Source organism: Salvelinus alpinus, chromosome 3, assembly GCF_045679555.1.
Source record: "Salvelinus alpinus chromosome 3, SLU_Salpinus.1, whole genome shotgun sequence".
NCBI classification, from domain to species: Eukaryota; Metazoa; Chordata; class Actinopteri; order Salmoniformes; family Salmonidae; genus Salvelinus; species Salvelinus alpinus.
The window spans coordinates 29,261,522-29,405,700 of NC_092088.1; the positions used below are offsets into that span (position 1 = coordinate 29,261,522).

General features: G+C 43.3%; 3 protein-coding genes across 5 annotated transcripts in view; 2 read left to right on the forward strand and 1 right to left on the reverse strand.

Annotated features, from left to right (window-relative positions):
* Positions 1-24,082: 24,082 nt before the first annotated feature.
* Positions 24,083-71,477, reverse strand: kcnj19b (potassium inwardly rectifying channel subfamily J member 19b). Its single transcript, XM_071392465.1, has 3 exons — positions 70,381-71,477; positions 36,900-37,116; positions 24,083-36,102 (listed from the first exon to the last, which is right to left on the reverse strand). Exons 1-3 carry the CDS (start codon positions 71,047-71,049, stop codon positions 35,381-35,383), a joined length of 1,608 nt encoding a protein of 535 aa, XP_071248566.1. The 5' UTR covers positions 71,050-71,477; the 3' UTR covers positions 24,083-35,380.
* Positions 71,478-103,827: 32,350 nt separating this feature from the next.
* znf281b (zinc finger protein 281b) lies at positions 103,828-128,612 on the forward strand. Of its 3 annotated transcripts, none has more exons than XM_071392468.1 (7): positions 103,828-103,977; positions 114,084-114,583; positions 114,840-114,944; positions 115,137-115,260; positions 115,614-115,697; positions 120,406-120,524; positions 123,720-128,612. In XM_071392468.1, exons 2-7 carry the CDS (start codon positions 114,140-114,142, stop codon positions 125,307-125,309), a joined length of 2,466 nt encoding a protein of 821 aa, XP_071248569.1. In that variant the 5' UTR covers positions 103,828-103,977; positions 114,084-114,139; the 3' UTR covers positions 125,310-128,612. The 3 variants fall into 3 exon arrangements, with proteins under 3 accessions (XP_071248569.1, XP_071248567.1, XP_071248568.1); XM_071392466.1 differs by having other exon boundaries at positions 115,137-115,259; positions 115,604-115,697; XM_071392467.1 differs by having other exon boundaries at positions 103,828-103,973; positions 115,137-115,259; positions 115,604-115,697.
* A 13,744-nt stretch (positions 128,613-142,356) lies between these two features.
* muc13b (mucin 13b, cell surface associated) overlaps positions 142,357-144,179 on the forward strand; it is a 22,661-nt gene continuing 20,838 nt past the window's right edge. Inside the window, exon 1 of the mRNA XM_071392469.1 lies at positions 142,357-142,526. Within this exon, the coding sequence (XP_071248570.1) occupies positions 142,463-142,526 (64 nt within the window). The 5' untranslated portion in view covers positions 142,357-142,462. The remainder of the gene's footprint in view (positions 142,527-144,179) is intronic.

Genomic DNA, 144,179 nt, shown 5'->3' on the forward strand with positions numbered 1-144,179 from the left:
TACCATGATTACTCATAGTGCTGAATGAATTGGTCATATTTTTCTTTCTTTTGGCTCTATACTATAATGAGTGAAAAAGTTCCAGAAGCACAAATATCATATCCTGCCAACCCCAAAATGCTAACCTCCTCTGTTATTGTAATGGTGAGAGGTTAGCATGTCTTGGGGGTATGATATTTGTGTGTCTGTAACTTTCTCACTCATCATTATAGTATAGAGCCAAAAAAACAAAACCTGCTTCACTGTCCCAATAATTACCGAGGGCTCTGTATCTGCACTTAGCTAAATAATGCCATCGGCACTGCTTTTTCAGTTATCAGTTAATCCAACCATTCTCTCATTATTGATTTTATTTTGACTTGATTTGAGGCTTTTCTGTAAAGTTGTCTAATGTCGGTGGAGCATATTACTCTGTTGTAATGTTACTCCTGAATCACATAAACCAGGTTTCCATCCAACTTTTCAATGCTGGTAAAGGAGGCCTAAATGTTGGATAAGAAATGTTGGATGAAATTTTTCCAAATGTTGACCAAACAAAATGCTGGGTAGGATCTTTTTGTGTCAATAAAATGAATTATGCAAGAAATGTCAGTGGATACGCTTTAATGTGCAAATATTGATATAATACCACCATATCAAAATAAACTTGTGGTCACGTGATGACACGTGGTCCTCACACTACGACTCGTCGGGAAAGCATGCAGTCTATTAGGCTACAGATTAAATAAGCTGTGGTGTGGATTCATGGATACCAAGGGAAGCCAGCGTTCCCCCAAAAATGTACCAAGAAGAAACATAAAAGATTATTTATTTTTCGTCTCTCTGTGTTTCATACTTTTCCTTCAATTCGCAAGAAGCGGAATATATCTCACTGGAGAAAGCATCCGAGCGAGTGAAACAGTGCTCCTCTGTCTCTGTATGTGTAGGCTATCTATCTGATGCCGACTGGTCCAAAAGAGTATGACATTGTTGTAGCATTGAATGCAAGGGAAGCCAGTGAGCATTTGGCCTCCCCTGATAAAAAAAGCACAACATAATTGCCAATCAGTGTTGAGCTAAACTGAATGAGCTCAACTGTGAATTATTTGGATTTGGTGTCACTCCTATGGTGTCACTCCTATGGGACCGACTGGCCCCGTCCCACCTCACTCAAGCAGGTCCAGCGGTTCCTCGGGTTTGCCAATTTTTACAGGCGTTTCAGACACAACTTTGGTGCGGTGGCAGAGCCTCTCACGGTCCTAACCCGCAAGTCCCAAACCCGATTTTGCTGGAACCCCGAGGCTGACAGGGCATTCATGGAGCTCAAAGGACGTTTCACCTCTGGACCCATCCTCGTTAATCTTGATCCGACTCGTCGTACCGGGAGTTCTTGGCAGTTAAGTGGGCTCTTGAGGGGTGGAGATACTGGTTGTAGGGAGCACCTCATCCTTTCGTGATCTGGATGGACCATAAGAACTTGGTCTCCATTCAAGAAGCCAAGAGGTTGAATGCTTGCCAGGCTAGGTGGGTTCTGTTTTTTAACAGCTGAGTACTAAAATGGGGACACTCCTCTAAATTAACTGGGCATCCAGGGGTTAATTGGATACTAGCATCCCTGAGGTGGAAATACTGGTTGCCCAACATCATGGAGGATATGAGATCCTTTGTTGCGGCCTGTTCCATCTGTGCCCAAAGCAAGTCTTCATGTCAGCGACCGGCCAGGTTGCTCCAAACTCTGCCCATTCGCAGCCGAACCTAGTCTCATCTGTCTGTAGACTTTATCACAGGGTTCCCTCCATCTCAAGGGCTTACCACTCTTCTGGTGGTCGTCGATCGGCTCTCGAAGACAGCCCATTTCATCGCCTTACCCAAGTTGCCTTCAGCGAAGGAGACCGCTGATCTCATGATTATCCATGTCTTTCGACTACACAGACTTCCCCAGGACATTGTCTCAGATCGTGGGCCCCAGTTTGTTGCACGGTATTGGAAGGCCTTCTGTTCCCCGTTGGGGGCATCGGTGAGTCTCTCCTCGGGGTTCCACCCTCAGTCGAATGGGTAAACTGAGCGGGCCAACCTGGAGCTGGAGAAGTTCCTCCACTGCTTCGTCTCCACTCAGGCCAGCAACTGGAGAAAGTTCCTCATCTGGGCGGATGAACGCCTCGGCTGATGCCCCCCGCCATTTCTTGAACAAGAGGCCGAAGCAGGGGTGCCATCAGCCGAGGTGATCAGTCGATCCTCCTTGCTCCGCTCCTCTGCCCGACACCAACATCAGGGAAACCAGCATCGAAGACCTCTTCGTCTCCTCCGACCGGGTCAATGGGTGTGGCTGTTCACCTGTGATCTTCCCTTAAAGGTGGACTTGCGGAAGCTCGCTCCTCGCTACATAGGACCATTCAAGTTCCTGAGTCGCATCAACCTGGTCACCTATCGTCTCCAGCTTCCCAGGTCCATGAGGGTCTGTCCGTCCTTTCATGTTTCCCATCTCAAGCTGGTAAAGACCAGTCCATTCTCTCCCTCACACCTGCTCCTCTGCCCCCTCGACTTGTGGATGGCCACCCGGCCTACACGGTCCGGCGTCTGTTGGAGGCTCATCGGGTCCGAGGGATCCTGCAGTACCTGATGGACTGGGAAGGCAATGGTACCGAGGAGTGGGCATGGGTGCCTGTCCAGGACATCCTGGAACCAGGTCTTGTTCGAGACGCCAGACAACTACGTGGTGGTTGTCATGGCCCTGCGGCTGGAGCTGCCCCGGGGGGGAGACTGTCATGATTCCTCATGGTACCCGAGGGCAACCGCCCTAGAGACTTTTAATGGACTCCGGTGTGTCTTAGTATTTCATGATTGTGTCCCTGTTAAGAGGTGTGCTTTCTGTGGTCCTTTGCAGAAACTTGAATAGTTTTTTTGTTTGTTTTTTCAAGTGTACTGTGATCCTGCGGCTACCGTTTCTCAGTAAAGTATTATGTTTATTCTTAATCACTGATTCCTCGTCTGGTATCTTCTCTGCACCTGGGTCCAACCTTTAAAAGGCGTTTAAAAGTAGTTGACATTTGGTCAGTCCACCCTGGCCTTGATGTTAAAATCCACAGACGTACCGGAATGGACTAAATCTGAACCTATCATAAACGTAAATCCACTTCACTTGCTGTAGTTCAATAACCAAAATAGATGTTTTCAAACTCAAGGTGCCATGTCATAGCTGACACCACATTATTTCTGTAGATTTATATCTTAATTCAGAGCTGATATTTAAGAGTTTTTGGAAAATGTGGTCACATAAAAACCTGAAGGAGATTTTACAGTAATTTTGTTACCAAAGTTTGCATCTGCGCAGTTCTTCCACTAAATTAGTTTTAGTTTTTTGTTAAAATTTGAAATCAATGTTTTTTGTTTGGCATACATTTTAAAGGTAAACTGAGTCAAAGCGTAATTCAGTTAACGTGGGATTGCCATTTAACAAAAGAAAATTACTTCACTGTCTGTATTTCCATTATAGACTAAATGTATAAATTATTACTTTGTATGAAAGTAAAAAGTCCCTCTTTAAGACCTTAATCCACATATAAACATTTGTAAGTAATCACAAAAACACTCCTACTTTGACAGTACAGACTTATCACAGCAAAAATCTTGTGAACACCAAAACCTAAACTGTCACTGTCACTGTCACGGTCACCTCAAGCCCACTTTATCATTTTATGGCTATTAATAATGTCCGTCCTTTAATTAGAATGTTCTTCCCTTCGTAGTGACTATTGCCCCTTGGAAACTTTAGCTAGTAGTGTCCCTTGGATGTGCTGCTAGCATTTAGCCACTGTCTTTAGCTAGTATCTTCATGTTACTAGTATTTTCTTCTTAGATGACAAAATCCAATCCTCTCCAAATAGCGTTAGATATTATGTGTCAGTTCCTATGTAGCATCATTGTGTTAGGACAGATAACATTTTATTTTCATATCAAATCACCAATTTGCAACCCATCCCTTATGGGATTAACTGACACATAAACAAACATTACAATGATTCACAGTGATAATTCTTCTGGGGTTCTGTTCAGTGTGCACGCATAGAGAATGAAAAAGGAAATCAATACATACGGTTATCTACGCAATAATAAACCTAGAGCAGTAAAAATTATAAAAATTCAAATAATTACATGTATGTTTCCAATGCTTAATATATGTTAATCACTTTATCCTCTAGTGAGAATTCCAGTAACTGCTGCTTTGCTTTGGCTCCGATGTGATCAACCCATACATTTGTAAGAAATAAGTTATAAATGTAATTATGCTCATCTGACTCGACAAGTAATTGTTGTCGTATAACTTTGCTATAACTATAACTTTGCTGCCCTGATATCCTAGGAAAGTGACAGCCTTTGAATAACACAATTATGTGTGTATTAATACTCCAGACCATCTTGCAAGGCAGACTGCGTCAGCATTGACTTTCCATACCAAACGGTCTCTACTGAAAAGCAACATTTCATCCATGTACTGTACATGTATCTACTGGTGCACTGGCACTTCAATGCACTGAAATGGGAACATTTTGAAAATGTGTCTATGTTCCTCTACACCTTTGACTCTTTCTTCACGTGTCTGTCAAAATGTGTACCTCTCTCACTCAGGGAGAGCGAGGTGGAGCGAGAACTATGTCACAGGCAGAGGAGGCAGGTGGGAGGAGCTATAGGAGGACGGTCTCATTGTAATGGCTGGAATGGAATTATTGGAATGGAGTCAAACGTGATTTCCATATGTTTGATGTGTTTGATACCGTTCCATTTACTCCATTTCAGAAATTACTTTGAGCCCATCCTCCTATAGCTCCTCCCAACAGCCTCCACTGGTCACAGGGTTATACAGCCCCCCACTCACTGCAGCACGAGACAGAACGTTGTGGAATAATGCAAATCTTAGAAAAATATTTACTTTATTTCACAGCAAAAATAGTAAATTCAGGAAGTCCAATTGATTGTTAGATATGGCATATACATTTTAAGTGATGAATTTGGTTCGCGGTTTCACAATTGTACCTTTTCTGAGATCTCTGCCCAGCAAGGAGGAAACAGCAGCCAACTCATGCAACAACACACACACACAATGGGGCTCCTCATAAACACAACACACTGGCAGCCTACTATAGGGGGTGATAAGTGCCAGAATTAAGCCGAGGCAACATTACCACCGTGTGGCTGTTACATACCAGTGAACGTGTAACTAATGTCTGCGTGACGCCTGCGTGTTAATGATAGTCATAAGGTGCTGTAATGGGAATTTTAATGTTTGTGCTTTTCTTATAACAAATTTCTGTGGTCTACTTATGTGCTGTTCTATAAACCAATTTCTGTTTTCATGCAAGTGGCTGACTACAAATCCTCACTTAGCAGTAGCTGCAATTTGGCAGTACGCCCAGACGTTTTGAGAACGAACAAAAGATATCTCAGTTTCAAGGTCTCAGCTTAGAGAAAGAAGCCTCATGAGGTGTTGGTCTGTCATGTGTTATGAAACAGTATTGGTCGTTCACATGAATGAAACAAAACGGTACTGATTAATTAATTATGCTAAATCATGCAAATATAACTTGTCTGAGTATAGTCGTATATAAGACAACTGCTGGGTCTGCCCAGGGAGAGCTCCTGATTGACATGTGTACTATGGTGCATTGAGTTGGTTGGAACCTCTCCAGCGCACTGACAATAAACTATGATTAATTTAAGATTGACTTTGAGTGTCCCTGTGTAAGACAGTCCACAACAGTGCATAGTTTATATTTATATTAATTAAATCTCAACCATAAATGTTCGAAATGTACCATTTTCCCCGTGCAAGACAACATTCTGATGTAGCCACTTTGAGCCATAGTGTAGCCTCCTGTTATCACTAATGGCCTAGAAAAGATTGTCCATTCTACAGGTAATCTGTCTTTCCCTAACACCTCATGGGATGGTATGCTATCTTATCTCGCTGTATACAGATCTAAATATTATTAGCCAATCACAGAATGTGTTGTTACCAGTTCCCAGTAGCCTACATCAGACAACCAATAAGAGTTGTGTCCGTGGCTTTCATTCGAATAGAGGAGTTCCTTGGCTTTCCTGGAAGGTCCCTGCTATTTGGGATCCTTGGGATGTCCCTACCTCAATCAAGTATAAATGTAAAATGGTTCAGTTTAGTGTTAGTTACGGGTTATAGTTTAGGGTTCAGGGTAGGGATGTCCCAAGGAATCCGGATAGCAGTGACCGTTTATAGAGTGAGAGACACAGACATTAATTTAGATTTTTCTTTACAAGTGGCAGACGCGATTTTCGAGAGTATCTGCCCCAGATAATTTCCTTAGAGACGATGAAAATGATTACCAAGATGTCCTTGATCCAATCGAGGAGTAAGTAGACTATATTTAAGTTGTGATGTCGTTGGGAAATATTTAGGCCTACTGTGTTGATAAGGCAAATTTGGTTTATTTGAAAATAATTACTTTTTGTTGATAACGTAATTGTCGAATGCACTTAGGCAATAATATTTACGGTGTCGATAGGGGAGTAGGCTAGTGTACAATAATAAAGTAATTTGATGTGCATGTATTATTTATTTCATGGATGCATTAAATTGTAAATAAAAATATACATACGTGCTGCTATAGGATATATACATATTTTACATTGTAATACACTACCCCTACATGCCATTGTATGCTGGAGCTATGGGTTTATTTTTCCACTGTCACTAGGCCTACACATTAACACTCAAACTCAATTGAATGGGGGATGCATAACTACTTTTCACTGAAGAAGGGAAACGAGGTACATCATACAATTTCAGTCGAAGACCTAAAATCATGCCTGACAAGACCAATGAAATCATAACGGTATCCTAATATAGTGTGGATACAGGACTAGCCTATTCTACAATAATGTAACTGTATGTGCTAGTATTATTTATCTAATTGATCAATTAAATGGTAAATGTGGATGGGTACACTACTTCATTCAATGATTACAGTATTGTACAAGGTAGATACAGGAGTAGCCTATAGTCTACAATAATAATATAATTGAATGTGCTGTAGTATAATTTATTTAATTGATGAATGAAATTGTAAATGGGGATGGGTAGGCTAGTACATTTAGTGAATACTGAATGTCTTGCTATCTCTGGGAGTATGTTAAGGCTTTTCAGCTGTTGTACTATGGCAACGTCGAACTAATGTCTAAATCCATATTTTCTTTGTCAAGAAGTGATGAGCCAGAGCAACCATTTTGAGATCACAGAAACTCCACCTGATGTGGTGGAAGTTGTCGGACCAGGTCAGAAGGCCTTCGAGGACCACCTTCAGGCACGGGCTGAGAAGGATGTGGAGGATTTCGACCAGGTAAAAATGATTGTCCACTGTTGCATTTATCTCTATTATCAATCAAGTCAATCAAGACTGAACATGGACAAGGCACATGAGAAACAGAAGGACAGCCACCGGAGGTGAATCAAGGGGACCAAGTGCTTCGACATCCGGGCCAATGACTTGGATTGGAAGAAGGACTAAAGGAAGGCGACACCTGGAAAACCTTGCTGTTCTTTCGCTCTTAGCTGGGGTCACAATCTGTTAAGGTGAATATAACAATTTCAGATTAAAACTATTTGCATTTGCCTCCTTGTGGTGCATGGCATTGTCATGCTGTCAGCAGAATCGACACTGGCCCAGGGGTTTCTCCAAATAGTCCATCTCGAGGCTAACCACTGTGTCAAGTTAAGTAACCTCCGCTTCCACGTAGGTAAAGTTAAGGCGTATGACTCCAGTGGTCATGAGAGTGTCATGGAGTTTCTTTCGCAACTAGTCTCTCTATTGTCTTTTCCAGGGATCATCCTTTACCTTCCTCAACAACCCCACTGACATAAAAAAATGACACAGTTATCCTTTCTTTTCTGTCTGCCATTAACATTATTGCATGTCTTATCAAACATTTCAATTAAATAACGCAATAACTGTATTTTTACATACCTGTTCAACCTGTAACCTGTGTGTTTGCTTGTTTGTCTTGTCTCCTACCCTGTTCCCTTTACTCTGCTCCTGTTCGTTAGGACCTAGGGGTTCTGCCTAACACCCAGACATGGATCCACCTGATGTCCTGCATTACCAACCACTCTCCAACTTTTCATTACATCATCTAACAGCTACTGTTATTGTCATGTTGTCATTATCTGCTAAGAAAGAGCAAGAAAACGATCCTACCGGGCACATAATGTGAGATACACAGATTTGCTAAAAACACTAGCACTGCAAACAAGGAGAGCAGCAGTGCCTGGACTTTGCAGTCTCCCTCTTTGAGTCCACCTTCCGAGACTGACTGCCGATTGAGAGGAAGTGACAGGCAGAACCTCCCATCCACACAGCACCAATCTCCTCTCTATTCCACACACCAGAATTCAGTATTTCTATCTATGATTGCCATGTGAGTGCACAAAAAATCAGTGAAAGTAAATTGGCACACATGTACCCAAAAAACATCAAGGTTTACAGTACCAGTCAAATGTTTGGACACACCTACTCATTCAAGGGTTTTTCTTTATTTTTACTATGTTTTCTACATTGTAGAATAATAGTGAAGACATCAAAACTATGAAACAACACATATGGAATCATGTAGTAATCAAAAAGGTGTTAAAGCAAAATATATTTAATATTTTAGATTCTTCAAAGTAGCCACCCTTTGCCTTGATGACAGCTTTGCACACTCTTGACATTCTCTCAACCAGCTTCACCTGGAATGCTGTTCCAACAGTCTTGAAGGAGTTCGCACATATGCTGAGCACTTGTTGGCTGCTTTTCCTTCACTCTGCGGTCCAACTAGTCCCAACCATCTCAATTGGGTTGAGGTTGGTTGATTGTGGAGGCCAGCTTATCTGATGCAGCACTCCATCACTCTACTTCTTGGTCAAATAGCTCTTACACAGCCTCAAGGTGCGTTGGGTCATTGTCCTGTTGAAAAACAAATGATAGTCGCACTAAGCGCAAACCAGATGGGATGGCGTATCGCTGCAGAATGCTGTGGTAGCCATGCTGGTTAAGTATGCCTTGAATTCTAAATAAATCATAAGACAGTGTCACTTGAGGTCAGGGCTTTGTGATGGCCACTCCAATACCTTGACCTTGTTGTCCTTAAGCCATTTTGCCACAGCTTTGGAAGTATGCTTGGGGTCATTGTCCATTTGGAAGACCCATTAAAAAAATATATATATTTTACCAGGTAAGTTGACTGAGATCACGTTGTCATTTACAGCAAAGACCTGGGGAATAGTTACAGGGGAGAGGAGGGGGATGACTGAGCCAATTGTAAGCTGGGGATGATTAGGTGACCATGATGGTATGAGGGACAGCTTGGGAATTTAGCCAGGACACCAGGGTTAACACCCCTACTCTTACAATAAGTGCCATGGAATCTTTAATGACCTCAGAGAGTAGGACACCCGTTTAACATCCCATCCAAAAGACAGCACCCTACACAGGGTAGTGTCCCCAATCACTGCAGTGGAGAATTAGAATATTTTTTAGACCAGAGGAAAGAGTGCCTCCTACCGGCCCTCCAACACCACTTCCAGCAGCATCTGGTCTCCCATCCAGGGACTGACCAGGACCAACCCTGCTTAGCTTCAGAAGCAAGCCAACAGTGGGATGCAGGGTGGTATGCTGCTGACTATTTGCGACCAAGCTTTAACTTCCAGACTGATGTCTTGAGATGTTGCTTCAATATATCCACACATTTTTCCTCCTCCATGATGCCATCTATTTTGTGAAGTGCACCAGTCCCTCCTGCAGCAAAACACCCCCACAACATGATGCTGCCACCCCCGTGCTTCACAGTTGGGATGGTGTTCTTCGTCTTGCAAGCATCCCCCTTTTCCCTCCAAACATAACGGTGGTCATTATGGCCAAACAGTTTTATTTTTATTTCATCAGACCAGAGGACATTTCTCCAACAAGTACGATCTTTGTCCCCATGTGCAGTTGCAAACCTGACTTTGGCTTTTTTATGATGGTTTTGGAGCAGTGGCTTCTTCCTTGCTGAGTGGCCTTTCAGGTTATGTCGGTATAGGACTCGTTTTACTGTGGATATAGATACTTTTGTACCTGTTTCCTCCAGCCTCTTCACAAGGTCCTTTGCTGTTGTTCTGGGATTGATTGCACTTTTCTCACCAAAGTACGTTCATCTCTAAGAGACAGAACACGTCTTTTTCCTGAGCGGTATGACGGCTGCGTGGTCCCATGGTGTTTAAACTTGCATACTATTGTTTGTACAGATGAACGTGGTACCTTCAGGCATTTGGAAATTGCCCCCAAGGATGAACCAGACTTGTGGATGTCTACAATTGTTTTTCTGAGGTCTTGGCTGATTTATTTTGATTTTCCCATGATGTCAAGCAAAGGGGCACTGAGTTTGAAGGTAGGCCTTGAAATACATCCACAGGTACACCTCCAATTGACTCAAATTATGTCAATTAGCCTATCAGAAGCTTCTAAAGCCATGGCATCATTTTCCTTATGGGAAGGCATACTCAAGTTTAACTCGCAATCGATTCCGACACAGCCACGGCACGACAGCCAAGAACACATGCAGTACTGACAATCCAGAGCGAGTAAACCTGTAAAACCAACCCTCTCTCCAACCTACACATTATGTTTTTTATTACAGGGTTGTTGCTCTATCACCTCGGCTGTTTTACATCTAAGCCTATATCATTAGGATCAAGAATATAAAAGGTAACATAAATTGCTTATATAGAAATATATAATATACCTTTCTCTCGCTTAGAGAAGTGCTTTCATAAGACAATTATTGTGTTAGTTTTACCGTTAACTTTAACCACTTTATCCCAGTGTTAACCAGCCCGCCAAACACTAGAGACAACAACCCTGTTGACAATACCTAATCCATCCATTTGCTGGGGTGTATCGGAAGAATAATCATCCTTTACATTATTGTTAAATTGCGAAGCATTTGATAAAACAACCACATTTTCTCTGATGTTGAGGCTGAGCAAGACCTTCGATAAGTTAGTATACTATGCGGAAGTAATCGGTTTATATAATCTGGACCATTTTTTTCTAAGGCTAAGCAAACAAGGGGTAGCATATGCTTTTTGCACATCTCTATAACAAGGGTTAAGCCTATATCCTCACATAACCTCACTAGGGTATGTGGGACGGTAGCGTCCCACCTCGTCAACAGCCAGTGAAATTGCAGGGCGCCAAATTCAAAACAACAGAAATCCCATAATTAAAATTCCTCAAACATACATGTATTTTACACCATTTTAAAGATACACTTGTTGTAAATCCAGCCACAGTGTCCGATTCCAAAAAGGCTTTACGACGAAAGCACACCAAACAATTATGTTAGGTCAGAGTCAAGTCACAGAAAAACACATCCATTTCTTCAGCCAAAGAGAGGAGTCACAAAAAGCAGAAATAGAGATAAAATGAATCACTAACCTTTGATGATCTTCATCAGATGACACTCATAGGACTTCATGTTACACAATACATGTATGTTTTGTTCGGTAAAGTTCATATTTATATCCAAAGATCTGAGTTTACATTGGCGCGTTATGTTCAGTAGTTCCAAAACATCCGGTGATTTTGCAAAGAGCCACATCAATTTACAGAAATAATCATAATAAACATTGCTAAAAGATACAACTGTTATGCATGGAATTTTAGATCCACTTCTCCTTAATGCAACCGCTGTGTCAGATTTCAAAAACACTTTACGGAAAAAGCACACCATGCAATAATCTGAGTACAGCGCTCAGAGACCAAAACAACCCAAACAGATATCTGCCATGTTGTGTACTCAACAGAAGTCAGAAATAGCATTCACTTACCTTTGATGATCTTCATCAGAATGCACTCCCAGGAATCCCAGTTCCACAATAAATGTTTGTTTTGTTTGATAATGTCCATCATTTATGTCCAAATACCTCCTTTTTGTTCACGTGTTTAGCCCAGTAATCAAAATTAATGAGGCGCGATCACTAGGTGCAGACAGAAAGTCAAAAAGTTCCGTTACCGTCCGTAGAAACATGTCAAACGATGTATAGAATCAATATTTAGGATGTTTTTAACATAAATCTTCAACCAACCAGAGAATTCCTTTGTCTGTAGAATTGCAATGGAACGCAAGCTAACTATCACGTGGACGCGCGTAGTCAGCTCGTGGCTCTCTGGCAGACCTCTGACTCAATCCCCTCTCATTCGCCCCCACTTCACAGTAGAAGCCTCAAACAAGGTTCTAAAGACTGTTGACATCTAGTGGAAGCCTTAGGTAGTGCAATATGACCCCATAGACACTGTGCATTCGATAGGCCATGAGTTGAAAAACTACAAACCTCAGATTTCCCACTTCCTGGTTGGATTTGTTTCTCAGGTTTTTGCCTGCCATATGAGTTATGTTATACTCACAGACATTATTCAAACAGTTTTAGAAACTTCAGAGTGTTTTCTATCCATATCTACTAATTATATGCATATTATAGCTTTTATGGCTGAGTAGCAGGCAGTTTAATTTGGGCACGCTTTCATCCAAAATTCCCAATGCTGCCCCCTACCCTAGTGAAGTTAATTCAAACGCTGCTTTTAACCATAAGACATCTCCACAGAAATGTATAGCCTAAGGACTACATGGTGACAGTGAATAGTGTCTGTTAAACCGGTAAACTGGGAACTCTGGGGGGGAAAACAAGGTAGAATCATGACATCAGTGATTTTCAGGTCAGAGAAAGATGCCCGAGTTTCTGAACTGGAATTCCGAGTTGGATGAACGTTAAAAAAAAATCCCAGTCTGAGCTCGTTTTCTCCAAGTTTTCAGTTGTCTTGAACACACTGAAGTCGGAAGTCAGAGATTGAGTTGTTTTGAGAAACAGGCATATCTACACGGTAATGGTGGCTGGCTGCAAATCAATTAGCCTAATAATTTTGTACTGAGGTCATATGCCTATTTTAGCTAAATCGACAAATGAAATTGATTAGATTACTCTGGCAATGAAAAATATTGTTTACAAAATCATGTACATGTAGATGTTTTTAAGGCATTCATGGTGAGATCTTTCATAATAAACTTACAAGCAAACTGACATGTGACGTGTCAGTGCCATGAACACTACGTCTACGTGACGTGTACGTGTCACGTGACATGAACTTGCCGTGAACTTGTCGGCCGTTTGGTGCCTTAGAAAAAAAATTGTCTTCATTGACAGTCCATGTTAATTCATGATGGTACTTTATGGCGCTAGGAAGACGTTAGGTGACTTGGTGAAAGGTATCAGTAGCTTCACAAGGCTTAATTCTGGTCTGAATCACCCCCCATAGCCTACACCAGACTTTGGCACATCACCCAACCCAACACGCCTTTTCCTATATTGTCAGAAGCATCATCAGACCTCGGTCGTGACCTATTTAATTTATCTCTTTCAGTGCCCTGGAAACCAAGCAGAAAATGCTGTACCTTGAAGATGGCATCGTAGCCACATAAATACTGTAAATTAGAAAATGATTGTTATTCTGATCATAAATACTGTTCTCACAACCTTAATCTCCTAATTATGTCATTGCTGTATTTTGTTCAAATTCTGGAATATATTGCGCAATATCCTATAATGTTTTTACCAAGCGCAAGTCCATCCAGGATCAAGTCCCGTGCACGACACAGATAACGAGCCAGAGAAATTTAGAAAACTTCGACCCACATTTTCAGAAAATATCTGCCTACTGTTCTCTCATGTCAACCAACCAAATCAAATAATTCTGTACGCCTTCTATCTTTATCACCTTTCACATTGCCTATTCCATGATATGGGAGGATCCAATGAGCAACACCGCAGCTTTCGAGCAACGTTGGAGCTGATCATTCATCACGTATGCTATATACAGTGCATTCAGAAAGTATTCAGACCCCTTCCCTTTTTCCATATTTTGTTACGTTACAGCCATATTCTAAAATTGATTAAATACAAACAAAACCTCAGCAATATTAACACAAAACCCCATAATGATGAAGCAAAAACAGTTTTAAGAACTGTTTGCAAATGTATTAAAAATAAAAAACAGAAATACCTTATTTACATAAGTATTCAGACCCTTTGCTATGAGACTCGAAATTGAGCTCAGTTGCATCCTGTTTCCATTGATCATCCTTGAGATGTTTCTACAACTTGATTGGAGTCCACCTGTGGTTAATTCAATTAATTGGGCATTATTTGGAAAGGCACACACCTGTCTATATAAGATCCCACAGCTGACAGTGCATGTCAGAGAAAAACCCAAGCCATGAGGTTAAAGGAATTGTCTGTGGAGCTCCGAGACAGGATTGTGTCGAGGCACAGATCTGGGAAAGGGTACCAAAAAATGTATGCAGCATTGAAGGTCCCCAAGAACACAGTGGCCTACATCATTCTTAACCTCTCTTGGGTAGGGGGCAGTATCTTCACCTCCGGAAAAAAGCGTGCCCAAAGTAACCTGTTACTCAGGCCCAGAAGCTAGGATATGCATATAATTCATAGATTGGGATAGAAAACACTCTAAAGTTTCTAAAACTGTTCAAATAATGTCTATGAGTATAACACAACTGATATGGCAGGCGAAACCCAGAGGACAAACCATCCAGGGGGGGAAAAAAGGTCATAGGATTTTCATTTTTTTCTATGGGATACCCTTATTATTAGGAACCTGGTTGCAGTTCCTATGGCTTCCACTAGATGTCAACAGTCTTTAGAAATTGTTCGATGTTTTTCTTTTGAGAAATGAAGAAGTAGAGCTATTCATTGTAAGTGTCACTCCAGGTGGACTCTACTGTTTTGATGCACGTGAACTGGAGCGCGCTTCACGTTTTTTTAATCCGGCATTGGAAACAGTTCATTCCGTCTTAAATGTTATCAATTATTTACGTATTAGGGTACCTGAGGTTGGATTAGGAACGTTGTTTGAAATGTTGGGACCAAGTTTACAGGTAACTTATTAGATACTTTGTAGGCATGTTTGGCGAGTTGAAACCCGTGTATTTCTGAATCAAACGCGCCAAATAAATGGACATTTTTGGGACATAAAGAAGGACATTATCGAACAAAAGGACCATTTGTGATGTTTCTGGGACATTTTGGAGTGCCAACAGAAGAAGATCTTCAAAGGTAAGACATGACTTATATCGCTATTTCTGACTTTTGTGGCGCACCTGCCTGGTTGAAATAGGATTTTCATGTGTTTGTATGCATTTAACATTCAAGAATGTTAAATATTTGAATTTGGTATTTTTGAATTTCGCGCTCTGCAATTTCACCGGATGTTGGCCAGGAAATAAATTGTGGAAAAAGTCTGGTGTCTGAATATTTTCCGAATGCACTGTACATATCATCCAAATCAAGTTTGTTTGGTCACATACGTGTTTAGCAGATGTTATTGCGGGTGTAGCGAAATGCTTGTGTTTCTGACAGTGCAGTAATTGTCACATCTGCTCCTGCTACACCACCTAGTGGACATCCGGTGTCTCCTTGACCTGCAGCCATTCCCCCAGTTCTCTCCCTCTCCCTCTTCTTCTCTCTCTGTGTGTGTGATTGTATGGTTGGAGACAGGTGTGCTGGAGTCAGAGCAGTTCCCCACCAGCTGCAACCCGTTCCATAATTAAGACCTCTACAAATACTCAGTCCTGCCACTTCCACTCTGCCAGATCGTAATCTCCGATCAGTCAATCATGCGTCGAGCTATTTGTTATTTAAGATCCTGTATCCTGCTGTGGGGAACACCATAATACCCTCAAAGCTCATCACTAAGCTAAGGAACCTGGGACTAAACACCTCCCTCTGCAACTGGATCCTGGACTTCCTGACGGGCCACCCCAAGGTGGTGAGGGTAGGTAGCAACACATCTGCCACGCTGATCCTTAACACTGGAGCTCCCCAGGGGTGCGTGCTCATTCCCCTCTTGTACTCCCTGTTCACCCACGACTGTATGGCCAAGCACGACTCCAACACCATCATTAAGTTTGCAGACGACACAACAGTCTGATCACCAACAACGACGAGACAGCCTATAGGGAGGAGGTCAGAGACCTGGCCGGGTTGTGCCCGAATATCAACCTATCCCTCAATGTAACCAAGACTAAGGAGATGATTGTGGACTACAGGAAAAAAAGGACAGGTCATGCCCCCATTCTCATTGATGGGGCTGTAATGGAGCAGGTTGAGAGCTTCAAGTTCCTTGGTGTCCACATCAACAACAAACTAGAATGGTCCAAACACACCAAGACAGTTGTGAAGAGGGCACGACAAAGCCTATTCCCCCTCAGGAAACTAAAAAGATTTGGCATGGGTCCTGAGATCCTCAAAAGGTTCTACAGCTGCAACATCGAGAGCATCCTGACCGGTTGCATCACTACCTGGTACGGCAATTGCTCGGCCTCCGACCGCAAGGCACTTCAGAGGGTAGTGCGTACGGCCCAGTACATCACTGGGGCTAAGCTGCCTGCCATCCAGGACCTCTACACCAGGCGGTGTCAGAGGAAGGCCCTAAAAATTGTCAAAGACCCCAGCCACCCCAGTCATAGACTGTTCTCTATACTTCCGCTTGGCAAGCGGTACCGGAGTGCCAAGTATAGGACAAAAAGGCTTCTCAACAGTTTTTACCCCCAAGCCATAAGACTCCTGAACAGGTAACCAAATGGTTAGCCGGACTATTTGCATTTTACGCTGCTGCTACTCTCTGTTTATCACATATGTATAGTCACTTTAACTATACATTCATGTACGTACTACCTCAATTGGCCCGACCAACCAGTGCTCCCGCACATTGGCTAACCGGGCTATCTGCATTGTGTCCCACCACCCGCCAACCCCTCTTTTTACACTACTGCTACTCTCTGTTCGTCATATATGTGTAACAGTATAGCTTTCGTCCCTCTCCTCGCCCCTACCTGGGCTCGAACCAGGGACCCTCTGCACACATCGACAATAGCCACCCTCAAAGCATTGTTACCCATCGCTCCACAAAAGCCACGGCCCTTTCAGAGCAACGGGAACAACTACTTCAAGGTCTCAGAGCGAGTGACATCACCGATTGAAACGCTATTAGCGCGCACCACCGCTAACTAGCTAGCCATTTCACATTGGTTAAATATGCATAGTCACTTTAATCATACCTGCATGTACATAATACTTCAATAAGCCTGACTAACCGGTGCCTGTATATAGCCTTGCTGCTGTTATTTTCTTTTTACTTTTTTATTTCTTTACTTACCTACACACACACACACGCACACACCTTTTTTTTCGTACTATTGGTTAGAGCCTGACTCTGGTTCCTGTTCCACATCTCCCCACCCTGCTACCCTGTTCTGAATTCAACTCATCATCACTCCCTTGGATTCCCCCTCCTGACCTGTTCACCCTGTCCCAACCCAGCTCACTCCAACCTCAGACCTGTTCACCCTGTCCCAACCCAGCTCACTCCTACCTCAGACCTGTTTACCCTGTCCCAACCCAGCTCACTCCTACCTCAGACCTGTTTACCTTGTCCCAACCCAGCTCACTCCAACCTCAGACCTGTTTACCCTGTCCCAACCCAGTTCACTCCAACCTCAGACCTGTTTACCCTGTCCCAACCCAGCTCACTCCAACCTCAGACCTGTTTACCCTGTCCCAACCCAGCACACTCCAACCTCAGCCTCCACATCTGGTTTCCTACAACTCATCCGAGCTTCGCTGGATCTGCCCTTCATCTCTCCCTGTGTTACAATAAATATCTTGGTTCATTCATCCCTGTTTCCTGGTCTGAGTCTGCTCTTGGATTCCCCCGTGCTGCTCCGCTTAACAGTAATATCTAATGCCGAGGGAGCAGTGAGAATGTTCATACATATGAAATGTAACTTTAGACATTCATTTCAACCACATGAGATGCTGTGTATATAGTTTCCTATTTAATCGAAATCATTTTAATGTTCCTACATTAGAAATGTACTGTAACGTTGCCTGTTCCTGATAATTACAGGCATCCAATAGATGCTGCTATGCCTTCTTCAATCTATTTAAAATTCATTTTCTTCAACACCAAACAGTCCAACAGACCAAGAGGGAAGACAACTGTTTTGAAGTGCCACTGTTTTCTTAATTTGTGCCCTTGAACACCAAACCCAGAATCAAACTGAAAACACATTTGAAACCCTTAGACACGCCTCCTCGTCCTTCATTTCAAAATGTTAATTATCAAAAATACTAGTCAAAGTTCCTAATGTCATAGTGTTTTTGTTTACACCATAATTTGCCAAGTGCAAGTGAAATACGGTATCCTTAGATAAATTCACAAAGTGCCATACGAAAAGAAAGCTATACGAGGTACAAACACAAATATTCATAAATTATAAGGATTTATCCATAGGCATTAGATACATATGTATGAAGAGAACTGTACAAGGCAAGATATATATATATATATATATGTATATAACAAAAAATAATTATGCAAATAGAGTCAGGTAAATTTGCATATGAAGAGAACTGAGCAAGAGTTATGCTTAGATAAGGTAGAGCGGACAGAGAGCTATTTAAAAACAGAGAAGTATTAGGCCCATAAATGAACATATTTGGAGCACAGAGTTAGTCTGCCTGACTGGAACTCATCTACTATCCTTGGCAGCATATGTGTGAAATAGAATGCCTTCAGTTTAGGGATATCAGCACAGAACCTCACATCAAAAGGCACATCAATAACAACCTGCTTGGATGGAGCCCAGACAAACAGTTTGCATCTCTCCAGTCTTGTGCAGAACATGCCCATTTTGCACCTGCATGTAGTACCCACTGGCTCCATTAGGTTGCAGCTGAGGAACCCCATCCACCAGCTTCACATCAGTGAGTTTGCCAGAGAACAGTTCAGTCAGACTCACACTTCTTACTCAGAACAGGACATTTGATTTCTAGAAGTTATTGAGAGTTCAACACTCCATCTGGGCTTGCAGAAAGCCATGGCTCCTTGACACTCACTACTGTGCGTAAACCCACAGCTCTCCATCCATGTGTAGACCAGCTGCTCTTCTCCTTGCCATGTGTGGTTGCAGAGTTCCCATGGAACCTGGGGAAGAGATGCTCCTGCACAAAGTTGTCTGGATTTGTTGAGGTGCTTCTTTGCTGAGCTAGCAGTGATCCAAAGTTCACTTGGGTCATACCACGCATGGGAGGCACTCTGTGCTTTAGTGACCTCCTCCAAAACTACAAGCATTTCTGACACTTGCATGTTGATGTGACATGGTGAGGATGGACCCAGGTGAAGAGAAGAGACCAGGACAAGGAATCAGTGGTTACAAATAAACATAATACTTTACTGGGAAACAGTAAACAAACAGAGTAACACAGGGAAGACAACAAACACGAAATAAAATTTAAAAAAAAATGTAATGCAAAAAATAAAATAAAAAACTCACTCAGTAGACAACCGCACAAAGCAAACAATTCCAGCTTCTGCAAAGGACCACAGAAAATGCATCTCTTCTAACAGGGACACGATCATGAAATAATAAAACACACCTGAGGCCAAAAAAGGTTTATAGGGCGGTCTCTGCCGCCCTCTGGTGCCAGGAGGAAGCATGACAGTTGAAATATATAAGCTTTCTAGGGAGCCTATAATGACAATCAGGCAGTCTATGACAGGCTTCCTCCTTGAGGACTGAGGACTGCCACAGACTGTCCAGCCACCCTAGTTATAGACTGTTCTCTCTGCTACCGCACGGCAAGCGGTACCATAGCACCAAGTCTAGATCCCAGAGGCTTCTAAACAGCTTCTACCCGCAAGCCATAAGACTACTGAACATCTAATAAAATGGCTACCCAGACTACTTGCATTGCCCCCCCCCCCCCCCTTCACACTGCTGCTACTCTCTGTTATTATCTATGCATAAGTCACTTTACCCACATATACAGTTGAAGTCGGAAGTTTATATACACCTTAGCCAAATTCATTTAAACTCAGTTTTTCACTATTCCTGACATTTAATCCTAGTAAAAATTCCCTGTCTTAGGTCAGTTAGGATCACCACTTTTATTTTAAGAATGTGAAATGTCAGAATAATAGTAGAGAGAATGATTTATTTCAGCTTTTATTTATTTCATCACATTCCCAGTGGGTCAGAAGTTTACATACACTCAATTAGTATTTGGTAGCATTGCCTTTAAATTGTTTAACATGAGTCAAACATTTTGGGTAGCCTTCCACAAGCTTCCCACAATAAGTTGGGTGAATTTTGGGACATTCCCCCTGACAGAGCTGGTGTAACTGAGTCAGGTTTGTAGGCCTCCTTGCTCGCACACACTTTTTCAGTTCTGCCCACAAATGTCCTATAGGATTGAGGTCAGGGCTTTGTGATGGCCACTCCAATACCTTGACTTTCTTGTCCGTAAGCCATTTTGCCACGACTTTGGAAGTATGCTTGGGGTCATTGTCCATTTGGAAGAGCCATTTGCGACCAAGCTTTAACTTTCTGACTGATGTCTTGAGATTGCTTCAATATATCCACAATTTTCCTACCTCATGATGCCATCTATTTTGTGAGGTGCACCCGTCCCTCCTGCAGCAAAGCACCCGTACAACATGATGCTGCCACCCCCGTGCTTCACGGTTGGGATGGTGTTCTTTGGCTTGCAAGCCAAACTTAACGATGGTCATTATGGCCAAGCAGTTCTATTTTTGTTTCATCATACCAGAGGACATTTCTCCAAAAAGTACGATCTTTATCCCCATGTGCAGTTGCAAACAGTAGTCTGGCTTTTTATGAGCAGTGGCTTCTTCCTTGCTGAGTGGCCTTTCAGGTTATTTCAATATAGGATATAGATACTTTTGTACCGGTTTCCTCCAGCATTTTCACAAGGTCCTTTGCTGTTGTTCTGGGATTGATTTGCACTTTTCGCACCAAAGTACGTTCATCTCTAGGAGACAGAACGCGTCTCCTTCCTGAGCGGTATGACGGCTACGTGGTCCCATGGTGTTTATACTTGCGTACTATTGTTTGTACAGATGAACGTGGTACCTTCAGGCGTTTGGAAATTGCTCCCAAGGATGAACCAGACTTGTGGAGGTCTACAATTTTTTTTCTGAGGTCTTGGCTGATTTCTTTTGATTTTCCCATGATGTCAAGCAAAGAGGCACTGAGTTTGAAGGTAGGCCTTGAAATACATCCACAGGTACACCTCCAATTGACTCAAACGATGTCAATTAGCCTATCAGAAGCTTCTAAAGCAACGACATCATTTTCTGGAATTTTACAAGCTGTTTAAAGGCACAGTCAACTTAGTGTATGTAAACTTCAGACCCACTGGAATTGTGATACAGTGAATTATAAGTGAAATAATCTGTCTGGAAACAATTGTTGGAAAAATTACTTGTGTCATGCACAAAGTAGATGTCCTAACCGACTTGCCAAAACTATAGTGTGTTAACAAGAAATTTGTGGAGTGGTTGAAAAACAAGTTTTAATGACTCCAACCTAAGTATATGTAAACATCCGACTTCAACTGTAACTAAAGGCTGCCTCTCCATGCCTCTTGGTCTTAGGCTTTGGGAAAGTTAGAAGGCCAGGGCAAAAGGACCTGCGGCACCTACTTGGTACATAACTTAAATGCATGTCTGACATGTATTAAGGTGCACAATCGTGGATTGATTTAAAAACCAATAGAAGAATCTTAATTGATCAATTAATCATAAAACACACAGGCAGCCAGTGCAGAGACCTTAAAACCAGTGTAATGTGTGCTCTCCATCTGGTCTTGGTCAGTACCCGTGCTGAATCATTCTGTCTGTTTTGCAGTTTCTTGGGTAGAGCAGACAGGAGAGCATTACAGTAGTCAAGCCTGCTTGGAATAAAAGCATGGATGAGTCTCTCTGTGTCAGCCTAAGAGAGAAACGGACACACCGTGGCAATATTCCTCAGGTGGTAAAAAGCTATTTTGGTCACATTCCTAATATGTCATTCAAAATTTTGTTCAGAATCTAAAATAACACCTAGGTTTTTTTTACCTGGTGTTTTATTGCCCATGAATTAAAATGTGCAGCTAGCTTTGGCTCCAGCATTAAGTACTTCAATCTTGTCTTGATTAAAATACTTGAACCATCCAAGTATTTAAATCACTAATACAGTCTAATAATTATCCATGGGGCTATAATCCTCTGGTGACACAGAAATGGAAAGTTGTGTATTGTCTGCGTAGCAGTGAAAATCAATGCTGTGCTTTCTAATAATGCTGCCAAGGGCTAACTTAACAGTACCGGACCCAAAATCGAAACTTGTGGAACGCCACATGTGATATGTGTTTTCTTTGAGTTATGTTCACCAAGGGTGACAAAAAACTATTGATTGAGAGTAGATAATAAAGAGAAGAGAGGGCCAGAACAGTAACCTAATGTTTGTTAAAGATGTTATGTGTGATGATTGTGAGGCACGATACAAATTTTGACAGTCACAAGACAGGGATACAAATATCGCATGTCAAGGGAAATTTACTGTTTTTCCGACGGGCTCAATGGAATAGTAATCATAAAAGCTGATTGTATTTCAAACACATAAAATATGCATTCAGACTGAACTGAAATCTTATCAGAAACATGTTGGGTTGTTTTCACAACTTTTAATTCCCTTAAAACTGGTAATTCGTTCAAGTTTTTTTTTTTGCATTTTCTCCCTGGTCCCTAAACGTCTTTTCTACATGAGAGAAGAAGAGATGAAAGATAACTTTACCGATATCACCTAGATTGAAGCATTCATACTATCAATGTATTACATATTTTCTGGTGAGCAATGATTTATTTAGTCTTCTAAGTCAACAAGTAATGACAGAAGAGAAGCTGCACGTATCTAGTTATAGACAAGTTAACAAAAAAATTGGCTATCTAAATTAGGTATAAAAAAGTATTATTTTTACGGCATCTCTGACTGTACATCATATTTTCTATATTTGTTGGTTATGGTCTGGTATGGGCCTCAGAGTTTCACTTTATTACATATAGTCGGGCAGTTGCGGATGGATTATTAGCAGTTGCGGGCATGTACGAGTGAAAAAACAGCTGACCTGCATGTTTTTTTTGGAGAACCTTTCTCTTGGACCATCACGCAACATCCTGATGACTGATACACTGAATGTCCTGAGAATGTACTAAAAACATCCTGACCTGGTCCTCAATGACGTCCCAGGAACTTAGAGGGAACTAGACAAATGTCTCCTAGAGAATGTTCCCTTTTGACATCACACAACGTCCCAATTACCACAAAAACATATGTCTTGGGATCGTCCTAAAAATGTATTTAGGGTCGTCCCTGGAAGATGCCAGGAACTAGAAAAAAAACTCCATGGGACGATGACGCAACATCATTAGAACGTCCTTAAGTTGTCCTTGGGGACGTCCCCGGAAACAAACCATGAAATAGACGAAACTTCCACAGGACCATGACACAACGTTCTGACGACTTTAGGTGACCATTTTGTAAGGTTCCGTCAGGGTAGTGCTATAGTGCAGAAAGAGTAAATATCTTCATGATATATATATCAGCCTCCAGACAACTCAATTAATTAAGCGACGCCCACAAACGTCCTGAGGTGAAATCTATGGAGGTTGGAAAGGATAAATGTGGTTTTCTGTGAGTTCATTAGGCACCAAAATGGAAGAAAACAGACTGAAACAAGGAGGGACTACCTTTACTAACCAATAAGAAACACTCTTTTTCGTTCTTTATTGTCAAACATTTTATTTTGCGTGCCCTATAATGAACGCTGCCCAGGTTTGCTCATTGCTTTTGGCAAGCAAAATGATATTGCTGGTCAAATCACAAATTTGATAAGTGTTAGTTGTCTGCCATGGGAACTTTGTTTGAGATGCTAAAGCTGGTTTAAACATTACTCATACACCTAACGGCAAGTGTGCCACAAACATTGGTGAAGCAGTTATTAATCTACTTAATTAATTAAGGGATGTCATTACTTAGAAATGAATCATTCATTAATCAATTAACAAATAAATGTGTGACACCTCCAACGAATATTCCAGGAGAGATGTTATTTTTGAGAAACAGATGTATCGGAAAAAAACAGGAGTGCTTTCAAAATCATTTACTGTTAGTTTACTGTAATTTGAAGTACATTTTGAAGCGTGAAAAGGCTTTCGTAATCAATTCAGACGTCAATAACCCCAACCCCCCTCGAATAAATCAGAGTGAACATTTTGTTTGCTCACACCTGTTCAGGTGCAACCATAACAAATTCCGTACAACAACAAAAAATCACAATTTAATCAATAAACAACTCAAATAAGTTAATAAATACATATATTTATTAATTGAAGATACGTAAATAAGGTCAGACAAACCTAATAATAACGTTGCGCCATTAAAAAAGGAAATGCACCATTACGTTATTAGGAAAAGCATGTCATAATCAATACAAAGAGGATCATTCGAATTGGGACCGGTGTAAGTGGCATACAGAACTGTAACTGTAACAGATGAATACACGGGCAGAGCTGTCAGAATCAACGGGGGGCACAGATGGTGACCTGTTAAAAAATAAGTCACAGCTGATTGAATTGGATGAGTTGTCCAAGTTGTCCTTGTATTGTATGGCAATGGACGACTTGGTACAAAGCAGCCCACTGGGCACACCACGTCATTTCAACGTGGATAATTGAGTAATATTTGGGTGAGACTTGGGTGAGAACAACCTATATTCACCCACTCAAAAAGAGAGCGAAAAGTTAGTTGAATTTCCAATGTGTTATCACTATGCTTTCAACCATCTACAGTAAATGCACAACCAAATTCCAATGGAAAAACAATGTCTGATTTTTGGCTTAGTTGTCACCCAAATGTTTATCTCTGCACATTCAATCATTTAAAAGCATAGCGAAGTTCAAATGGGAACACAACGTCAGATATTTATTTTATTTATACAACAGATGATTCACTGTGCATCATCTAATAACATAATGACATGCATTGCAGTTGAGATTCAATTAAAAGAAGGCCAACATGGTGCTAGTGATCAATGCCGTTCCGAGATTCTATATTATTAAGAACAAATTCTTGTTTACAATGACGGCCTACCCCGGCTAAATCCTAACGACGCTGGGCCAATTGTGCGCCGCCCTATGCGACTCCCAATCACGGCCGGTTGTGATACAGCCTGGAATCGAACCAGGGTCCGTAGTGACATATCTAGCACTGATATGCAGTGCCTTAGACCGCTGCACCACTCGGGAGCGTGCACACTTTATATTATTTCATAACAAAACATGTATAGTTACAGGAACCTCAAAATGTGGCCATGGATGTGTTACTCATTTTAAGATAGAATTTTACATTAGTTTGTAGGATAGCCTTAACTTTAGGCTATACTGTATTACAAAAGTAATGTTAAATTGTGTTTGGTTGACAATGCAACAAAATATAAAGTTTTGAGGTGATGTATTCTTGAAAAGTTTAATCCAATTCATTAACTTGTATTTTTCGTTGATGTGAATGCAACATATAACTTGTTAACTGGTCAACAAGTTAAAAGGCTATTTCTTGTATTTCAAAAGTGATATTGAAATGTGTTTGGTTGTCAACGCAACCAAATATCAACATTCGAAGGAGATGTATCTTCTGCTTGGATAGTTCCATCTGTGCAACTGACTTAGTCTGGCTTTAATTCCGGTTTGTCTACAAATTAATCATTGATATGTTGGAGTCACGTCTCCATCTCAACCAAAAATCTAAGTTAAAGAATAGGAATAGGGCTGTTACGGTGACCGTATTACCACCACACCGGCGGTCATGAGTCATGACGGCAGTCAAATTCCACATGACTGTTTAGGCACGGTAATTAGGCTTCTCCAAGCTCTGATGCTGCTGATGGTCATTAGTAGCCTACCAAACTTGCTAACTGCCTGCTACTCAGCACTCTAATCATTCTGACATCAATGCAAATTTGATCAAAAATCTAATTAAAAACTTCATGAGAGCCCATGAACTCATGTTGCGCAACATTTCTATAGGCTATGTGATTGAGTGAGAAAACAGAGTGATGGCCTCTATTAAAAAGAGGAGGATCCCATTAGCTTCCTATAGGCTAGGCCTACTATATTTATTTCTCAACTTTTCTAATATTAAGCACATTCCTTCTCTTTACAACAGGAGTATAGACTACCTGGATGGCATGAAAATGAACCACGGGAAAAGCTTCCTCCATTCGCAATTTAAGTGCATAGATGCCATGGATTCTTTTCCCCCTGACCCTGTTTACTTTACTGGCTTTATTGTCCCCATGGGGACATTTTGTTGCAGTGTCATCTACACATTTAAAGTGGCGTTTAAATACAAAACAAATTGACAATACAACTTTCATAACAGTTACATACCAATAAAAAGAGACTAGCCTGCTGGCCTTACTGGGTCGACAGGAACATTAGCCCGAGCTATTTAAGTGGGATATCACACCTGGCACAAATTATTGTCTAGTTCTGTTTTTCCTGCTGAGGGGTGCCCTATACCTGCACCCAGAGGGGAGTAGTTCAAAGTCCGGGTACAGGGGGTGGCTTGGGTCTAAAATTATTTTGTGAGCCCCGCGGAGGGCCCTGACCTTAAAGATCTCATCCAGGCCTGTCTGTTTGACTTCAAGTACCTTGCTTGCTATGATGATAATCCTTCTCAGCATACCCTTTGCTTGTATGCCTCCTTGTCCACCAGTATCTGTCTTTTGATCTCATGTTGTACATCTCTTAAAGCCTGTCTATTAACCTTAGCATCAACTGCCTTCTTCCTATTAAGTAGAGATTTTAGATTTTTTGATACCCGAGGCTTATTGTTAAGGAAGATTTTATAGGTTTTAGTTAGCACAACTGACTCAATACAGAAGTTTACATAGTCTGAAACAACATCTGTGTGTTCATCCTCAAATACCTCCCACATAGTACAGTCAAAACACCCTTGGAGACGAGTGATACTATAGTCGTTCCAGATCTGGACAGTTTTAACTGTAGGTTTCACCCTCTCCAGGAGCCGGCAGTAGGTTGGTAGACAACATTATGGTCTGATATCCCCAGGGGAGGTCTGGTGGTGGCAGAGAAAGCATTTGGTATTGTCCCATAGTACAAATCAAGAGTCTTATTTTTCCTAGTGTGACATTACACATACTGGTGGTACGTGCGCAGGACCTTGTGCAAAGTACAGTTGTTAAATGTGGGTGTGTTGGGGAGATGGATTCCAGTTTCTGTGACAGATTATAAATAATCTCTCTTGCTTTTGCTCTATTAGCTTTTGGTTGAATGTACACAACGGTAACAAACAATTGGTTGAACTCACAGGGCAGATAGTAGAGTCGCACTGACAAAGAAAGCAGTACAGTGTGGGGGGTACAGAGTCTCTCTCTTACCAGGATCGATTTACACCACTGGTCCCTGACAAGCAGGCAGACGAGACAGGTGCATGATAATGATCCAATCTAAATAAAAACGTGAATGATGCCCAGATTAAGGCAAGAAACAGCGCATGCCTTTTTTTGCAACTTTTTAAAACCATAGTCGTACACTTTATGTAGTCTAGCCCATAGGACTATACAGTGCATAAGGAAAGTATTCAGATACCTTGATTTTTTCCACATGTTGTTACGTTACAGCCTTATTCTAAAATGTATTAAATTATCTTTTTTGCTCATCAATCTACACACAATACCCCATAATGACAAAGCAAACAACATAAATACCTAATTTACATAAGTATTCAGACCCTTAGCTATGAGCCTCGAAATTGAGCTCAGGTGCATCCTGTTTGCATTGATCATCCTTGAGATGTTTCTTCAACTTGATTGGAGTCCATCTGTGGTAAATTCAATTGATTGGACATGATTTGGAAAGGCACACACCTGTCTATATAAGGGAAGGGTAAGGAAACATTTCTGCAGCATTGAAGGTCCCCAAGAACACAGTGACCTCCATCATTCTTAAATGGAAGAAGTTTGGAACTACCAGGACTCTTCCTGGAGCTGGCTGCCTGGCCAAACTAAGCAATTGGGGAGAAGGGCCTTGGTCGGGGAGGTGACCATGTGAGACACAGGCTTAATTCTAGACACATGGAATGCAGGATGAATACAAAGGGTACAGGGAAACAGAAGGTGGACAGCAGAGGGGCTAATGATCTTGGAAATGAGGAAAGGCCCGATAAACCGGGGTGACAGTCTGTGAGACTCCACCCGGAGGGGCAGATCCCGGGTGGAAAGTCATACCTTCTGCCCGAGACGATACCGGGGAGCCGGGATCCGATTGTGATTCGCTTGTCGTCGGTCTTGAGGAGGGCCGACCGGGCTCAAACAAGCATCTGGGCAGAAGGTATGCCGACCTCCTCTTCCTGCTCAGGGAAGAGTGGGGGCTGATACCCCAGGGAACACTAAAAGGGAGATAGGGCCGTGGCAGAGCAGGGAAGGGTGTTGCGGGCGTATTTGACCCACACAAGCTGCTGGCTCCAGGTGGTAGGGTTGGCGGAGACCATGCAGCACAGGGTAGCTTCGAGGTCCTGGTTGGCTCACTCCGACTGGCCGTTGGACTGGAGGTGGAACCTGGAGGACAGGCTGGCCGACGACCCATTGAGGGTGCAGAACGCTTTCCAGAACTGGGACGAGAACTGAGGACCCCGGTCGGAGACCATGTCCATGGGCAGTCCATGGATCCGGAAGATGTGCTGCACCATGAGCTGGGCCGTCTCTTTGGCAGAGGGTAGTTTGGGGAGAGGGATGACGTGGGCGGCTTTGGAAAACCGATCCACTATTGTCAGGATGGCAGTGTTGCCATCAGACGGGGGAAGGTTGGAGGTTGGAGAGTCTTGCTCTGTGCACACACCATGCAAGCGGCGATGAATGCGGACACGTCAGGAACCATAGTAGGCCATCAAAAGCGCTGTCGCACAAAGGCCAGGGTCCAACGGGCGCCCGGGTGGCAGGCAAGCCTGGAGGAGTGGGCCCACTCCAGGTCCACGGAGCGGACGACGTCAGGAACGAACATCCGGTTATCAGGGCCCCCCAGGGGTTCGATTGGGAATGCTGTGCCTCACGGACCTGCTTCCCTATTCCCCAGCTGAGTGCCGTCGCCAGGCATAAAATGGGAAGGATGGTCTTGGGTTCCGGGGTAGTAGTCGTGGGGCTATAGCAGTGGAACAGTGCATCCGGCTTGACATTCTTGGATCCCGGCCGGTATGAGGGAGAGAAGTTGAACCGTGTGAACAGCAGGGCCCATCTGGCTTGCCTGGAGTTGAGGCGCTTGGCGGTACGGAGATACTCCAGGTTATTGTGGTCAGTCCACACGGTGAACGGATGTTCTGCCCCCTCCAGCCCGTGCCTCCATTCCTCCAACGCTATCTTCACCGCGAGAAGCTCATGATTCCCCACATCATAGTTCCTTTCCGTGGCGTTGAGGCGATGGGAAAGAAGGCGCAAGGACGTAGCTTGAGGTCAATGGCAGAACGCTGGGACAGGACAGCCCCCCACTCCGACATCCGAAACATCTGCCTCCACCACGAACTGACGAGAAGTGTCAGGATGAACCAGGATGGGAGCTGTGGTGAAGCAATGTTTGAGGTCACGGAACGCCTGTCAGCAGCTGGAAACCATGTGAACGGAACCTTGGGCAAGGTGAGTGCTGACAGGGGGGAAAGCCAGGGTGCTGTGACCCCGGATAAAGCGACGATAGAAGTTGGCGAACTCCAGGAAACGTTGCAACTGCATCCTGGACGTAGGCTCAGGCCAATCCATTACGCTCTCCATCATGCTCTCATCTTCCCGGAATCCATCTGGACACACCCAGCAGAGATTATGTAACCCAGAAAGGGGATTGTGGAGCGATGGAACTCGCACTTCTCCGCCTTCACAAACAGCTGATTCTCCAGAAGGCGTTGAAGGACCTGCCGGACGTGAAGCACGTATTCTTGAGGGGAGTGGGAGACGACGAGGATGTCATCAATGTAGTCGAAGACGAACCGGTTCAACATGTCGCGGAGGACATCATTCACCAGAGACTGGAACACAGCAGGGTGTTGGTGAGGCCAAATGGCATGACCAGATACTCATAGTGGCCACTGGCTGTGTTGAACGCGGTCTTCCACTCGTCCCCCTCTCGTATCCGCACTAGGTGGAAGGCGATCTGTAAATCCAGCTTGGAAAACACAGTGGCCCCCTGGAGCGGCTCGAAGGCCGAGGAGATGAGTGGTAGCGGGTAACTGTTCTTAACCGTAATGTCATTGAGTCCCCGGTAGTCAATGTATGGGCGCAGGGTCTTGTCCTTTTTCTCCACGAAGAAGAACCTTGCGCTGGTGGGAGATGTCTCCGGTTCCGACAGAGAGTACAGACGTCCCCGGGGTGGCGTGGTGGTAGAAAGATCAATCCCGCAGTCATAGAGTCCTGGTACTCCGGAATGGTGGAGAGGTCCAGGGCACCTTCCGAGCACCCAGGAATACGTCCCGGGGCAGGTTGTGCTGACTTCAGGCAATGGGCGTGGCAGAACGGGCTCCAGCCCATGATGGCACCAGTAGACCAGTTAATGAGGGGATTATGTCGTTGGAGCCAGGAGAATCCCAATACCATGGGAATCAGAGGGGACTTGATGAGCAGCAACTGGATAGCCTTGCTGTGGTTCCCCGACACCCGTAGGTTGATGGGAGTGGTGTTGTGGGTGACTCGGCCTATAGAGTGCCCTTCCAGCGCTCTAACATCTATGGAAATGGAGAGCGTCCAAAAAGCTCTCCTCGACCCCAGAGTCAATGAGAACCCAGAGAGATTTGGAATGGTCTCCCCACAGCAGAATGGCATGAAAAGAGGTGCAAGCAGGGAAAGCAGGAACGTTCTCCATATGGCCCACCAGAGTACTTACCGGTGAGCCTGGTTTCTTTAAAAGACAAGAGGACACGAAATGACCAAGAGTCCCGCAATCCAGACAACTCTTCGTGTCAATCCTGTATTGCCGTTCCGCTGGCGACAGCCCAACTCTGCCTAGTGGTATAGGCTGAGGAAGTGGTGACTCGGCCGTTTTCGGCAGCTCTCGGGGCAGTTCGGGAAGCCTCGGATTCTTTCGGCAACTAGACCGTCGGGAGTTTCCGGGATGACTCGGAGGCAAGGTGGGATCCCTGGGCGTGCGAGCGAAATCCAAATTGCTCTCCCTCTGTCGTTCCCGTAATCGACCATCGATAGGGATGGTTAAAGAGATGAGGGAATCGAGCTCCATAGGTAACACCCGGGCTGCAAGCTCGTCCTTGACCTCCTCCGAGATGCTGTGCAGGAACATATCGAACAGTGCCTCTTGATTCCAAGCACTCTCCGCTGCCAACGTGCGGAAATCCACCGCATAAACAGCTACACCGTGGGAGTCCTGACGAAGCTGGATTAGCTTCCAGGCGGCCTTTAACACAGAGAACAGGGCATCAAAGACCTTCCTCACTTCTCTCACGAACCCCTCCAGACTAGCGCTATAGTTCCCACAAGACAGTAGCCCAGGTGAGAGCCCTCCCAGACATCAGCGTGATGAGGTAGGCTATCTTGGAGCGATTCGAGAAGGAAGAGGGCTGAAGCTCGAAGACGAGAGCACACTGAACTAGGAACACCCGACAGGTGATCAGCTCTCCATTGAAGTGTTCCGGAGGTAAGCGAGCCTCTCAAGAAGGTTTGGACCCCCTCCACAAGGCCACGAAGCAATTCCTCGTGCATACCGATGGTGACTCCCTGGGTGGAGATGGCGTTGAGCACCTGGCCCGGGTCTGTTGGGTTAGTCATGGCCAGTTCGTACTCTCAGGTATCAAGGTAAGACCCAGATGCAGACCGTGTTGAAGTAACAATGTTTATTACAGCAATGGGGCAAAGGTACAGCAGGCAGGCTCAGGGTCAGGTCAGGCAGAGGTCAGTAATCCAGAGGTGGGGCAAAGGTACAGGACGACAGGCAGGCTCAGGGTCAGGGTCAGGCAGAGTGGTTAAACGGGTGGGTACAGGGTCAAGACAGGCAAGGCTCAAAAACCAGGAGGATGAGAAAAGAGAGATTGGGGAAAAGCAGGATCTGACACAAAAACACTGGCTGGCTTGACAAACAAGATGAACTGGCAACAGACAAACAGAGAACACAGGTATAAATACACAGGGGATAATGGGGAAGATGGGTGACACCTGGAGGGGGGTGGAGACAATCACAAAGACAGGTGAAACAGATCAGGGTGTGACACTATCAAGTGCTTGTCAGATTGTGAATGAGTGACTGATGAAGTGGGTACAGCCTGTGCAAAAAAGCAAGCAGCGCTCATGCCTTCCGCGCAACTTTTTTCAAATCATCATTAGAGTCGCATCATGCAGCCCGGGAATGTATTAAAATCAAAACATATAGCCCATTGTTTGTATCACAACTAAAGTTACATAAATAACTCTAAATTAAGCATGTAATGAGTACCTGTTTCTTTGTTAACTTCTCAACACAGAATAGCCGCATGTGCGCACTCCCTCAAATCGTTTGGAGAAAATATCCTTTCTATTTTATTCAGCTATGTTCAATTGTATTCTTCATACTATAAAAGAATATAAAATAATGCCACGGAATTCTAAGAAAATTTTGTCTGCTAAATGAACTAGTGTAGCCCCCAGCCATAAGGCATAGCCAGATCAGGGCCTAACATAAGGACAACTGAGAGTTTGCTATTCTGTTCTTCTGAAATGTCTTTCTACATATCATGTTTCTTTAGACCTGTCTAATATAAATAATGGATTTATTGTGATGGTGTAAGCTATATTACATGGATTTTTTAGACTTTTTTTTTTTACATGGAAACTCCCCCTCCCGTCCCTTTTTCAGGACCCTGTCTTTCAAAGATGATTCGTAAAAATCCAAATAACTTCACAGATCTTCATTGTAAAGTGTTTAAACACTGTTTCCCATGCTTGTTCAATGAACCATAAACAATTAATGAACATGCACCTGTGGAAAGGTCTTTAAGACACTAACAGCTTTCTGACAGTAGGCAATTAAGGTCACAGTTATGAAAACTTAGGACACTAAAGAAGCCTTTCTACTGACTCAGATGTGGCCAGGGCAATAAATTGCAATGTTCATACTGTGAGACACCTAATACAGAGCTACAGGGAGACAGGACGGATAGCTGATCGTCCTCGCATTGGCAGACAACACCTGCACAGGATTGGTACATCCGAACATCACACCTGCGGGACAGGTACAGGATGGCAACAACAACTGCCCGAGTTACACCAGGAACGCACAATCCCTCCATCAGTGCTCAGACTGTCCGCAATAGGCTGAGAGAGGCTGGACTGAGGGCTTGTAGGCCTGTTGTAAGGCAGGTCCTCACCAGACGTCACTGGTAACAACGTTGCCTATGGGCACAAACCCACCATCGCTGGACCAGACTGGACTGGCAAAAAGTGCTCTTCACTGACGAGTCGCGGTTTTGTCTCACCAGGGGTGATGGTCGGATTCGCATTTATCGCCGAAGGAATGAGCGTTACACCGAGGCCTGTACTCTGGAGTGGGATCGATTTGGAGGTGGAGGGTCCGTCATGGTCTGGGGCGTGTGTCACAGCATCATCGGACTGAGCTTGTTGTCATTGCAGGCAATCTTAATGCTGTGCGTTACAGGAAAGACATCCTCTCCCTCATGTGGTACCCTTCCTGCAGGCTCATCCTGACATGACCCTCCTGCATGACAATGCCACCAGCCATACTGCTCGTTCTGTGCGTGATTTCCTGCAAGACAGGAATGTCAGTGTTCTGCCATGGCCAGCGAAGAGCCCGGATCTCAATCCCATTGAGCACGTCTGGGACCTGTTGGATCGGAGGGTGAGGGCTAGGGCCATTCCCCCCAGAAATGTCCGGAAACTTGCAGGTGCCTTGGTGGAAGAGTGGGGTAACATCTCACTGCAAGAACTGGCAAATCTGGTGCAGTCCATGAGGAGGAGATGCACTGCAGTACTTAATGCAGCTGGTGGCCACACCAGATATTGACTGTTACATTTACCTTTGTTCAGGGACACATTATTCAATTTCTGTTAGTCACATGTCTGTGGAACTTGGTCAGTTTATGTCTCAGTTGTTGATCATTTTCAAGTTTGGAATTGTACACATAAATGTTGGTAATAATAATAATGATGTTTTTACAGTTGATTACAAGACAAAGAAAGTGACCAAAAGGCTCACAGTCTGAGTGCAAAATACTTTCATTGAAATGGAAATTGTTGAATCTTGTTATGTTCGTACAAATATTTACACATGTTAATAAATACATTTGACAGTGAGAGGACATTTCGTTTTTTTTTTGTTTAGATGTTCCAAAGGTCTGCATCATAGATGCTAAATGTGTTTATGTTAATTAACGGCCAATTACCGCGAGACCAGCAGTTATTTGCTTGACAATCACTAGCTGACAAAATTTCATGACCACCACAGCCCTAAATAGGACTAAACCAAATCAAACTTGATTTAAAGTTCATTTGAAGTTTGATTTGATTCAGTCCTATTCTTTAAAAGTTACATCCCCTTCAAATGTTGATATTTGGTTGCTTTGACAACCAAACACAATTCAACATCACTAAATAGCATTACATTTGAAATCAACCAGAGCTTGAAAACCTAGGCCTATTGCAATGTCTAATTTTAGTTGAATTCTTGGTTGAATTGAAACAATAGCTGTTGCAAATGCTATATAGCCTAAATAAATACCATAATTGATGATATATGAGTGATAAAGTATGGTCGCATTTCATTTGTTCTGTTAAACCTACCCTTTGGATTGACTTTGATAACAACAGTGAATCTATTTAGCTTTTAAGTAGAGATCTCTCAACAATCATTCTCAATCACAATAGCACATTGGTAACAGTCAGTGACAAATATCATAGCTAGGTAGAGCTGCGCTTAGTTAAAACTCTAGTTGGGAGACCAAAAGGTAGCTGTAGATTGATCAATTCTCCAGTAGGACGTGCTACCTAGCATATAGTTTTTTTCTGATAGTGGATATAACGTTAAAGATCTGACGTTGTTTTAAAGGTACAAATTCAACGTATTTTATACAAGGGTGTCTATGTTGAAATGTGGTTAGCATGATGACATAATCCTGTGGTAGAAATTTCCCGTTGATAACTTTTTCAAATCCACTGTATTTTCCACGTAGATTCCACGTCACAATATGTTGTCAAATTACATTGAATCAACATTTATTCAACCAGTTAAAATAGCCATAAACGGGCAAAAGTCATCACAGTAGTCTAATTTCCTGTTGAAAACCGCGTTACCCATTAAGCATTGCTTTCTATATCTATTTAGAGTTTTTGGGAATCTGTTTGTTTCCGGTGATTAATAGTCATTTAACGGCCAATGGTCCACGGTCAATATCAGCGGTCAGCGTTCATTCGGCGCAGTTTGTCAGGCAGGTTATCATCCGGCCACCCCCCACCCTTAGGCAAAGGGATTTGGACAGGAGTCGGATTTGGGGCCGGGATGGGGCTCAGAGCAGGGGGAAGTCTCCACTTCTCCTGCTCCCCAACTGAATGAGTCAGGGTGTCTCCAGTACCAGGACCCCCATCTAGTACCTTAAGCTGGAGCTTCTCCTCCACCTTTCCCTGGCCAAAGCCCCCGGGGATGGAGCTGGAGACCAGACGCTGGACTCCCAGGGGAAGACTCCCCTGGTCCCCTCTGCTAGAGGCCTTGTCCCCAGGCTGGGCTCCTCCAGTCTTCACCCTCGTTCGGAGGTCCTCCTTGTAAGAGCTCATATGCTGTAACTTGCTGGGCAGCCTCCCCATCGCTTGTTCCTGGGTAGCCTCTCCATGGTCGGCAAAGTCCACTGACAGCATCCTCTCCCTGCGGCCCCGGCTCTGGCCCCCATTCCCCAGGGGAGGGGAGGTGGGGACGCCTAGTGGAGGGTTGGGGGAAGTCAGGGAGTTCTTCTCCTCGTGCTCCTTGATGCTGTAACGGGGAGTGTTGACCTCGAAGGTGTTGTGGAACTGGGAGTAGTCAACCCGGAAGAAGCCCTCCTCCAGGGACATGACAGGCAGGAAGCGGTGGCCCCACAACACCTCGTCCTCTGTGTAGGAGGTCCGTGCCTGACACGTCATACCTGGGACAAAGGGAGGAGGAGGGAGGGAGGGAAGGAGGGAGGGAGGAAGAGTAGATGGGGAAAACAGAGAACAGAGGGGAAGATAAGGAGAAAAACAGAGGTTAAAGAGAGTGAGAGGTGCATAGAAGACGAGGGGGAAAAGAAGTACACAGAGACAAGGGGAGGGAAAGACGAAGAGAGAAATAGAGGGAGAAGGAGAAGTGTCGGAGAACGACAGAGATAAAAAAAGACAGGGAAAAGCTATAATTTCATCTAATATTTAAAGATAAATGTGATATTCTCTTAAATATTTGATTTGATTATACTGGGAATGGTAGTCCTCGTATTTCGCCTCAAAGGAATGGAGGAATATTTATTTATTGTTTTCAAAACAAACTACAAACAAGACTACAAAATATACATTATACAGATGAATTAAAGAGATAATCCGGGATTTGAAAAACAATGAAACCACTCTCAAAATAATAGATAGAGGTACAGTATGAATACAAGGACTGGCCATCTATTCATTAGATCAAAATGATCGTTTTAACCGTGTTTTGAGCATAGATTTTAAATAGAAGTTTGAACCTATGAAGTGTTTGTTTACAATTATGTTGTTTACAAACAATGGAGAAAACAAGCTTATATTTTGGGTTCAGATGGGGTAGGCAGTTGAACTAAACCCATGAGGCATTACTGTATATTCTTCCATCAATGGCTATATATCATTAATTTAAATGTCCAGAAATGGATGTACCAATCCCAGAATGCCCCCTTAAAGAACAGATAGAATGAAAGGAAGAGTCAGCTTTTACCAGTGGTTTCCACGATGCCCTCCAGGATGACCACGATCTCAAACTCCTCGTTCATGAGCGAGCGCTGGGACAGGTCAAAGAAGGGACTCTTGGGATTGATCTCGTGGCAGATAGTCAGAGGGGACACCAGGAAGAGCTGGTCGGCCCCTGTCCCAAATCCTACGTCTAGCTCACACTGGTCCAGGGGTAGAAACTCCCCCTCCGGGGTCTGACGAGACTGGGGAAACAAATGTTTGTGGCACATGTTATGCCTGTAAGAGGAGGGATGTTGTGTAAGAAACTGAACACTGCAATACTGTGATATGGTGGAAACTCAGTACTACTGTACAGGGATTCATCAGGGAAACAGGGAAACACCGGAAAAATCGGAATTGCCCATTTAAAGCCTTTAAAACCAAGATATGTTCACTATGCCAAGGTTCTCCCCACATAGTCCCACCTAGTCGGCTAGGCTGCGAAACTACAATATGTAATGATTGCAGAGCAAATTAAAATGAGATTTAGTTATGATAGAGGAACTATCTTTGATTGCCAATGATATTGTTTTGAATATCCAAACAGGCAATTCATTATCATGTTCCTCAATTAATTCAGCACATTTCAGCAGTAGGCTATCCCAACACAGAGCACACTCAGGACGCACAAAGCGTAACCCGAGTATAGCATTGTCGAATCACACAAACATTGTAACGGCAGTCAAATGACAAAAGTCGTTAAGCTGGCTAGATAACCTCCTTCAACGATGACAGAAATCTCCTATATTTAGCAAAATCGAGTCAATGATTGTACAGATAGCAGATCAGCTCATGAATAACGGGAGACGAAGATTGCGAATAGTTTAAATGTCAAGGTATTATAACGGGTACCAACTCTGTTTAAAAAAAGATCAATTTCTACTCTCATACCATTTGTTGATCGCACATTCTCTAACAAAGCTCAGCAAGTACGAGACGGCGCAGAGAAGCGGGGGAAATGTTATATAGGTATTTTGACATGCATAGGAGAGAGACAGTCTTTCATTAATGGGACCTTTTCTTGTGTTTCCAGTGGAATTGGCACTGCATAGGAAAATAGCCTGGGCTCTAGGACAGGAGAAGATACTATAGCATTTTCCCTCATGCCTCTGAACTGTTGACAGACTTCATGTCTGTGACAGTGACGCATAGTGAATTGTGCATAGCCCTATCAAATGTGTAATTGTCTGAAGAGTCACAATGACAGCCCCGGGATCCCGATTACCCTTTTTTAATCCCTACTACTGTATATGCCTTACAGATCCTTTCAGATCTACGAGTAGCTAACGTATAAAGAAGGGTCTAGAAGAGGGGGTAGGGGAAAGTGGCTAATTTTGGACTGAGTGTCTTATAAACCAAATTTTCAAAGAAAAACCAAATCAGATAAAGACTGATCCCCTACTCCATTTCCTCTTCAGTGTAGCAATTACTAAGGACTTAAAACCAGCTCTGTACGCTGCATGAAGGAAGATAACTATTTTGGAAACCCGAAAAATAATCACTGTGGAAATAAAGACAATTGATTTCCGAAAATTACTTTACACGGCCCATTGTGCAGCTTACAACTGACACATTTACTTTAGGCTTATAGCATTGGGTTCCTATAGTTCTCCCAAACTCTCCAGTAGCGTGCTCTAGCGCGGAGAGCCTGGCCTCTTTGACGAGACTGCCGGGAGGACCACAGATGGCGAAACAGACTGCGATTCTTATTCACAGCGGTGTTGGGGACAGAAGGGTGCGACATTTCACAGGAAGGAGCCTGTAACCACGGTTCCCTCATCGCCTTGGCTTGGAGAAGCTGTTTTTCCCCCCTAGTATCTTCACATTTTAGTGCCAGGCACCTACGGTGCATTATTAAAATGTTCTACAGCCATTGGAGGAGGCAGTGTGCAAGTTACATGTTTACGGTCAATGTTCCTGTTATGGTCCTGGGGTGAGCACTTAACCTGAACATGCGATGGTCGTACCCACTTTAAAACACATAAACCCTTCATAAGGCATATGCTTCACAAATAAGTAATAGGCAAATGTCATGTCAATAACGGGTCATGTTTGCAGCTCCTACTCATTTCAACGACACCACGCGTGCCGGCTTTGTGAGAGTGAAAAGTTACGCTTCCAGTGTAGCAAGTTAAAAAAAAAAAAATTATAGAAAAAAAAGGAAATATATCAATTTTTTATTTAACTAGACAAGTCAGTTCAGAACAAATTCTTATTTACAATGACGGCTTACCCGGCCAAACCCAGACAACGCTGGGCCAATTGTGCACCACCCTATGGGACTCCCAATCTCAGCCGGATGTGATTCAGCCTGGATTTGAACCAGGGACTGTAGTGATGCCTTTTGCACTGAGATGCAGTGCTTTAGACCGCTGCGCCACTCGGGAGCCCATCTATAGATGCTCTAGTGTAGCTCCTAAGGTTGACTATAAAGGGTGGCAAAAGGATTATACAGAATTTGGTCAAGCATCACATGTAAGGACATTTTATATAACCCATTATGTAATAGGATCTTGCTTATAAATGCTTTATAAACACTCAATAAAGCCTTGATAAGTTGTTTCATTCAATTTAAAGTGGGATCCAATGGTCTACTATACCGGAGAGACGTATGTTGAGAAGAGGGGGAGCGGAGCAGAAGAGCATGAGGTCAAAGAGAAGGATTGGTGTGTGAGAGAGAGGGGAGAGCAATAGACAACAATGAGAGACAGAACATTAGAGAGACAAGAGGGGAAGGAAAGAAAAAGGGAAGGCAAAGTCATGAGGGAGAGAATGTGAGTCAGAGATAAGAAAGAAATCAGGAGTGACGTGGGATTGAGAGTAGTGCTGTTACGGTGACCGTATTACCACTACACTGGGAGTAACAAGTCATGATGGCAGTCAAATTCCATGTGACCGTTTAGTCACGGTAATTAGGCTTCTCCAAGCTCTGATGCTGCTGATGGTCATTAGTAGCCTACAAAAATTGCTAACTGCCTGGTACTCAGCTTTCTATTGTTCCTCTAATCACTGTGGCATCAATGCAAATGTATTCGAAAATCTAATCAAACAATTCATGAGAACCCATAAGCTCATGAACATTTCTATAGGCTATGCAATTGTGTGAGAAAACAGAGTGTCGGCCTCTATTAAAAAGAGGAGGATCCCATCATCTTTCTATAGGCTCGGCCTACTTATTTATCAAATTTCCTAATATTAAGCACATTTCTTCTCTTTACAACAGGAGTATAGCCTAATGAACCACGGGAAAAGCGTCCTCCATTCGCTATTTCAGTCCATAGATTACATGTATTTTTTCCCCTGCCCCTATTCCGACAGGTGCATGACAATGGTCCATTCTAAAGCAAAACAAATTTCACACATACAGTGGGGAGAACAAGTATTTGATACACTGCCGATTTTGAAGGTTTTCCTACTTACAAAGCATGTAGAGGTCTGTAATTTTTATCATAGGTACACTTCAACTGTGAGAGATGGAATCTAAAACAAAAATCCAAAAAATCACATTGTATGATTTTTAAGTAATTAATTTGCATTTTATTGCATGACATAAGTATTTGATCACCTACCAACCAGTAAGAATTCCGGCTCTCACAGACCTGTTAGTTTTTCTTTAAGAAGCCCTCCTGTTCTCCACTCATTACCTGTATTAACTGCACCTGTTTGAACTTGTTACCTGTATAAAAGACACCTGTACACACACTCAATCAAACAGACTCCAATCTCTCCACAATGGCCAAGACCAGAGAGCTGTGTAAGGACATCAGGGATAAAATTGTAGACCTGCACAAGGCTGGGATGGGCTACAGGACAATAGGCAAGCAGCTTGGTGAGAAGGCAACAACTGTTGGCGCAATTATTAGAAAATGGAAGAAGTTGAAGATGACGGTCAACCACCCTCGGTCTGGGGCTCCATGCAAGATCTCACCTCGTGGGGCATCAATGATCATGAGAAAGGTGAGGGATCAGCCCATAACTACACGGCAGGACCTGGTCAATGACCTGAAGAGAGCTGGGACCACAGTCTCAAAGAAAACCATTAGTAACACACTACACCGTCATGGATTGAAATCCTGCAGCGCATGCAAGGTCCCCCTGCTCAAGCCAGCGCATTTCCAGGCCCGTCTGAAGTTTGCCAATGACCATCTGGATGATCCAGAGGAGGAATGGGAGAAGGTCATGTGGTCTGATGAGACAAAAATAGAGCTTTTTGGTCTAAATTCCACTCGCCGTGTTTGGAGGAAGAAGAAGGTTGAGTACAACCCCAAGAACACCCTCCCAACCGTGAAGCATGGAGGTGGAAACATCATTCTTTGGGGATGCTTTTCTGCAAAGGGGACAGGACGACTGCACCATATTGAGGGGAGGATGGATGGGGCCATGTATCGCGAGATCTTGGCCAAAAACCTCCTTCCCTCAGTAAGAGCATTGAAGATGGGTCGTGGCTGGATCTTCCAGCATGACAACGACCCGAAACACACAGCCAGGGCAACTAAGGAGTGGCTCCGTAAGAAGCATCTCAAGGTCCTGGAGTGGCCTAGCCAGTCTCCAGACCTGAACCCAATAGAAAATCTTTGGAGGGAGCTGAAAGTCCGTATTGCCCAGCGACAGCCCCGAAACCTGAAGGATCTGGAGAAGGTCTGTATGGAGGAGTGGGCCAAAATCCCTGCTGCAGTGTGTGCAAACCTGGTCAATAACTACAGGAAACGTATGATCTTTGTAATTGCAAACAAAGGTTTCTGTACCAAATATTAAGTTCTGCTTTTCTGATGTATCAAATACTTATGTCATGCAATAAAATGCAAATTAATTACTTAAAAATCATACAATGTGATTTTCTGGATTTTTGTTTTAGATTCCGTCTCTCAAAGTTGAAGTGTACCTATGATAAAAATTACAGACCTCTACATGCTTTGTAAGTTGGAAAACCTGCAAAATCGGCAGTGTATCAAATACTTGTTCTCCCCACTGTATATTATTTACTATATGTAAAGACAAGATTAAATCAAGAATAGTCTGATAAGTGAGAATATTAGCCGATCACTTGTGAATTATATATTATCACCTGTGAATGATGCCCAGCTTGTGTGCAGTAAGGCAAGAAACACATTTCAAATCTAGACCATAGGCCTATATGTTTTGATAAGGTTTGTACCACAACTAAAGTGACCAAATAACTTCTTAACATTAAGCAAATTAATCAGCTTTACAATGGGTTTAGAGCCTAATTGGCATACATACACATCACGCGAGTTTCAAGTTTGGGGAAGATAATTTCCCCCATAAAAATGCACCTTTATAATAAAAGCATTACATGCATAATCGCATTTGCGGTCACTTTTGAGAATGGTGTTTTCCCGCCAATGGAACATTCGTGCTTATAGCCTACTGCCACGTGCTCATTGCTGCGCTTACAATGTGAAGAAATAGCCTAATAGTTTATCAACATTTTAAGCTAAACTTTCTGATCTGTTGTGTCAGCCTCATTGCTTAAAAATGTTGTTTTACTTTGGGATCTGTCCCATTTCACAACTGTCCCAGACTATGTTTGGAATATTTATTTCTAACACAGAATTGAATATGTCAACTTTTGCACTATGGGGGATAGTAGGTTGACCTAGGCTAGTGATTTTGCTGTTTGTTAGTCCTACTCATCTTGTTGGCTGATTAAAAGTAAATGTGTACAGTTCTTTCAGTTGTTCGGAATTGGATAAGGACGTATGCAGTTGTGTCACAGATGTGTCTGTCTTCACTTGTAGCCTGTGAGAAATACCTGATCATGTGACGGAGAGCCATTTGAGTGAGAGGTGCTTTGGAGCATGCAGCTGGGAGAAGGGAATATAATTATTATATTCAGCCCAAGGGCACAACGGCCACTGGCCGCAAATGGGGTGTATTTTTTTAGGGTGCATTACGGCCACACAAAGGGGATGCCGCCAGGAAATTCTAGGCATTGTCAAGTGCTTGTCAAATTGTGAATGAGAGACTGTATAAATACACAGGGGATAATGGGGAAGATGGGTGACACCTGGAGGGGGGAGGAGACAATCACAAAGACAGGTGAAACAGATCAGGGTGTGACGCTATCAAGTGCATGACAGTTTGTGAATGAGTGACTGATAAAGTGTGTACAGCCTGCGCGAAAAAAACAAAGCAGAGCTCACGCCTTCCGTGCAACTTTTTTCAAATCATCATTAGAGTCGCATCATGCAGCCTCAGAATGTATTAAAATCAAAACATATAGCCCGACATTTATATCACAACTAAAGTTACATAAATAACTCTAAATTAAGCATATAGGTGTACCTGTTTCTTTGTTAACTGCTCAACAGACAATAGCTGCATGTGCGCGCTGTTCAATTGTATTGTTCATACTATAAAATAATGTCAAATAATGCCACGGAATTCTAAGAAAATCTTTTCTTCTAAATGTAGTGTAACCCACAGCCATATGGCATAGCCAGATCAAGGCCTAACATAAGGACAAAACAGAGTATGCTATTCTGTTCTTCTGAAATAGACTACGTGTTCTAAAATAAAAATAAAAATGTATTGTGATGGTGTAGACTATATTACATGGATTTATTAGACTTTTTTTTAAATGTAGATGTTTCAAAGGTCTGCACCAGTGGCTTGTAGGCTATGTGTGGAAGACAGGAGATGCTAAATGTGTTTATGTTCATTAACGGTCAGTTACCATGAGACCGAAGGTTATTTGCTTGACAATCACCGGCTGATGAAATTTCATGACCACCACAGCCCTAATTGAGAGAGGGCAAAAAGTGAGAGACAAAAGAAGACGTATGCAAAGCCACACTCTTCATAAGTCTTCCCTCTTCAAAGAAAATCCATCCTATAAAGCAACCTCTTTTGGTTACTCTACCACCAACTGAATTTTGCTCTGCCAGGAGTACCCCAGAAGTACCCCCTCATGTGCATTTTACCAGTAGGCCTACGGTCTCACGAGTCTTATCAAGTACCCCCAGAGGTCCCTCCAAGGATTCCCGGAAGTAACTACTAAAAAGATGAGGGAAAACCAGACAGCTGTGGCCCTCAGATCCCTATTATACCTGTGCCATTATCATAGCAGGGAATCCAATTCAATATTTTGTTATTTCGACATTCTCAGCCATGCTTCCCATGGCTTTTCACTCCCCTACACCAGAGGGGCATTCTTTAATGGCTGTCAGTTGATCAGTTCTGTCACGGCCGTCGTCGGAAGGAGACCAAGGTGCAGCGTGGTGGGCGTACTTTTTATTGTATTATTGTAAATGTCGCCAACAAAACAAGAAACGAAGAAACAACCGTGGTGCTTAACAGGGCTATAGTGCCACTAACAAAGATAACTACCCACAAAAACCAAAGGAAAAAAAGCTGCCTAAGTATGATTCCCAATCAAAGACAACGATAGACAGCTGTCCCTGATTGAGAACCATACCCGGCCAAAACATAGAAATACAAAACATAGAAATAAAGAAACTAGAATGCCCACCCTAGTCACACCCTGGCCTAACCAAAATAGAGAATAAAAGCCTCTCTATGGCCAGGGCGTGACAAGTTCACCCACAGTGAACAAAATGATTGCTGTATCTTCTCTGTAATGTAACCATTTATGGTGCATTTATGGTCTTAACAGGGTTTGAATGCACCTCACAGAGATCATGCGTAGTGATCTGTGACCTCCACCTCAACACTGTATATTTGAGCCCCTCTGTCACGTATACTCCCTTTCTGGCCTCTAGGTCATCAGGCTGCTGATTATTTCGCACACCAGTGCCTCATGACACTCACCTGGACTCCATCACCTCCTTGATTATCTTCCCTATATCTGTCACTCCCCTTTGTTCTTTCCTCAGGTGTTATTGACTCTGTTTTCATGTCGGTGCGTTGTTTGTTTTACGTGTTTCCTGTTTCATTTATTTATAAAAAAACTCATTCCCTGAACTTGCTTCCAGACTCAGTGCACACGTTACACCCTGTAGATATTGTACCTCTCTAACAGTGAGTATAAACATCTTACAGGTTATGGCAAGCTGACATTGTATGTCATCTCCACTCAAAATATATTGTCTTGAGTGCCATGGTGGAAATGAATGTGGCCTTGGACAAGAACTTGCATCAGAGTCCATGCTTCAGACAAATCTAAAAAAAAAAAGTTTACATATCCTAAAGTTTAATCCAACTGAGTTTGAGTCAACTTGAAAGCACAAAAACAGTAAGCAGGTGATTCTGCTTACTGTTTTTGGTGTGTGTGTGTGTGTACATGTGTACGTGTCCATATGTCCCAGTCGGTCATCCCATCCCGCTAACACTCTAGCCAGGCCTCTGCTGTTGCTCTCTCCCCATAGTCCCATTAGTGCTAATTCAAAATGTATCCATCTCTCTCTCTCTCTCTCTCTCTCTGTCCTTCTCTTTGTCCCTATATTCCTCCTGTGTTGAGGGCCACAACCAATGTGGCAAGTCACAATAGCATAAGCTTCTCACCCCACTGAGAAGTGCCTTTGTTAACTCCTGTTTTTCTTATATATATATTTTCTTTGCTTTGTTTTGGGGGTAGATTAGATTTAATATTGCAGATAGATTGTGGGTTCTATCAATGTAATTGTTTGCATAATTTTCAATCCCCCATATATGCAGTATATACATTTGTTCTAATATTAAAAAATATATATTTTCCCTTATTATTTTCCCCTAACCTTACCTCCCCTCCCCTAACTAATGGACAACAATACTTAGGCTTCTACTTCCAGCTTATACAGTTATTACTTTTCTTTGTTTTCTTTTTCTTTTCATCCCACCCTTCAGCTACCCTCAACCACTCCCATATGTCTCTAAAAACCATCCAGTCTTGTCTTCTGCAAATATTTTCAACTGTGCTGTGACATTTCAAAAAAGTTCTGTACCTTTTAATTCTCATAGTTTCCCCATATTCTAAATTATAGATGAACACCTTTACTAAAAGTACTATTACAGTGCATTCGGAAAGTATTCAGACCCCTTTAGTTTTTCCACATTTTGTTATGTTACAGCCTTATTCTATAAATTATTCAATCGTTTTTTCCCCTCATCAATCTACACACAATACCCCATAATGACAAAGCAAAAACAGATATGTACAAAAATTTGCAAATTTATTGAAACAAAAAAACTGAAATACCACATTTACAAAGGTAATCAGACCCTTTACTCAGTACTTTGTTGAAGCACCTTTGGCAGCGATTACAGCCTTGAATCTTCATGAGTCTTCTACTTGAGTCTTCTTGTAGCATGTGCCTTCTTGTAGCGTGTGCCACCTGTATTTGGAGAAAGTTTCTCCCATTCTTCTCTGCAGATCTTCTCAAGCTCAGTCAGATTGGATGGGGAGCGTCACTGCACAGCTATTTTCAGATCTCGCCAGAGATGTTCGGTCGGGTTCAAGTACGGGCTCTGGCTGGGCCACTCAAGGACATTCAGAGACTTGTCCCGAAGCCACTCCTGTGTTGTCTTGGCTGTACTTAGGGTTGTTGGCCTGTTGGAAGGTGAACCTTCGCCCCAGTCTGAGGTCCTGAGGGCCCTGGAGCAGGTTTTCATCAAGGATCTCTCTGTATTTGGCTCCGTTCATCTTTTCCTCGATCCTGACTAGTCTCCCAGTCCCTGCCTCTGAAAAATATCCCCACAGCATGATGCTGCCACCACCATGCTTCACCATAGGGATGGTGCCAGGTTTCCTCCAGACGTAACGCTTGGCATTCAGGCCAATGCGTTCAATCTTGGTTTCATCAGACCAGAGAATCTTGTTTATCATGGTCTGAGAGTCCTTTAGGTGCCTTTTAGCAAACTCCAAGCAGGTTGTCATGTGCCTTTTACTGAGGAGTGGTTTCTGTCTGGCCACTCTACCATAAAGACCTGATTTGTGGAGTGCTACAGAGATGGTTGTCTTTCTGGAAGTTTCTCCCATTTCCACAGAGGAACTCAGTCAGAATGACCATTGGGTTCTTGGTCACCTCCCAATGCCCTTTTTTTATTTAACCTTTATTTATTTTCTTCCCCAATTGCTCAGTTTGGGAGGGCAGCCAGCTCAAGGAATAGTCTTGGTGGTTCCAAACTTCTTCCATTTAAGAATGATGGAGGCCACTGTGTTCTTGGGGACCAGACATTTTTTGGTACCCTTCCCCAGATCTGTGCCTCAATACAATCCGGTCTCAGAGCTCTACGGACAATTCCTTCGACCTCATGGCTTGGTTTTTGCTCTGACTTGCACTGTCAACTGTGGGACCTTATATAGACAGGTGTGTGCCTTTCCAAATCATGTCCAATCAATTGAATTTACCACAAGTGGACTCCAATCAAGTTGTAGAAACATCTCAAGGATGATCAATGGAAACAGGATAAACCATTAGCTCAATGTTGAGTCTCATAGCAAAGGGTCTGAATATCTATGTAAGTAAGGTATTTCTGTTTTTTATTTTCAATAAATTAGCAAACATTTCTATAAACCTGTTTTTATATTGTCATTGTGGGGTATTGTGTGTAGATTGATGAGGAAAATACAATATTTAATACATTTTTGAATAAGGCTGTAACGTAACAAAATGTAGAACAATTCAAGGGGTCTGAATACTTTCCGAATGCACTGTATATTATTGATCGACTGACCATGGCTTTTCAAGTCACCCAGCACTGCAAAAAAAAGAAACATACACGTTTTTCCCAACTGTCAATCTTTTTTCACTTCATCTTTCATTGTCTCACTCTCTTTTTGAATACTGTTTGAATACATTCAGTAATCACTGATCTGTATATGACAAGACAAGAGAAAGCAAGGTTCCAGCCTACTGCTTTCATCAATCCTACCCAATCAGGAAGCTTCAGGGAAGGGAGGATAGATTTAGTTTTCATGATGATTTTTTAAATGACTCAAAGAGACATTTCCATCATGAGAGGTGCGTGTACTATAGTACTACTCCCTGTTTGTATTACATGGATCTAGCTGCCTCAAAAGTGCTACTATATACTGTACTAAACAAATATAATGTATTTGTGCTAGAGGGAGTTAGACACTCACCTCTGCACCACAGAATCATAGGATTCATTCTATCCTAAAGTATATGAAGATACTTCCAAGATTTGGTTGGATTCAAAATGTAATTAAAGCTCCAGGACCATTCATTAAAAGTCAATGACTAGTATCCATTTCAATATGTACTGGGTTGTCTGAGACTTTATGCACCAGTATATCATTTAATCTTTCCTGTCAGGCTATCCAATTTGTTTCATAGCCTAAATGTGCCGGGCAAATCATGCATGTCAAATACAAGAGGGGTGAAAGTACATGGTGGTGTGTGTGTGTGTGTGTGTCAGAGCGAAAATATCCAAGTCCTCTTATGATTTACGATCCACATAGTCCTCTTGATTTTCTCACACTTTATGGTTGCCATGTTGCCATATTATATGGCTGCGTAAATAGGATTCATGGTACGTTTTTTATTCATACAGTACATACTTTCCTAACCCAAACAATCTACAAGAGCAGAGTTATTTTTTTATCTACCAGTTGGTGCTGAAATGGAGACAAATATGCATAGATGGCTTTTTTTCATTGATACCTATATTCTAAACCTGATCTCTTGACGTATTCGATTGAGTCTGTCGACAAATTTCGAATTAAAAGGTACACCATATTTCAAGGGAGGCCTTAAGATAATTGTACTGAAAGCCGCATTGAATGAAAACTCCACGAGACAATCTGTTGGCCAGCAAGTAGGAGGGTTTTCAGCAGTTGAATGAAATTTATTCAGAGCACGCAAGGTAGCCACACCTGCAAAGCCCGTTACGCACCTTCATAAGGTAAGTCTGAATACTAACAACTGAAAAGTGCGTAGGAAAGTCGAAATTTCCTCATTTGGAATCAGTCCCAAAATGAACAGCAGGTGAATTGCACTCTATTCTCATGCTTAAGATCAAGGTTAGAATATGCATAGAGTGAAAAGTGCATAAAAAGGGAATTACGTTCCATTTTCACGTGCTTAACTCAGGTTGGAATCGGGGCCCATGTGAATAGGGACTTAACACATACTGTTTTTGCATTAGTGTTTATCCACCTATTTACCCACGGTGCTGAGGGTTTTCAGTGCCTTGCAAAAGTATTCATACCCATTGGATTTCTTCCCATTTATTGTGTTACAACATGGGATTAAAATTGACTTAATTTAAAATACTCTGTAATGTCAAAGTGGAAGAATTATATATATATATATATATATATATTTTTTTAAAGATTAATATAAATGAAATAACTAAAATATCTAGATATTCAGCTACCTGAGTCAATACATGTAAGTCTCTAAAAGCTTTATACACCTGGATTGTGCAATATTAGCTCATTATTCTTTTCATAATTCTTTAAACTCTGTCAAGATGTTGGGGATCATGGCTAGACACCAATTTTCAAGTCTTGCCATAGATTTTCAAGCAGAGTTAAGTCAAAACAGAAACATTCACTGTCTTCTTTGTAAGCAACTCCAGTGTATATTTGGCCTTGTGTGATTGTCCTGCTGAAAGGTGAATTCCTCTCCCAGTGTCTGTTGGAAAGCAGACTGAAGCAGGTTCTCCTCTAAGATTTTGCCTGTGCTTAGCTCCAGCCCATTTCTTTCTTTATTTTTATCCTGAAAAACTTCCCAGTGTTTGCCGATGTCAAGCATACCCATCATGTGAAGCGTGGGAGTGGGCGGATTTCCTTGTCCTTCTCGCAAGCCGTGATTTTGGGCAGCTCCATGGTAGGAAATGTGACTGTTCCTGGTGCAAAAACAATGTCCTGTCCTGGAGCTTGAGTAAATTACATTACATACTTTCCTAACCCAAACAATCTACAAGAGCAGAGTATTTTTTTATCTACCAGTTGGTGCTGAAATGGAGACAAATATGCATAGATGGCTTCTTTTCATTGATACCTATATTCTAAACCTGATCTCTTGACGTATTCGATTGAGTCTGTCGACAAATTTCAAATTAAAAGGTACACCATATTTCAAGGGAGGCCTTATTATAAGCTGCTCCTGAATGTTCTATGCCAGGTCATGGAAACCGATTCTATCGTAGTCCTTGTGGGTTTTAATGACACTATGAAGAGCTGATTGACTCTCTGCTTGACACTAATAAAAGACCCATCATATCTGGCCCTGTGCCCTCTCTGAATTATGGCATTGAACACTTTAGTAGGATTCTGGCTATGTGATTATTTCAGCTCAATGGGTGTAACTTTTGTTGACAATTTCGATACCTTTTGGAAAGAAAATATGTTTTATAAGGAGGTTGGGATCCACCTGAATAATTTGGGTTCCTGGAATACAAAAAAAATACAAATACAAAATATTATGATGTATTCTTAGTATTCTTTGTTTTCTTAATTATTTTGGTTAGGTCAGGGTGTGACATGGGGAATGTATGTGGTTTTTGTAGTGTCTAGGGTGGTTGTAAGGTTTAGGGGGTTTATTAGAGTAGTTGGGTTTATGTTTAGTATAGTAGTCTAGCTGTGTCTATGGTTGAGTGTAGGTATCTAGGAAAGTCTATGGTTGCCTGAATTGGGTCTCAATTAGAGACAGCTGGTTATTGTTGTCTCTGATTGGGAGCCATATTTAAGGCAACCATAGGCTTTAGCTGTTTGTGGGGAATTGTCTATGTTGAACGTTTGTAGCATGTGTGTGTGCACTACGTTTATAGCTTCACGGTCGTTTGTTGTTTTTGTATAGGTTGTAATAGTGTTTCGTTTCATGTTCATCTTCGTAATAAAATAAAAGAAGATGGCTTATTTTCCACATGCTGCGTTTTGGTCCGTCTCTCCTCCACACGATCGTGACAGAATTCCCCACCATCATCGGATCAAGCAGCGTGTGCAACAACAACAGGACCCACCTACACAGGACTATTGGAATTGGGAGGAAATTCTGGACCGCGAAGTACCAGGAGAATATAACCGCCCCAAAGCTGAGCTGGAGGCAGCGAAAGCAGAGAGGCGGAGATATGAGGAGGCAGCAAGGAAACAAGGCTGGAAGCCCGTAAGTCAAACCCAGAAATTTCTTGGGGGGGGGCTCTCGGGTAGTTTAGTTGGGTCAGTCGGGAGACGTGAGCCAACTCCTCCTGCTTACCGTAAGGAGCCGGTGAGGGCGGATTTGGAGGAGAGTGATGCAGAGACAGTAAAGGAGTTAATGGAGAAATTGGAGGAGAGAGTTATGAGGGATGTACTGGTTTGGTGCATGAGGCACGGCATTCGTCCGAATGAACGTGTTGGTGAGTTAATGTCACCGGGAACAGCTCTCCATACTCGTCCTGAGGAGCGTGCTAGCCGTCTGGTTAAGACAGTGCCTACAGCACGCACAAAGCCTCCTGTGTGTCTCCAGAGTCCTGTGCGTCCTGTTACTGCTCCTCGCACTAGCCCTGTGGTGTGTGTTCCCAGCCCAGTACCACCAGTGCTGACACCACGCACCAGGCTTCCAGTGCGTCTCCAGAGCCCTGTTCCTCCTCCACGCACTCTCCCTGTGGTGCGTGTCTCCAGCCCAGTGCCTCCAGTCCCGGCACCACGCACCAAGCCTCCTGTGCGTCTCCAGAGCCCTGTACGCACTGATTCTTCTCCCCGCACTCGTCCTGAGGTGCGTGCCCTCAGCCCGGTACCACCAGTTCCGGTACCACGCACCAGTCCTACAGTGCGCTTTGAGAACTCAGTGTGTCCTGTTCCCGCTCCCCGCACTAGCCTTGAGGTGCGTGTCTCCAGTCCGGTACCACCAGTTCCGGTACCACGCACCAAGCCTCATGTGCGTCTCCAGAGCCCTGTACGCACTGTTCCTTCTCCCCGTACTCGCCCTGTTGTGCGTGTCCTCAGCCCGGTACCACCAGTGCCGGTACCACACATCAGGCCTATAGTACGCCTTGAGAGTCCAGTGTGCCCTGTTGTTGTTCCCCGCACTAGCCTGAAGGTGCGTGTCCTTAGCCCGGTACCTCCAGTTCCGGCACCACGCACCAGGCCTACAGTGCGTCTCAGCCGGTCAGAGTCTGCCGTCTGCCAAGCGGCGCCTGAACTGCCCGTCTGCCAAGCGGCGCCTGAACTGCCCGTCTGCCAAGCGGCGTCTGAACTGTCCGTCTGCCAAGCGCCGCATGAACTGCCAGTCTGTATTGAGCCTTCAAAGCCGCCCGTCTGCCATGAGCCTGCAAAGCCGCCCGTCTGCCATGAGCCTAGAGAGCCGTTCGCCAGACAGGAGCCGCTAGAGCCTTCCGCCAGACAGGAGCCGCTAGAGCCTTCCGCCAGACAGGAGCAGCTAGAGCCTTCCGCCAGACCGGATCAGCCAGAGCCTTCCGCCAGACCGGACCGGCCAGAGCCATCCGTCTCCCCAGCGCCATCTGAGCCATCCGTCTCCCCAGCGCCATCTGAGCCATCCGTCTCCCCAGCGCCATCTGAGCCATCCGTCTCCCCAGCGCCATCTGAGCCATCCGTCTCTCCAGCGCCATCTGAGCCATCCGTCTCCCCAGCGCCATCTGAGCCATCCGTCTCCCCAGCGCCATCTGAGCCATCCGTCTCCCCAGCGCCATCTGAGCCATCCGTCTCCCCAGCGCCATCTGAGCCATCCGTCTCCCCAGCGCCATCTGAGCCATCCGTCTCCCCAGCGCCATCTGAGCCATCCGTCTCCCCAGCGCCATCTGAGCCATCCGTCTCCCCAGCGCCATCTGAGCCATCCGTCTCCCCAGCGCCATCTGAGCCATCCGTCTCCCCAGCGCCATCTGAGCCATCCGTCTCCCCAGCGCCATCTGAGCCATCCGTCTCTCCAGCGCCATCTGAGCCATCCGTCTCTCCAGCGCCATCTGAGCCATCCGTCTCTCCAGCGCCATCTGAGCCATCCGTCTCCCCAGCGCCATCTGAGCCATCCGTCTCCCCAGCGCCATCTGAGCCATCCGTCTCCCCAGCGCCATCTGAGCCATCCGTCTCCCCAGCGCCATCTGAGCCATCCGTCTCCCCAGCGCCATCTGAGCCATCCGTCTCCCCAGCGCCATCTGAGCCATCCGTCTCCCCAGCGCCATCTGAGCCATCCGTCTGCCCAGCGCCGTCAGAGCCGCCCGTCTGTCCCGAGCCGTCAGAGCCGATAGTCAGTCAGGAGCCGCTAGAGCCATTCGTCAGACAGGATCTGCCAGAGCCGCCAACCAGAGAGGATCTGCCAGAGCCGCCAACCAGAGAGGATCTGCCAGAGCCGCCAACCAGAGAGGATCTGCCAGAGCCGCCAACCAGACAGGATCTGCCAGAGCCGCCAACCAGACAGGATCTGCCAGAGCCGCCAACCAGACAGGATCTGCCAGAGCCGCCAACCAGACAGGATCTGCCAGAGCCGCCAACCAGACAGGATCTGCCAGAGCCGCCAACCAGCCAGGATCTGCCAGAGCCGCCAGCCAGCCATGAGCGTCCAGAGCCGCCAGCCAGCCATGAGCGTCCAGAGCCGTCAGCCAGCCATGAGCGTCCAGAGCCGTCAGCCAGCCATGAGCAGCCAGATCCGTCAGCCAGCCATGAGCAGCCAGATCCGTCAGCCAGCCATGAGCAGCCAGATCCGTCAGCCAGCCATGAGCCGTCCAGCCAGGATCCGCCAGAGCCGTCCAGCCAGGATCCGCCAGAGCCGTCCAGCCAGGATCCGCCAGAGCCGGCCAGCCAGGATCCGCCAGCCAGCCAGGATCCGCCAGAGCCAGCCAGCCAGGATCCGCCATTCAGTCCGGTGCTGCCCTTCAGTCCGGAGCTGCCGTCCCTCAGTCCGGAGCTGCCCCTTATCCTGGTGCTGCCCCTTATCCTGGTGCTGCCCCTTATCCTGGTGCTGCCCCTTATCCTGGTGCTGCCCCTTATCCTGGTGCTGCCACTTAGTCCGGTGCTGCCCCTTAGTCCGGTGCTGCCCCTTAGTCCGGTGCTGCCCTTCAGTCCGGTGCTGCCCTTCAGTCCGGTGTTGCCCTTCAGTCCGGTGCTGCCCTTCAGTCCGGAGCTGCCGTACCTCAGTCCGGAGCTGCCCCTTATCCTGGTGCTGTCCCTTATCCTGGTGCTGCCCCTTAGTCCGGTACTGCCCCTTAGTCCGGTGCTGCCCCTTAGTCCGGTGCTGCCTCTTAGTCCGGTGCTGCCCCTTATTCCAGTGGGGTTAAGAAAGCGGGTAGTGACTATGGTGGTTTGGGGACCACGACCAGTGCCGGAGCCGCCGCCGTGGACGGAAGCCCACCCAGACCCTCCCCTAGACTTTGTGCTGGTGCGCCCGGAGTTCGCACCTTAAGGGGGGGGTTATGTCACGCCCTGGCCTTAGTATTCTTTGTTTTCTTAATTATTTTGGTTAGGTCAGGGTGTGACATGGGGAATGTATGTGGTTTTTGTAGTGTCTAGGGTGGTTGTAAGGTTTAGGGGGTTTATTAGAGTAGTTGGGTTTATGTTTAGTATAGTAGTCTAGCTGTGTCTATGGTTGAGTGTAGGTATCTAGGAAAGTCTATGGTTGCCTGAATTGGGTCTCAATTAGAGACAGCTGGTTATTGTTGTCTCTGATTGGGAGCCATATTTAAGGCAACCATAGGCTTTAGCTGTTTGTGGGGAATTGTCTATGTTGAACGTTTGTAGCCTGTGTGTGTGCACTACGTTTATAGCTTCACGGTCGTTTGTTGTTTTTGTATAGGTTGTAATAGTGTTTTGTTTCATGTTCATCTTCGTAATAAAATAAAAGAAGATGGCTTATTTTCCACATGCTGCGTTTTGGTCCGTCTCTCCTCCTCCACACGATCGTGACAGATGCAGTCACCACCATGCTTGAAAATAAGAAGGTAGTTACTCAGTGATGTGTTGTGTTGGATTTGCCCCAAACATAAGGCTTTGCATTTTAGCCAAAAAATGTATTCCTTTGTTGTTGCATACAATATGCATGTTTTGGAATATTTTTATGTCTGGGTGGTTTAAAACATAAACCACAACATAATTATTAACTTGACCATGCTTAAAGAGATATTCAATGTCGATTTACTATTGTTACCCATCTACGAATCACTGCCCTTCTTTATGAGGCTTTCGAGAAGCTCCCTGGTCTTTGTAGTTTAATCTGTGCTTGAAATTCAATACTTGACTGAGAGACCTTACAGATGTCGTATATATGGGGGAGAGAGGAAACGGTAGTCATTAAAAAATAATTTAACACAGAGTGAGTCCATGTGATTTGTTAAGCCAAATTTTACTCCGGAACTAATTTAGGCTTGCTGAATACTTATGCAACGACTATATTTTAGTTTATCTAATTTGTATGAATCTTTTAAAAATGTTTGAATTTTTCTTCCACTTTGATACAGTATTACAGACTATTTTAAGTAGATTGTTGACAAAACAATTGCGATTCAAACCATTTGAATACCACTTTGTAACACAAAATGTGAAGAAATCCAAGGGGTATGAATAGTTTTGCAAGCCACTGTATACCTTTTTTTTACCACTACATCTTTGACTATGATACTATTCCCAAGCAAGGGCTACTATCACTCTCCTTATACAATATAGAACTACTATTGCCCTTTTGACCGTAAACATTAATCACTACCAACATTGTCCAGTCCAGTAACAAGACAGAATCTATGAGAAGTGTTGAGTGCACAAGTTCCAAACACTTCATCAAGGTTGAATAGCCACAGCAGTTGTTGCAGGTATTGTGTCCTCTCCGATAACATACTATAGGATTAACTTGAATGTGCCCAAGGGGAAAATTGTCTTAAACACATAGTACTGCTGTATACAAAATAGACACTGTATACATTCAACATAATATATACATTGGACGTTAACCTTACACATTGTGCACTTCTCATACAGCCACATACATAATACATTGCCCATTCCCTTATTCTGTCAGTGGCGTACAAACACAGCTCAGCTTTACTTATTGCTGTTTATGTATTTGGTGGAAATGGGAATGAACTAGTGCTTATACTTGTTCAGCTTACACGTAGGGACCATATAGCGCCTGCCTGAGGGGAGGATGTCACGCCCTGGCCTTAGTATTCTTTGTTTTCTTTATTATTTTAGTTAGGTCAGGCTGTGACATGGGGTATGTTTGTGTTTTGGGTGTTTATTATGGTAAAGGGGGTGTTGGTTTTAGTGTATGGGTTTGTGTTGAGTGTATGTGTCTAGGATTGTCTATGGTTGAGTGTAGGTGTTTAGGAAAGTCTATGGTTGCCTGATTTGGTTCTCAATCAGAGACAGCTGGTTATTGTTGTCTCTGATTGGGAGCCATATTTAAGGTAGCCATAGGCTTTAGGTGTTTGTGGGTAATTGTCTATGTTGAACGTAAGTAGCTTGTGTGTGCACTTTCGTTTGTAGCTTCACGGTCGTGTGTTGTTTTGTATAGTTTGTATAAGTGTTTCGTTTCGTGTTCATCTTCGTCATCAAAATAAAAAGAAGATGTATTCATATCCCGCTGCGCCTTGGTCCGTCTCTCCACACGATCGTGACAGAATTACCCACCAACGGATCAAGCAGCGTGATCAGCGGCAACAGGAGCAACGCAAGGAGGAATGGCAATGGGAGCGTAATCTGGACTACACTACGTGGGAGGAGATTGACAGGTGGGCGATCGACCCAGGGCGAATGCCGGAGCCCGCCTGGGATTCTCTGGCGCAGTGCGAGGAGGGATACCGGCGAATGGAGGCAGCTAAACGACACGGTAGGAAGCCTGTGAGTCAGCCCAAAAAAATTCTTGGGGGGGGGGCTTAAAGGGAGTGTGGCGAAGTCAGGTAGGAGACCTGCGCATACTCCCTGTACTTACCGTGGAGAGCGAGAGTACGGGCAGACACCGTGTTACGCAGTAGAGCGCACGGTGTCTCCTGTACGTGTGCATAGCCCAGTGCGGGTTATTCCACCTCCCCGCACTGGTAGGGCTAGATTGAGCATTGAGCCAAGTGCCATGAGGCCGGCTCTACCTATCTGGCCACCAGTGCGTCTCCTCGGGCCGGCTTACATGGCACCAGCCTTACGCATGGTGTTCCCGGTTCGCCTACATAGCCCGGTGCGGGTTATTCCACCTCCCCGCACTGGTCGGGCGACGGGGAGCATTCAACCAGGTAAGGTTTGGCAGGCTCGGTGCTCAAGGGAGCCAGTACGCCTGCACGGTCCGGTATTTCCGGCGCCACCTTCCCGCCCCAGTCCTGTTCCACCAGTGCCAACACCACGCACCAGGCTTCCAGTGTGTCTCCAGAGCGCTGTTCCTCCTCCACGCACTCGTCCAATGGTGCGTGTCTCCAGCCCATTACCACCAGTGCCTACGCCACGCACCAAGCCTCCTGTGCGTCTCCAGAGTCCTGTGCATCCTGTTGCTGCTCCCCGCACTAGCCTTGAAGTGCGTGTCCCCAGCCCGGTACCACCAGTGCCGGCACCACGCACTAGGCCTAATGTGAGTATCCAGGGTCCAGTATGCCCTGTTCCTGCTCCCCGCACTAGCCTTGAAGTGCGTGTCCCCAGCCCGGTACCACCAGTGCCGGCACCACGCACTAGGCCTAATGTGCGTATCCAGGGTCCAGTATGCCCTGTTCCTTCTCCCCGCACTAGCCTGAAGGTGTGTGTCCTTAGCCCGGTGCCTCCAGTTCCGGTACCACGCACCAGGTCTACAGTGCGCCTTATCCGGCCAGAGCCATCCGTCTCTCCAGCGCCATCTGAGCCATCCGTCTCCCCAGCGCCATCTGAGCCATCCGTCTCCCCAGCGCCATCTGAGCCATCCGTCTCCCCAGCGCCATCTGAGCCATCCGTCTCCCCAGCGCCATCTGAGCCATCTGTCTCCCCAGCGCCATCTGAGCCATCCGTCTCCCCAGCGCCATCTGAGCCATCCGTCTCCCCAGCGCCATCTGAGCCATCCGTCTCCCCAGCGCCATCTGAGCCATCCGTCTCCCCAGCGCCATCTGAGCCATCCGTCTGCCCAGTGCCGTTAGAGCCGCCCGTCTGTCCCGAGCCGTTAGAGCCGCCCGTCTGTCCCGAGCCGCTAGAGCCATTCGTCAGTCAGGATCTGCCAGAGCCGCCAACCAGACAGGATCTGCCAGAGCCGCCAACCAGACAGGATCTGCCAGAGCCGCCAACCAGACAGGATCTGCCAGAGCCGCCAACCAGACAGGATCTGCCAGAGCCGCCAACCAGACAGGATCTGCCAGAGCCGCCAACCAGACAGGATCTGCCAGAGCCGCAAACCAGACAGGATCTGCCAGAGCCGCCAACCAGATAGGATCTGCCAGAGCCGCCAACCAGACAGGATCTGCCAGAGCCGCCAACCAGACAGGATCTGCCAGATCCGCCAACCAGACAGGATCTGCCAGATCCGCCAACCAGACAGGATCTGCCAGAGCCGCCAACCAGACAGGATCTGCCAGAGCCGCCAGCCAGCCATGAGCGTCCAGAGCCGCCAGCCAGCCATGAGCGTCCAGAGCCGTCAGCCAGCCATGAGCGTCCAGAGCCGTCAGCCAGCCATGAGCGTCCAGAGCCGTCAGCCAGCCATGAGCGTCCAGAGCCGTCAGCCAGCCATGAGCGTCCAGAGCCGTCAGCCAGCCATGAGCGTCCAGAGCCGTCAGCCAGCCATGAGCGTCCAGAGCCGTCAGCCAGCCATGAGCGTCCAGAGCCGTCAGCCAGCCATGAGCGTCCAGAGCCGTCAGCCAGCCATGAGCGGCCAGAGCCGTCAGCCAGCCATGAGCGTCCAGAGCCGTCAGCCAGCCATGAGCGGCCAGATCCGTCAGCCAGCCATGAGCGGCCAGATCCGTCAGCCAGCCATGAGCGGCCAGATCCGTCAGCCAGCCATGAGCAGCCAGATCCGTCAGCCAGCCATGAGCCGTACAGCCAGGATCCGCCAGAGCCGTCCAGCCAGGATCCGTTCCTCAGTCCGGAGCTGCCCCTTAGCCTGGTGCTGCCCCTTATCCTGGTGCTGCCCCTTATCCTGGTGCTGCCCCTTATCCTGGTGCTGCCCCTTATCCTGGTGCTGCCCCTTATCCTGGTGCTGCCCCTTAGTCCGGTGCTGCCCCTTAGTCCGGTGCTGCCCCTTAGTCCGGTGCTGCCTCTTAGTCCGGTGCTGCCCCTTATTCCAGTGGGTTTAAGAAAGCGGGTAGTGACTATGGTGGGGTGGGGACCACGACCAGTGCCGGAGCCGCCGCCGTGGACGGACGCCCACCCAGACCCTCCCCTAGACTATGTGCTGGTGCGCCCGGAGTTCGCACCTTAAGGGGGGGGTTATGTCACGCCCTGGCCTTAGTATTCTTTGTTTTCTTTATTATTTTAGTTAGGTCAGGGTGTGACATGGGGTATGTTTGTGTTTTGGGTGTTTATTATGGTAAAGGGGGTGTTGGTTTTAGTGTATGGGTTTGTGTTGAGTGTATGTGTCTAGGATTGTCTATGGTTGAGTGTAGGTGTTTAGGAAAGTCTATGGTTGCCTGATTTGGTTCTCAATCAGAGACAGCTGGTTATTGTTGTCTCTGATTGGGAGCCATATTTAAGGTAGCCATAGGCTTTAGGTGTTTGTGGGTAATTGTCTATGTTGAACGTAAGTAGCTTGTGTGTGCACTTTCGTTTGTAGCTTCACGGTCGTTTGTTGTTTTGTATAGTTTGTATAAGTGTTTCGTTTCGTGTTCATCTTCGTCATCAAAATAAAAAGAAGATGTATTCATATCCCGCTGCGCCTTGGTCCGTCTCTCCACACGATCGTGACAGAGGAACTAAATATTGGAGTGAAGTACGTGAAGTATATGAGAGGGAACACCTGTTTGAAACCAGTCATTAGTTGGCTTGAGATATACGGCCCATTGAGCGCCATACTGCTGACTGGATAACAGTGGGGTTATTTGATGACCCCATATGGTGTGTTTTGCGTCAGACACAGCAGATCGTTGACAGAAATGACGTTCTCCGCTCACGATTGGCTACACTACATACCGGGGTTCAATCCCAGGCTGTGTCACAGCCGGCCGTGACCGGGAGACCCATGAGGCGGCGCACAATTGGCCCAGCATCGTCTCAGTCAGTGGAGGGTTCGGCTGGCTGGGATTTCCTTGTCCAATCGCGCTCCAGTGACTCCTTGTGGCGGGCCGGGCGCCTGCAAGCTGACTCGGTCACCAGCTGGACAGTGTTTCCTCCAACACATTGGTGCGGCTGGCTTCCGGGTTAAGTGAGCAGTGTGTCAAGAAGCAGTGTGGCTTGGCAGGATTGTGTTTCGGAGGACGCATGGCTCTCGACCTTCACCTCCCCTGAGTCCTTAGCGGAGTTGTAGCGATGGGACAAGACCGTAACTACCAATTGGATATCATGAGATTGGGGAGAAAAAGGGGTAAAAGTTAAATGTGTTATAATAATAATATATGAAATGGCCGTTCACACATCGAGAAGTGATTCCATCAACATAGCAGATCAGTGACATATATGATAGTTCACCATAAAATAATGTATCTTTCGTCTCTCTGTGTTTCATAATTTTCATTAAATCCGCAAGAGGCTGAATGTATCTCACCGGAGAAAGGATCAGAGCGAGCGAAACAGTGCCCCTCTGTCTCTGTATGTGTAGGCTATCTATCTGATGCTGTCTGGTCCAAAAGAGAATGACATTGTTGCCGCTCGTAGTATCGAACGCAAGGAAAGCCAGCAAGCATTTAGACTCCCTTGATAAAAAAAACTATAATAATAGCCAATCAGCGTTGAGCTAAACTGAGTGTGCTCAACTGTGAATGGTCCTGGCACACACAAAAAAAGTGTCAAGGGAAGCCAGTTTGCATTTGGTTTCATTCCAATCACATCGCATGGAAAGCATTCGAGCATATGATTTACGATGGCGCCGGGGAAGAAGGCTGATGTTTTACGTGTCCCCAACCAATTGTGTTTTATGTTCGTTTCTTTGCGTTGTTTGTGACTTATTTTGTAAATTATTTTCTACATAATGTTGCCGCTCCGTCTCTTATAACCGAAAATAACTTCTGGACATCAGGACTGCGATTACTCACCACGGACTGGCAGAATCCTTTTTTTCCTTTAACGAGTCTGACAAGCCCGACGTGAATGATATACTTCTCTCCCGGGAACAGGCCCAGATCCCTGTGATTTGCGTGAAGAGAAGGCGGAGAAAAAGGCTGCCTTCTGAAAATTCGTAGGTGATCGAATAAACCCCCACTTCCTTCCATTCTGCTAGCAAACGTGCAATCTTTGGAAAATAAAATAGATGACCTGTGAGGAAGATTAAACTACCAATGGGACATTCAAAACTGTAATATCTTATGCTTCACGGAGTCGTGGCTGAACAATGACACTATCAACATACAACTGGCTGGTTATACGCTGTACCGGCAGGATAGAACAGTAGTAACTGGTAAGACAAGGGGCGGCGGACTATGTATTTTTGTAAACAACAGCTGGTGCACGAAATCTAAGGAAGTCTCGAGCTATTGCTCGCCTGAGGTAGAGTATCTCATGATAAGCTGTAGACCACACTATCTACCTAGAGAGTTGTCATCTGTATTTTTCGTAGCTGTTTACATACCACCACAGACTGAGGCTGGCACTAAGACCGCACTCAATGAGCTGTATTCAATCATAGGCAAACAAGAAAACGCTCACCCAGAGGCGGTACTCCTAGCAGCAGGGGACTTTAATGCAGGGAAACTTAAATACGTTTTACAAAATTTCTATCAGCATGTTAAATGTGCAACCAGAAGGAAAAAAACTCTGGACCACCTTTACTCCACACACAGATGCATACAAAGCTCTCCCTTGCACTCCATTTGGCAAATCTGACCATAATTATATCCTCCTGATTCCTGCTTACAAGCAAAAATTAAAGCAGGAAGCACCAGTGACTCGATCAATAAAAAAGTGGTCAGATGAAGCAGATAATAAACTACAGGACTGTTTTGCTAGCACAGACTGGAATAGGTCCCGGGATTCCTCCGATGGCATTGAGGAGTACACCACATCAGTCATTGGCTTCATCAATAAGTGCATTGATGACGTCGTCCCCACAGTGACTGTACGTACATACCCCAACCAGAAGCCTTGGATTGCAGGTAACATCCGCACTGAGCTAAAGGCTAGAGTTGCCGCTTTCAAGGAGCGGGACTCTAACCCGGAAGCTTATAAGAAATCCCGCTATGCCCTCCGACGAACCATCAAACATACAAAGCGTCAATACAGGACTAAGATTGAATCGTACTACACAGGCTCTGACGCTCGTTGGATGTGGCAGGGCTTGCAAACCATTACAGACTACAAATGGAAGCACACCCGAGAGCTGCCCAGTGACATGAGTCTACCAGACAAGCTAAACTACCTCTGTGCTCGCTTCGAGGCAAATAACATTGAAACATGCATGAGAGCACCAGCTGTTCTAGAAGACTGTGTGATCACGCTCTCTGAACTGATGTGAGTAAGACCTTTAAACAGGTCAACAATCACAAGGCCGCAGGGCCAGATGGATTACCAGGACGTGTACTGCAAGCATGCGTTGACCAACTGGCAAGTGTCTTCACTGACATTTTCAAACCTCTCCCTGTCCGAGTCTGTAATACAAACATATTTTAAGCAGACAACCATAGTCCCTGTGCCCAAGAACACTAAGGTAACCTGCCTAAATGACTACCAACCCGTAGCACTCACGTCTGTAGCCATGTAGTGCTTTGAAAGGCTGGTCATGGCTCACATCAACACCATTATCCCAGAAACCCTAGACCCACTCTAATTTGCATACCGCCTCAACAGATCCATAGATGATGCAATCTCTATTGCACTCCACACTGCCCTTTCCTACCTGGACAAAAGGAACACCTATGTGAGAATGCTATTTATTGACTACAGCTCAGCATTCAACACCATAGTGCCCTCAAATCTCATCAATAAGCTAAGGACCCGGGACTAAACTCCTCCCTCTGCAACTGGATCCTGGACTTCCTGACGGGCCACCCCCAGGTGGTAAGGGTAGGTAACAACACATCCGCCATGCTGATCCTCAACACAGGGGCCCCTCAGGGGTGCATGCTCAGTCCCCTCCTGTACTCCCTGTTCACTCATGACTGCACAGCCAGGCACGACTCCAACACCATCATTAAATTTACAGATGACACAACAGTGGTAGGCCTGATCACCGACAACGATGAGACAGCCTATAGGGTAGAGGTCAGAGATCTGGTTGTGTGGTGCCAGGACAACAACCTCTCCCTCAACGTGATCAAGACAAAGGAGATGATTGTGGACTACAGGAAAAAGAGGACAGGTCATGCCCCCATTATCATTGATGGGGCTGTAGTGGAGCAGGTTGAGAGCTTCAAGTTCCTTGGGGTCCACATCACTAACAAACTAACATGGTCCAAGCACACCAAGACAGTTGTGAAGAGGGCACGACAAAATCTATTCCCCCTCAGGAGACTGAAAAGATTTGGCATGGGTCCTCAGATCCTCAAAAGGTTCTACAGCTGCACTATCGAGAGCATCCTGACTAGTTGCATCACTGCCTGGTATGGCAACTGCTCGGCCTCCGACCGCAAGGCACTATAGAGGGTAGTGCGAACGGCCCAGTACATCACTGGGGCCAAGCTTCCTGCCATCCAGGACCTCTATACCAGGCGGTGTCAGAGGAAGGCCCTAAAAATTGTTGAAGACTCCAGCCACCCTAGTCATAGACTGTTCTCTCTGCTACCACACGGCAAGCAGTACCGGAGTGCCAAGTCTAAGGCTTCTAAACAGCTTCTACCCCCAAGCCATAAGACTCCTGAACATCTAATCAAAGGGCTACCAAGACTATTTGCATTGCCCCCCCGCCCCCCCCTCTTTTACTCCACTGCTACTCTCTGTTGTCATCTATGCATAGTCACTTTAATACCTACATGTACATATTACCTCAACTAACCATTGACTCTGTCCCGGTACCCCCCTGTATATAGTCTCGCTATTGTTATTTTCCTGCTGCTCTTTAATAATTACTTGTTACTTTTATTTCTTATTCTTGTCTGTATTTTTAAAATTGCATTGTTAGTTAGTGGCTCGTAAGTAAGCATTTCACCTGTTGAATTCGGCGCATGTGACTAATAAAATTTGATTTGATTTGATACGTCATTGACAGAAACTCGTTGTGCATCTCGTTGTGTTCAAATCTCAAATTGTCCCTTTTCTAAATCAACAATGGACGGAGATAGGGATTTGGACTTCTGGTTCAACTTATTTCTCCATACTGGCTAATGATTATAATGGCGATTCTGATCCAATAAATGCATACATTGTGCCCCTGGCCTGAGAGAGTGGAAGTTCAATATGTAGCTAGATGTAGAAGGCTAACTTAACTAGCTATCATTGCCCATGAAAGAAAGTTAGGCTAGCGAGCAAGCATTTTAGCCATGTGGCCTAGGACAACAAAAAATGAAAGTGTGCACTATATGACAGAGTGATAGACCGTTTCGTCAACATGAAAGAGAGGAGGATGGCATTGGAGTTTCTCTACAAGTAGGGTGAGTGTCAACATGTTTTTTCTACTTGCACGAACGTGCACACGATGTTGATGATGTTGAAATGTTGAAGTTGAAATGGTGCTGGAATAGTGGAGGTAGCTCCTGTTTTCTTAGCAACTTGCGGTAACTCTCTTTGGTTCTAAATCAATAGTTGTTTAGTGGTCCGAAAATGTCGGAAACATTAACTTGCTTGACCATTCTGTAGGTCATGTAACTGTTTGTTACATGCAATATACTTTGTAGCATAGGCGGAAATCCCAAGAGGGACACGACCCCCCCCATCCTGGGAAAAATATGATTTGTCCCCCCCAATATATCACTGTGATCACTGTCATTTCAATAATATTAATAATACGCAAAGAAAGCGCTTGTGCTGATTATAGACACTTAGTAGCGCCTTTTTAAGTTTCAAAAGATTGCGAACCCCCGCCCTTTGCCTCACAATGGTTTGATCCACTGCCTCCCACCCCCCCAGCCCTCAGCAGTGACACATGATACAGGCACTGTGCATGTGAGGGAATCTGACAGAGTCTGTCGTTGGTGGCTGACCTCCAGAAAGTAGTTCAAACAAAGGATATGTTAGACATTTCTTTACTTCTACCACTCAATACAAGAAAACACATTTATAACCGTCACCTGTCTTCATTTTCACTGTATTCAATTACAGGCCACTCTTTATGTTAGCTAGCGGTTAGCTGATGTTTGCTAGCTATCTACAGTAACATCAACCAGTGTTTGCAGCTATTTGAATTGGAGTCAATGAGAGAAGCTAGCAATGCAATGTAGTGTTCCTTAGCTGGCAAGGTGACAGAGGGTTCGTGTCTACCGTCTGAAAGGCACTCAGTGCACGTAACTAATGTGAGGTTGATCCAGTCAATCGCACCATAGCGATTTCGTTTTATGTTGGCAGGGTTCACACGAAGCTAGCAAGCAAACTAAAAGCAAACATTAGCTAGCAAGCTAGCTAGTTCCTATTCCATTTATGTGGCGTCGTCAAAGATGGAATCTTTGCAATCGTCAGTGTATTCCAAGATCAGCATGCAGCTGTGGTGCTTTGAAGTCCCTGTGACAAGGTTAGCGATAAACAGAACTCCAAACTGAACAGAACTTCACTCTCTTCTACCATTGTTTTAAATATCTTTAATGGTCTCGTTGCAAAAAGCTAAATTGTCGCTAGGGGACTTTGAAGCACCTGTGTGCCGATCTTGGCGTAAACTGACGATAGCAAAGATTATAGCAAACACCACAGAAACTAAACTGGTGCTCGCTAGCTCTGCAAATTCAGCTATTGTGGGAAGCCAGCCAATAGAAAACAAAAACATGAACTATATTAAAATTACAAAAGGTTGCAGCATACGTTGTGTAAATGGTGATCTCATACAGCTGTCAACCCTTGTCACTGCAATCCGTTTCACATTTGCTAGCTGACCAGCTAGCTACCTTATAGATCGTGTGTGTGTGTGTGTGTAGCCAGCCAGGTAGAAAAATGGCAGAAAAAATAAAATAGACGGACATCAGAGCATTATTCAGTACACAAAAGCGCAAAGTTAGAACCCTAGTAGCCTAACATCTCAAAGACTAGTTGATCAAATGTTCATAAGAAATAAATCAAATGCTAATGGAAATGTTTCATAATGATGTCATTAGGCAGAGCAGGCAACAGATGGCACACAGACAGCAGAGCTGGAGACAGATAGGCAGGGACAGACTGGCAGAGACAGGGAGTCTCAGGTACGTTTAGTGAGTCTTTGTTTGGCAACATTATGAAAGGTTCTCTCTTTTTTAGACTTGTAAAATAGGGACATAATTGAAAAATGCCATGGATACCCCAACTCTCAACTTAAACTGGTGACTGAACTAAGATTTTTTTAAGGCAATGGTATTGCTGTTGTGATTAATTGTGTAGTTTTGGGTACCGGTAGTTAGGAGTATGGCAAACACCTTATTTATTTTCTAGGAAACAGACTGTGAGTCAGTGAGGGTAGTGAAAGGGAAAGAGCAAGGGACAGAGACTTCAGAGGACAGTGTCACAGCCACGGCAGGACCAGCTGTCAAACTTGTTTCCAGCAGGACCAGTATAGGGGACAGTGGCACAGCATTCTCCAGTTACCTCAGTGATGGCACAAAACCATATCAGCCACACCCACAATTTATAGAACCGCAAACTCCTGCCAACAGTGTTGACATTTCAAGAGAAATTGTTTCACGATTTCCCCTGGCTGCATTATAATCCATCAATAAAAGGAGTGTTGTGTTTTCACTGTTGCCAAGGGTTTTCAAGCCAGCCATCTTTTGGCCAAAGAGTGGATACTGCCTTCATTAGTGCAAGATTTAGGAACTGGAGAAAAAAACTTTGAAAAATTCACAGCACATCAAAACTGACAAACCCACCTCCACTTTGTAACTGTAACAGCACACCAGCTAAATCCAATCAGTACCCAGTTATCCAACTCGTGGGGTAAACAGCAGGACGCAAGGCATTGCTTGACGAATATTTTTTGTTCGGTGCGGCATGTAGTAAGACAAGGACAAGCCTTTAGAGGCCACACGGATGACAGTGGAAATTTATACCAGCTTTTGAAACTTAGGGCAGAAGAGGATGATCCCATTTTACTGAAGTGGTTAACAGAGCGTACCACAATGTACACAGGCCCCAAAGCACAGAATGAAATTCTGAACATCATGGCCAATACAGTCATTCGAGGCATTGCAGCTGAGATTAGGTCTCTTCCGATTGTACAATTTTCAGTAATTGATGATGGTACTCAAGATGTCTCTGGTGCTGAACAGGAGAGTGTCTGCCTGCGTTATGTTGACCATGGCCTTGTCCCTCACAAGGAGTTTTTGGGCTATACATTGTGTCGGAGACAACAGGCGAGGGCATTGCGAAAGTGGCAACTGATGTGTTGTTGAGGCTCAATTTGCCCATGTCTGGCTTACGTGAGCAGAGTTACGATGGTGCCTCAAACATAGCAGGAAAATACACAGGTGCACAGGAAATTGTGAGGAGGCAGCAGCCATTAGCCCTCTATGTGCATTGTGGAGCACACTGTGTAAATCTGATTACACAGGCTGGCTGCTCAGCCTCCCCACTGATCCAGGATTCCCTTTCTTGGGTCCATCAGTTCGGTGTCCTCTATGGCCAGTTAGGAAAGTTTAAGAGCATGTTTGAATCAATTGCCACGTCCAAAGATACACATCTGACCACCCTGAAACCCCTATGTCCAACAAGGTGGACTGTGCAGAATACTGCTATTAGATCTGCGCTAGGGCAGTATGAGCGGGTACTAAGCAGCCTAGAGGAGATGGCAAAAACTGCATCCAAGTCAGCTTCAGCTGCCAGTGGCTTATTTGAGCACTTCAGTAAAGGCAAGACTATGTTGGGCCTCACACTTGCCTGTGCTGTTCTTGGAGAGCTTGAGTGCCTAAAAATTTCACTGCAGAAGAAAACTCAGACTGTCTCTGGTATGCAGGCTGCAGTCGAGTGTGTGCGGTCATCTCTTAGGGGCACGAGAAATGACAAAAGCTACCTTGCACTGTATGAGAAAGCAACAACATTGATTGAATCCATTGAATCCATTGAGACACACTCAAGACTATTTGCTGGCAAAGCAGTGGATCACTATAGGGCAGAATTTTTTGACGTGTTGGATGGTGTGAGGTTCAGTTTGGCGAACGTTTTGACCAGGACAGTCTAAACGTCCTGCAAAAGTTGGAAAGAGCGCTTCTCACGGGGGAGTTGGATGAGTCTCTAGATCAGTACCCTGAGCTGAACATAGATTCTCTTTCAGTGCAGTTGCCTCTCTTTCGCAACAAATACCCCTGTAGCAGCAGTGGAGAGGCAGCAGAGGTCCTCAGGAGACTTCCAGTGGAGGTGCAGGGGTTGTTTGACCAAGTTGAGGTGCTGATCAGAATTTTGTTTGTGGTGCCAGTGTCTTCGTTTGAGGCTGAGAGGAGTTTCAGTGCACTCCGCAGGTTAAAGACTTGGCTACGGTTTAGCATGGGTCAAGAGAGACTGAACGGCGTAGTTGTCTGTAGTGTACATAAAGACAGGCTGGACAGTCTTGAGGGAAAATATCTGCCAGCAATTTGTTGGATCCATTGAAACCCGCAAACATATGTACGGTTCTTTTGTTCAGTAGTGTGTATAGCAGTGGTTCTCAACCTTTTTTGGGTACTGGAACCCCTGCATATTTTGAGGCAAGGCGGGCAAGGTTTTGAGCGGTCCTCAGAGACCTCCACCCCCTCTATATTATATGTAAAGTTACTGGAATCCTTGTGGTACTGAATATGTTTATTACACTTTTTTATTTCACAGACCCCTTGCAATTACACCAGGGATCCCTAGGAGTCCACAAACCCCTGCTTGAGAACCCCTGGTGTGTAGTATGATATTTGTTATTTTGTTTAGTAGTTTTCAGTTTTTAATACATGACAGTACACTTAAAATAAATAATTAGTATCTTATTTTATTTAAAATTGCATGCTTTGTGTGACATACTTGTCCATAGCTGTTGTTTGAAGAGTTGAGACACTGACTGAACAATAAATAAGTATTTTTGAAGGATATTTTGGTAGATTTATTTGGGTTATTCATTGAAGTAGTTATTTCGCTTTTAGAAACGGTACTTCTTTTGATCTTTTTGTTCTTGTAAAGCTATTGTAGTGCACTCAGGCCAGTGGCACATATTTAATGACTATATAAATGTATCAGAAAAAGTTAAATAGAAAGGTCAAATACTATGCCCATTGTATTTACGAAAACTGCACCCATACACAGTGTACTCAAGATGTCATTGCCACCTACTGGACTTTCTTGGTATAGCTGGTTGTAAATACAAATACCTGCATACATACTGGACTGATAAGGAACACTGCTATAACTATTAGTATTAGTAGTACTATAACGATTTAAACATTTGAACAAGTTGGGACAACCCTTCAGTTATCTACTAATCAATTATCCAGTAATAGTAATTATGGTTCCTCAACATACATTTAACATATTACAACGTAGGCTATGTGTTACAACAGTACTTTTGGTGTCCCCCTCAGGAATATCTCTTGAGAAAATGTAATGTAATTCTCCCCTCCAAAGTTGATATCAGACTTTCGAAGGTTGATCTCCGGTTTTGTGATGAAACCAAGGTGTGGTTGAATTTATTCTGCCACTGTCTTCTTATTGTATCTGCCTTAGGCCTATATATCGCGGTCGCAAGGCATATGAACTAACAGGTTTCAGAGCAAACAACGCCATTATCACAACACATAGGTTGTAATATGGCTTTTTTCTGGCTTGGCTTCCCCAGTGATTTCACCCACTCACTGCTACTGCAGTTCACACACACACACACACACACAGAGAGAGAGAGAGAGAGAGAGAGAGAGAGAGAGAGAGAGAGAGAGAGAGAGAGAGAGAGAGAGAGAGAGAGAGAGAGAGAGAGAGAGAGAGAGAGAGAGAGAGAGAGAGAGAGAGAGAGAGAGAGAGAGAGAGAGAGAGAGAGAGAGAGAGAGAGAGAGAGAGAGAGAGAGAGAGAGAGAGAGAGAGAGAGAGAGAGAGAGAGAGAGAGAGAAGAGAGAGAGAGAGAGAGAGAGAGAGAGAGAGAGAGAGAGAGAGAGAGAGAGAGAGAGAGAGAGAGAGAGAGAGAGTTTTTTTCTTAGTTCAATTTTGAACTAATTCCACTTCGATTCCAAAACACACATTGCAGCCTAAGGCAGTAATTGTAACCTGCCAGGACATATAATTTAGTGGCCCACAGGGAATTCAGTCGATACTGGAGGATAAATTAATTTAAATGACTGAAAAGCCCTCATAGAAAACAATGGGCAAAACACAATTCATCCCTTGAATTTACTAAATAGGACTTTAACTGACCTAAAATCTGCTATACGTTTTGAGTTGTGTAACACACATTATGACGCTGCAGTCAATTTACAATAGTATTGGCATAACATCCCAAATGGACGAGAGTAAAAGGGTGGAGACGATTGGAACATTAGAAAACATTTACCTTGATAAGTTTGCACCTGATCTGGGCCGACACCATGTGGCTGTTCCGCAGGTTCCCCACTCGGAACATGAGACACAACTTCCCGTCCCGTTGCGAGATAACGGCATCCTGGCTAAACATGAGAGTCTCCGCGCGCTTCTTCGGCTGGGACATCTTGATAAACATGCAGCCGATTAGAAATGCGTCCACTATAGAACCCAGGAGAGACTGGAAGAGAAAAAGAAGAATGCCTTCGGGACACTTTTCTGTGATGTAGCGGTAACCATAGCCGATAGTAGCCTCTGTTTCAATGAAGAACAAGAAAGCGGACGGAAAGTTGTAGACGTTCGCGACGCACGGGGTGTATGACGAGTCGTGGCCTTGTGGTTTGATGTCACCACGGATGTAGGCTATTATCCACCACATAGATGCCATAACCAGCCAGGCTACCGTGTAGGTTAAAATAAATATGAGTAGGTTCCACCGCCATTTCAGGTCGACTAGCGTTGTGAAAAGATCGGAGATATATCGACTTGTCTCCCCGCCAAGGTTACCATGCTGGACGTTACAGCGGCCGTTCTTCTCCACAAACCGCTGGCGCTTTCTCTTCACGGGTGCAGAGACAGTCGTGTCCCGTTTGGTGTTCACTACCTCGTAGTCCTCGCCAAATTTCCTGCGTATCGCAGACATAATGAGCGATTTGCGCTGAACCAAATAGGCTTTACGCAGGCTTGGCACCACTATCCAAGAGATGCAATAATATTCACTTGCTCGTCATGAGATGATCCTGCACGTAGGTTAATTAATAGTGGTAACAAAAAATATACATCACAATCCATAGATCAGTCGAATAAATACGCATTCCAGCATTTATTGACACCTCAGTCCTCGTTGGCCAACTTTTATGTAGTCCCGGGCTTCACATCGTTGTTGTGATGTGACACTATGACAGAAGCTCACTGAAAGATGCACATTATGTGTTCTTGAAAAACCCAAAACGGATCCAAGCCGACTGTCCTCCTTCCGCGCCGGAGACCACTCCATGCATCGCATGTTCTTCGGGCTCGCGCCACAAGCTGCTGCTGTCTGCTTGGGCACGCGTTCAGACAGATGATAGACTGAAGAACTGCGGCACTTTCTGACAGATGTAGCGGATAGTGTGTTTGTCGCTGTAGGGGGAGGGAAGGAGGGAGGGTGAATTTGCCTCATTGTCCAACCCAATCAGGTATAAGCAGAGAAAGTTACAGTATAGCGCCAAGGACTTATGGTTCATATTCTTCTATTTTCCCACTGTACTATCAATATAATATTATTTACCTAGGCCTAGAGGGTTCAGTGTGTGACATTTGCACGTAACTAATTCGGACATACAACAAAACAGCTTTACTATGATACAGTAAAGCTATAATCATGTTTATTTCCAGGACCCTGACAATTTGATCCATAACTATTTAGTTCCCCCTAGTGATACGTGGTTGGAAGTGTAACTCTCAATTTGATAGGTTATAGTGAAACCTACAATTATGGAAGTAAATTGAAGACATAAGTTTACAGGCATGTAAAGGACGATTTGCACATTTAAAATATGAGTTGCACCTGTATAGCCCTAATCAGTTTTGTATTTGCAAAAAAATATTTGCTAACTTGTAACTTATTTTGAGAATAAATACAACAACACTTGCAAACATGTAACTTGATAGGTGAATAAATGCTATAAGATTTGCAAGCATGCAACTCAATTTGAGAATGAATGCAACTCATTTAGGCTTGTTGCGACTGATGAATCTTCTTCTGTGAATCAAAACTACATTTGCCAATGTCGAATCTGCACACTCAAGAGTTTTGTCACTATTTTTAAAACCTGTTACGGCTAGAGGTTCCGCTAGCAGAACGTTTCGACAACATCCGGTGAAATGGCAGAGCGCAAAATAAATAAAAAAATATTAGAAATATTTAACTTTCATACATTCACAAGTGCAATACACCAAATTAAAGTTTAACTTCTTGTTAATCTAGCCACCGTGTCAGATTTCAAAAAGGCTTTATGGCGAAAGCAAACCATGCGATTATCTGAGGACAGCACCCCATCAAACAAACACATGACATGATAATTCAACCCACCAGGCGTGACACAAAACTCAGAAATAACGATATAATTCAAGCCTTACCTTTGAAGATCTTTCTCTGTTGGCACTCCAATATGTCCCATAAACATCATAAATGGTCCTTTTGTTCGATAAATTCCGTCGTTATATCTCCAAAATGTCCATTTATTTGGCGCTTTTGACTCAGAAAAACACCGGTTCCAACTCGTGCAACATGACTACAAAATATCTAATAAGTTACCTGTAATCTAGATCCAAACATTTCAAACACCTTTCCTAATACAACTTTAGGTATTTTTTTACGTAAATAATAGATACAATTTAAGACGGGATAAACTGCGTTCAATAGCGGATAAAAACAAAGTGGAGCGAGCTTTCAGATCGCGCGCCCCAACCACAACATTACACTAGACTCGAGCCTCGTTCTGAACAGCCATACTTCTTCATTACTCAAAAGAAAAACATCAACCAATTTCTAAAGACTGTTGACATCCAGTGGAAGCGACAGGAACTGCAAGCAAGTGCCTTAGAAATCTAGATCCACATAGAAACCCATTGAAAACACTGTCACCTCAACAACAACAAAAAATCCTGGATGGTTTGCCCTCAGGGTTTCGCCTGCCAAATAAGTTATGTTATACTCATAGACATAATTTTAACAATTTTAGAAACTTTAGAGTGTTGTCTATCCAAATCTACCAATTATATGCATAGCCTAGCTTCTGGGCCTGAGTAGCAGGCAGTTTACTTTGGGCACACTTTTCATCCGGACGTGAAAATACTGCCCCCTATCCCAAGCAGGTTATTAAGAGCTGCTCTGCAAGCAAACTGCAGCAGAGAAAAACAAAGAGCTCTTGTGGGCAGGGCTTTTTCTTCCAACCAATCAGATGAGCTGTTGTCATTCTGGAACGTGCTTTCAAACAGGGGTCCAGGGTTCCAGTATGGAAGGACACTTTCCACTGTGTTAAACATAGATCAAATTATTTAAAATTACTGAGTGATATTCACAGAATTTGAAAGCTACATGAAGGCGTTGGTGAGGGAAATTAAGGGAACAATTAAAACAAGTGTTTCCACAAAGCATAACCGCTACAAAGCTGATGTTGTTTTGAGGAAAACATCTGGCTGATGCAGTGTCAAAACGAGATGAGAGCCAACTGTTATTGAGATAGAATCTGAGATCTCCCCTTTTTATCTTGATTAGCTTGCTAAACGTCAATGTTGAACCAATGCAATGATATACATTTTATTGGCTTGCTATATGAGCTGCTTTTCCTGAAAATGTCTATCTGCTATGGCTAGTTGCTGTTGTTCAAGTGCAATGTCCATTAAATGTTACAGCCGCAACATTATGATCATGTAGTCATGCATTTGCATACACAGCGAGGAGGAGAAAAGCCTGCTTTGGGTGAGCTACCTAGAACAACATCAACTAGCTAGCTATAATATCAGATAGACATTTTCAGGAAAAGCATGGCTAGACATAGCTATCTGTAGTAACATTATTACTTGAAACCACCACATGCACATCCTCCGTATCTGTTACATTTCATAGTATGTTTTACTATATTAGTACTGTATTGCTATCTGTTTCAAGTTGTACAAATCATCAGCATGAAGAATACTGAATTCTGAAGTGGACTGAATTCTCATAAAAATATTGTTGTGCCTCTCTTTCAGATCTGCTAAGTACACATCTGCCTCTGCTAGCCACACAACCACTGCCTCCTGCTTGGCCCTGTCCAGGGGTGCCAGTAAACAGGGCTAAAGTATTTCCCAAACCCCCTTTCTCATCCCCCAGTAATTATTTTGCAGTAGCTTATGTTCCGTGGGGCTAGGGCCAACTTGTCTTATCTGGACCCGTATTCACAAAGCGTCTTAGAGTAGAGTAGGAGTGCTGATCTTGGATCTGTTTTTTCTTTAAGATCATAATTAATCAAATTATATTGACTAGTGGGACCTGACCCTAGATCAGCGCTCCTACTCTTGTGGCGTATTTCCACATTGGATTTACCCCAGTGCTTTACCCAAAAGGCTCAGACTTTTCGGGTTTCCATCTACTGGGCCAGCACCCGTGTCTCACTGGGCCATGGCTCCGGCGGACCTGCTATCATTTGTTGCCAAAGCCAGGCCACTGGTACTTTTCAGCCAGCATTTACATAACTATGGCTAACTGTGAATTTTAACACCTCACAATGCAACTGTTTTGATTATGTAGAGGTTGTTGATTCTGCTCTTCACAAGTCCTCACTGTCAGTCCTAGCTATGGAAACACAGTTTCGCTAGTATAACATTAGGGTGTATACACTAGTGTAACACTGGTATTACAGTCGAAAAGCAACATTGGATGCTTTGTGAATATGTGCCCTGGTGTAATGTGGTTAAACTATGTAAAGGCAATGCTAGCAAATACTAACTGAGTGTATGTAAACTTCTGACCCACTGGGAATGTGATGAAAGAAATGAAAGCTGAAATAAATAATTCTCTCTGCTATTATTCTGACATTTCGCAGGCTTAAAATAAAGTGGTGATCCTAACTGACCTAAGACAGGGAATTTTTACAAGGATTAAATGTCAGGAATTGTGAAAAACTGAGTTTAAATGTATTTGGCAAAGGTGTATGTAAACTTCCGATTTCAACTGTATGCATGGCTTCACCCACCTCTGCACACAAGTGGAAGTAGAAAAGTAGGATGGTGGACTCGGAGTGGGTGATGAGGAAAATTATTAACACCTGGAACAGGAACCCAAACATGTAGTACATATGGTGAAATTTTTGTTGTTGTTGAAAATACTCAACAATCAAGCAAATTCAGTTTCCTTGCTCAGTGTCTGAGTGACCTTAGTTCAAATAAATGATTAAGTATTTACTTATTAGTTAGATTGTAAATGTTAATTACACATTAATAATCAATTAATTACTTGTTATTTTCTTTTGGAATCATTATACAAGCACCACTAGGCAAATTCATGCTCCTGGTTGAGAACCTTGTTCTTACCAGATGTTGTTGAGGATGAAAATTAGCTGGATGAAGATGCAACCAAAGGGCATGATGCCCCCCTTGACGATGCCGGGCATGGGCTGGGTGAAGAAGGAATGTTCATGGATCTGCCTGGAGCACAGAGAGTAGCATAGAAACTCATCAAGACACTGTTAGACCTTTGTAAGTGTGCTATGTTTTCTATGATTGTTATACCAGTGTGAAATAGATTGCAAACACAGAAGGGAAATGTACACAATGTAAGATGACCCGAAATTGCTATTCATACAGACAGTGTGATTGATAGCTGAAACTCACAGGCCTCTGCCCAATAAGTTGAGGTGCACGGAGATGCCAAACCACAAAGCGAAGATGGCCACTAGTGTGCCGAAAGGGATAACTGCCACGAAGCCTTCCAACCACAGGATCAGGTTAATCATGAGAGAGAGGGAGAGAAAATGGGTGGGGGAGGGGCGGGACAGTGAATATCTCACTGGGGAGAATGCCTAATATCACATATTACATCAGGGCCCATATTCACAAAGCATCCAATGCTGCTTTTCGACTATACACCCTTATGTTATACTAGGGAAATTTTGTTTCCATAGCTAGGACTGACAGTGAAGACTTGTGAAGAGCAGAATCAACAACCTCTGCATAATCAAAACAGTTTCTTTGTGAGAGGGTGTTAAAGTTCACAGTTAGCATTGTTATGTAAATGCGAGCTGAAAAGTACCAGTGGCCTGGCTTTGGCCCCAAGTGAGAGCAGGTCTGCTGGAGCCATGGGAGCATGCCTAAGGCCACACATTACACAGGGCCCCATATTCACAATGCATCCAATGTTGCTTATCGACTGTAGCACCATTGTTACACTAGTGTATACACCCTTATGTTATACTAGGGAAATTGTATTTCCATAGCTAGGACTGATAGTGAGGACTTGAAAAGAGCAGAATCAACAACCTCTGCATAATCAAAACAGTTGCTTTGTGAGAAGGTGTTAAAGTTCACAGTTAGCTATAGTTATGTAAATGCCAGCTGAAAAGTACCAGTGGCCTGGCTTTGGCCCCAAGTTACTGGGGGACTGAGACAGGGGGGTTGGGAGACACTGTGACCCCATTCAATGTCACCCCTAGACAGACCAAGCAGGAGGGAGCTTACCCAACCACTCTAAGGTAGTGGTTGTGTGGCTAGCAGAGGCTGAGCTGTGATCTGAAAGAGACACACAACAATATTTGAATGAGAATTCAGTCCACTTGACAATTCAACAGAATTCAGTATTCTTCATGCTATTGATTTGTGCAACTTGAGACAGATAGCAATACAGTACAAATATATTAAAACATATTGACTGATGGCACCGACAGAGAAACTATTATTTCGTTTTTTTAATGTATTATTTCTAACATTGTTACCCCAGGAAATCTTAAGTCTTATTACATACATCCAGGAAGAACTTTTGGACATAAGAGCGACGTCAACTTACCAACATTACGACCAGGAATATGACTTTCCCGAAGTGGATCCTCTGTTTGGACCACCACCCAGGACAATGGATCTAATCTCAGAAGCGCCGCAGAAGGGGCAGACGGAGCGGCCTCCTGGTCAGACTCCGTAGACATACACATCGCCCACCGCTCCTGAGTATACTACTCGCCAATGTCCAGTCTCTTGACAACAGGGTAGACATAATTCGAGCATGGGTTGCCTTCCAGAGAGACACCGGAGATTGTAACATTCTCTGTTTCACGGAAACATGGCTCTCTTGGGATATGTTGTCGGAATCGGTTAAGTCACCAGGCTTCTCCATGCATCGCGCCAACAGAGATAAACCCCTCTCTGGGAAGAGGAAGGGCGGGGGTATATGTTTCGTGATTAACGACTCATGGTGTAATCATAACAACATACAGGAACTCAAGTCCTTCTGCTCACCGACCTAGAATTCCTTACAATCAAATGCCGGCCATATTACCTCCCAAGAGAATTCTCGTCAGTTATCGTCACAGCTGTGTACATTCCCCCTCAAGCAGACACCAAGATGGCTCTCGAGGAACTTTACTGGACTCTATTGAAACTGGAAACCACATATCCTGAGGCTGCATTTATTGTAGCTGGGGATTTTAACAAAGCAAATTTGAGAACAAGGCTACCTAAATTCTATAGGCATATTGATTGCACTACGCGCAGGGTAATACACTCGATCACAGCTACTCTAACTTCCGCGATGCATACAAAGCCTTCCCCCGCCCTCCCTTCGGCAAATCCAACCACGACACCATCTTGCTCCTACCGTTTTCTAGGCAGAAACTCAAACAGGATGTACCAGTGACTAGAACCATTCAACGCTGGTCTGACCAATCGGAATCCACGCTTCAAGATTGTTTTGATCACGCGGACTAGGATATGTTCCGGTCAGCCTCAGAGAACAACATCGATCTATACGCTGACTTGGTGTGTGAGTTTATAAAGAAGTGCATTGGAGATATTGTACCCACTGTGACTATTAAAACCTACCCTAACCAGAACCCGTGGATGGATAGCGGAATTCGCACAAAACTGAAAGCTCGAACCACCACATTTCACCATGGAAAGAGGTCTGGGAATAGGGCTGAATTTAAACAGTGTAGTTATTCCCTCCGCAAGTCAATCAAACAAGCGAAATGCCGGTACAGGAACAAAGTGGACTCGCAATTCAATGGCTCAGACATGAAACGTATGTGGCAGGGTCTACAGGAAATCACGGACTACAAAAAGAAAACCAGCCATGTCACGGACACCGACGTCACGCTTCCAGACAAACTAAACACCTTCCTTGGCCGCTTTGAGGATAATACATTGCCACCGTCGCGGCCCGCTAACAAGGACTACGTCCCCCCCTCTTCTTCTCGGTGGCCGATGTGAGTAAAATATTTAAACGTGTTAACCCTCGCAAGGCTGCTGACCCAGACGGCATCCCTAGCCGTGTCCTCAGAACATACGCAGACCAGCTGGCTGGTGTGTTTACGGACACATTCAATCGCTCCCTATCACAGTCTGTTGTCCTCACATGCCTCGAGATAGCCACCATTGTTCCTGTACCCAAGAAGGCAAAGATAACTGAACTAAATGACTACCGGCCCGTAGCATTCACTTCTGTCATCATGAAGTGCTTTGAGAGACTAGTCAAGGATCATATCACCTCAACCTTACCGGCCACCCTAGACCCACTTCAGTTTGCATACCACCCCAACAGGTCCACATACGATTCAATCACCATCACACTGGACACTGCCCTATCCCATCTGGGCAAGAGGAACACCTATGTAAGAATGCTGTTCATTGACTACAGCTCAGCATTCAACACCATAGTACCCTCCAAGCTCAACATCAAGCTGGAGGCCCTGGGTCTCAACCCCGACCTGTGCAATTGGATCCTAGACTTCCTGATAGGCTGCCCAAGGTAGTGATGGTAGGAAACAACATCTCCACTTTGCTGACCCTCAACACTGGGGCCCCACAAGGGTGCGTGCTCAGCCCCCTCCTGTACTCCCTGTTCACCCACGACTGCGTGGCCATGCACGCCTCCATCTCAACCATCAAGTTTGCAGACGACACAACAGTAGTGGGCTTGATTACCAACAACGACGAGACAGCCTACAGGGAGGAGGTGAGGGCACTCGGAGTGTGATGTCAGGAAAACAACCTCTCACTCAACGTCAACAAAACAAAGGAGATGATTGTGGACTTCAGGAAACAGCAGAGGGAGCACCCCCTATCCACATCGAAGGGACAGCAGTGAAGAAGGTGGAAAGTTTTAAATTCCTCTGTGTACACATCACAGACAAACTGAAATTGTCCACCCACACAGAGTGCGGTGAAGAAGGTGCAAATGATGTCATGGCTCTAAAATCCATGCGTACTGTTAGGCTATTTGACATCATTTGAGTCAATTGGAGGTCAATTGGAGGTGTACCTGTGGATGTATTTCAAGGCCTACCTTCAAACTCAGTGCCTCTTTGCTTGTAGACCTCCACAAGTCTGGTTCATCCTTGAGAGCAATTTCCAAATGCCTGAGGTACCACGTTCATCTGTACAAACAATAGTACGCAAGTTTAAACACCTTGGGACCATGCAGCCGTAATACTGCTCAGGAAGAAGATGCGTTCTGTCTCTTAGAGATGAACGTACTTTGGTGTGAAAAATGCACATCAACCCCAGAACAACAGCAAAGAAGACGCCACTGCTCCAAAACCGCCATAAAAGAAGTCAGACCAAGGTTTGCAACTACACATGGGGACAAAGATCGTACTTTTTGGAGAAATGTCCTCTGGTCTGATGAAACAAAAACCGTCGTTAACAACCATCGTTATGTTTGGAGGAAAAAGGGGGAGGCTTGCAAGCCGAAGAACACCATCCCAACCGTGAAGCACGGGGGTGGCAGCATCATGTTGTGGGGGTGCTTTGCTGCAAGAGGGACTGGTGCACTTTACAAAATAGATGGCATCATGAGGGAGGAAAATTATGTTTATATATTGAAGCAACATCTCAAGACATCAGTCAGGAAGTTAAATCTTGGTCGCAAATGGGTCTTCCAAATGGACAATGACCCCAAGCATACTTCCAAAGTTGTGGCAAAATGGCTTAAGGACAACAAAGTCAAGGTATTGGAGTGGCCATCACAATGCCCTGACCACAATCCTGTAGAACATTTGTGGGCAGAACTGAAAAAGCGTGTGCAAGCAAGGAGGCCTTCAAACTTGACTCAGTTACATCAGCTCTGTCAGGAGGAATGGGCCAAAATTCACCCAAGTTATTGTGGGAAGCTTGTGGAAGGCTACCCGAAACGTTTGGCCCAAGTTAAACAATGTAAAGGCAATGCTACCAAATACTAATTGAGTGTATGTAAACTTCTGACCCACTGGGAATGTGATGAAAGAAATAAAAGCTGAAATAAATCATTCTCTCTACTATTATTCTGACATTTGACATTCTTAAAATAAAGTGGTGATCCTAACTGACCTAAGCCAGTGTCACGACTTCCGCTGAAGTCGGTTCCTCTCCTTGTTCGGGAGGCGTTCGGCGGTCGACGTCACCGGTCTTCTAGCCATCGCAAATCCACCTTTCCTTTTCCATTTGTTTTGTCTTGTTTTTCCCGCACACCTGGTTTACATTCCCTCATTACTTGATGTGCATATAACCCTCTGTTCCCCCCATGTCTGTGTGTGGAATTGTTTGTTGTAAAGTGTATGTGCACTTCAGACTGGTTTGCGACGGGTTATTTCAACCCGTATTTTGTTGTTCGGGGTGCAGTTTGTTTTGCCGCATTAAACTGCTCCGGTTGTTACCCATTTCTGCTCTCCTGCGCCTGAATTCCCTGAAGCCAGTTACGCACCTCTTACAGCCAGGGAATTTTTACTAGGATTAAATGTCAGGAATTGTGAAGAAAAAAAAGTTTATATGTATTTGGCTGAGGTGTATGTAGACTTCCGACTTCAACTGTATATACTGTATTTTATACCATCTATTGCACCTTGCCTATGCCTCTCGGCCATCGCTCATCCATATATTTATATGTACATATTCTCATTCACCCCTTTAGATTTGTGTTTATTAGGTAGTTGTTGGGGAATTAGATTACTTATTAGATATTACTGCACTGTCGGGAACGAGAAGCACAAGCATTTCGCTACACCCGCATTAACATCTGCTAACCATGTGTATGTGACCAATACAATTTGATTTGATTTGATTTGATAATATGGAATGTAACAAAGATACAGATGATGTGCACGTGGTGGTTTCAAGTAATAATGTTACTACAGATAGCTATGTCTAGCCATGATTTTCCTGAAAATGTCTATCTGATATTATAGCTAGCTAGTTGATGTTGTTCTAGGTAGCTCACCCAAAGCAGGCTTTTCTCCTCCTCGCTGGTCTGCAGATGCATGACTACATGATCATGATGTTGTATCTGTAACATTTAAAAAACATTGCACTAGCGCAACAACTAGCTTGCTGTATCAGATAGACATTTTCAGGAAAAACAGCTCATATAGCAAGCCAATAAAATATATATCCTTGCATTGGTTCGACATTGACATCTGGCAAGCTAATCAAGATATAATCTGAGAGATCTCACCTTTTTATCTCAATAGCAGTTATCTCGTCTGGGCACTACATCAGCCAGATGAAGCAACTGAACATCTAATCTTCTTCCCCATCCCCTCTTGTCTTGATTCTACAGGGAGCTCGCCTGTTCTCCTCAAAACATTATTAGCAAGCTTGCTAACTTCAGCCATCTTGAGCAGAGATCTCAGCTTTCTAACTAGCAAAGCCAACCAACTACTTTACACACCAAATATACAGAGAGCAAGCAATTATTTTCTAAACTAATGTTAGTCTTAACCAAATTACAAGCACATAGCGAGACCTATTGCTCTGTTACACAACGTAAGAACCACTAGATACAGGCTAACCAGAAGGTTCTAATGCTAGATCGTTAACCAGCCATGTAATTTCAATTGAAAAGAGGCTAGCTAGCTAGCTAGCTAGCATCAGCTTTGTAACGGTTTTGAAACACTATTTTTAATTCTTCCCATCATTTTCCTCACAAACACCTTGCTGTAGTTTTGTAATTTTAACTAATTTGATCCATATTTAGCGAAGTCGAAAGCATGCTTCCAGACCGGAACCTTAGACCCCTGTTTGAAAGCACATTCCAGAATGACAATACCTCAGCTGATTGGTCAGAAGAAAAAGCCCTACCCACCAGAGCTGTCCTATTTTTCTCTGCTTCTTCTTCTTCTTCTTCTTTGGTATTGTCATGGAAATTTTACACGTGACACTCGAAGTCAATCTTAAATGAATAATTGTTTATTACCAGCAAGCTGGAGAAGTCACAATCAAATTTGGATGCATAAAGTACCGGTCGGAAGTCCGCTCTCCCGGGACCGTCCCGTTAGATTTCTTATACACTGGTTACAGACACGTTACATAGTCCAGAGGGTTGGTTCCGGCACCGTCTTCTATCTTAACTTATAGAACATGTTCTGGACATTCTGCCAGATGGTCGTCGCTCCCCCCTCATATCTTCACCTAGCACAGGCAGGAACCAAGGATTATTTATGACACAAAAGACAAGATGAACATTTTCAAGGCTGTCTCTCCACAATTTAAAGGTAAGTATTAAAAATGTGCTTCTGTCAAAAGGTTCTATACTTCTATTATAGTAAGGGAAATCAACATGTAAAACCAGACACTTCATCATTTCAAACCCTTAATTCTGGGTGATACAATCTAATTAGTATAGTAATACTATCATCATAATAAAGGTTATACTTCCATTAATGGAAGTGCATTTATCAAAAATACACACACATGCACAGCATGTTAAATAACACAATTAGGCAAACTAAGCAAAAAACACGCTGCAGCCCATTTGGCAATTTGGGATCCCCAACTTCCAAACAGTGATTCCAACCAAGTTGCAGGCTTCCACTGGTTGTGGGGAATTATTCTTAGCAACAGTGGCAATATATTTGGCGAGATCAGTCATATTAGAAGAGTGATCTGGGACAAAAGTACAACATTCATCACCAATGATTGCACAAGTGCCCCCTTGACCACCCGAAAGATAGTCAAGAGTCTCTCTGTTTTGCACAGCCAATTTACGCAATTCTTTTAGCATTGCCAATTTCCTCTACGTCTCAAGAGGTCTCCCGAATTTGGTCTAGGGCACATTGTTGGTCATAGTCTTAAAATGATTTTTTTCATATCAATGCTATAGTAAAGTTCACCACTTAACCGGACTCAACCCAGGGGCCAGCAGGCTTCCTCTTCCACGATGACCATCTACTTCTGGGCAGCTACTCTGGGCCGGCGTTGGTCCCTTTCTCTCAGGATTCCTTCTACTTTGCCTCCGGCCACAAATACATTTGCACATAAATCATTCCATCTAACCCATAACACATGAATTGCTCCACTTATATAGTTAAAAACATACTAAAAACTTGCTAAGTCAATTAGTCAGTTACAAAAAATGTGTCAGTTTCCAACAATCCCTCATCTGGAACAATGATCACTCACATGTTCCACACGACCTAGAAACCATGTTGACTTTCACAGGGAAGAGAGAGAACACATGTTATAACAGTTTCACACCAACCTTGATAAGAATGAGATTGGGGCAAGGTTAGCCAAAGCTACGATCTAGTGGCTCTCCTCACATTTTAGTGCCATCGTTTTGTCTCTCGAAACCTCGTCTTTCCAAATCATAATTAGAACTATTGATAAGTTATCAAACCCAAATTTAGAATGACAGTCCTTAGTGCTTCACGTTGGGTCTCTCACTTCGAATTTTAAGACCCTCAATTTAGCACACACCGATTCTGGCAGAATGTAGATTTGCATTGATATACAGTACTTTTTTCATCACGGGCCCCATTTGCAGGGTTGGGTATGTTACTTTCAAAATGTAATCTGTTACAGTTACTAGTTACTTGTCTAAAATTGTAATCAGTAACAACTTTTGGGTTACCCGAACTAGTAACATAATCTGATTACAATCCATTACTTTCAGATTACTTTCCCCTTAAGAGGCATTAGAAGAAGACACAAATGTATGTTACCAATTGAACGACATCTATTGCAGGATAAATCAATGTTAAAGTTTACATAGCTGGCCATAAATGGATGTTAAATTTTACTTTATGGGTTGGTTATGAAGGCTTCTTCTAACCCATCGCATTCTATATGATTACATTATATGGCATGCTTTGAGCACTACTGAAAGTGCTATTTACATGTGAAAAATGAATGATATATGCTGCATTTGCTATAGGCCTATTGTTTACCTTTTCGTTGGTGACACTTTGATATCTTGAAAATATCGGCTGTTTAAAGGGCAAATCGACAGATGAAACAATAACAAAATGGCCGCCCCGCCTCTGTTTTGGTAAAAAGCTGAGGGATGGGCGTGGAGAAATGTAACCACTCTAAGATTAATAGACAGAGCTATGGATGCAAGGACTGAACGTCCATGATATACAAGTGATTGTTTTAACCACATTATGAGCCTATACAGGGTTCGTTTACATTTCAAATTTTTACAAACATTGGAATAAAACAAGCTTATATTTGGTGTTCTCATGGAGTGTGATAGTTGAACTAAGCTCATGAGTGATTTATAAGTTACATTCTTCAAGAATCAATTGGATGTAAATATATATATATATTTATAAATATATATAAATATAAATATATATATACAGTTGAAGTCAGAAGTTTACATACACCTTAGCCAAATACATTTAAACTCAGTTTTTCACAATTCCTGACATTTAATCCTTGTAAAAATTCCCTGTCTTAGGTCAGTTAGGATCACCACTTTTATTTTAAGACTGTGAAATGTCAGAATAATAGTAGAGAGAATGATTTATTTCAGCGTTTATTTCTTTCATCACATTCCCAGTGGGTCAGAAGTTTACATACACTCAGTTATTATTTGGTAGCATTGCCTTTACATTGTTTAACTTGGGTCAAATGTTTTGGGTAGCCTTCCACAAGCTTCCCACAATAAGTTGGGTGAATTTTGGCCCATTCCTCCTGACAGAGCTGGTGTAACTGAGTCAAGTTTGTAGGCCTCCTTGCTCGCACACGCTTTTTCATTTCTGCCCACAAATTTTCTATGGGATTGTGGTCAGGGCATTATGATGGCCACTGCAATATCTTGACTTTGCTGTCCTTAAGCCATTTTGCCACAACTTTGGAAGTATGCTTGGGGTCATTTTCCATTTGCGACCAAGCTCTAACTTCCTGACTGATGTCTTGAGATGTTGCTTCAATATATCCACAGAATTTTCCTCCCTCATGATGCCATCTATTTTGTAAAGTGCACCAGTTCCTCTTGCAGCAAAGCACCCCCACAACATGATGCTGCCACCCCCGTGCTTCATGGTTGGGATGGTGTTCTTTGGCTTGCAAGCATCCCTCTTTTTCCTCCAAACATAACGGTGGTCATTATGGCCAAACAGTTTTATTTTTGTTTTATCAGACCAGAGGACATTTCTCCAAAAAGCACGATCTTTGTCCCCATGTGCAGTTGCAAACAGTAGTCTGGCTTTTTTATGGCGGTTTTGGATCAGTGGCGTCTTCCTTGCTGAGAGACCTTTCAGGTTATGTCGAATTAGGACTTGTGCTTCTACACCTGCATTGCTTGCTGTTTGGGGTTTTAGGCTGGGTTTCTGTACAGCACTTTGAGATATTAGCTGATGTACGAACGGCTATATAAATAAATTTGATTTGATTTTTTTTACTGTGGATATAGATACTTTCGTACCTGTTTCCTCCAGCATCTTCACAAGGTCCTTTGCTGTTGTTCTGGGATTGATTTGCACAATACACACCAAAGTACGTTCATCTCCAGAGCGGTATGACGGCTGTGTGGTCCCACAGTGTTTATATTTGCGTACTATTGATTGTACAGATGAACGTGGTACCTTCAGGCGTTTGGAAAATGCTCCCAAGTATGAACCAGACTTGTGGAGGTCTATCATTTTTTTCTGAGGTCTTGGCTGATTTCTTTTGATTTTCCCATGATGTCAAGCAAAGAGGCACTGAGTTTCTAGGTAGGCCTTGAAATACATCCACAGGTACACCTCCAATTGACTCAAATTATGTCAATTAGCCTATCAGAAGCTTCTAAAAAACATCATTTTCTGGAATTTTCCAAGCTGTTTAAAGGCACAGTCATGTAGTAAACTTCTGACCCACTGGAATTGTGATACAGTGAATTATAAGTGAAATAATCTGTCTATAAACAATTGTTGGAAAAGTGACTTGTGTCATGCAGATGTAGATGTCCTAACATACTTGCCAAAACTATAGTTTGTTAACAAGAAATTTGTGGAGTGGTTGAAAAACAGTTTTAATGACTCCAACCTAAGTATATGTAAACTTCCGACTGTATATATATATATATATATATATATACATATATATATTTTTATATATACAGTACCAGTCAAAGGTTTGGACACACCTACTCATTCAAGGGTTTTTCTTTATTTTTACTATTTTCTACATTGTAGAATAATAGTGAAGACATCAAACTATGAAATAACACATATTGTCACGTTCCTGACCTTATTTCCTTTGTTTAGTCTTGTTTAGTTGGTCAGGACGTGAGCTGGGTGGGCATTCTGTGTTATGTGTTTCTATGTTGGGTTCATTGTATTAGCCTGATAAGGTTCTCAATCAGGGGCAGGTGTTTTACGTTTCCTCTGATTGAGAACCATATTAAGGTAGGCTGTTCTCACTGTTTGTTTGTGGGTGATTGTTGCTGTGTCTGTGTTTGTTTCACCACACGTTACTGTTTCGTTCGTTTGTTCCTACCTGTTCGTGCGTTCATGTTTTATGTTCTCAAGTTCAGGTCTGTTCACGTCGTTTTGTTATTTTGTATTTTGTCAGTGTTCTGTTTTGTTGGATATCATTAAAATTCCTTTTCCATTTGTTTTGTCTTGTTTTCCTGCACACCTGGTTCACATTCCCTCATCAGACTAAATGTATATTACCCTCTGTTTCCCCCATGTCTGTGTGTGGAATTGTTCTTTGTGTATGGTGTTACGCTACAGGCTGGCTTGCGCTAGGTTTGTTTCAAACCTAGGTTTGTTTGTTTTGTTAAATCTGGTTCATGTTACCGTGGTTGTGCTTTGTGCTGCCTCGCCTGTGCCTTTGGGCCAGGGTGTATATTAAAGTTCTCCTGTTATCACCCATCTCTGCTCTCCTGCGCCTGACTTCCCGTCAACCAGTCACTCACCCCGTTACAGATTCACCCTTTAAGTCTATCAAAAGTGTGCAAGTTTGCGCATGTGTCCATTAGGCCTATGGATTTTTTAATCAGCATAAATTAGATTGAGCAAGTAAACCCCCCCCCCTTTTTCCATAGGCTTTGATCCGCACTATGCAGCTGTTGCAAGAGAGCATTTTTCACTGGCTGTCCACTGGTTTCAAAAACAATGATTGATAGGCAGCTTAAACTTCTTGAATTCAACCATTATTGGGTTCAAATACACATTTAGATTTGTGAACAGCTATCCACAACAACCACAATCCGTACGGCACACATATCTAAATGAGAAAGCAGCAGCGTGATTCACATTATTGCGCTATGTAGATATCAATAATAAGTGATATCCGTGTCGCCGTAGACATCCCCACTGCTGTCATCCTTACCTCTAAGCGTAACTCTTTGGATGCCGACAGCAGTTCCACCATTGGAAGACATAGCTTGGACTGTAGCCTAAAAAGCCTATTGCTGCTCTTTTCCCGCGATACATCAAATACATTTGGTTTGTCATCATAGTTGACTTGTGGTCAGACTCGCTCAGGTGGAAAAAACTTACACTTGCGCCTTTTTTCAATGCTGATTTGAATGTCATTGAGAAAACAGAGAAGTGTCAAAGATTTTTTCACTCAAACATCCTTTCTGAATTTAAAAGTTATCCTCAAAGTAATCATCTAGTTTTTCAAAAGTATCTGTAATCTGATTACAATATTTTTGCTGGTAACGTAACGGATTACAGTTACCGTTTTTGTAATCCTTTACATGTAACCGATTACATGTAATCCGTTACTCCCCAACCCTGCCCATTTGTGGTAATGACAGATTGGTGTCTCAATGCATTTCTAGTCTAAATTACTATAATGTTTGCAGTTTGCAGACCTCCACAATCAACCTGATACCCGAAATAAACAATTTCGGACAAACATATATCAATTACGGTCATGGTTGACCACCCCCCTCCTTCACTGCACTCAACCTTCTGGCGTTTTGCCATTTTCTTCTTCAGATAATAGTTCGTCCTCCCAATGGCACATGTTCAAAGTGGATGGCCCTTGATAATCTCTCAATTTCTCTCACCTGAGCAGCCACTTTCCTTTATGGTCCATTATGTCTTGTCCATTTTCTTACCAGTACACCAGCAGGATGAGAGAAGTTTGGACTGATCACTCTCCATGTTCACTCCACGTGCTCATGTCGCACTCCTGAGAGAAAAGGCATGAGAGAAAAGGCAGTTGATAGCTTCGGATGTTATGTACAGTTTTCTGGTTCGGACTCAGGTCTCACCATAGAAGGACCATAGTGAACGCCATTGTCGCCATTTCTTCAGTCGGTTAGAGTGGGTGAGGTTCACATTGTTCCTGGTCAAATGATCCCTTCCATGCATCTAGATACCATCAATGGCAACCTTCACCATAACCTCAAGAGAGGACAGTTTAGTTTAAGACATTTCTGATCCAGGAAATCCATATAAATTATTCACTGTATGACAAATTATTACTACAGCCAGGATTCTTAATACAGATTTCTAAAACAAATGTCAAAGAGAATCACAACACACAGTTGAAACAATGTTTTTATTCAAATTGGCTTATACTCCCCTATCATCTTGGCGATCTCACCTCAGAGATATAGAATCAGGGAGTTAGAGGGCTAATCCTTAGGGAGACATGCCAACCCTCCAGCAGACCCAATCTGGTGAGATTTGTCTTAAAGATAGACAAAAACAAAAGACACAACAGCAATACACTTCTTCATATTTCACTTCATATATCACCTAAAGTGGGGAAAACTTCAATCCATTTGGAGTAACTGTCAATCATTACCAACATACAGTGCGTTCGGAAATTATTCAGACCTTCTAAAATGGTTGAATGGTATTTCTTTCTAATCAATATACACACAATACCCCATAATGACAAAGCAAACAGTTTTTAGACATTTTTGCAAAAGTATAAAATATAAAACACTGAAATATAACATTTACATAAGTATTCAGACCCTTTACAACAGGCCTGGGTAATTCCAGTCCTCGAGGACCTGATTGGTGTCAAACATCCCTAGCAAACACAGCTGATTTAAACGAATTGCATTCTAAACTGAAGATCATGATTAGTTAATTATTGGAGTCAGGTGTGTTAGCTGGGGCTGGGGAAAAAGTGTGACACCGATCAGGCCCCCGGGGACTGGAGTTGCCCAGGCCTGCTTTACACAGAACTTTGGTGAAGCACCGTTGGCAGCAATTACAGCTTCAAGTTTTCTTGGGTATGAGACTACAAGTTTGGCACACCTGTATTTGGGGAGTTTCTACCATTCATTTCTGCAGATCCTCTCAAGCTCTGTCAGGTTGGATGGGGAGTGTCGCTGCACAGCTATTTTCAGTTCTCTCCAGAGATGTTCGATCGGGTTCAAGACCGGGCTCTGTCTGGGCCACTCAAGAACATTCAGAGACTTGTCCCGAAGCCACTCCTGCGTTGTTTTGGCTGTGTGCTTAGGGTCATTGTCCTGTTCAAAAGTGAATCTTCGCCCCAGTCTGAGGTCCTGAGCATTCTGGAGGAGGTTTTCATCAAGAATCTCCCTGTACTTTTCTTTGTTCATCTTTCCCTCGATCCTGACTAGTCTCTCAGTATCTGCACCTGAAAAACATCCCCACAGCATGATACAGCCACCACCATGCTTCACCGTAGGGATGGTGCCAGGTATCCTCTAGACATGACACTGGCATTAAGGCCAAAGAGTTCAATCTTGGTTTCTTTAGACCAGAGAATCTTGTATCTCATGGTCTGAGAGTACTTTAGGTGCCTTTTGGCAAACTCCAAGTGGGCTGTCATGTGCCTTTTACTGAGGAGTGACTTCTGCCTGGCCACTCTACCATAAAGGCCTGATTGGTGGAGTGCTGCAGAGATGGTTGTCCTTCTGGGAGGTTCTCCCAACTCCACAGAGGAACTCTGGAGCTCTGTCAGAGTGGCCATCGGGTACTTGGTCACCTCCCTGACCAAGGCCCTTCTCCCCCTATTATTCAGTTTGGGAGGGCAGCCAGCCCTACGAAGAGTCTTGTTGGTTCCTAACTTCTTGCATTTAAAAATGATGGACGCTACAGTGTTCTTGTGGACCTTCAATGCCGCAGAAATGTTTGGGTACCCTTCCCCAGACCTGTGCCTCGACATAATTCTGTCTCAGAGCTTAACGGACAATTATTTCGACCTCATGGCTTGGTTTTTGCTTTGACATACAGTGTCAACTGTGGGATCTTATATAGACAGGTGTGTGCTTTTCCAAGTCATTTCCAATCAATTGAATTTACCACAGATGGACCCCAGTCAAGTTGTAGAAACATCTCAAGGATGATCAATGGAAACAGGATGCACCTGAGCTTAAATTTGAGTCTCAAAGCAAAAGGTCTGAATACTTATGTAAATAAGGTATTTCTGTTTTTTATTTTAATACATTTGCAAACATTTCTAAAAACCTGTTTTCACTTTGTCATTATGGGTTATTGTTTGTAGATTGATGAGGAAAACAATTAATTTAATACATTTGGAATAAGGTAGAGGTAGAGACTATGAAGTCACCTTCCGGACAATCACTGGTACGGCTGATTAGCTGTCCTAAATAAAGTATCTAGAAAAGCAAATTTAAGTGGCACAATTCTACTACTCTATTCAAAGGATCGTATTCTACTACTCTCATCACCACTGAGAACCATCGACACGGCTGGCTTATCTTCAAATAAGCATCTTCCAGAGAGAGTGGAAGTAGAGTGAGCTCTGTAGTTCTGTTCAGGACTACACGACAGGTCGCCGGATACCGGGCGACGGCAGAGGAGAGCAACAGTACGAGACAAGTCGGGACCTCTTTTGGACAATCAGAGCCTTACAAGCATGCCGCAAACTGGCCCAACAATCTTTCCAAGAAAGCCTGGTTCCGACAGAAACCCACGAAGAACCAAGACATTTACACGTAAATACATTCATGATTTCTTATTCCAAATGGGTGGCGGTTCGTGTGCAAAGTATATGATTACTGTAAGAGTAGTTTCTAAATGTATCAAAGTCTTATGTCTCTGTCTCTCTCTCTTGCCCTCTCCATGTCTTTTGTAACAAGCCGCCAAATTGTGTCAATCCGCTAGGGACCTATTTCTAATGTATTAAGTGTGTATGTTTTTCCTGTGTTATCATTTAGTTAGCTAGTAAATAAATAATTAAACCAATTTGTGTAGTACTGAATCGTAAGTACTCATTCAAGGGTTTTTATTTATTTTTTACTATTTTCTACATTGTAGAATAATAGTGAAGACATCAAAACTATTAAATAACACATAAGGAATCACGTAGTAACCAAAGAAGTATAGTACATGTCTGTCGGGAGCTCTCCCGGGGCAGTCCCGTTAGATCTCTTACATACTGGTTACAGACACATTACATAGGCATAGTTCATAGGGTTGGTTCCGACATGTGTCTGGCACCGTCTCCTATCTTAACTTATAGAACATATTCATGGCGTTCTGCCAGATGGTCCTAAGGAGTGGGTCATGTCACCCCCCCCCCCCCCCCCCCTATATCTTTACCAAGCACAGGCAGGAACCAAGGATTATTAATGACACAAAAGACAAGATGAACATTTTCAAGGTTGTCTCTTCACATGATAACATTTCCTTCACAGTGTCATGGCTTTGCACATTGTTTCTGCATGCCGCTACCTACTGTGTGGTCACGTTACATTTTGTCATACAAAAATAAAAAAGCACCACCAACTAACCCTACACTTATGTACCAATATTTCATCAAATAAAAAATCACCACCCCATTCCACTACTTTGACCCTAACTGATCCTACACCAGGCAGACGGCCTGGGAGGATGGGACTCTTTGATTTAACACACCTTGTAACTCTCCTGCAGTAAAACCTTGTACACCCAAGTACTTCTCTGCTGCTGCCACCACAACATTCTCTGTGACTTTACGTTCCATTGCTGCGGTACATTTGATAACAATGGCAATGAATGCTAAGAAGCCAATCTAACTGAAGCACAAATTCATATCATTCTGTATTGGCCTACTGCTCACCCTGGACCCATTATCCTCTACTATCTTCACTGTCTCAGCATATGACACCCTCTGTTCCACTCTGACCCTCACATCTCCAACCTGTCTCTCTCGCATCGGACACGTATGATCCCCAACAACATGGGCACCCCCACAATTGACACAAACAGTTTTTCCCACTAATACTACACATTCCTATGTCCCATGCCCTCCTGCACACTTCTCACATCTCAGAATCTCTCATCCTACACTCTGCTGCTACACGTACATGACCATAAGCGTGGCATCAGAAATCCCTTCGTGGGTTTGGCACAAAAGTTCTCACGGGATAACTGACATATCCTAACAAGACTTTATCAGGTAAAGACTCTGCTTCAAAACTCAAAAGGACAGACAATGTCTTGTCAGTTTCACCACGCTCGCCACTGGGTATGCGTCGCACCAAACGGCGTGTGTCACTTTCAAAGGCATCCTGCTCCTGAGAGCAAAACAATTCACAGGTCTTGTCCCTAGGCGAGTGACGCGAAGCACCCACTCCCTCTGGACGAAATAATCAATAAAAATCCACTTTGAGCTACCTTCACATAATACAAAATTCACTTTTAAGTGTTTTGTTTACAGAATAGTAGCTGTTTTCATCAGAAGAGAAATGTATGCAATATTTTTTATTGAACCTTTATTTTGACAGGGAGTCAATGCTGAGACCAAGGTCTCTTTTCCAGATGAGCCCTGTATACCACCACAATACAATAAACACATTAAACTACACATTCATGAACACAATAAAAATACACGTTATTATACACAATAATAAACTAAAAGCAAAACACAATCATAAAAAACAGACGCAATAAAAAGGTCCCCTAACAACCGTTTGAAATGCTCTAGACGCACCAATTCCTCACATTTTAAAGTGTATTGTAGATCATTCCACACATAAGGTGCAAGGAAATGAAAGGCTGTCACGCCCTGACCATAGAGAGCCTTTGTTTCTCTATGGTGTAGTAGGTCAGGGCGTGACTGGGGGGTATTCTAGTTTATTATTTCTATGTTGGGTTCTAGGTTATTATTCCTATGTTGGGGATTTGTATGATTCCCAACTAGAGGCAGCTGGTAATCGTTGTCTCTAATTGGGGATCATATTTAAGTAGTTATTGTTCCCACCTGTGTTTGTGGGATATTATTTTGTGTACCACGTAGTCACGGTTCGTTGTTAGTGTATTGATTTATTGTTTTTGCTAAGTTTCACTTTATAATAAATATGTGGAACTCTACATCCGCTGCGCCTTGGTCCGTCTCTCCTCACGTTCGTGACAAAGGCTGATTTACCCAACTCTCTAGACACCAAAGGAGTGTTCAGAGTTAACCAACCCTGTGAACAGGTTTGATAACTTATCATTTTAAATCTTAACAGTGATGTTAGGTAAGTCGGAAGTTTATGGAGCAGGGCTTCGTAAATAAATAACATAACGATTTGATCTACGGGATTTCAAAGAGGTCCAGCCAACCTTTTGGTAAAGAATACAGTGATAAATAATACAACTGTCTCCTGTGATAAAACAAAGGGCACTATGAAAAATGACATTCAAGGGTTTAAGAGTAGAAGCAGCTGCACTTTGATAAATAGTATCACCATAATCAAGAACAGGTAGAAAGGTTGACTGCGTAATCTGCATCCTGCTGACTAGAGAGACAAGATCTGTTTCTGTAAAAGTGTGTTCACTGTTTCCATCAATCAGTCAATACTATTGCACAAAATTGTAAATCACCCCATCAGTGTCAAACAATGTACAATACAGGGAAAGATCTCTAGGCAATGGGGACTCTTTATGATGTTTTTTTAACAATACGCGGAGATGCAGAGATGCAGACACGCGGAGATGCAGAGAATGAAGTTGGGTTACTTCTAAGTGACTTTGGTTTACTCCTAAGTCATCCTCTCCAACATTGACCTTCCATTACAAAGGTGTCGTGCCGATAGACGGGTTGATTGTTTAGCAACAAACCGAGGTGTGCGCCACTACGGGGCAAAACAGATGGGTTTGACTTAGATTGTTGACAACATGTAAGGAATATTTAGTCTCCAATGTTTATTGAAAACATAAATGAGCAATGAGCACTTGTCTCTCCAATACATTGTTACAGTTGTAAGTTAGCTCGCTAGAGAATTTTAGCCATATTACCATTGACATTAAATCAGTCAAAACACCTCAAAACAAGATATGGTATCAATAACAAGATGAAGTGACCCACTTACAATTCCACACATGGCAGTTTCTTGTCGTCCTTGCTCACAATCTGTCCATTCAGAATCACAACAACACGCTGACCTCTGCCCCATGGATGCGCACACATCGTTTTCGTGACGTTGTTAGCTAACCCATCTTTAGAGGGCACAGGGTGCCTCCTCAGCTCTGTCTTGTTTAAAAAATGTATTGTTTTCTCTGCAATACTAATAACCACTTAGTCATTTTATGAAGCTGGCTTTAGCTAGCCCAGATAGGTTCCCCATTTCCCAACCTCATAACTAGGTACCAAGAAGCCATTTCAGGCAGAGTGAGTAGAAAGGCCTCTTGAGTGTTCTAAGTTTTCATAACTGTGACCTTAATTGCCTACAGTCTGTAAGCTGTTAGTGTCTTAACGACCGTTCAGCAGGTGCATGTTCATCAATTGTTTATGGTTCATTGAACAAGCATGGGAAACAGTGTTTAAACTCTTTACAATGAAGTTCTGTGTAGTTGGATTTGTACAAATTATCTTTGAAAGACAGGGTCCTGAAAAAGGGACTTTTTTTTTGTTGCTTACTTTTATGTGCTGCCTTTTTTATATTTAACTAGGCAAGTCAGTTAAGAACAAATTCTTACTTACAATGACAGCCAACCCTCGCCAACGTTGGGCCAATTGTGCACTGCCCTACAGGACTCCCAATGACAGCCGGATGTGATGCAGCCTGTATTTGAACCAGGGACTACAGTGACACCTCTTGCACTGACTTAGACCGCTGCGCCACTCGGGAGCCCTATGAAGCAAGGATTTCAGCAAGCATTTGATACTTTTTCCCTGTGCTAGGCAATCATTTACCATATTTCTTCATCTATAATGATCCATTAATAAATAATGAAGAAATTAATATAATCTACTCAGGACATTGAAAGGGAGAGCACACTTGCACTCTTCATCAAAAGAGGACTGGTGCTCCTCCCTGAACTTCAGTTCCCCTCCTTTGTCCAGGCACATCAGCAACTTGTTTGGGTCATTTGGGCTGGACATCTTTCCTCTCCCTGAAGATTTAAAGGTCTGCAGCATCAAATAAGATTCTGACAACAATCCTGCAGACCTCCAGAGACAACTCAATGTCAGAGAGGATGACCAGCCTTAGAAGTACTCTTTTGATGGAGACTGAAGTGTGCATTCCCTGATAATATCCTGAGCCACATCTTCAGCCAAGATGTTTTGAGTTACCACTCATTGTCGGCTTGATGTTTCAGTGTGAGCAAAAACCATTTCTACTGATATATTATTTAAGTAGAGTTGCGCCACAATTTCTTTCTTCAGTGTGTTCTTCTTGGCTTTAAATTGGGCCAGGTCTCCCCAGGGGCAGTGCAAGCTATGTGGAATTTGATTTGGGGCCCTCTCCCTATCTTGCAACAACACAACAACCTCCTCCCCTTGGTTAACACATTGGACTCAAAACTCTTGCAGTTGGGACTCTATGCGCAGTATGGAATCTACTGTTGGCCTCCCCAACCGTCTATCTATTTTAGGACTAGCCTCACTGATGGACTGATTTACAGTCTCAGTTGAAATATTCCTACTAACACAGGCCATATGGAACCAGTCTACAGTAGTATTTGAATGCCACTTTGGGGCTTTTTTTGGCTTCCTCAGCAAACAAGGCAATGAATGGAGATGAATGGCCGCATCGTGGGCACCAAGCCACTATACATGGCCCCAGCCCAGAGCCAGTGCAGACATCCATGAGCAAGCCTCAGTAAGTAGGCTACATACAGTGCATTCGGAAGGTATTCAGACCCCTTCACTTTTCCCACATTTTGTTACGTTACAGCCTTATTCTAAAATTGATTAAATTGTTTGTTTTACTCAATCTAAACACAATGCCCAATAATGACAAACCAAAAACTGTTTCGAATTTCTTGCAAATGTATTAAAAATTCAAACTGAAATATGACATTTACATAAGTATTCAGATCCTTTACTCAGTACTTTATTGAAGCACCTTTGGCAGTGATTACACCCTCGAGTCTTCTAGGGTATGATGATACAAGCGTGGCACACCTGTATTTGGGGGGTTTCTCACATTCCTCTCTGCAGATCCTCTCAACCTCTGTCAGGTTGGATGTGGAGCATCGCTGCACAGCCAGGCATTCATAAACTTCCTCACCCGTGGAAAAAAGCATCAAAACATTATTTCCCCATGCTTCTTGCCTAGCATAGATCGAATTCAAGTCCAGGCTCTGGCTGGGCAACTCAAAGACATTCAGAGACTCGTCCCGAAGCCACTCGTGCATTGTCTTGGCTGTGTGCTTAGGGTCGTTATCCTGTTGGAAAGCGAACCTTAGCCCCAGTCAGAGGTCCTGAGCACTCTGGAGCAGATTTGCATCAAGGATCTCTCTGTACTTTGCTCCGTTCATCTTTCCCTTGATCCTGACTAGTCTCCTAGTCCCTGCCGCTGAAAAACATCCCCACAGCATGTTGCTGCCATCACCATGCTTCACTGTAGGGATGGTATTGGCCAGGTGATGAGCAGTGCCTGGTTTCCTCCAGACGTGACGCTTGGCATTCAGGCCAAAGGGTTCAATCTTGATTTCATCAGACCAGAGAATCTTGATTCTTATGGTCTAAAAGTCCTTTAGGTGCCTTTAGGCAAATACCAAGCGACTTGCTGCTTTTTCCTGAGGAGTGGCTTTCACCTGGCCACTCTACCATAAAGACCTGATTGTTGTCCTTCTGGAAGGTTTTCCCATCTCCACAGAGGAACTCTAGAGCTCTGTCAGAGTGACCATCGCTGACCAAGGCCCTTCTCCCTCATTTGCTCAGTTTGGCCAGGCGGCCAGCTCCAGGAAGCGTCTTGGTGGTTTCAAAATTCTTCCATTTAAGAATGATGGAGGCCACTGTGTTATTGGGGACCTTCAATGCTGTAGAAATGTTTTGGTACACAACACCAGATCTGTGCCTCGACACAATCCTATCTCGGAGCTCTATGGACAATTCCTTTGACCATATGGCTTTGTTTTTGTCTGACATGCACTGTCAACTGTGGGACCTTTATATGTGTGCTTTTCCAAATCATGTCCAATCAATTGAATTTACCACAGGTGGACTCCAATCAAGTTGTAGAAACATCTAAAAAAAAATGTATCAATGGAAACAGGATGCACCTGAGCTCAATTTCAATTCTCATAGCAAAGGCTCTGATTACTTACATAAATAAGGTATTTCTGTGTATATATAAAAAAAATAGCAAACGTTCATAACTTGTTTTCACTTTGTCATTATGGGGTGTTGTGTGTAGATTGATGAGGAAAATTGTTTATTTAATACATTTTAGAATAAGGCTGTAAAGTAACAATGTGGAAAAAGGGAAGGGGTCTGAATACTTTCCAAATGCATTGTATGTATGATAGAATGAAATGTGCCTTATTAAACTTTTACTGCAGTGGGCTAAATCAGGGTCACACAGAGTGTTCCTTGGTAGTCTTAAACAAGTCTACTTTAACAAAAAAGTATACACCTCACACACATGGTTATGGTCTTATAAAAAATAAGACACCAGTATCATGTCAGATATAGACTTGAAATATATTCAATTTTGAGTTTGTATCCCCGTATTACACTTTGTATACATCACAGAAGACTTGAATATAACACAACCATTTGAGAAAACACTGGATTATATTAAATATGAATAACATTCCACCCATGTGGCCACTGGAGGGCGATTTGGTAATTTGACTGCAGGAAGGGGCTACATAAATGCATTTGTATGTCACGATCGTTTTTTGAAACGGACCAAGGCGCAGCGACTTGAGTTCCACATAATTTATTAATAGTGAAACTTAACATAAACAATAAACGAACAACGAACCGTGACTACAGAGATGCTACATACACTTACACAAAATCCCATAAACACAGGTGGGAAAAACAGCTACTTAAATATGGTCCCCAATTAGAGACAACGATTACCAGCTGCCTCTAATTGGGAATCATACACAATCACCAACATAGAAAAACAAACCTAGAACCCCACATAGAAATAATAAACTAGACTAACCCCCCAGAAGCTCCGGACTGGGGATTGTCGCAGGAAGCCTGGTGCGTGGGGCCGGTACAGGTGGCACTGGACTGGTGACACACAACTCAGGGCGAGTGCGGGGAGCAGGCACAGGACGCACCTGACTGGGAAGACGCACTGGAGGCCTAGTGCGTGGAGCTGGCACAGGTGGCGCCAGACTGGTGACACGCACTTCAGGGCGAGTGCGGGGAGCAGGCACAGGACGTACCGGACTGGGGAGGCGCACTGGAGGCCTGGTGCATGGAGCTGGCACAGGACGTACTGGGCTGTGGAGGCGTACTGGAGACCTGGTGCGTATAGCCGGCATCAATTGTACCGGAACTTTAACACACTTCTCAGGACGAGTACGGGGAGCTGACTCAGGTGGCATTAAACTAATTACACGCTCCTTAGGGCAACTGTCGTGCATCTTCCACCAACTTAACAACTCTCTCCGCTCTTTATCCTCCAATACCTCCATCCACTCTCTGACGGTCTCTGACTCTCTCTCCTTTCACTCTCCTCCAGTTTCTCCCTCTTCTCCCAGACTGGCTCTGGTTCACTCCTCGGCTCCACCGACCACTCCATGTGTCCCCCCCCCCCCCCAAATAAATGTTGGGGCTGTCTTTTGGGCTTTCTCTGTGGCCGCGAACCCCGGTGTCGTTGCTGTCCTCTCTCCTTGCGTCTCCCGCCAAGGAATGCGATCCTGTCCTGCCAGGATTTCTTCCCAAGTCCAGGATCCCTTCCCGTCCAGAATCTCCTCCCAAGTCCATGTTACCCTCTCCTCCTGGGCATGCTGCTTGGTCCTGTTGTGATGGGATATTCTGTCACGATCGTTTGTAGAAACGGACCAAGGCGCAGCGACTGTTGAGTTCCACATAATTTATTAATAGTGAAACTTAACATAAACAATAAACGAACAACGAACCGTGACTACACAGGTGCTACATACACTTACTCAAAATACAATATCCCATAAACACAGGTGGGAAAAACAGCTACTTAAATATGATCCCCAATTAGAGACAACCAGCAGCCTCTAATAGGGAATCATACACAATCACCTACAAAAACAAACCTAGAACCCCACGTAGAAATAATAAACTAGACTAACCCCCCAGTCACGCCCTGACCTACTCTACCATAGAAAATAAGGACTCTCTATGGTCAGGATGTGACATTGTACAGCATAAAGTGATGTTTAGCTGATTGTTAGTTTTTATACACTGCTCAAAAAAATAAAGGGAACACTTAAACAACACAATGTAACTCCAAGTCAATCACACTTCTGTGAAATCAAACTGTCCACTTAGGAAGCAACACTGATTGACAATACATTTCACATGCTGTTGTGCAAATGGAATAGACAACAGGTGGAAATTATAGGCATTTAGTAAGACACCCCCAATAAAGGAGTGGTTCTGCAGGTGGTGACCACAGACCACTTCTCAGTTCCTAGGCTTCCTGGCTGATGTTTTGGTCACTTTTGAATGCTGGCGGTGCTTTCACTCTAGTGGTAGCATGAGACGGTGTCTACAACCCACACAAGTGGCTCAGGTAGTGCAGCTCATTCAGGATGGCACATCAATGCGAGCTGTGGCAAGAAGGTTTGCTGTGTCTGTCAGCGTAGTGTCCAGAGCATGGAGGCGCTACCAGGAGACAGGCCAGTACATCAGGAGACGTGGAGGAAGCCGTAGGAGGGCAACAACCCAGCAGCAGGACCGCTACCTCCGCCTTTGTGCAAGGAGGAGCACTGCCAGAGCCCTGCAAAATGACCTCCAGCAGGCCACAAATGTGCATGTGTCTGCTCAAACGGTCAGAAACAGACTCCATGAGGGTGGTATGAGGGCCCGACGTCCACAGGTGGGGGTTGTGCTTACAGCCCAACACCGTGCAGGACGTTTGGCATTTGCCAGAGAACACCAAGATTGGCAAATTCGCCACTGGCGCCCTGTGCTCTTCACAGATGAAAGCAGGTTCACACGCACATGTGACAGACGTGACAGAGTCTGGAGATGCCGTGGAGAACGTTCTGCTGCCTGCAACATCCTCCAGCATGACCGGTTTGGCGGTGGGTCAGTCATGGTGTGGGGTGGCATTTCTTTGGGGGGCCGCACAGTCCTCCATGTGCTCGCCAGAGGTAGCCTGACTGCCATTAGGTAACCAGATGAGATCCTCAGACCCCTTGTGAGACCATATGCTGGTGCGGTTGGCCCTGGGTTCCTCCTAATGCAAGACAATGCTAGACCTCATGTGGCTGGAGTGTGTCAGCAGTTCCTGCAAGAGGAAGGCATTGATGCTATGGACTGGCCCGCCCGTTCCCTAGACCTGAATCCAATTGAGCACATCTGGGACATCATGTCTCGCTCCAGCCACCAACGCCACGTTGCACCACAGACTGTCCAGGAGTTGGTGGATGCTTTAGTCCAGGTCTGGGAGGAGATCCCTCAGGAGACCATCCGCCACCTCATCAGGAGCATGCCCAGGCGTTGTAGGGAGGTCATACAGGCACGTGGAGGCCACACACACTACTGAGCCTCATTTTGACTTGTTTTAAGGACATTACATCAAAGTTGGATCAGCCTGTAGTGTGGTTTTCCACTTTAATTTTGAGTGTGACTCCAAATCCAGACCTCCATGGGTTGATAAATTTGATTTCCATTGATACTTTTTGTGTGATTTTGTTGTCAGCACATTCAACTATGTAAAGAAAAAAGTATTTAATAAGAATATTTCATTCATTCAGATCTAGGATGTGTTATTTTAGTGTTCCCTTTATTTTTTTGAGCAGTGTATTTGATATTATTTTAAAAATAAATAGGTCTGTTATCTTTTCTACATACTTTGTCTGGTTTTTACTCATTTTAAGTTTTTATTCAGAAATGGTATTGGGAAAAAAAGCTGAACTTTTTTTTTTTACACTGTTTGGACTTGGCGACCCGAAACGGCCCACCCATTGATGTCAGTGGCAGAAAAATCCCTGGCTCTTTTGATGTCAAGAAATTCCTATAGAGGTAGAGCATAGCAAGGTGGGTGAGGCAGCGGCTGTGCTTCAAGCTCACCAGGCTAAAGCTGCTACACAGAAATCTGTCCACAACACAGCTGGAGCTTGAACCCAAGGAAGGGACCAAGATCCTTGAAACTTCCTTGAAACTTGCTTCATCTAAATAAAAATGTCAAAAAAAAATTACATTGAAAAACATCTGGAAACATTGCAATATTGATAAAGAAGCACTTCTTTACTTTTGAATGAAATTAATACATACATTTATTCATACAGTATTAAAAGTGTACCATTAAGCAATACGATATGTGTCCTCTCAGGGTTTTTTCTAGATCAAAAAGTGGCTTGGATGGTGGGTGTGGCAGGGGGCACGGTTGAACCGTCTGCACGGACAAAATGTGGATAAAGTTTTAGAGGTCCCGCCCTCGGCGGTGTAGAGTAATTTTGGCATTTTTAAGCCAATGTCCTTCAATTCTACAAATTTCTCCTTGGAAGTTGAGAGCCATTTTTGCCATTTTATAACACATTTCCTGCAATTCAACATATTCTGCCATGGAGCTGAGAAACTGTCTAGCTTTTACTTAGTTGTTAGTTCTCAGTGATTATATTATTTAGAAAAATATAGCTCCATTATCTTTTCTACATACTATATATCTGGTTTTACTCGTTTATGTTTACACTGAAAGCGTTTTTTCAATCTGAAATTTTATTGGGGAAAAAGTTATATATTTTTTAATATTACACTCTTTGGACTTGGCAACCTGAAACAGCCCGCCCAAGGATTTCAATGGCAGAAAAATCCCTAGCTCTTTTGATGTCAAGAAATTCCTTTTAAAGGAGCGCACAGGTAAATCATCATTGCACTGTAGGTTAAACAAATACAGAGTGGCTTCTGATGATAGAAGTCACAACATTCTGAATATTGAGTTAATGTGGTCTTTTGCAGTGGTCTTTTGCATCATTATTTCATTACAAATGTAACTGAAGCAAGCTTTGTTGTCCTTGTGAATCATTTCTCATATCTTCCCCCATCCAGGAGTACAACATTACAAAGCAACCCAATACCCAGGAGCCTCTAATGGCCTCTGTGCTGGCTGCTGCTCTTCCTCCTCGGGAACAGAAGCAAATACTGGGTGAGAATCTCTTCACCCTCATACAGAACATGCACCCCTGCCAGTCTAAGACGATCACAGACATGCTGCTGGAGTTAAAAAACTCTGAGTTGCTCCACATGCTGAAGTTCCCAAAGTACCTGTGGTCCAAGGTGGATGAGGAAGTGGCTGTGCCTCAAGCTCACCAGACTAAAGCTGCTACACAGAAATCTGTCCCCAACACAGCTGGAGCTTGAACCCAAAGGAGGGACCCCAATCCTTGAAATGTTCTTAAAACTTGCTTCACTGTAACATTTTTACATTGAAAAACATCTGGAAACATTGCAATATTGATAAAGAACGACTTATTTACTTTTTGAATGAAATGAACACTTACAGTATGTGATTGACCAGAAAATTTAAACAAAAATGTGTGTGTGTGTGTGTGAGTGAGAGTGATGGGCAGAGACCTAGCCTATCATCACATTTGTTTCAAATAATGATGCAAAAGACCACTGCAAAAGACCACATTAACTCAATATTCAGAATGTTGTGACTTCTATCATCAGAAGCCCATCTGCATTTGTTTAACCTTCAGTGCAATGATGATTTACCTTACAGAATTACAATTTAACCACAACAAAATAAAACAAAATATAGTGGATAATATTCCAGTCAACAATATCGACCTGACAGTGGAATAGGATGTCTCGACCTTAGGTCACACTAGCCATCTCTAGGGTACTGCAAGTCTGCAGTAACTCTCTTGCCTGTCTCCAGTCGTCACTAGCTTCTATAGCCACAAAGTCATAAACCCAGCCCATTTATACAATATATATTCTTAAAATTGTATTTTAAACCTAACCCTAACCTTATTCCTAACCCAAACCTTAAATTAAGTTTAGTTTTTTTGCCAATTTGGGATTTGCGGCTGTGGAATCTGACTTTGTGGCTATCAAAGCTAGTGGAAAGCGCATTGCTTTCCGGGTTCCTTGAGAAGTCCCTACCTCATTGAAGTTTGAATGTTAAAGGTAAGGGTTGGGGTTTTTGATTCATGGTATGGACGTCCCAAGGACCCCAGATAGCGCTGACTAGGGGAAACCCCTGTCTCCTCCCCTCGCAGGACCCGTCCGCTCGCTAGACCCATAATTCCCCGCGCCAAGACAAGATGGAAGAAAGCAGGGGCCCCAAGACAACAATGTTTTGGCTATAAAACCTAAAAAGAACGAGAAAGGGAAGAAAATACGAACGTTTAATGCAAATAGCGGTCATGTGTAGGTAAATATACATTTCCATTTATCTTGGAGTATTTGTTGAAATTTGTCGAGTTATGTGGAAATGTCAAACGAAAATCGTTTCAACCAGCGAGAGATGCATTCAAAGCCGAGCATCATTGTTTCTCTGTTGCATGGATCATAGTAATACGGGGTTTCAGTTGGAGCTGCTAGCTCGTTAGCTTTTTCTAGCTGGTATGCACTAATTTGGCTCATAGTAGCCGTAGTTACTATTTGCAGAATGCGGTGCAATTTAACTTTAGATCCCAAACAGTACATAATGTATTACTAAATGCAGCGATAATTGCTAGTTATAATTAGCTACAGTTATAACTAGCTAGTTACTGTAGTTTGATAAATATACTCGAACGCCAGAGATGACCAGAATGTATTTCTCGAGCCTGGTCCCAACCAAGGGCAGCAAACCAATCTTCTTTCATAAATGGGTAAATAAAATGTGCTCCTCGCGCACCGTGAGCTAATGTCAGTATTTTAGTTTTTATTAAGGTCGTGCGACCTGTAAAGCCATTGAATCCCAGGGTAATGTACTGTAATGTTTTGTCAGTTTGAGATTAACGTTACTTGGATTTAGCTAGCACAACTAGCTAACGTTAACCATTATTATTGAGCCGTCGCCATCTAGGTTCTATTTTCAAACTGTATGAGTCGATTTGTTGTCCCGTGTTATTGTGTTTTAATAGTATTGCATTTATGTGACAGAAGTGTGTTTTGTATCAGCAAAGCTGGCGAGGACATCTAGGTAGGTAGCTAACGTAATTCGTTTCATTGTAGCTAGCTAGCTAGCTATGCATCACAAAAGCCCATCCGCTTTCCATGTAATTCGATGTCGCGTAGCCAAATGGTAGGCTAGACTAAACAATACCGTTCAGGATCCAGCTGGAATAGTCAGCCAAAGAGCAGTTTTAACGTTATACTACATTATGTTACTAAATTCAAGGTGAAATATGGTTTGTTTTAGACTAGTGGACCGTGTAATTTGATTTGTTTATCACAGGCAGTGACTAAAGCCTGTGGTTCTTATAAATTGTCAAGGGCAGCAAATTCAAGGTGTTCACATCCCGGGTAATACATTTTAATAAATTGTCAACCAGACAGTGTAATTTGAAAGGGAAAACATAAAAGTGCACATTTTACATTGCAGCAACGATTTTTGTTTGGCTGCATGTGATATACAAAATGTCGCACGTAACACGTGATTTGGATAATGTTTCAGAAGTAGCTAGCCTACATTTGATTGGTGATGGCTGGCTACACTATTCTTCACGGACCTAATGTTATGGTGATGTCTAATTGGTATTGGGCGAGCACAAGGTCATTTGAGAGGGTTAGAATCTTGGGCAACATTTTATTATGATGCATTTAGGACCACAATAAGTAAGAGATTATCAACAAGGGGCTGCTAGCGCATCGAGGATAACAACTTCCATGTCGTTCATTATTTTCTATAGAACGCATAGAGCCCTGAGTTGATTATTAAGCAATAATGCATGAGGGGGTGTGGTATATTGGCCATATACCACAAACCTCCTAGATGCCTTATTGCTATTATAAACTGATTACCAACTTAATTAGAGCAGTAAACATTTATGTCTTGTTAAACCCGTGGTATAGTGCCTGATATACCACGGCTTTCAGCCAATCAGCATTCAGGGCTCGAACCTCCCAGTTTATACCATTGGTATAATTGTTAATTTGCCTGTGGAAATGTGTTCAACATCCACTCAAGTAGTTAGCAAGTTTACAAGATAGCTATAGTAGTTGCCTAGGTAACCAAACAGACTCGCTAGTTTAGCTAACCAAACCATCAGCTTGCTATTATGAAAATCGAATTCAGCAATGCCAATAATGTTTTTAATTCGACTTTTGATATCAAAAGCAGGTCAGAAATAGAACAAGTAAGCATGAACTATAGCCTTTGAATTCTACTGTGAGGATATACCATAATGCATGCTCTATAAAAGCCCTTCCAGCCAATCAGAAATAGGCGTAGGACGTGTACCTCATAGTGTTTGGAAATAGCCACAGGATGGGTTTTCAATAACATCAATACTGTGAAGTTTTTCAATAAATGATACTATTTGTCGCTACTTTAAGTAAATACCTGCAGGCAACTTGTGCAATGCGTTAGATGAAGCAGATTGCGTTCTTATTTCACCTGTCACGTTATTTCACATTTTGAATTACTTAGCTACTTACTTAGTTCCCAAGCACAGTTGAGCCAGTCACGTGTTTGTTTGTAATTATGAACTGGGTGTTTCGAGCCCTGAATGCTGCTCTTATTACGTTGGTAACCAGTTTATAATAGCAATAAGGCACCTCAGGGGTTTGTGGTATATGGCCAATATACCACGGCTAGGGGCTGTATCTAGGCACTCCGCGTTGGGTCTAATGTTGATTGGTTAAAACCACATTCCAGCCGATGTCTTTTTCACAACTTACTACCGGCTAAATCTATGATGTTAAAATGCCTATTTACTGTGTTCCATCTGACTGCGCAATCCACTCATCAGCCCAGCCAGGCATTTTAAAAACTTTATCTCCACTATAAAAAGCATCTAAACAGTATCTCACATTTCTTTTAGATTAACGTTTAGTTTTCAACGGCTACGATTTTTTATAAACCTTGCTGTCTGTGTCTGACATTTGTAACATTGTTTCAATATTCAAATTTGATCTCCAGCTGTTCCATAGTAATGAACGTGTCGGGTCGAGACAGGCAGGCAGCGTTTCTGACAGTCGAAACCATGAATCAGCTGGCATAGTTTTTATGGGTGTATACAAAGAAATGTAAATTGGAAAAGGTGCAGCTAGTTTGCAGTCATTCCAGCTTCAGTTTGAAGTGATTGTGTTCGCTGTGTTGTTGACTAGCTCCTCTGAACACCGGTTTTCTGACGAGAGAACACATTTTATATGCCAGGCATAATCGCGCCGCATTTGACTGTATCTTGTGGAAGGGTGAACTAGTATGAATAAATTCATCAAAATAGCGGTTTGTGAAAACGTCAATCATTATTTGAATATGTATAAAAGTGATAATGCTATTGATGCCGGCGTTTGGAAGATAAATTGGCACGGTTTGCCAGCCCTCGGCTTCGTCTCGGGCCTAGGACCCGTGCCAATATATCCTCCAAACACCGGCTTCTCGGGCATTATCACTTAAATAGCACAACAGGAGAAAGCCGGAGCAGATGAGTCCAGCTGTGTATTGACAGGGGTCAAGATTTATATTGAAAGTAGTGTTTTATTGCTTCAATAGGGCGATCAGGGACGTGCAACTATCGTTTTCCATCACAAATACATTAGTGCAACACATTCGACATAAAATGTCTTCCATTTTCATCAGATGACAACAGAAGTACAACACTATTTGGCTGGCAGCCACACAAGTAAATGAGCGTACAATAAAGAAATATGATGACCATGCATAGTTTTTTAATGTTTACGCCTGTTATAGAAATAATGTAGCCAGCTACATTTCCTAATGTTTTGCTAAAAGTTAATCTTGCGTTTTACCAGAGAAAAATAGGCCGGCTACACTGAAAGTACTGGAGAAAAGAAGCTATTCATTAGTTGGAGCGCTGTCTGCTGATAGAATGGCCGTTCATGAACTCTCATCCGAGTATAGAAGTGCATCTGGAGCACAGAAATGGTCTAATGCCGAGCAGAAATTACAATGAGGCATTTTAGGTCTGTGTTTACGAAACGCAGCAAGATATTTGTTGTGCGTTTTAATCTTTTTTTCCTGCGTGAAAAACACAGAATTATGCGTAAACACGACCCCTGGGTTTTTGCTATCTAAAAGGGGCTGAATTAATAAGGTGACGGGGAAGCATATTGTGTTAGCTATCTGCCGTGTTTGAGAAGGTAAGCCCTTTTGGATGAGTTATTTGTACAGCTGCCATTGCTATCTTGATTTCCTTGTATTTTTCTCCTCTCTGTTCTCAGCCCGTCTGCTCCTCCCCCCTCTTCTTAGAGCAGGCAGGTCAGTTGCCCTAGCGACTCCAGACTCCACACATCTTGTAGACATGCTGCTGGAGCGCCAGTGCTGCAATTCGCCAAAACGTTGTTAATTTGCACAAAGTCTCGTTCACATTCGCCTGTAATGTCCAAACTCAACAAAAATGACATTCGGTAGCTCCTGCCTAGATATGTAGAACTTTATGAGCTTGATTACTCGTCTTTGCATATTGTTTGCGCTCGTTAGCATATTTAGCTAGCAGCCTCCATTGAGCTTCGCCATATATAGACGCCCAATGGACTTTTTCGTGTTTTTTGGCGCCCACTAAACCGCTTATACCCGAAATCCCGGTGTGAGAGAAGGACGGTATGATGATATGAAAATCTGGATACTGTCCAACCCCAATCAGACTGCAACATAGGGACCGGAGAAACTCTAGTTCATCACTCACCACTTTAGGCTATCAAATGCTCCAAAAAGACACATCTTTGCTGTAACATCAATACTAGCTAGCTACGTTTTTCCTTGATGGATCTGCATTTACAGTGTAGTGTGGTTGTTGGTTTAGCTTTCTGTAACTTTGTAGCAAGTATGGTCTGCATGTGTAGGTGCATATTGCGTCAGGATTGCAAGGTGTCCCGTTATCTTTTACAACTTTCCCGTTATCTGGTTTTAATGTGCATTTCAGAATGCCCTTCTACCCAATCAGAAATGGGTATTCTACAATGCTGTAGTATGAACATTTGTAATATTTGCATAGACCATGGATAAACAAGTAGTCGCTGAGAGTCGACTCCAAACGACTCGATTCCTCGACTCCAAACGACTCGATTCCTCGACTCCAAACGACTCGATTCCTCGACTCCAAACGACTCGATTCCTCGACTCCAAACGACTCGATTCCTCGACTCCAAACGACTCGATTCCTCGACTCCAAACGACTCGATTCCTCGACTCCTTACCCGTCGTAGTTGCCATTGGCTACTTCCGAGAACAAACTTTTTTGCGTCTTTCACAGCAAATAAGGAGCTGGGGAGGGGCATAGATAAGCAAGTCGACAACCAGGCAGACAGTCCTAACCATGCGTCGGTATTCAAAAGCTGTATCTTGCCATGCTGTATCTGTCAATTTCTTGGCTTGAAATGTCTGAAGTTCACTAAAGTAGGGGCTATCAATGAGTAGGCTAAGGTATTCTAGACGCAACAGACTGAAGACACACATCTTTCATAGCTAAGATAACGAGCAGGCAAGGGGGAGACAGTCAGTCGTAACCGTGCGCGTAGGCTATATCTTTAATCTCTATCTTGCAATGTCTTATCTTGCAATGCCATGTAAATTCACCAAGAGTGTATTAAAGTATAGATTATGCTATTAATGAGTGTGGCTAAGCTATTCTACAATGCTCAAGTGGAATTGAAGTTCATCATCGCCAAATGGGTCAATTTAATTAAGCCAAAATGGGCAAAAAAGGCTGTGCCTATATCTTATTTAATGATTTCCTGGCTGTTGATGTCCTAGGCAATAGATCGCAAAGCAGGGCATCCCTGATTCCCCGCTGTACAATTGTTTTTGGAATGCGCAAGTTCACTTTCTCATCCATAAATGCATCTCATGTGCAAATACTGTTCAGCAGCTCAAATCAGCAGGATGGGAGGCATTTTTATTAGGGGGGGCATATACTATGAATTGCTAAAATAATGGTTATCACAGTTCCTTAATTTAAATATTATGGGGACATGTATACGTTTGGCAGTCAAGCATGAGTTATCAGTGTAGCCTATTATTGTTCTTTCGACCAATCGATTGGTCAATTTTCTTTTGCCGTGTACAGTGCCTTTGTAAAGCATTCAGGCCCCTTCACTTTTTATGCATTTTGTTACGTTAAAGCCTTATGCTAAAATGGATCAAATTCAACATGTTCCTCATCAATCTACACACAATACCCCATAGTGACAAGGCGAAAACATGTTTTTAGAAAATGTATTACAAATAAATAAAAAAAACTTATTTACATAAGTAGTCAGACCCTTTGCTATGAGACTCGAAATTTAGCTCAGGTGCATCCTGTTTCCATTGATCATCCTTGATGTTTCTACAACTTGATTGGAGTCCACTTGTGGTAAATTCAATTGATTGGACATGATTTGGAAAGGCACACACCTGTCTATATAAGGTCCCACAGTTGACCGTGCTTGTCAGAGCAAAAACCAAGCCATATGGTTGAAGGAATTGTCTGTGGAACTCCGAGACAGGATTGTGTCGAGGCACAGATCTGGGGAAGGGTACCAAATTCTGCAGCATTGACAGTCCCCAAAACACAGAGGCCTCCATCATTCTTAAATGGAAGACGTTTGGAACCAACAAGACTCTTCCTGGAGCTGGCTGCCCAACCAAACTGAACAATCAGGGGAGAAGGGAGGTGACCAAGAACCCAATGGCCACTCTGACAACGCTCCAGAGTTCCTCTGTGGAGATGGGAGAACCTTCCAGAAGGACAGCCATCTCTGCAACACTCCACCAATCAGGCCTTTATGGTAGTAGACAGAGGAAAGGCGGATACCTAGTCAGTTGTACAACTGAATGCTTTCAACTGAAATGTGTCTTCCGCATTTAACCCAACCCCTCTGAATCGGAGAGGTTTGGGGGGCTGCCTTAATCGACATCCATGTCTTCGGCACCCAGGGAACAGTGGGTTAACTGCTTTGCTCGGGCAGAACGACAGATGTTTACTTTGTCAGCTCAGGGATTCGATCCAGCAACCTTTCGGTTACTGGCCCAACGCTTTAATGGAAGCCACTCCTCCCTCAGTAAAAGGCACCTAAAGGACTCTCAGACCATGAGAAACAAGATTCTCTGGTCTGATGAAACCAAGATAAAACTCTTTGAAATTAATGCTAAGCGTCACGTCTGGAGGAAACCAGGCAGCACTCATCAACAGGTCAATACCATCCCTACGGTGAAGCATGGTGGTGACAGCATCATGCTGTGGGGATGTTTTTCAGCAACGGACTGGGAGACTAGTCACATTAAAGGGATAGATGAACAGAGCAAAGTACAGTGAGATCCTTGATTTTAAAACCTGCTCCAGAGCACTCAGGACCTCAGACGGGGGCGGAGGTTCACCTTCCAACAGGACAACGACCTTAAGCACACAGCCAAGACAACGCAGGAGTGGCTTCAGGACAAGTCTCTGAATGTCCTTGAGTGGCCCAGCTAGAGCCCGGACTTGAACCCAATCCAACATCTCTGGAGAGACCTGAAAATAGCTGTACACATTTCTACAGACCTGTTTTTGCCTTGTCATTATAGGGTAATGTGTGTAGATTGATGTGGGGGGAAACAATTTAATCAATTTTAGAATAAGGCTGTAACAAAATGTAGAGAAAGTCAAGGGGTCTGAATACTTCCCGAATGCAATGTATAAGAAGCATACAAATGACATGACTTATTATGATGATCATAATAATTGTAATAACAATGAGTTAAAGAAAAAGGAGGGTGTAGGAGCAAGAGCTGCGTGCATATAATCGAACTGTTGACTCGAATGGCGTCAGCCCAAGTCGCATACTCCCTTTAAAGACCTTCGCTTGAAAAACTTGAAAAAACCCACAATAGCACGGTTTATGTCCTTTGAGACACCAGAGCCAGTATACACTTCCTCAAAATAGTCCAAATTAATCTAAGATAACTCAAGAAATCTGCCATTACTTTTGATGTTTTTTGCAGAGGAGATCTTAGTCGCACAATTTTACATCTACCATGCGGTATTTCTCAAGTGGAAAAATTAGCATGAAAATGAGTATCGTTGAATGACAAACACTTAATTGAAGAATGCCTACTGTTGACCAATGACCAACGAAGGTCCGTAGACTTCAGCTCCCGAACTTGGGCATACCTCGAGAAAAATGTTTGTGCACAAAATCCTTGCCGAAGACCAAAATGTCGCAATATATGCACAAAATGTTTTGGATGGGAGCATGCAGACAACTTAAAGAATCCTCCAAAACCACTAATTCCTATAACTTAGTGTTACACTAATATGTAAGAACAACATTTTTTGTGAAATGTTTCATTTTGTTAAGGTTGGAAGCAACATGAAAATTTGTTGTGGAAATCTGTTGCAGCTCAAGTTGACTACAAAACCCACAATGCTCTCTATTGGCTGGCTAACTAGCAAATGTAGCGCCTCACAGTAATACCAACATCAATATCACCATGTGGAGTGGCTAGTTAGCTGTAAAATCACCTACACCATTAATTTAGGAGTCTACAATCTCACCATGTTCAACCTGGAGATCGATGTGCCTCAGTGGAGTCTGACATTCGCGACGACACCATGCAATGCACCCTGGACTGAAAAGGCAGACAAATAGGAGAAATGTGTTAGGGCCTCTGTTAAATTACACATTTCTCGAGATAGGAATATAACAAAAACAAAAAGAGAACCTCCTGCGTTTTGACATTGGACAGTATTGAAATCTGAGATGTATGCAATCTAAAAGTCAAATTACTAACAGTGTAGTGAGAGCGGCGTTATCGCAATGCTACATCATACCAACCGGTTTTCTGCAGGCTTGAACGGTAATAGCTCGGATACACGTGAAATGACCCAGGGAATCGATAGTTTCACTCAGATTCACAAAAACAATAACTTTCAAAATGGGCGAATCTTTTTTCTAAGTCTCCATATCAAATAGGGATGTAGATCGATACGAAGGTCCGATTGCAGGGGATGTCCACTGTTCGGGTAGTCTAGTGCCTATCTGAAAATTGGTGTGCAGGGCGCATCGCAAGCGTTGAGTTATTGACGTTTCTAAACATTAAAACAGAGCGTTGGGGATTGTATTTTGCATGGTCCCCACCTGTAAGCAGTGCTTATAGCTGAGAACCCATGGGATAAGGCAGAATGCCTCGTTAATGCGCTGGGTTTTTCGAGAGCAAAATCTTCAGCACCATTTATTAGGCAGATATTCCATTCAGACTGCCACAGCTGCTGGCCTTGGTCCATTGTTGGGGGTATGCTGCCTGCAGTCAAGAGGTTAAGCTTTGCTTTAGCTTAAGTCGTTTCTTTAATCTTTGTTGACCCGGTGAGAGAGACTTAGCGCGGTTAGTAATGGCCTTGATTTTGCTGGGGGGCTGTGAACCTTATGTGACATTGATATAATAACGCATGTCGCTCCGCTAGTGCTTTGCATGATAGCACTGGACTAGGAAAATTAGTCCCTGGTTTAACAGCATAGTTATTTTTGCCCTCTTTAATCATGGCAATTTGATTTAGCCATAGCCGCCTGGCATTTGGAAATGTGAGCTATCCTACATCGAACATTAGAGCATTATATTGCTTCAAGTAAAACAAGAGGCAGGATGTTTAAAAGGTCTTCAAAGGAGCCACAGAAGTTTTGCTTGATAACCATAACCCAGCCACTATATCATAGCCTCACTCCATAGAAATAGAATTGCTCATGCATCCTGTTCCAGATAGGCAAAGCCCAATAAATCCAATCAAGTAATTAATGGATGACTGGGGAAATGGAGAACACGCTGACTCCACCTGGGACCAGTCTAGCCCTGAGGTCAGGGTTACAAGATTGCTTTACAAGATTGCAGGCTTGTAGCCTATATCTTCCTCGTAATAACTGTCCTGTTTTTTTCTCTCATGCAAAAAGCCACAGGAGAAAACAACTTTTCTATTATATTCTCTCAACTCAAGACATAGAAAAATCTGTCAACATGCCCTCAAGCAAGGCAGTTAAAGGGAAATTTCACCAGCACCACCCCAACATCAACATGTGCTAATAGTACATCTCTATTTTTTTGTAGTCAAAAAGATGGAGGAAGAGAAGGGTTTCAAATGAAGTCAACCAATTAGTAGGCAATGCCTACTCATTGGTTAAAGTCAATGATGTCATTGGAAACCTTTTCCTCTTTTTTTCCACCCCCAAAAAACATAGAAACATGCCAATTTCACAGGTGGTGCTGGAGATGAAGTTGAACAATTGTGAAATGTCCCTTTAACCCTAATTAATCCTTTACGTTGCTCTGTATAAGAGCGTCTGCTAAATAACAATTGTAAACTGTAAAATTGATAATGTGGTTCTATACTTAGCCTCTTCTCCTCCCTTCTCTTCCAGGACATCCCCACCTGGCCCCATTTAGTGTTTCCCCTTTCTACACGTGCTGACCAACCATGAGTATTATCCAAGACAAGCTAGGCAACGAGTTTCTGCGAGGCAATGGGGGCATGGACCCAAACTTTGCCCCCGGCATGCTCATGTTCAGCCACCTGCCGCCCGTCACCAGCTTCACCCGCCTGGCCTCGCAGTCGGTCATGGGGGGTGACCTGCCCCAGGAGATGATCATGAAGAAGGAGCGCGACTCGCCACCCAACGCCCACGGCTTCCTCCACGGCATGGGCATCAAGCAAGAGCGGATGAGCGAGCTGGACTACCGCATGCCCCTTTATAGCGGAGGTGGGGGGGGAGGAGGAGGGCTGGGTGGCAGCTGTGGCGGAGGGGGCGTGGGGAAGGGCAACGAGATGCTGGAGATGCAGTTTGGTGGAGGCCACCACCACAACCATCAGAACATGCTTCTGCACGACCTCAGCCTCGGCAATGTCCGAATGGGAGAGCCGGTGAGGGACCCATGTTTATTTCTAGAGTTTTAGTGGCTGAAAAGGGGCCTCACTCAATAGATATTTTCTGTAGAGTTATCATGTATGCTTTGATATTTTTGTCTTTGGTACTGTACGCCCTCTGTGAATATCAAAATTAGTTATCAGTATAGCACCTATCGCTCCTTTGAGAATATTCACACTGTGTGCATGAGATATCACATCATAAGCACGTATCTGTCTACATGGCCAACCTCCTCCTCTGCTTTGTCCTCAGATGTCTGGAAGACCAGAGAAAGGGCCGAAAGAGACGTCGGGAAGGAGACGGAAGAGCAACAGTGATGGGGAGGGGAAAGCCAGAAGAAAACGTGGAGAACCCAAGGTAGAGCACATCTCTAGCATTTACATTAATATGCATTTTTAGAATCAAAGCTACCAAAAAGTTGCACGGCAGATCAGTTTTGCTGTGGTCAGGTCATGTTAACAGCAGTTTGTCCCCTCAAACAACATGTTTACACTTTGACGCAAAATTGCGGTTATTCTGACCTTTCATTCTGTCCCGCGCCCCGCACAGGCCATGATGTTGGACGGCGAGGGGACAGGCCTCTCTCCCAACTCCAAACCGCACATCTGCGAGCACTGCAACGCTGCCTTCCGCAGCTCCTACCACCTCCGCAGACACGTGCTCATCCACACAGGTGAGAGGCTTTCAGTGCTTTCCGCATGGGAATTATTTTGGGGTTTTTAGGTCATTCTATTGATCCTAGAGTGAAATCCTTTCGGTAAACAAGACACTGTTCCCGCAAAGTGTTTTATTGCTGATTCTGTCCAGAGATTGCTTTCAAGGTAATCTGGCTGAACTGTTATTTGGCTGAACTATCCCCTTTAGGTTTTCACTCTGTAACTTACCCTAGCCTGTTTGCTTCTTCTGCAGTGTTTATCCAAAAAGTTGAATTTAATGAACTGAGACTTGAATAAAGCCAACTTCTGCTTTCCCCTACTGATAGTCAATTAATGTGGAGAGTGGGTGATTGTATTTTTGATCGCACAGGTGAGAGGCCTTTCCGGTGCAGTCAGTGTAACATGAGCTTTATCCAGAAGTACCTGCTGCAGCGGCACGAAAAGATCCACAGTGGTGAGTCTTGACCTATGAGGGCCAGCGCTGTGGTCAATTCCATTTCAATTTAGTCAATACAGGAAGTAAATGGAAATTCAAAGAGACATTTGAATTTGAAATTCAGTTTACTACTTGAATGGAAATTAACCCAACCCTCATGCCTGAATGCCATTTTCTTTGTATGCATGTACAGTACCAGCCAAAAGTTTGGACACCTACTCATTCAAGGGGTTTTCTTTATTTTTATATTTTCTACGCTGTAGAATAATAGTGAAGACATCACAACTATGACATATCACATATGGATTCATGTATTAACCAAAAAAGTGTTAAACAAATCAAAATATATTTGAGATTCTTCAAAGTAACCACGCTTTGCCTTGATGACATCTTTGCACACACTTGGTATTCTCTCAGCTTCATAAGGAATGCTTTTCCGAACGTCTTGAAGGAGTTACCACATATGCTGAGCACTTGTTGGCTGCTTTTGCTTCACTCTGTCGTCCAACTCATTCCAAACCATCTCAATTGGGTTGAGGTCGGGTGATTGTGGAGGCCAGGTCATCTGATGCAGGACTTCATCCCTCTCCTTGGTCAAATAGCCCTTACACAGCCTGGAGGTGTGTTTTGGGTCATTGTCCTGTTGATAAACAAATGATTGTCCCACTAGGCACAAACCAGATTGGATGGCGTATCGCTGCAGAATGCTGTGGTAGCCATGCTGGTTAAGTGTGCCTTTTAATTCTAAATAAATCACTGACCTTGTCACCGGCAAAGCACCCCCACACCATCACACCACCTCCATGCTTCATGGTGGGAACCACACACGTGAAAATCATCCGTTCACCTACTCTGCGTCTCACAAAGACACGGCGGTTGGAACCAAAAATCTCCAATTTAACTAATCAGACCAAAGAACAGATTTCCACCGGTCTAATGTCCATTGCCAATGTTTCTTGGCCCAAGCAAGTCTCTTCTTATTATTGGTGTCCTTTAATAGTGGTTTCTTTACAGCAATTTGACCATGAAGGCCTGATTCACACAGTCTCCTCTGAACAGTTGATGTTGAGATGTGTCTGTTACTTGAACTCTGTGAAGCAATTTTTTGGGCTGCAATCTGAGCCTGGTAACTCTAATGAACTTATCCTCTGCAGCAGAGGTAACTCTGGGCCTTTCTTTCCTGTGGCGGTCCTCGTGAGAGCCAGTTTCGTCATAGCGCTTGGTGGTTTTTGCGACTGCACCTGAAGAAACTTTCAAAGTTCCTGAAATTTTCCGTATTATCTGATCTTCATATCTTAAACTAATGGACTGTTTCTTTTTGCTTATTTGAGCTGTTCTTGCCATACTATGGACTTAGCCCTATTTGGTAAAATACTATCTTCTGTATACCACCCCTACCTTGTCACAACACAACTGATTGGCTCAAACGTGTTAAGAAGGAAAGAAATTCCACAAATTAACCTTTAACAAGGCACACCTGTGCATTCAAGGTGACAACCTCATGAAGCTGGTTGAGAGAATTCCGAGAGTGTGCAAAGCTGTAATCAAGGCAAAGGGTGGCTACTTTGAAGAATCTCAAAATATAAATATATTTTGTTTTGTTTAACACCTTTTTGGTTACTACATAATTTCCTATATGTTATTTCAGAGTTTTGATGTCTTCATTATTATTCTACAATGTAGAAAATGGTACAAATTTAAGAAAATCCCTTGAATGAGGAGGTGCGTCCAAACTTGACTGGTAGTGTGTGTGTGTGTGTGTGTGTGTGTATCTACATACACACACGCAGTGCATTTGGAAAGTATTCAGACCCCTTAACTTTTCCCTTATTTTGTTATGTTACAGCCTTGTTCTAAAATTGGTTAAATCGTTTTTTTCCCCCCTCATCAATCTACACACAATTATCCCATAATGACAAATAATATTTAGCAAATGTATAAAAAATAAACAACTGAAATCACATTTACATTAGTATTCAGACCCTTTACTCTTTACTTTGGCAGTGATTACATCTAGTCTTCTTGGGTATGACGCTACAGGCTTGGCACACTTGTATTTGGAGAGTTTCTCCTGTTCTTGTCTGCCGATCCTCTCAAGCTCTGTCAGCTTGGTTGGGGAATGTCGCAGCACAGCTATTTTCACGTCTCTCCAGAGATGTTGGATCAGGTTCAAGTCCAGACTCTGGCTGTGCCTCTCAAGGACATCGAGACTTGTCACGAAGCCAGTCTTGCGTTGTCTTGGCTGTGTGCTTATGGTAATTGTCCTGTTGGAAGCTGAACCTTCGCCCCATTCTGAGGTCCTGGAGCAGGTTATCATCAAAGATCACTTTCTGTAATTTGCTCCTTTCATCTTTCCCTTAATCCAGACTAGTCTCCCTGCCCCTGTAAAAAATAAAAGCCCCACAGCATGATGCTGTCACCATCATGCTTCACCTTAGGGATGGTGCCTGGTTTCCTTTAGACGTGAAACTTGGCATTCAGGCCAAAGAGTTAAATCTTGGTTTCATCAGACCAGAGAATCTTGTTTCTCATGGTCTGAGTCCTTTGGGTTCCTTTTGGCAAACTCCAAGCGGGCTGTGCCTTTTACTGAGGAGTGGCTTCTGTCATGGTGGTTTCAAACTTCCATTTAAGAATGATGGAGGCCACTGTTCTTGGAGACCTTCAATGCTGCAGAAATGTTTTGGTACCCTTCCCCAGATCTGTGCCTTGACACAATCCTGTCTCGGAGCTCTACGGACAATTCCTTCGACCTCATGGCTTGGTTTTTGCTCTGACATGCACTGTCAATTGTGGGACTTTTTATATAGACAGGTGTGCTTTTCCAAATAATGTCCAATTGAATTTACCACATGTGGACTCCAAGGACACCACATCACCATAGTACCCTCCAAGCTCATCATTAAGCTTAAGGCCCTGGGTCTGTACCCTGCCTTGTGCAATTGGTTCCTGGACTTTCTGACGGACTGCCCCCAGGTGGTGAACGTAGGATACATCGAGTCGAGACAGAGAGGAGGTGAGGGCACTCGGAGTGTGGTGTCAGGAAAACAACCTGTCACTCAACGTCAACAAAATAAAGGAGATGATCGTGAACTTCAGGAAACAGCAGAGGGAGCACCCCCCCATCCACATCGACGGGACAGTAGTGAAGGTGGAAAGTTTCAAGTTCCTCGGCGTACCCATCACGGACAAACTGAAATGGTCAACCCACGCAGACAGCGCCTCTTCAACCTCAGGAGGCTGAAGAAATTTGACTTGGCACCTAAAACCTCACAAACTTTTACAGATGCACAACTGAGTATCCTATCGGGCTTTATCACCGCCTGGTAAGGCAACTGCACCGCCATCAACCGCAGGGCTCTCCAGAGGATTTTGCAGTCCGCACAATGCATCACCGAGGGCAAACTACCTGCACTCCAGGACACCTACAGCACCTAATGTCACAGGAAGGCCAAAAAGATCATCATGGACAACAACCACCCGAGCCACTGCCTGTTCACCCTTCTACCATCCAGAAGGCGAGGTCAGTACAGGTTCATCAAAGCTGGGACCGACCGAGAAGCTGTTTTTCAGTCTCCATCAAGGCCATCAGACTGTTAAACAGCCATCACTAACACAGAGGCTGCTGCCTACATAGACTCAATCATTGGCCACTTTAATAAATGGATCACTAGTCACTTTAAATAATGTCACTTTAATAATGTTTACATATCTTACATTACTCATCTATTATGTTTATACTCTATTTTATAGTATCTATTGCATCTTGCCTATGCCGCTCGGCCATCGCGCATCCATATATTTATATGTACATATTCTTATACCATCCCTTTACAGTTGTGTGTGTGTGTGTGTATATATATATATATAAGGTAGTTGTTGTGGAATTGTTAGATTACTTGTTAGTTCCTACAGTGCAGTACTATCTATCAGCACAAGCATTCCGCTACACTCGCATTAACATCTGCTAATCAAGTTGTAGGAACATCTCAAGATGATCAAAGAAAACAGGATGCACCTGAGCTCAATTTTGATTCTCATAGCAAAGAATCTGAATACTTGTGTAAATAAGGTATTTCGTTTTTTAAATATTATTTTTTATACATTTGCCAAAACATATAACCCTGTTTTCACTTTGTCAGTATGGGGTATTGTGTGTAGATTGAGGGAAAATGCATTTCATCCATTTTAGAATAAGGCTGTAACGTTACAAAATGTGGGAAGTCAAGGGGTCTGAATAGTTTCTGTGTGTGTGCACGCGCACAAAAGTTTGGACAACTACTCATTCAAGGGTTATATTTTATTTTTACTATTTTCTACATTGTAGAATACTAGTGAAGACTTCAAAACTATAAAATAATACACATGGAATCATGTAGTATCCAAAGAAGTGTTAAACAAATCTAAATATATTTGAGATTCTTCAAAGTAGCCACCCTTTGCCTTGATGACAGCTTTGCACACTCTTGGCATTCTTTCAACCAGCTTCATGAGTTAGTCACCTTCAATGCATTTCAATTAATAAGTGTGTCTTGTTAATTTGTGGAATTTCTTTCTTTCCTTAATGCTTTTGAGCCAGTCAGTTGTGTTATGACAAGGTAGGGTTGGTATACAGAAGATAGCCCTATTTGGTAAAATACCAAGTCCACATTATGGCAAGAACAGCTCAAATAAGCAAAGAGAAACAACATTTTGGTTCTGTGTCAATGTTGTTCCATTCTTTTCTTAGGAGAGAAGCCCTTCAGCTGTGACCAGTGTAACATGTGCTTCATCCAGAAGTACCACATGGAGCGACACAAGAGGACCCACAGCGGAGAGAAGCCATACAGATGTGACACCTGCCAACAGGTCAGTCAGTCACAAGGGTAACTAGGTTTTACCCTCAAAGCAGAACAGATTTTTGATTGGCAACCGACCTGTGTTCAAATTAGTATTTCAATTACTTTCAAACACATTCCGATGTAAGTATTTTTTTTAAATGTAGTTGAATGTATTTATTTAAGTATTTTCAAGTACAAATATGTAGCCTTTAACACTCACAACGGGTTAAAAATGGCAGATTTTGGTTACTGATAAGCTCCTAAAATGGAACACAGTAAGCTGTACATGAAGTCAGAGTTCAGGGTCTCTGCCTTTTCTGCTCTGTATGGGATTCAACTGACAGCCTTTCTAAACTTGAGCACTACTCGCAACAAGAATATGCCCCCAACCCTCCCGCGAATTGGGCTCCTTTTGCAATGCTGTAAATCAATGTGTTCTGAGACGTTGACAATTATATTTTGATGTCATGAAAGCAAACAACACATCCGTGAGTCCAAATGTGCACTTCACATTTCCGTATTATAAAACTTGTCATTTGTATATCAACGTTTATGATCGCTTTGTTTGATGTACAGTTACGAGGATGACATGGCGTCATACCCTGGGTACTTCTGAACAGAATGAGCCCATGTTGGTCATATTGTAAAGAGAATGATCATTAGAACAAGCACCCAAATGCACTCATGACTCTATTCTATGCGCAACAGAAATACGATGTGTCTCTGAAGTTCTTTGTGAAAGTCTAGCACTGTAAGATCATATTTTACAACTTAGCTAGTAGCGATAGTCATTTGACATTTTTTGTGTTTGAGTACTCAAGTGACAAACATAGCAATTTTTTTGAAAAGGGCCCACACTGGAGGGGGGAAATTGTCTAATTATCTATATGCCAACAGTGCCTAATTTATTACCATTACATATAACGAATCCTAATTGCTAAATTGCCTCAGACTCTCTGAGTGTACAAAGCATTAGGAACACCTGGTCTTTCCATGACAGACTGACCAGGTGAAAGCTATGATCCCTTATTGATGTAATTGATTAAATCCACTTCAATCAGTGTAGATGAAGGGGAGGAGACGTTAAATAAGGATTTTTAATCCTTGAGACAATTGAGACATGGATTGTTTATGTGTGCCATTCAGAGGGTGAATGGGCAAGACAACATATTTTATTGCCTGTGAACGGGTATGGTAGGTGCCAATCACACCGGTTTGAGAGTTTTAGGAACCACAACACTCCCGAGTTTTTCACGATCAACAGTTTCCTGTGTGTATCAAGAATGGTCCACCACCCAAAGAACATCCAGCCAACTTGACACAACTGTGGGAAACATTGGAGTCAACATGGGCCAAAATCCCTGTGGAACGCTTTCGACACCTTGTAGTCATGCCCCAATGAATTGAGGTTAAAAGGGGGCGCAACTCAATAAAAAAGGTGTTCCTAATGTTTTGTACAGTCAAGAAAAGGAGAGAAAAAAAGTGCCATTTAAGATTCACTTATTGAAACCGTAATATCAACCGGTTATATTATGCAACACGATCTTCAAAAAGGTAGTAACCTCAGTGGCGCTTGCTTGTAGAAGCCTATGGCTGTGCAATGGCATAGTCTTGTTTTGTTAATTTAGTAGACAATACCCTCTTATTTCCCGAGCCCATATCGCAGTCAAGACCCATCTATTTTATAGTAAAAAAACATGATGTAATAGAACAGAATAAAATAGAACGGAATAGTGTGAAGTGACGCGCATCTCGTGTCTGGAACAGTTATTCTCAGAGTGATCATTTGAAACTGGGCTCAATTTGGCGAGTTCAAAGACCACGTCTTTCTGGGTTACAAACAAATGTCTTTTCAATATACCGTTGTTCGATTTGGCCTTTTGGAATTCTCTAAATAAAATAACAATTAAACTTTGAACTGGGGGGGATGAAATATGCTTGAGTAGGCCTAGGGATAATGATTCTGATGAATATACGCTCTTTGTCAAACTAATGTTTTTGTTTAGGGGGTTATAGCTTAGGCTAACCAATTCTAAATGGCACTAGCAGTTCGCAAAGTAGGGTCCCCGCAGTCATAAACCTGGCTTTTTGTACGATTTCTCTTCAAATCTGATTTTACATCTAATCTTAACCACATTGTTAAACTTATGCCTAACCTTAAATGAAGCAAAAATGTAATTTTAGTTTTGTATTTTTACAATATAGGCCATTTTGACTTTGTGGCTGTGGTAACTAGTGACAATTTCAATTATTCCAAAAATGCAGCTCATTGTTGGAACACATATTTCCTTACAAAATGGACTGGTTGATTGAAGTATGTGGCTACTTGGAGACACCAGTTAGACCTCTCACTCAAACCCTTGTAGTTTTTTTGTTTGATGCACCTAACCCCAAGTCTCATGAATATTCTTACTATGTTACTGAATGTATCCAGTGTTATTTCAGATTTATTTCATTGACAAATACTGCAAAAAGTACACTAAATGTAAAATGCACATGAAATCAAGTGTAATTTGGATTCAGTCTTGAAGTCAGGTCAGGTGAACTGTTGTGGATTTCCAAACTGTTCCCTTTCATTTGCTACCATGATTATACATATGCTTCTCATATTTCTTCTGTTAATGTTTCTATTCGCATATTTCTTCCGGTAAAAACATTTCAAATTTGTCCCTATCCATATAGGCCAATTCCCGTAACTGTAAAGGTTTAAGTACTAAATGCACTTGAACCAAAGTCTTCTTGGTCCTAGGTGTATTTGATATAATGTATTTGGAAGTAAGTATTTGAAAATAGTTTTGTCCATTTATAGGAATTTTTTTGAAAATACCATATGTCAAATAGAAGTAGCTGATTTGGCCACATTATTTGAAAATACTTAAAAATACAAATTTTCGATGTATTTTACTAACATACTTGAATACGCATTTATTTGAACCGAGGTCCGATTGACAATAGTTATTGATGTCAGTTCTTGATGTTAGACTGTTTGCAGTTTATCTCAATCTAGAATGTGTTTGCTCAAAATATCATGGGTGTTCCACACTGTTGGATGCTTGCTACGTGCTCTGTCATCAGACGTTTCAAACCATAACGCTTGGTCAAGAGCACTTTTGGTGCATCTAACAGTGGGCCGATGCATTTTGCTGTCGTTGAGCCATTTGCTCAATCCAGTGACTAGAAAGTGTTCAAATACTCTGCATCTCCTCCCCCTGTTCCCCTGTAGTTTTTCTCGAGGACGGATCGGTTACTGAAGCACAAGCGGACCTGCGGAGAAGCCATAAAGAAGGGCCCGGACCCCAGCATGTTGGAGCTTGCCCACGGGGACATGGGCCAGGGCAACTACTCACTCACTCAGGGAAACGCTACCGCCACCTCTGCATGCAAGAGGGGCAAGTCCAAAAACGCAGGCGAGGGCGGTGATCGTAAGCGTAAGAAGGCTGCTGCCACCACCGCGTTGTCCGGGGGCCTGCAGGACTACGGCATGGAGTGTTCCGACCCCAGCCTGCAGGGCCGCACACCAAAGCTGGTGTTCAAGAAGGCTAAGAAGGGCCTCGTCCCCATGGAGGACGGGGTGCAGAAGCTGCTGTCTCAGAAGCAGGGCTCCATGGAGCTGGCGGGGGGCTCAGGGCTAGATGCCATGGTCCTCATCCAGGGCTCCTCCGGCGGAGGCGCGAAACGAGGCCCATCAGCCACAAGCAACAACTACGACGACGCCATGCAGTTTGTGAAGAAGCGGCGCTACCTCCAACACGTGGCCAACAACGACTACGCGGCACCCTCCCTCCACATGGGCCAGCCCCATGCCAGCAGCGTGATCCAAGGCTCGCTGGGACACCTCAACGAGCCCACCCTCACCATGCTGGACACCTCGCCCCTGGACCTCAAGCACCACGACAAGTCGGTCATCCCGGACGAAGTGCTCCAGAGCCTGCTGGACCACTACAGCCACAAGTCGGATGGCACGCACCACCACCACCACGATGTGACCTTTGACCTCTCGGACCACAGTGGTCCGCACCACGTGACCCTGCAGCCGGCGGCCCCTGTCACCCCAGAGCTGGACGGCGACTCGCCCAACGGCGGCGACAAGCAGGTGGTCATGAGTGAGTACTCCAAGTTTCTTCTGCAGGCCCTGGAGCGCACCAGCCACAGCGGGCCCTTCCCCACGTTGGGACCCAGCGGGCCCTTCCCTTTGCTCTCCAGCCCTACGGGGCCCCTCTTCTCCGATAAACATGTCTACACTACGTCTCCGCTGGAGTGCGGCTACCCGCCCGCCGACTCCTCGCCACTGCCCATCCCCTCCATCTCTTCTTCTTCCTCCTCCTTGTCTTCCTCTAAGTCACACTACAGCATGGTGGTGGGCTCCCCCTCCCAGCCAGCCTTCCACCTCAGCGGCCTGGAGGCGGCTGGCCACCAGCAGCTCATCCCCTCTCAGGAGCTCACCGAGCAGCTGGAGAAGCAGCACCACTCCCCCACGTTCCAGCTCACGCCCCAGGAGCTGACGGCCGCCGGTGGAGCCCCCAAGGAGCAGGGGGCCAAGGGCAACGGGAGAAACGGCAGCTACTCCGACCTGGACACGCCCAAGGAAATGGACCTGCGGGCCACCTACCAGATCGAGAACTTCGCCCAGGCCTTCGGTTCCCAATTTAAGTCGGGCCGCCGCACCCCGCTGGGCTACAGCACTGGGGCCGAGGTCGACCACAGAATACGAACTCCCGTGTCAGAATTCTCAGGGTATACCAGTTTGTTAGCTGACGTCAGCGAGCCAGTAAGTACAGGATCGAAAACCCCAACAAGCCAAAGTTTCAGGTAAGGGTTAAAACGAGGTGAACCTAGTTGCGGGTCTTGTGTTTTTCTTTGTGTCCCTATACCCCTCTACATTTTGTTCTTGTAGCGAGGTCAATTTTTTTTTTTTTAAACACTGCCATTAAATGTTGATAATGAGAACTCTACCAGGGGAAGGTCTTCAAGGCCTCAAATGCAATTTTTTATATTCCTTTAAAAAAATCTGTATTTTGTCTTTATTTTGTTAGCGTAGTTGGTATGATATGAACGTAAACGTAGATTTTAATGTAATTTAAAATGAAAAATTAGGGGTTAGCTAAGCTTGATGATTTTTCTTTGAACTCTTGTTTTACCAATCGTCATACAGTTGTAAAATAATAATGAATGATGTTAATAATTTCAATAATAATACGTTTGTGGCAGGGAAAGGCCCAGAATTCAAATGGCAAAAAAAGTTATATATTGTCTGTTACTAGAATCGTATTACTCAGGTATTAAGGCAAAATTGTGTAATAAGGAGAACTTTGTATTATGAGATGCAATTCGCACACTTTTTTAAGTGTACTTTGAGACTACAAAGCTTTGTTACTATTTATCCCTCGAGGAGCGGGGGAACAAAAAGACAAATTCAGCGGATCTTCCTGTTCAGTTTTCTTCGCCATTGAACAACCCTTTCCTCTACGTGTAGCTGTGTAGAGATTACGGTACTTCTGTGTCAATGTGAAAATGACCGTTCCCATTTCCCCCCCGTAAAGGGCCACATGTAAAACACACGCTAACACGGATATTTATACACTCAAGAACTCATAGTGCACACAGTCCAGGCTCAACGGAAAGAGGTTTCAGTCCGCAAACCTTTTTTGTTTTATATACAGTGTCAAGTGATGTTTGTCTAGCCATGCACGTTTTGGATGGCCCCTTCAGTGGCCCGTGACAAGGAAATGTGCTGGCCCCGTTGGCGACGTTTCAACAGCTGTTGTCGCTCATTTTTTACTGGGTTCCACTCCACTCCTGGCTGTTAACGTTCTTTTTTTTTGTCAGTGGAAATCAAACAAGCACTTTGAAAAACAAAATTGTCATTGAAAACTGAAAACATCCCAACTCAATTAAGGATGTGCAAAACCAAGTGATTATTATTTTTAAAAAATTATTAGAGGAGAGAACTGTGAACGGGGGTGGGTGGGATAGGGTGGTTTGTTGTTCTGTAGGGAGGGTTAGACTGGGGTTGAATAGATGTGTTCTTTTGACGGTTTGGTCAAGGGGAAGGGTTGTACAAATGATTTGCCATTACTGTATGTAACCCAATGTTCTGAGAAGACCTCTGTATTGATACCGAACAAAAATATAAACAACATGCAACAATTTCAAAGATTTGACTGAGTTACAGTTCATATAAGTTCATATAAGGAAATAAGTCAATTGAAATGTATTCATTAGGCCCTAATCTATGGATTTCACATGACTGGGCAGGTGTACAGTTATGGGTGGGCATAGGCCCACCTACTGGGGAGCCAGGCCTAGCCAATCAGAATGAGTTTTTCCCCACAGAAGGGCTTTATTATTTTGGGTTCCCGAGTGGCGCAGTGGTGTAAGACACTGCATCTCAGTCCAAGAGGTGTCACTGGGTGATTGGGAGTCTCATAGGGTGGCGCACAATTGGCCCAGCGTCATCCAGAGTAGGCAGTCATTGTAAATAAGAATTGGTTCTTAACTGACTTGCCTAGTTAAAGGTTAAATAAATAAAATATATATATTACATTACATACGAAAATACTGCTCAGCACAAATGAAAGAATTAAGCTTTTTGTGCTTATGGAACATTTCTAGGATTTATTATTTCAGGTCAGGAAACGTGGGACCAACACGTTGCGTTTTATATTTTTGTTCGGTGTAAGTTGTTTCGAGAGGGGGCAGATAATATGCTGCAAGACTTATTTCTTCTTTTCTTTTGTATTCCCACTGATGTACTAAGACTCTACTGGATGCAAAAATCAAACTATTTTCCCTTTATTTGTTTTTATTTTTGCACGACGTTTTTGAAGTGCAAGTATTCACTGTACATCAATCTGTCTGTACCCTATGAAATCAGGCCTGATACATAAAAAATACCTCACTCATACAGGCTCAATGTTATGGTGTTGTGTATATATATATATATATATATATATATATATATATATATATATATATATATATATATATATATCCCACAAAAAGGCAGTCCTTCAAACTTTGCAAGAATAAACAATGGCCTTCTTTGTCTTCCGCAGCTCAAGCCATTCTCTCCCGGCAGTCAGGGTTGATATTTAGTTAATTTCCTGTGTGCCCCCTCCCCACCCCCACCACAGCTGATAGACTTTAAAGCTGCTCAGATCACAGGGAACAAAAGAATGACTGACTGGCCACTTCACTCCAAAACACACACTATGCTTTTAAAGAAAAGATGGAGAGATGGATGAGAAATTAAAAGATAGGATTGACCTAAGTGGGGTCCAAAATTGACAACCTTGATAAAGATTAATAAAAGTGACTGTAAAATACTGAGCTAATATTGTATTCTCAAACAAATGGGGAAAATATATTAGATTATGCTTCAGTGCCATTATCCTCTGAAGGTGAGGTATTGAAAACAGGGGCATCGATAATTTTGACCCCCACCTTCGTTCTGAGCAATTGTATAAAATAATGTATTTTCCCCAGCATGCTATTAGCTCAGTATTGGAATTATTTTATACAGCAATTTTTGCTCATTTGTCAAGTGTGTTTTTCAGAGATCAATGTACCTCATATCACTGAAGCGTCAGAAAACAGGGACACTTTTCATGTATGTAGTGGAAATACTTGTAGTATAGGTTAAACATTTGTATAATCATGTAACAATGCCTGTGTTTACAATTATAGAAGAGCAATTGACTCGTTGAATTGCAAAATGTATTTGTTTTGTCTAAAGCCTTCACGCCAAGCAGTGTTGCATTCTAGATGCCTCATAGAAACTTTTATTTCTCATGTTATACCCCTTATTTTTGTTACTCGCCATAAATGTGTTGATATGATCTCTAGAAGGATATTGTTTACAAAAATGTACAAAAACACTAAAAATGTATGTTAATTTTTTGTTTTTGTTTCTACCGATATGCATGATATGTTTTTATGGCTTTTTTCTGATCGTCACCAAAACACCAAATTTTGTAGCAGATGCCTCCCCATCCCTGTCTTATTTGTTCAAGACCCTTGTGATATGATTTCCAGGGCTGTACCTGTTATTGAATCTATAAAATGATTAGAGAAGCCAATAAAAACATTTTTGGTAATAAAACAAAATGCCTGTGCAGACTGGACTTGATTGTGGTAGTGAAGTCCTCAACACGTCAACAATTATTTTTGTAAGGGTTTGAACCACAGTAAAGACAGGCAAGAGCTCACATTTAGATTTTTGGATTGACTCACAATTATATTGCGAGATTTGAATTACAGGGGGGGGCTACGGGAGCAAAATAATGGAAATCTCAAAGTTAGTGTAATTTGAACCATGTTATGTTCTATTGTAATTCTTTAAAATCTTCCTGATATGATTCTTTAAAATCATATTTTAAAATGCTCTTATCAATGCTCTCAATTCAAAGCGGACCCTAACATCGGTACTGACTGCTAAGTGACCTGGCATAGGGAGGATCTCAATTGCATATCCTCTTCCGCTCTCCTCTCCTCCTCAAGGAGTATGCTAATGAGATTCTCCCATAGTCTTTCTCGACCACACTCGGTCATTCATTTAGTTACCATTTTGTTCCTCAACACACAACCGTGTATATCCAACCTTTAGTTGGTCAAGGTAGCCTAGCGGTTAAGTGTTGCACAAGTAACCGAAAGGTTGCTGGTTTGAATCCCTGAGGAAACTAGGTGAAAAATCTGTGCCCTTGAGCAAGGCACTTAACATCTGCTAGATGACAATACATTTTTTTCCATGTCTTTATGTTTTGGTAATAATTTACAGTAAGGTGCCCTTTAAAGGTGTAAATGGTTAATAAGTAGTTAGACAGTTAAATATCAATTAATATGAATTAGGACTTAATGTCAAACTACTTATAAACTATCTAATGTAAACCCTTTACAATCCCCATTACAGGGCACACATTTTTCCCCTCTGTAAGAAATCATCTTTATCCTAAAGCTTCATGTTCAGATATTCCATGTTCTTTTTCGTACCAGTTTTTGCGTATGTTCTCAGCTTGACAGTTACTGCAACCATGTATCCCACTGATGTGTTCGTTTGCTGTCCTGATTCATTTTTTTACATTTTATTTCACCTTTATTTAACCAGGTAGGCCAGTTGAGAACACGTTCTCATTTACAACTCCGACCTGGCCAAGATAAAGCAAAGCAGTGCGACAAAAACAACAGAGTTACACATAAACAAACGTACAGTCAATAACAAAAGAAAAATAGAAAAATCAATGTACACTGTGTGCAAATGTAGGGAGGTAGGCAATAAATAGGCCCTAGAGGTGAAAATAATTACTATTTAGCATTAATAATGGAGTGATGTGCAGATGATGTGCAAGTAGGGATACTGGGGTGCAAGAGAGTAAGTAATAATATGGGGATGAGGTAGCTGGGTGTGCCATTTACAGACTGGCTGTGTACAGTGATCGGTAAGCTGCTCAGACAGCTGATGTTGTTAAAGGCAGAACAAAGTTGAATACAAAAGTATAATTTACCTATTTTTGTAGTGATTTTCACTAGTCTTTATCTTATCCCACCTTTGGTTTTGCTTTATTTCTCCCCACTGGCAGTGGGAAGAGGGGTGTAGGAGAAAATGGCATTCCCTTTAACCAATTGCAAAAGCCACCTGAACTATCTGATAAGATGGCACCAGGAACAATCCAAAAGGCTAAAATTCTAGACTTCACAGCTTAAAATTATAACACACACCCCACATGGTGTAAAGAGAGTGGGGAGAACCTTGGTTTGGCTCTAGGCATAAGCAAAAATAAGCGACTGCTTATGGCCATGTGGCCGGTAGGGGTTCCTGACCATTTAAGAATGAATAATTGTGTGTGTAATTATTTATATATGCAACAATTTTTACTGAGTTGTGATTCATATAAGGAAGTCGGTCAACTAAAATAAATGAATTTGTCCGTAATCTATGCATTTCACATGACTGGGCAGGGTCTCACTGATGGGTGGAGAAATTGGGAGCCAGGTAAAGCCAATCGGAATGAGTTTTTCCCCACAAAAGGGCTTTATTAAAAAAAAGTGGCTGGTCTCAGATGATCCTGCAGGTGAAGAAACCGGATGGAATGGTTACACGTGGTCTGCAGTTGAGGCTGGTTGGATATACTGCCGAGTTCTCTAAAACGATGTTGGAGGTGGCTTATGGTAGAGAAATTAACATTAATTCTCTGGCAACAGTTCTGTTGGACATTCCTGCAGTCAGTATGCCGATTGCACGCTCCCTCAACTTGATAAATGTGGCATTGTGTTACAAAACTGCACATCTTAGAGTTGTCCTTTAGTTTCTCTAGCACAAGGTGCACCTGTGTAATGATCATGCTGTTTAATCAGCTTCTTGATATGTCACATGTCAGGTGGATGGATTATCTTGGGAAAGGAGAAATGCTTTTTAACAGGTATGGAAAGACATTTGTGCACACAATTTGAGAGAAATAAGCTGGACAATATCTGGGGTCTTTTATTTCAGCTCATGGGACCAACACTTTACATGATGCATTTATATATTTTTCTTTTGTGTGAGTGTGTGTGTGTATTTATACAAGCATACATGCATACACACACACACTCTACCGGTCAAAAGTTTTAGAACACCTAAACATTCAAGGGTTTTTCTTTATTTTTACTATTTTCTACATTGTAGAATAATAGTGAAGACATCAAAACTAAGAAATAACACACATGGAATCATGTAGTAACCAAAAAAGTGTTAAACAAATCAAAATATATTTTAGATTCTTCAAATAGCCACCCTTTGCCTTGATGACAGCTTTGCACACACTTGGCATTCTTTCTACCAGCTTCATGAGTTAGTCACCTGGAATGCATTTCAATTAACAGGTGTGCCTTGTTAAAAGTACATTTGTGGAATTTATTTCCTTAATTAGTTGGAGCCAATCAGTTGTGTTGTGACAAGGTGAGGGGGTGGGGGTATACAGAAGATTGCCCTATTTGGTAAAAGACCAAGTCCACATTATGGCAAGAACAGCTCAAATAAGCAAAGACAAACGACAGTCCATCATTACTATAAGACATGAAGGTCAGTCAATCCGGAAAATTTCAAGAACTTTGAAAGTTTCTTCAAGTGCAGTCGCAAAAACCAACAAGCGCTATGATGAAACTGGCTCTCATGAGAACCACAGGAATGGAAGACCCAGAGTTACCTCTGCTGCAGAGGATATGTTAATTAAAGTTACCGGCCTCGATTTCAAGAAATTGAGGCCCAAATAAATCCTTCACAGAGTCCGAGTAACAGACACATCTCAACATCAACTGTTCAGAGGAGACTGTGTGAATCAGGCCTTCGTGGTTGGATTGCTGCAAATAAACCACTACTAAAGGACACCAATAAGAAGACTTGCTTGGACCAAGAAACAGGAGCAAAGGACACTAGACCCGTGGAAATTTGTCCTTTTGGTCTGGAGTCCAACTCTGAGATTTTTGCTTCCAACCGCCATGTCTTTGTGAGACACGGTGTGGGTGAATGGATCTCCGCATGTGTATTTCCCACCGTAATGTATGGAGAAGGAGAGGTTATGGTGTGGGGGTGGTTTGCTGGTGACACTGTCTGATTTATTTAGAATTCAAGGCACACTTAACCAGCATGGCTACCACAGCATTCTGCAGCGATATGCCATCCCATCTGGTTTGGGCTAAGTGGGACTATCATTTTTCAACAGGACAATGACCCAACATACCTCCAGGCTGTGTAAGGGCTATTTTACCAAGAAGGAGAGTGATGGAGTGCTGTATCAGATGACCTGGCCTCCACAATCCCCCGATCTCATTGAAATTGAGATGGTTTGGGATGAGTCGGACCGCAGAGTGAAGGAATATATGTGGGAACTCCTTCATGACTGTTGGAAAATAATTCCAGGTGAAGCTGGTTGAGCTTCTTTCACAGATCAGAGCAAACTGGCTCTAACCAGAATAGAAAGAGAAGTGGGAGGCCGCGGTTCACAACTGAGCAAGAGGACAAGTACATTAGAGTGTCTAGTTTGAGAAACAGACGCCTCACAAGTCCTCAACTAGCAGCTTCATTAAATAGTACCTGCAAACACCAGTCTCAACGTCAACAGTGAAGAGGTGACTCCAGGATGCTGGCCTTCTAGGCAGAGTTGCAAAGATAAAGCCATATCTCAGACTGGCTGATAAAAATAAAAGATTAAGATGGGCAAAAGAACACAGACACTGGACAGAGGAACTCTGCCTAGAAGGCCAGCATCCCGGAGTCGCCTCTTCACTATTGACGTTGAGACTGGTGTTTTGGGGGTACTATTTAATGAAGCTGCCAGTTGAGGACTTGTGAGGCGTCTGTTTCTCAAACTAGACACTCTAATGTACTTGTCCTCTTGCTCAGTTGTGCACCGGGGCCTCCCACTCTTTCCATTCTGGTTAGAGCCAGTTTGCGCTGTTCTGTGAAGGGAGTAGTACACAGCGAGATCTTAAGTTTCTTGTCAATTTCTTGCATGGAACAGCCTTCATTTCTCAGAACAAGAATAGACTGATACGTTTCAGAAGAGAGTATTCAGACACCTTGACACACCTATATTTGGGGAGTTTCTCCCATTCTGGGCCACTCAAGGACATTCAGAGACTTGTCCGAAGCCACTCCTTTGTTGTCTTGGCTTAGGGTCGTTGTCATGTTGGAAGGTGAACCTTCGCCCCAGTCTGAGGTCCTGAGTGCTCTGGAGCAGGTTTTTTATCAAGGATCTCTCTGTACTTTGCTCCACTCCTTTCACTTGATTCTGACTAGTCTCCCAGTCACTCCCGCTGAAAAACTTCCCCACAGCATGATGCTTCCACCACCATGCTTCACTGTAGGGATGGTGCCAGGTTTCCTCCAGACGTGACGCTTGTCATTCAGTTCAAATAGTTCAATCTTTGTTTCATCAGACCAGCGAATCTTGTTTCTCATGGTCTGAGAGGCCTTTAGGTGCCTTTTGGCAATATCCCAAGCAGGCTGTCATGTGTGTGCATATGCTCACTCACTCACTCACTCACTCACTCACTCACTCACTCACTCACTCACTCACTCAGAGAGAGAGAGAGTGCATTCTGACTGTATTCAGACCCCATTGATTGAGGGGGAAAACGATTTAAACATTTTAGAGTAAGGCTATAAAGTAACAAGTGAAGGGGTCTGAATACTTTCCAAATGGTGTAGAGAGAGAGAGATTTCGATATAGTAGGAAGTCAGTCAGTGTCTCAACTTACTGTTGAGAATTAGAATAGTAGAATACACAAGGTGTAATTTCAAAATTTGGTTGTGCTTCAGAATAATTGGAATCTATGCTACAAGATTGTTTTGATCACGTGGACTGGAAAATGTTCCGTGTTGCCTCTGAGAAGAGTATCAACTGACTCTATGACTGGGTTCATCAAGAAGTGCATAGAGGATGTTGTTCCCATTGTGACGTTTAGAATTGACCCAAACCAAAAAACGTGGATAGATGGCAGCATTCGTGCAAAACGGAATGTGCAAACCGCTGCATTTAACCACTGCAAGGTAACTGGGAACATGGATGTGTACTAGCAGACGACCTATGTCCTCCATATCAGAGGCAAAACAGCAGTACAGGGACAAAGTGGAGTCGCAATTCAACGGCCACAACGTATGTGGCAGGGACTTCAGACAGTCACGGATTATAAAGGGAAACCCCTTCTTTGCCTGCTTCATATTCAATCTCTCCATATCCTAGTCTGTTGTCCCCACTTGTTCCTGTACCCAAGAAAGCAAAGGTAACTGAACTAAATGACTATTGCCTCGTAGCACTCACTTCTGTGATCTAATTTAGGATCATATCACCTTAACCGACACCCTAGACCCACTACAATTTGCATACTGCCCCAACAGAACCCCACCCTGTTCAACTGCATCCTGGACTTCCGGACGGGCCGACTCCAGGTTGTGAAGGTAGGAAGCAACACTTCCGCCACTCAGGCCCCAGTGTTGAGGATCACACAGGGGTGTGTGCTCAGCCCCCTCCTGTACTCCCTGTTCCCCCATGACTTTGGGGCCACACACTTCTGCAACTCAGTCGTCAAGTTTGCTGCCGACACAACAGTGGTAGGCCTGATTACCAACAACGACGACAGGGTGGTGCCAGGAAAATAACCTCTCTGAGCGTCAACAAAACAAAGGAGCTGATCGTGGACTACAGAAGACAGCAGAGAGAGCACGCCTCCATCCAAATAGACAGGCCGCAGTGGACAGGGTCAAAAGATCCCTACCCTCACAAACTTCTACAGATACACCATCGATCATTCTGTCGGGCTGGCACTCTGTCTGCCCTCCAGGGCATCTACATTACCCAGTGTCACAGGAAGGCTACAAACATCATCAAGGGCCTCAGCAACCTGAGCCACGGATTGCTCACTGTGTCTTATGACCGAAAAGAGCTTTGAGATATCAGGACAGCGATTACTCACCCTGTACTGGAGGATTACGTTTTCTTTACGAGTCGGATTTACTTCAGACGCCCGACAAGGCTCTCATCCCCGTCATTCGCAAGAGAAGGAGACGGAGATATCGGGGATGAAGGTCTGGGTTCCTTGTAAGGATCCGACGACGAGTGGCTAATCTGCCTTTACCATCGGTCCTATTAGCCAATGTACAATCATTGGATAATAAATTAGACGAGCTACGAGCACATCAAATCGTATGTTTCACAGAGTCGTGGCTGAACGACGACATGAATAACATATACCTGAAGGGTTTTAAGCTTTTTTCGGCAGCATAGAACAGCGGCTTCTGGTAAGACGAGGGGTGACTGCCTATGTATATTTGTAAACAACAGCTGGTGCACGAAATCTAGGGAAGTCTCGAGGTTTTGCTCGCCTGCGTTAGCATATCTCATGATAAGCTTTAGACCACACTATTTACCAAGAGTTTTCATCTATATTTTTCGTAGCTGTCCATTTACCACCACAAGCTGATGCTGGCACTAAGACCGCACTCAATGAGCTGTATATGGCCGTAAGCAAACACGAATACGCTCATCTAGAGGCGGCGCTCCTAGTGCCCGGGGACTGGAAACATGGAAACTTAAAACCGTTTTACATAATTTCTACCAGCATGTTAGATGTGCAACCAGAGGGGAAAAAACTATAGACCACCTTTACTCCACACACAGAAACATGTACAAAGCTCTCCCTCGCCCTCCTTTTGGCAAATCTGACCATAATTATATCCTCCTGATTCCTACTTACAAGCAGATGAAGCAGATGCTAAGTTACGGGAATGTTTTGCTAGCACAGACTGGAATATGTTCCAGGATTCTTTCCGATGGCATTGAGGAGTTCACCACATCAGTCACTGGCTTCATCAATAAGTGCATCGATGACGTCGTTCCCAGAGTAACCTTACATACATACCCCAACCAGAAACCATGGATTACAGGCAACATCCGCACTGAGCTAAATGGTAGAGCTGCCGCTTTCAAGGAGCGGGACTCTAACCCAGAAGCTTATAAGAAATCCCGCTATGCCCGCCGACGAACCATCAAACAGGCAAAGCGTCAATACAGGACTAAGATTGAATCGTACTACACCGCCTCCGACAGTCGTCAGATGTGGCAGGGCTTGAAAATTATTACAGACTACAAAGGGAAGCACAGCCACGAGCTACCCAGTGACACAAGCCTACCAGACAAGCTACATTACTTCTATGCTCGCTTCGAGGCAAGTACCACTGAAACATGCATGAGAGCATCAGTTGGTCCGGAAGACTGTGTGATCACGTTCTCCGTAGCCGATGTGACTAAGACCTTTAAACAGGTCAACTTTAACAAGGCCGCAGGGCCAGACATATTACCAGGACGTTCACTCCTGGCATGCACAAACCAACTGGCAAGTGTCCTCACTGACATTTTCAACCTCTCCCTGTCTGAGTCTGTGATACCAACATGTTTCAAGCAGACTACCATAGTCCATATGCCCAAGAACATTAATTTGTGAAATGTATTCCCTTCTTAACAAGGTACAGCTGTTAATTGAAATGCATTCCAGGTGACTACCTCATGAAGCTGGTTGAGAGAATGCCAAGAGTGTGCAAAGCTGTCATCAAGGCAAAGGGTGGCTACTTTGAAGAATCTCAATATACAATATATTTAGATTTGTTTTACACTTTTTTTGTGTTATTTCATAGTTTTGATGTCTTCAATATTATTCTACAATGTAGAAAATAGTAAAAAATAAAGAAAAACCCTGCAATGAGTAGGTGTCCAAACTTTTGACTGGTACTGTAATATAATTTAAAAGTATGCATGAAGGTGTCTGTAATAGAATAATCGTGTCAAAAACAAATATAGACATTAGTAAATGCATTTCTATAGCTTCTACATTTTTTTTAACAAAGATGGAGTGCCAAGATGGCGGCGCGGTGGCTTCAAAGCAGCGCACCAGGAGTGTCAAACTCATTCCATGGAGGGCCTAGTGTCTGCAGGTTTGAGTTCTTTCCTTTCAATTAAGACCTAGACAACCTGGTGATGGTAGTTCTTTACTAATTAGTGATTTAATTAATCGATCAAGTACAAGGGAGGAGCGAAAATTTGCAGACACTCTGCCCTCCATGGAATGAGTTTGACACGTGTTCTAGTGTGTGTGTGTGTGTGTGTATATATATATCAGTGTGTAACGGCAGCCTTCCTCCTCGTAGCAGGGATCGGACCAAGACGCAGCGGAGCTCGTGTTCAACATGATTTTAATAAACAAGACAAAACTGTGAACATTTACAAAATAACAAACGTGGCTTACCGATACAGCCCTATCTGGTGCAGAGGAAACAACCACCCACACCCCCCAACACAAAACAAGCCACCTATATATGATTCTCAATCAGGGACAACGATTGACAGCTGCCTTTGATTGAGAACCATATTAGGCCGAACACAGAAACAGACAAACTAGACACACAACATAGAATGCCCACCCAGCTCACGTCCTGACCAACACTAAAACAAGCACAACACACAAGAACTATGGTCAGAACGTGACACAGTGCTTTCGGAAATTATTCAGACCCCTTGACTTTTAACACATTTTGTTACGTTACAGCCTTATTCTGAAATGGATGAAATAAATGTTTTCTACACACAATACCCGTTTAATGACGAAAAGAAAACAGGTTTTTAGAAATTTTTGCAATAAAAAAAAATAACATGAGACTCAAAATTGAGCTAGGTGTGTCCTGTTTCCATTGATCATCCTTGATATGTTTCTACAACTTGATTGGAGTCCACCTGTGGTAAATTAAATTGATTGGACATGATTTGGAAAGGCACACACATGTCTATATCCCAAAAATATATATACCCCCCCCAAAATATATACCCAAATAAAAAACAAACATCCCGCTTGGAGTTTGCCAGAAGGCACCTAAAGGACTCTCAGACCATGAGAAACAAGATTCTCTGGTCTGATGAAACCAAGATGGAACTCTTTGGCCTGAATGCCAAGCGTCACATCTGGAGAAACCTGGCACCATCACTCCGGTGTGGGGATGTTTTTCAGCGGAAGGGACTGGAAGACTAGTCAGGAGGCAAAGATGAACGTTGTAAAATACAGAGAGATCCTTGATGAAAACCTTTTCCAGAGGACTCAGGACCTCAGACTGGGGCAAAGGTTCCCCTTCCAATAGGACAACGACCTTAAGCACATAGCCAAGACAACACGGGAGTGGCTTTGGGACAGGTCTCTGAATGTCCTTGAGTGGCCCAGCCAGAGCCCGGGCGAGGCTGTAATCGCTGCCAAAGGTGCTTCAACAAAGTACTGAATAAAGGGTCTGAATACTTATGTAAATGTGATATTTCAGATTGATTTTTTAATAGATTTTTTTTTTATTGTGCAAACGCGTTATTGCTTTGTCATTATGGAGTATTGTGTGTAGATTGATGAGGATAAATAATTTAATCTATTTTAAAATAAGGCTGTATTGTAACTAAATGTGGAAAAAGTCAAGGGGTCTGAATACTTTCTGAATGTACTGTAAATCATTGGTACAGTGCCCCCTTGCTAGACAAGTATAGCCCTATAATTTGTAGGGGTTCACCACAGAGCCTTGAAAATGTGGATGGTCTGAAATCTTCATTGGTCATTAACAAGGAAGCCAATCTTATATCAGGGTGATTACATCAATCGTTTATAGAAATTAGATCCATTCCATTTAGCCCCACATGAATAAAAAATGTATTAATAGAACTGAACTTGAATGAACCCAAACCATGTATTGATAGAATTTTCATGTAATCGTCAAACATTGATCATGCATATGATAATTAGGGTCAGATCCACTGAATTGGGGTCAAACTAAATGAATTGGTGCAATTCGATTGACTAAATTGACAAACTAATTTTTGTGCATGTGATGGAGAAACGTTTCATGTTACAAGGCTGGTGAAGCAGGAGCCCGGATTGCCAAATTCCTATTCCCGGCTGTTCCCTATCATAAATGATCCCAAATAAAGTTGATATGTTTGTTTACTTTTTTGGAATTTGGAATGATCAGAACACTCAGATTTTATATGGAAATTCCCTTCTACGATAGCTGCACACTACTGAATATTATGTGGAAAATGTCAACATCGAGTGAAGGGCAATTCCACGATAAACAAATGCCGCTGAGACTTTACCTTTTCACTTTAAAATGTATGCCAAGCAAAAACCCTTGCCTGCAAAGTTCAACAACCCATACACCAATATGCAGGATGTCTACTTTTAACAATTGTCAGTGACTATTTTACAAAGACACACTTACTTGAGGAACAGTGCATGTGCAAAGTTTGGTAACAGAATGACGGTAAAATCTCCCTCAGTTTTTGATGAGACCACATTTTCCAAGAACTCTATTAAAGGTCCAATGCAGCCATTTTTATCTCAATATCAAATCATTTCTGGGTAACAATTAAGTTACCTTATTGTGATTGTTTTCAATTAAAATTGTCAAAAATAAACAAAAATAGCCTCTTAGCAAAGAGCAGTTTCTCAAGCAATAATTTTTCTTACACTAAAGGGGCATTGGCATCATTTCCACAGTATTATTCCAACCTCATAGTATGGAAATATCACTGGACAGTTTATTTAGTACAACCTTCTAATAAACCATGTCTGACCCCACTTTGCCTCCAAAACAGCTCCCGAGTGGTGCAGCGGTCTAAGGCACTGCATCTCAGTGCAAGAGGCGTCACTACAGTCCCTGATTTGTATCTAGGCTGTATCACATCCGGCTGTGAATGGGAGTCCCATAGGGCGGCGCACAAATGGCCCAGCATCATCCAGGTTTGGCCGGGGTAGGCAGTCATTGTAAATAATAATTTTTTAGAATTAGGCAGTAAGTTCAACCGGCCTCACAAACGCAGACCACGTGTAGCCACGCCAGCCCAGGACCTCCACATCCGGCTTCTTCACCTGCGGGATCGTCTGAGACCAGTCACCCAGACAGCTGATGAAACTGTGGGTTTGCACAACCGAAGAATTTCTGCACAAACTGTCAGAAACCGTCTCAGGGAAGCTCATCTGCGTGTTCCTCGTCCTCACCAGGTTTCACGGCCGTCAAAAGGAAGAGACCAAGGCGCAGCGTGGTATGCGTACATTCTTCTTTATTCTAAGAATGAACACTGAACAAAACTAACAAAATAACAAAACGAACTGTGAAGCTATACAAATGAGCGCTGAACAGGCAACTACACATAGACAAGAACCCACGAACACAAAAGGGAAAATGGCTACCTAAATATGATCCCCAATCAGAGACAACGATAAACAGCTGCCTCTGATTGGGAACCATATCAGGCCACCATAAACCTACACATCACCTAGACCTACATACCCTAGACTTACAAAAACCCTAGACAATACACAACTAGCATACCCACCCTAGTCACACCCTGACCTAACCAAAATAATAAAGAAAACATAGATAACTAAGATCAGGGCGTGACACCAGGGTCTTGATCTGACTGCAGTTCGGCGTCGTAACCGACTTCAGTGGGCAAATTCTCACCTTCGATGGCCACTGACACGCTGGAGAAGTGCGCTCTTCGCCAATGAATCCTGGTTTCAACTGTACCGGGCAGATGGCAGACAACGTGTATTGCGTCATGTGGGCCAGTGGTTTGCTGATGTCAATGTGGTGAACAGAGTGCCCCATGGTGTCGGTGGGGTTATGGTATGGGCAGGTATAAGCTACGCTCAACAAACACAATTGCATTTCATCAATGGTAATTTGAATGGACAGAGATATTGTGACGAGATCCTGATGCCCATTGTCGTGCCATTCGTCCGCCGCCATCACCTCATCTTTCAGCATGATAATGCAGAGCCCCACGTTGCAAGGATCTGTACACAATTCCTGGAATCTGAAAATGTCCCAGTTCTTCTTCTGGCCTGCAAACTCACCAGACATGTCACCCATTGAGCATGTTTGGGATGCTCTGGATCCACGTGTACGACAGTGTTCCAGTTCCAGCCAATCTCCAGTAACTTCGCACAACCATTGAAGAGGAGTGTGTTAACATTCCACAGGCCACAATCAACAGCCTGATCAACTCTATGCGAAGGAGATGTCCTGCTGCATTTGTCAAATTGTGGTCACACCAGATACTGACTGGTTTTCTGATCCATGCCACTACCTACGTTTTGTATTCCCAGTCATGTGAAATCTATAGATTAGGGCCTAATGAATTTATTTAAATCGACTGTTTTCCTTATATGAACTGTAACTCAGTCAAATCTTTGAAATTGTTGCATGTTTTCTTTTATTTATTTTTTCCAGTGTTGATAAGTATGTACTCAATATTCAGGAGTAGGCCTAGGCTATAGAGGAGTTCAACACGACCCCTTGTCCATTGATAATGTACGTTTAATTTTCTTTCGGCTCTATTCTTATTGCACCAGACAAAAACATGCAACGACACAGCCAGCACACATATCCCGACAATGGATATGTTATTTGATATATTGTCTTTGGGCAAGTTCAGTTGCAATGCTGTTTGTAAAAATATTTGGGCAAGTGCAACATCAATTGTACAAAGCACTTTTCATTTCTGATCAAGATGCCTAAATTACATTATCACTCCATAGGTGCTTGATCAGTTTGTGGACACCATTTGGAAAAGATAGGGTGCTTTATCGCATAATATTTTTTTTTTACATCAAGATGTATGTTTGAGTTAATACTATCAGAGAAGAAAGAAGGAGTGGAGGGTATTTGTGTCCGGTTGTACATTTTAGTTTGAAATGTTGGTCAAACTTTGTCTAAAGCCTACAGGTATAGCCAGCTTTAAATGCTTTATAACTTGTTATGCATGAGCCTCTTATTAAGCTTATAGTTATGTTAGAAATGTTAAACTTACTCATAATGTCTGGTCTTTAGTCATAATCATTATGATATATATTATTTTGATGATATTACATTAGAATGGGGTCATACATAAATTACTTATATCTGTCCAGACAGCCTATTGTATGTAGCCTAGTTTTGACTCTAGTCATATTGCGAAATAGATTGACTCACTTTGATTATATGTCCAAAATACGCCATTTAGTCTTTCCCACTACTTTTCATGGCAAAACCCAGAGCCTTATAAATAAATGTATATGTTTTATTAAGTAACAGATCAGCTGTTTTTGGCGGCGCGGAATTTATTCCTAGTATGACAATTACCCTAAACACGAAAGTAGGCGAGCGGTTTGATTGTGTCCTTCTATAAAATAAAAAAAATGTACTAAGAATGACGAGGTTATTAAGTGATCATAGTGCATTAACATACTCATAAAATAAGTGACGCCCTCGCGATGAGTGGTCAAAGACACCTGAGACATTAGTATTCACACAACGAGGAAGACCACCTGGCGACGCACCTAGAACTCGTATTGATCGCCTGTCTCCGTTTTTTTGGCCTGAAGAAAGTTTTTCCTTTTATATTAATTTGATTTCATGAGCTGAGCAAGATGTTCGTCGTTAGACTTATTCTCTTCTTATGCCTTGCAGTGGCCGTTTTCGGACAGATAACAAGTAAGTTTAACGGTTCCTTTCCCATTTTGGACAACAGGTTGTCATTATATAGTCTATTGAATGTCTTGTCGAACAACGCATTTCAAACCAGTTTAGTTAGTCTTAAAGCTAGAATCCTTAATCGAAACAATAACAAAGCGACTCCCTGCCTCTGTTTTGCTAAAAAACTGAGAGATGGGCCTGGAGAACAATCAAATGTATAGACTGAGCTATGGATGAAAGGACTGACCATCCATGATATCAACATTTGAGTTTAACCATGTTTTGAGGCTATACAGTGTTTGTTTACGTTTACAAAGTTCACAAACATAAATGTATAAGTCGAAAAATGGATGTAGGAACTAAGGATTCTAGTTTTAAAGAAACGGAAAGGGGCTATGGGTTATGAGCTTGAGTTTAAACACATTAAAAAATATATATAAAATATTCTGTAAAAGTTACAATTAAATCATAAGACTAATGCACTGAGTTATCCTTCCATTCTCATAAATCAGGAGTAAGACTGAAGTTAAGGAAAGCAGGCTATCGTTGGTAAAAGGCTGTAATGCTTTCAAGTTGCCTCTGAAGAGTGAGCACTCAATCTCCTGTTCAATGGTCACTTCTAACTTCCAATACTAATTTACTCACACAAATTCAAAGACATTAGTAGGCCTATAATTGTCATTGTTGAAACATCTGCATTTGCTCATTTGTCAACATTTTAGTTTTTTTCATACCCTTCTGTGCATGTTTATATTGTTCAAAGGTAATATGTAATTCTGTATCTCTGCAATTGAAGACAAGCAGTAGACTACAGCAAACATTAACTATCTATTTTTCACACCATCAATTTGGGGAAGAGTTCCGTGTGCCAGAGAGCATCTCTATAGTCACCTCTTATCCATAATTGGCTTGGATTGATACATGTCTAAAAGCATTTCCCCCCCAAGCGTTGTCTTGTGGACCAGTATGGGAGATTAAGGAGTGCTACTTGAAGGATTTCCCCCAGGAATTTTCTACTGTAATTTAATTTCCCTCAGATGGTACACTGCCATACAAATGGGTTGGGAGTCTGGTGAGCTAAGCTGAAATGTATTGGCGATTGCAACATTTTTATTATAAAGACATTCATAATTGTTTTGCTACTGCTGTAGATTTAATCCTTACCAAGGAAGGAAACAAATAGTTGTCATCAAATCCATGCATATACAGTATTCATTTTGTAAAGGACCAGTCTGCCTTTGCTCCCGAAGAGTCATTTGGGTGGCCCTAAGCTTTTGAATAGATATTTTGGCTAATTCTCAGTGTTTGCAACTGTTGCAGATGCCACACAGATTCCATGTCAGTCAGGCTGTTTAGTTCCTATATTTGAGTCTGGTCCTTACAGAGTTTGGCTGATCTGGGATCTGCTAGCATGCCAGGCTTAAGAGATGGTGCTAGCTCAACCACGTCACCATTAGATTTCTTTCCAATCGCTGAAATGCCGTTGTGTCATATTTGAACCTTTCAAATTGTTTGCCTTCACACTTTGATCCTGGTCTACAGTATTTACTACTGTATATGAAGTGGTTACTCACTTTCTATGGTGGCATGCCACCTGAAACAATGTTTTTAATGTCATTGCTTGAATTACTGTGGCTCTGGAAAGTTTAATTGTTAGGAATGATAACATAA

Coding starts and splice junctions, on each gene's coding strand:
- kcnj19b (XM_071392465.1), bottom strand. CDS start 71,049: ATGTCTGCGATACGCAGGAAATTTGGCGAGGACTACGAGGTAGTGAAC. Junction 37,117..70,380: donor TCAGGTGCAAACTTATCAAG/GTAAATGTTTTC, acceptor TTGTTTCCCCAG/TCTCGTCAGACCCCGGAGGG. Junction 36,103..36,899: donor GGGCATCGTGGAAACCACTG/GTAAAAGCTGAC, acceptor CCTTTGTCCCAG/GTATGACGTGTCAGGCACGG.
- znf281b (XM_071392466.1), top strand. CDS start 114,140: ATGAGTATTATCCAAGACAAGCTAGGCAACGAGTTTCTGCGAGGCAAT. Junction 114,945..115,136: donor GAAAACGTGGAGAACCCAAG/GTAGAGCACATC, acceptor CGCCCCGCACAG/GCCATGATGTTGGACGGCGA. Junction 115,260..115,603: donor GACACGTGCTCATCCACACA/GGTGAGAGGCTT, acceptor GATTGTATTTTT/GATCGCACAGGTGAGAGGCC.